General features: G+C 30.4%; 6 protein-coding genes and 1 non-coding gene across 8 annotated transcripts; 4 read left to right on the top strand and 3 right to left on the bottom strand.

Annotated features, from left to right (window-relative positions):
• Positions 1 to 41,108: 41,108 nt before the first annotated feature.
• LOC121115020 (uncharacterized) lies at positions 41,109 to 99,059 on the bottom strand. The gene is made up of 12 exons (XM_071887378.1): positions 98,807 to 99,059; positions 63,974 to 64,111; positions 59,225 to 59,510; positions 56,622 to 56,901; positions 48,963 to 49,180; positions 47,908 to 48,140; positions 45,941 to 46,139; positions 44,638 to 44,785; positions 43,166 to 43,694; positions 43,023 to 43,119; positions 42,435 to 42,655; positions 41,109 to 41,471 (listed from the first exon to the last, which is right to left on the bottom strand). The coding sequence occupies exons 2-12, from the start codon at positions 64,099 to 64,101 to the stop codon at positions 41,261 to 41,263; spliced, it is 2,550 nt and encodes an 849-aa protein (XP_071743479.1). The 5' UTR covers positions 64,102 to 64,111; positions 98,807 to 99,059; the 3' UTR covers positions 41,109 to 41,260.
• Positions 99,060 to 99,133: 74 nt separating this feature from the next.
• LOC121115023 (DDB1- and CUL4-associated factor 13) lies at positions 99,134 to 114,976 on the bottom strand. The gene is made up of 4 exons (XM_040709168.2): positions 114,820 to 114,976; positions 99,909 to 100,615; positions 99,541 to 99,849; positions 99,134 to 99,479 (listed from the first exon to the last, which is right to left on the bottom strand). Exons 1-4 carry the CDS (start codon positions 114,887 to 114,889, stop codon positions 99,228 to 99,230), a joined length of 1,338 nt encoding a protein of 445 aa, XP_040565102.1. The 5' UTR covers positions 114,890 to 114,976; the 3' UTR covers positions 99,134 to 99,227.
• LOC121115024 (uncharacterized) lies at positions 111,327 to 112,039 on the top strand. The gene is made up of 2 exons (XR_011779411.1): positions 111,327 to 111,484; positions 111,572 to 112,039. It is a non-coding gene; the product is annotated as an uncharacterized protein (transcript).
• Positions 114,977 to 115,063: 87 nt separating the features above from the next.
• On the top strand, positions 115,064 to 123,795 carry LOC121115022 (mutS protein homolog 4). Its single transcript, XM_071887377.1, has 9 exons — positions 115,064 to 115,143; positions 119,752 to 120,443; positions 120,513 to 120,710; positions 120,890 to 121,426; positions 121,584 to 121,846; positions 121,904 to 122,246; positions 122,322 to 122,787; positions 122,838 to 123,000; positions 123,057 to 123,795. The coding sequence occupies exons 2-9, from the start codon at positions 120,077 to 120,079 to the stop codon at positions 123,228 to 123,230; spliced, it is 2,511 nt and encodes an 836-aa protein (XP_071743478.1). The 5' UTR covers positions 115,064 to 115,143; positions 119,752 to 120,076; the 3' UTR covers positions 123,231 to 123,795.
• On the top strand, positions 117,892 to 118,870 carry LOC121115026 (uncharacterized). The gene has a single exon (XM_040709172.2). It carries the CDS (start codon positions 118,012 to 118,014, stop codon positions 118,444 to 118,446), a length of 435 nt encoding a protein of 144 aa, XP_040565106.1. The 5' UTR covers positions 117,892 to 118,011; the 3' UTR covers positions 118,447 to 118,870.
• LOC121115021 (high-affinity choline transporter 1) lies at positions 123,507 to 125,726 on the bottom strand. Of its 2 annotated transcripts, none has more exons than XM_040709165.2 (3): positions 125,180 to 125,726; positions 124,519 to 125,053; positions 123,507 to 124,290 (listed from the first exon to the last, which is right to left on the bottom strand). In XM_040709165.2, exons 1-3 carry the CDS (start codon positions 125,601 to 125,603, stop codon positions 123,810 to 123,812), a joined length of 1,440 nt encoding a protein of 479 aa, XP_040565099.1. In that variant the 5' UTR covers positions 125,604 to 125,726; the 3' UTR covers positions 123,507 to 123,809. The 2 variants fall into 2 exon arrangements, with proteins under 2 accessions (XP_040565099.1, XP_040565100.1); XM_040709166.2 differs by having other exon boundaries at positions 124,519 to 125,040; positions 125,180 to 125,663.
• A 6,894-nt stretch (positions 125,727 to 132,620) lies between these two features.
• Positions 132,621 to 141,494, top strand: LOC121115028 (trimethylamine monooxygenase). The gene is made up of 6 exons (XM_040709173.2): positions 132,621 to 132,884; positions 132,947 to 133,111; positions 134,603 to 134,948; positions 136,464 to 136,666; positions 139,921 to 140,134; positions 141,103 to 141,494. The coding sequence occupies exons 1-6, from the start codon at positions 132,722 to 132,724 to the stop codon at positions 141,365 to 141,367; spliced, it is 1,356 nt and encodes a 451-aa protein (XP_040565107.1). The 5' UTR covers positions 132,621 to 132,721; the 3' UTR covers positions 141,368 to 141,494.
• Positions 141,495 to 144,179: the final 2,685 nt, after the last annotated feature.

Raw genomic sequence — 144,179 nt, 5'->3', positions numbered from 1 at the left:
TTACTATTAGGTTTTTTTATTCAAATAATAAGGAAGAGCCTGTGTTTATGACATTAACTATTTATATAAACAAAATTACTATCTTATCATTTTAAGCTTTGATTTATAAACATAGTAATTAGCAGGAACATATTTAGATCGTCAACACAAAAGACAGTCAAAATTAATTGGTCAAAATTAAGTTTGGATAACATTTGTAATCCTAGATGAATTATTGCCATTTTTTATGTACAAATTAATCTGATTTATCCCTTTTACTGCAAATGGCACTTGAAGTAACAAAAATGCATCGTTACAATACAAAAATTAGAAATTGATAGATGAAAACTGAAAGGTCATATCAAAGTCAAATTATGTCTCATAAATCTAATGAAAATTATAAAATATAATTAAAATTCTTGGATATCTCAACTTATTTCATAAGTTTGGCGGTTATAGCTATATGATGTATAGAAAAAAATTAAAAATTTCTCGTTTTCTGGATTTTTGCTGTAGATTGTTTTTGAGTTAGTTCTCTGCTTATTAAATATGTTTTCTATATTAACAGCAAATCACATATTATTCAAAATTTTACACAGAGAACTGTTTTCGTTTGTTACCACTCTCGAGACTTAAGTACTCATCAGTCTTCATATTATTCTTTTTTTTTCTTAGACTCTTATTTTTATGTATTTCGTCTTTTAGGAGAGAATATATGAATAGGTATAAGTATTGAGTAGTTACGTGTAATTGTGCTTATGAAAAACTAAGAGTAATACGGATGATTTATCAAAGAATTATCTTCTATATTATAAATGCAAATTTTGTGAGTTTGACAACGCCTAACAACTCCGAGAATGACGGATACTGCCAATAGTCTACTAAAAATGAAAAAAAAATTTGGCTGACTAACATTTTACATAACTATTATTTTTGATCGAAAGGTTGCGATACAAAATAAAAATAGTATCGTGGGGGACCATGTAACTAAATCGATCGGAAAAATAACTTTTAAAGAAGTCCATTTAGTGTAACTTGCCACACAAAATTATACATGGGTATGTTAATTGTATTAGATTCCTTAAGACCCTATGTCTTTTTTGAAGGGGATATTTGGTCCTTGTTTAAAAAAATATATATTTGTTTTTTTTAAAAAAGGGTATATATTTTTTAGAATAATGTTCAAATATTATTTCGATCGCTAGTAATTCGAAATTTAAATATGTAGTAATTCAAATGAATCTTATATATAAAAAATTTAATTTTTTGTGCGATTTAAGAATCAATAGATAAATACTCTAAATCAATAGATGAATACATAGTATCCTAATTTTGTAAGCAATTTTTTTTTTTTTTTTTTGGACAAACGTATCTCGTTTACTAGAAGGGAGGAAGTTTATCCAAGGAAATGTTTTAAAACGTCCATGTCAATGTTAGATGGTTTTTCTTTATTTCTTTTTTTTAAATTTAACTATTAAATGTGTTTGTTGTAAATATAAAACATACAAACATAATGCATATTTAATTCAATATTCAAAGAAAATTCGTGAAACTACAACTTGTTTTACATCTAAAATGACCCTGTTAGTAAATGTAAATAGTTATTTTTGGATGTCCATTTAATAGAACGCGATGAGAAGCGGGAGTGAGACTACTGAATTAAGACTTTTGGTAACATCCGCTTCCTGTTGGGTCATTCCAAGTCAAATCTACATCTACTATATAGGTAATTACAAATTATAATATTCGATGTAACGTACAAGTGAAGGTGGAGCAGTTGCCTGTTTTAAGAGACTAGAGCTTTATAGTCTATCCCTTATAATGATATACTTTTAACATCATTTGATGATATTCTAGTATATTTTCATTATTTAGACGAATATATACCCCTGTCTTTTTATGTGTGTAAAGTTTTATGGTCCTTCTTTCTTATGTTGCACATGTGCAACAAAATCAATTAAAATTTCATATTTTTTACTTTTATAACTTTTTTTCCAAAATTGATTACTTCTAAGACCTTTTATTACTCCCAATGAAACGTGTTTAACTTGGGGGGGAGGTAAATCTTTTTCATTTTTAGCCCAAGTTTTTAGATGTAACAGGATCTTTCAAGCACGCTGAAAAAAAAATATGCCCCCCCATAAAATTACTTTTTCACCCATAAATGCGTATTCTTATAATCTATTTTGAAAGTAATAAAAAGAAACTACCAAATGTCGTGATGCTAAAAGCAATAGTTATATAACATTTTAAATTTATAAAGTACAGTTTTAAAGTCATATCAAAGGTCACAAATAAGGTCAACTTCTTCTAAATTTGTATTTAACGTGTGTATTAGGGTGTCCGATTTTTAGGCTGACCTGTTAATTCGATCTTCTGTTGTATTGAAATAAAAAAAATTAGGGGTGTATTTGTTGTCAGCGGGCCAAAATTTATTTGCACATTTTATAGTCATGCAACCTTACAATTGCACTATATAACTATTTCACTTAGTCTAAAAAAAGTGGCAGTAATGTTTCCTGTACAACTGGTTACTATGTAAATTTTTCGGTGTCTTATTTATGTTGAGCACACTGGAAGTTCATATTTTCTCCAACTATATTCATAGGTATAATATCAAGTTATTATGAATGGAAAATAATATCCGATTTTGAAGTGAAAGAAAATAGTATCAATGGGAAAATGTGTTTTACTTTCATTATTTATAAATACATATCCTTCCTTGCTATGTAAGTAATAATGACATGTAGTATTGAATTACAATAAACCTCAACCTTGTTTTCCTTTTTTGAAATAGTAGTAGGTATATTGAATATATTAATAAACATTTTATTGAAAATGACAAGAATTATTAGAGGATAAAAGAAATTGTGAGGTTATTTCTGTAACCAGTTCACGTCCTAAATATTATATATATATATAATGCTACAAGAGACGAAAATATCATGTACAATAAATACTTTTGGATTTTTACTTTGTTCTCCATTTCTTCGTACATATTTATTTTTGAGATCAAAGGAATGAAATCTCAAGGCGTATAAGTATACCTATTATTTGTAGATTATACGACAGGGTATAGGGACTAGATATTTATGATACAGACGCATTTGAAAGGGTACTTCCGTATGTCTGAGTATCACTGAGCCAGGGAGTACTTTACTTTATGTAGCGCTGGCTCAGATTTAGTTACACTCCCTCTATGCTAAAACTCATTTCATGTCACATACATATATTATGTTTTCATTGTATGGGTAGGTGTTCATAAAAGTTCCCGACCTCAATAGAAAGATAACAGCAATTGTAAATAAAAGCTAGTAACATTTCTGTAGCATCTTTTTACAGTTAGTGCAGTTTAAGTGCAATAAATCTGAGTTTTGGCGACGATTAATTACTGTCGATAAAACTTTGATACTCTATTATACGCCAGAAACAAAAATACCGTCCAACCAGTGGATTACCTTCGTGAAAAATTATTTTGCAGAAAAAAACCCCGACAGCTATTTGGATTGGTTACAGAAATGGCAAGGTTAATAGAAATACAAGGTTCGACCATTATGTTATCTGGCTGCTGGACCAGACAGACAGATTTTGACAAAACATGCAATATTCAATGATGTCACTATTAAAAAGATTGGTGGAGATCAAACATGCGTCGTACATCCGTTATGGTATAACCTTGTATTTATTTTAGCCTTGCAGAGATGAAGCCTTGCTGGGAGAAGTGTGTAGAGTTACAATATGTGAAAATAAAAATAAACTGAAAATGTTTGGAGAGGAGAAGCTTAGATATCATGACGTTTCATTCAATTACCAGCGAGATGCTATGTGAAGATGGAGATAAACACAAATCCTAATAGAATTTCTAGCAACGACAGAAACAGGAATGACTCCAATGTATATCATCTGAAGTACTTGGAAGTACGCCAGGACTTTCACTTGAACTCCCCAATAAACCACATGTTAGGTCATATTTTATACAATTATATCAATCACATTCATTTAGCCTTACTCGAAAATTGAAAGGTAATTATGCAACCAACTTGTATGTACATGCAATTATATAATTTTCTTTTTTGGAATGTTATAATATCTATTATTTCATACCTAATTGCTTTATATTACAATAAAAGTTTTAAAGAAATTCAAAATAATATGTATGTCAGGACTTATAACAAATATTTTTGTTTGTAAAGAACAAGGACCTCAAGAATTTCATGTAGAAATAGTTAAAATTGCATCAAAGACATTTATACATAAAAGGATGACATTTTGTGCAAATACAATGATATGTTTTATTATTCATGGCCATTGTTTAGATAGAAATTCTTAAGTTAAAACAGTATTTGCATGCATTAACATGATGATATATTTTATGGTGTAATACATATTTACATATTAGGTTCGGGGGGGGGGGTAATTTTGTATTTACCACTTTTTTTTTTTTAACTAAGTGTATGGCGTTCATTATTGATCACAACGGATCATACGGTAAGGTGTTGTAAAGATGTGTGTACTACAAACGGGTTTTTTTACAATATTGTGTTTTACCGATTCAGTCGTGAATTCTCGTGCGTCGAGTATGGAGGCCACATAGGAAGAAATTCGCATACTTAAATTTTTATTCACTGAAAAGGAAAAGATGTCGTGGTTGTGATTTTTTGACTGTTTGAAGCTGGCGATCAAACAAAAGCGGCCAGCATTTGTTAGTAAGAAAGGAATTGTGTTTCAACAAGACAACACCAGGCCGCTCACAGGCCGTGGCAGAGAGTGGTAGCATCTTACAGCAAAATAATACAGTTCCTTGAATGAAAATATTATTAAATAAAAAATAGAGGGAAATGTTACTCACATAGAGGGCGCTGTAGCAATTCTTCTAAAGCATGCCCCATTTTTTTTAACAACAATAAGCTACAGACTAGTGATGTAAATCTTGTGTATTTTTTTTGGAACCCCGTTTTTCTGGAATCGGTAACATGAAAATGAATGTTCCTTTCCTCAGGTGATGTCATTATTATTTAACTTTTGAGTAGTGAACTTCCTTTCCTACTACTACATTCAATTATATTCAAAACTGGATTGAACATTTTCATGTGCTCATAAAGAGGGAAAGAAACCTTGAGGATTTGTTACAAAGTTCTAATTGTAAGTCCTTGTTGGACTCAGAGTAGAGGACTAATACCAGTCTTTTTCCTTGCTTATTTCCTTCTCCCTGCCCTCCTCTGTCACAGCTGATTGTAGCTGATCTAATGAAACGTCATGAGAGCTAAGCTGCTCTCCTCCAAACCATTCAACAAATTATTTGCCTCTTGATTTTCGGTTTCTTTTTTTTAACATGGCTAAAATACACACGATTTTCATCACCAGTATGGACAGTTATCCTACCTATCGTATAATATATTATTTTCAGTATGTTTATGCACTTTAATGAAGAACAGTACAAAAAAAATATCAAAATCGGTTCTGTGAGTTCATAATACGAAGAGTAATCTTCTCTGAATCATACAAGATTGAGCTGACATATAAATACATAGTATATTTGTTTGCTTCAAAAACTTGTCGTGCTGATGTGCCATACATTCATTATTAGTCCATTTTTAAAGGGAGTTCAAAGGGGTATATTATTGGTTTTATTTTTGTGGGAAACTTCAAATACTAATATTCAATCCTACTTTTGAGTTCAATTTTACCTCATACTTTTATTAAAAAGTTCATTATTTTTCGTGTTTGTTTTCCTTTGATTCAAAATACAGCTTTTGATTATTTTGTGTTTACTTTTATATGGTTGATTGATTATTACCCTTAAAATACTCATATACACATTTATCCCGGATCCTAATCATTATAGATATTCTTCTAGTATGAAATCAGTGTCTATTTTCTTCTTCTTTTTTGACAGAAAATTTAAACTTCCATATGATATCAATAAGCTTATCTTGATAGTGATAACTCTTCTTAGAAAACCTCAGTGTGCTTGATATTTTAGATATCGTAGATATATGTTGTAGTGACTAGTATATTCTTTGGCCAATACTTCGTATTATTTAAATTTTATCAAACTCGTGTCCTATTAATCCTGAAAGCCTCCAATCCAAGTAATGAGGAATCAGTTTGGTGTTTATCATGTTCCTCTCATAAAAGAGAAAAACATTTGCTGTATCGGAATTAAATTTGATATATTGAATCTTATATGGCAACAATGAAGTAGATACTTATCCGTTTTTTGAATTGGGAAAAAACAGGACTCTCGAAAACTTACTGCTGTTTAAAAACATATTTTTTTACTTACTACGAGTCACAAACATGTAATTAGTAGTATTATTAGAAGTCCAAAGCATCACGATATTAATAATTAATAAACAATAACATTTGAGTAACTAAATAAAAAAGGTAAGCTGCAGAGGTTTTTTAGGTAGTGATTACCCATTTAGTTTAGTAATTCATGGTACATCTCTATTGTGTATCACGTAAACAAATTTGTTTCTCATTTGGGGTAACAATTTACCCCAGTTCACGAACTACGTAAAAAATTAAGCTCACTAACGGAGAATTAAAGAGAAATTTTATATTTATTCAAATTGCACTCAAAAGGAAGTTGAATGATATTTCCCTAGAGTAGCAATTTAAAAAAATATATATACTTTTTGCTTTATTCAAATTCACCACAAAAGGAAATGCAATGTTGGATCCATTAAAAAAATTAATTAGTCAATGTTTACCAAATATTATCCAAGGAATACTCTTTAAATAATACAGCCGCACTTTTTTCCTACTTTCTTTTTTTTAACAGGTTGATCTATAGAATAATTATGAAATGAAAGAGAAAATAGTATTAAAAAATTGTGTATTGAATGTCTGAAGGAGTTAAAAGATTTATATATTATAAAATTACTTTTGTTCCTTTTTTTATTATTACAATTCTACAAAAAAAAAAAAAAAAAAAAAAAAAAAACTTGCTCTCAGTTTGTCAAAGAAAAGAACAGAAAAAAAAAGATTATTCCTTCTATTACACTGTCCAACAGCAAAAATGGTACAAATAGAGTATATGCTCAATTTAATAGAATTTCATCCCTGTATTAAAAATATGGCCATATTTTTTTCTCATAGCCTAGTGGCCTTCAGAAAAAGACTAAACATTGTTTTCTATTTTTGGTTATTTTAAGGTTCAAAGCTATTTTAAGCCCTGGGTGTTGAATATAGAGATAAATTAAATTAATTTATTCGAAAGCCAAATGTTAAGAGATTTTAAAACCATTTTTAAAATGTTTGCATCATACTTTTAACTCGAGTTATCTTTGTTGAAAGTTGAAAATAGGGGCTTTTTATTCAGAGGCACATTGCTTCAAGACAAATAGATTCCAAAAAAATTGAAATGCAGTCCATCCTAAGAGTTTATAACTCCGAATTCGGTATCGGTGTTCATTAATGGAGAAGAGTGCATGTGAAGGATGGACCCCCTGATGAAATGCCTCTGACCAGTAGGATTTTCTCCAAAGGCTCCCTTGTATGTTCGTCTTTTGGAATCCCTTACTCACTATGTATATACAACAAGTCATATTGTGTCCATGGAGCTTGAAATAAGATGCATGAAATCACGTCAATATGAGGAATGTTCATAGTCCCAATAAAAAGTTATGCATTGTAATTTTCATTCTATTATTTGCTTAAACGACTTTATTTATTTTGATGTATCACCTGAGTCTCAGATATTGATTAATATATTTTTTACCATTGACAAATGTGTAATGGTGGAATGTTTCATACAATTGAGTTAACAATGTGTTTAGTATGTTGTAGATATATAGTAATTGTAATTTATATGAAATATTTTCAATGAATATAAAGATATATTACACAATTTCTTATAACATTAAGACTCATACGTCAACTGGTATAAATAAATCAAGAAGAAAGCAACTCTTTGGTTCCAGCGAAAATGTTGGTCTGATACGGAATTCGCTTTTTTCCAAAGTCTATAGAAAATGGTATTTGTTAGAAAGTTCATTTCTTATTGATTTTTAAGCACATTTATTTCATATAGATGTTCCTCTTTAGATTGTTTTAATATATTTTTTTGATTAATTCCATCAATAGTAAGATTGTTGAAACGAAATATTGAATTAATATGGTCTATTGTAATAAGTAATTGGATCTTTGTTTTTCTGGAATGTTCGCATCCACACGGTTCTATAAGTCAGTTTTCTCAGAGATAAATGTGGAGAAGAATAAACATAGTACTAAACAAACTCATGAGCACTTACATCAGATAATGAGGATTACCACAATCAATCTGGACTCGAACTTTAAAACGAGCAAACCACAGTCATTGGACAGATTCAAACGTCAATAATGATTTATCACGTTGAAATAATTTACATTACTATTAAATTAAAGCCAATTAGTATGGCCTGCGAGATGATTTCTTAATCTAGTGCTTAGTTTTATTAGTATATACTATTAAATGTATTAAAAATATCTTATTACATTGTTATATATTCTGTATTGAAGATTAAGATAAACTATTTCAACAAAAGGAATAATATCTTCAAAATAGCGTCTCCTTCAATTATGATGCAATTCATGACGTCAATAAAAGGCTCTAAAGAACTTGATGTCAAAGTAGATATAACATTTTTTAACCTCATTAAATAAGAGGTTTTATCCAGAAATTTTGTTATCACATATCAAGGGTTCCTTCTACCATGATGCTTCGATGCCTCCACATTGATGAGATAAATAACAGTTGTTATTTAGTTACAACTTCAACAGCACACATCTATCCATCAACACCGATCCAAGATTGAACTCAGAAAAGAGATTTATCCTTATACATTGACTCAAAAATTCACTAGTAAAAGTTAAACCATATATGCATCCTCATTTCAAGCTCTATGGACAAAAGATAAATTGTAGCATAAGCTTAGGAAGCTAGTGATTCCAAAAGACGGACATTCAAGGAAGTCATCGGAGAAAATTCTACTAGCTAGAGGCAGTTCAGCAAGGATTCCTTCCTGCACATGCCCTCTTTTTTTAATTTATCCCCCTACTTTTTATTCTTCTCTCTTTTTTTTTTTCTTTTTTTTTTTTGCTATCTCTTCTAGCTGGGGCGTGCCAATACATTTGGACTTTTATTATGAGATTAATTCAAAAATGAAATATATCCTTGAAATATTGGCATGGCCTTATCTCAAATTGACAACTATAATGAGCGTTTTTGAGGAGGTTATTTTACAACTTCATACTTTAAGCTATCCAATGAGATACTTTTAAACTTTTTGAATTTAATCATCTTGAAGCTATGAACCTCTGAACAAAAAGTGCCTATTATCCACTTTCAACAAAGATAAATCGAGTTAAAAGTATTATGCAGACATTTTAAAAATCGTTTTAAAATTTTTAAACATTCGGTTTTAAATATATTAACATAATTTATCCCCATCTTCAACACCGAGGGCTTAAAACATCTTTGAACCTTAAAAATAACCAAAAATAATTAAAAATGTATTACGTTTTTCTGAAGGCTACGAGGATATGAGAGAAAAAATAAGGGAATATTTGGAATCAGGGTATCAAATTGCACTCAGTTGAGCATATGCTGATCTTGTGCATAAGAAAAAGTGTGATTTTGTTGATAGTGTTATCCAATAGAAAATGTAAATAAACTACAGACAATTTTTTGTGCACGTGTCGAAGTTTTGAAGAATAGAGTAGCAGTGACTGAAAAATCATTAATTAATATCATTATAAAATAAAAAAACAGGTACAAGTACCTTTCTAATCTAGTATATAAAATAATTGCCGCCTTTAGACTGTTCATGTTGACATTGCTGCGTCTGTGGATCATACAATATATTATTTGGCAGGTTACCCTAATATTTGGTGTTTGAATCTGAGCACATTCTCCCCTCCCCTTCTGAGTCGAAATAGGGATACCTTTGATCACGTACAAGTCAACCAAAACGGGGACTGTCAGAAGAAATCAAGGACGCTTATTCACCTTGATTTAACTTTTTTCAGGTACAGTGGTGGGGATTTGTACAAGACAGGGCCTTTAGGAAGTTTAACCAACAGTTGAAGGTTGATAATTTCATTTCTTAATGGACAATATGGCTCTTTCATTAGCCAATCAGGGTTATGCAAGGGATGTAGAAGGTTTGAGAAGGTGTATTTTTCAAAATTTATTTGTACTGAGTTCGTATGAGTATAATTTGGGCTGTCTTAAAAAAAGTTTCATACCATAAGCAGAGATGAAAATTGTGTGAATTTGGGACATGTTGAAAAAAAGAAACGGAAAACTTACGGGTTCACCCTGACAATTAGAAATTTTTTTTTGGAGGAGAGCAGCTTAAATTTCATGGCGTCTTGTTAGATCAGCTACAATCAGCTGTGACTAAGGAGGAGCTACAACATTCAATTATATTCAAAACCTGATCAAACATTCGTATGTGCTCCTAAAAGACGAAGAGTGACCAGTGTGATTTTTGGTGGGGTAATAATTGTAAGTCCTTGTTGGACTCAGAGTAAAATTGAAGAATAACATTGGAGTAATTCTTGCCAAATTCTTTGCTTATTTCCTTCTCCCACTCCTACCTTGTCACAGCTGATTGTACCTTAACTAATGAAACGTCATGACAGCTAAACTCCTGTCCTCCAAAACATTTTTGAAATCGTTAGAATTACCATGTTGTTTTTTGGTTTTCTAATCGTCATAATAATATCATAGAATACTTAAATATCGTATCATGATTCATTATAAAATACAGCTATTTTTACAGCCCTAGAGTATAGATTCTATAATACCGTATTGAAAAGTTGTAATGGAAACAGTTGAGGCCTTTAACCTTGATCAAGTTTAAGAAGCTCATTTGTAAACCTTATTAAAAAATTGTCACAATAGAGATATTTAAGTATCCATAGGTGAAAATGATATGATCATCTAATATGCTAAACAAAAAGAACCAAGAATTAACGTGGTCACACTGACCATTTTAAAAAATGTTTGAGAGAATAGCAGGATAGCTGTCATGACGTTTAATTAGATTAGCTGCGAGCAGATATGAGATAAAAGAAATATGCACAAACCACATGTCAAAAATCAGCTTAATCTATTTACTATCTTTTTAGTGTATTGTTAGGTCACAGACAAACAATAATATAAATAGATTGGAAAATACAAATAGCACAAAGTAAAAAATCAAATATTATGACATTATAACATAAATAAAGGATTTATTTTTCATATTATAAATAAACATAGTAGTATTTACTACTATGACATAATATCATGATAGTATGCGTTTTGTATTTACAGCTAGAATTAATATTTTATTCATTCATATGACTTGTGAAATAATATAATTTTGGGAAAAGGAATGAGAAAATGAGAAAGTTAGTATATATATGAGAGTAAGAGGCCATGAAAACATGTAATAAGTAAATTGTACATATATGATGGATTAATAATTTCCTAAAATAAAAGTGCGGAAAAGGATAGTGAAAAAAATGGAGCAATTTGGACAGCTCGTAACTGCACTACCCCTGAAATCATTGTTAAAAGGGAATCCTTGCCATTTGTTAGTGCTAAAGCTATAAACCAAGTGACGAAACAAAGACCATGCGATCCATATTTGTAGAAGGTAGTTTTCTTAGCGACTATTTTTGTATCTGTATTAAACAACGGATGTAATTTTTGCAGAGGAACAACGTAGTTAAGTAATTATAAAAGGAAAAGCGTTACATGAGTGTGCTCTTTTCTCATTCTTTAATAGATCGTCGTGGTGCTAACATCTTCCCCTCTGAAAGAAGAATTATCGTCTATCTTAAGTATAAATTGTTTTAGAAAATTCAAAATAGAATAATTAAATATAAAAATATAGAAGTGATTCCTGCGTACTCGAAATACGGAAGCGATTTGTACATATTTAAATATTTGTAGCAAAGCTAATAAAACTTCATCACAGCGATGCTGCTCTGCTCTCAAACTTTCTTTCAATTGTTTGGGTCGCCATATCATTTTTTGGATATATTTATTTTTACATACCCGCAGGTTATATTTTATTCAATTCTGATAATCAATAAAAAAGCTAGAACAAAAAAAGATATTTCGTAAAAATAAAAGTTCATACAATTTTGATTGGTCTCAGATCTTGGGATGTACTTTTTTAGCAACAATGCTATTAGTATCTTCAAATGCTACAGTAAATTTTATTTTTCTTCAATTATTAACACATTCTTGGTACCTCTAAACAATTCAAATTGAAGTAAAAAAATATATATATTTATGCATTTCCTATAAATTAGGAGCAAAACAAAACAGAAAACTTCAGCTTGCAAAAAACTTGCAAAATCAGTAATTAAAAATAAAAATTACTTTAAACAGTTGATTGTTTTTGCTCATTAGTTCAATGATTTTTAGTCACATTGGTGAAAGTTTTATAAACTTAAGTCCGGAGTAGGATTTTTTTCAATTTAATTATTTCCGCCACGCCATTTGCATGTAGCTTTCAAAATAAAACTTCATGACAACTAAGCTACCCTCCTTCTAAACATTCTTCAAATTGTAAGGGTTGAAATTAAAATTTACAATACTAAGCACTGCTGGAATAAAAATAAAAACCGAAAAAATTTGGAGACAGTCATGGACTTTTAATATAATAGCCACAAGTAGCTATCAAAGGCACGAAAAATAAAAATAAATAACAAATATTCTTTCCTGCGAGGGCATAGGCAGGAATTAATTCTATGTCCATCCTCTATTCTACTTGAAAAACTAACACTTAAAACATGGTTTGAAAAGACCGTGTTTAACAAAGAAAACAAATCTTTAACGTTCGAAATTTGCTTTTTTTTTAAATAATTATTTTTTATTGTTCCCTTTATATATCAGAGTCCAACACTTTTCCAGCCATTGCTTAGCTTCAACAGTACTTTTTTTGCATCAAGGCAGTAAAAATGAAAATACAAAATTGCTTTGGACCCATTGTTTTGAAATATCGAAAGTAGCGTCACACTTAGATCAATAACTCACTAACTTAAGAACAGATTGCTTGAAATTTTGACTGCTGTCTTTTAAAAGTTGGAATTAACTGAAAATGAGGTGAATTGAATCTATTTGCGAAGCCTTCTGACCTTTCTGCCTATATGTATTAAACCCCAACCAATCGTACGTGTTACTGACCGTCAATCAAGAGCATGTACACTTTATACTCAGATGTTATCTCCTAGATAATTAAATAATCATGGTTATATCCATAGTTAAAGAAATACAAAGAGTCGGCAAGATGCTCGAATGATTGAGAAAATGTATCAGTAAACAAAAAGGTTATAATATGACATCACATTTATTTGGTTTATTTTACGTTAATAATCTGCAACTCCAACTAGAACAATGATATTCAACTCTGATTCAATCCAAGTTGGTAATAAATAGTTCAACAATCAACTTCTTTCTTTTACTTGACGTTCAATTTATCATACATCTTTATAGCACAAGATAATATACTATACAGTTACGCATTAGTGTACAAGGTTTATTTTTTCCTGGAGGGAGCTCGTAAGCCAAAGCAATTTATATCGCAAGAAAGAAAAAATACATTTGTTTAGTGTGGCACTCCTAATGCACGATATTACTTTGTCATTGTTTCAACCCATTGCCATCGCTAAAGTTCATTTGTACAGACTAAAAAATTTAATCTACTACACCCTTATTATGCCGAACTTCCAATCGAAATACCTTCGTCGTCTCTATGTATATATTGTTCTATGTTACGGCTATAGCTATTTAAAAAAAAAAAAAAAATATTATACAAATTTCTTCTACAAAAAATATCAAACACGAGTAAATGTTTTAGGTTTATATCTCTAGTTAACATATCATTTTTTCGTTGTTTTTTTAAATACCGGTTGATCATATTTTTTACAAATCTAACAAATTTAAAAAAGGTAGGAGAAAAAGTAATTGCCGTCCCTTTTTTTAACTAAGTATATCAAATTAAGGCTTAGGATAAGGTGTTGTAAAAATGTGAGGGCATACTACAAACGCTTTTGTACCGAATTGGGCTTGGCAGGAATTATCCTGCGTTGATTATAGAAGTATCAAAGGAAGAAATTCACCATATTTTACATTTTTACTATCTGAAAGCGAAAAAAAAGTGAAAAGCAACTAAGAAATTTGCAATGTATACGGGGCAATACTCTTTCGGTTTGTGTTGCACAACAGTGGTTGTGAATTTTTATTTTCTACTGTGAACAACTCGACCGTTTGAACCTGGAAATTGAACCGAAGTGGCCAGCATTTGTGCATAGGAGAGAAATCGTGTTTCATCTAGATATCGCCAGGCTGCATACATAAAAAATGACCTGCCAGAACATCTGGGAGCTCGTATGGAACAACTTGTTTCCGTATATGGCCAACGCGCTTAAGTGTAAAAATTTGGCCTCAATAGAGGCCTTTGAAAATTGGTTGTCCAAGTTTTTTGCCAATAAGAAAAAGGGTTTCAGCGGGAAAGGCATTATGAAGTTGGATTCTCGTTGTCATCAAGTTATCGAATAGAACAGGGCATAATTGGCTTAAATCGGATAATTGTAACACTTATAAAATAAAGCATTGAAATAAATCAAAACATATGAAATTACTTTTTCCCCCAAATTATTACATTGTAGGCTAGTTCATAAGCTAAATGTTCATTTCGCATGACGAACCTTTCAAAGTATACATAATGAAAGAAAATACTGTAAATTATGGCATTTACAATTTTTTTGGCTAATAATAAAATATGTGTTTTTTAAAACCTTGAGGATAGTGTCGTCACCTTGTGTTTTTTATCGTTAATTAATATTCGTATTTGTTAATTCTACACATGCAATATTATTTATTGCATGTCCATTGCATATATCCACATACCTGTAATCTTAAAAACATTTAGAGTTTGCTAAACTTTCTCTACTTGTAGGTTTTCACCTCTCCTTTTAACTTTCGTAGATGCCCGTATACTTTCACTTTTCTTTAATAATATTTCTGTGCCTCTATTCTTTTAAATATTCATAGTATAGTATATTATGAAAAAGTTTGTTTTTGATCCTATTAATTCCCTGTTACTTTCTTGGAATGTTTATCTAACCCAGAGAAGGAAATATTCTTCTAATATCTTGTGAGTCTTATATTTTTACTTTCCACTTTTACGTAAATTTTTAATCTATCATATCTTTTCTTTATCCAATTTTATTGAGGTGTTACTTCACTTGTCTCTGAGTTATTAACAAATTTAGAATTAATTATCTAGGTTTCAATGAGCATTTCTTATTATTTATTTCATATAGAAACGCTACCAGTATCATGAATTACTCTATAACTAACTAGACAGCCTCAATGAAGAAAAAATTGCATATGTCATGAGGTACTCAAAATTAATATCTTCCGAGATTATTATTTTTTTTTTTCGTAGGCAGCTAAATTTGGATAAAAGATGATCACGTGGTCGTCGTTTCGGTTTTTCAATGAATGAACGGAAAATAATTAACTAATCAAAGCCTGAAAATATTTTTTCTGAAAATAACGGATGAATAAATAAACGGAAAGAGTGTGAGCGGGGCGAAGCCTGATTTATATTCAATGGAGATATTAACTACTCCTTTGCTACTAACCCAGTTCTTGAAAGAAAATAGACGTTGAAGGGTTTTAGAACTACTTGAAAGTTATTCCAGACAGTTTCATCAACAAAGTTGATCGTTCAATGCATTTACGCTTACAGTTGACAAAACATATCAGTTGAAAGCTTTCGAGACATGTCATTTCATCAGTCTATTTTTCTTTTAACTGCATACATTCATATGTTTCAAAATTTGTACTTCGACCTTAATATGATTATTTCAGAGCATCCAGTCCTTGAAGTTACAGAGGAAAGTCACATAGTATAATTAAACAGCCATTCTTAGTCAGGTGTTTTACCAGGGTTAAGAGATGTCTTCTATATGCAAGAAAATGCCGATGTACTCCCATCCAAGTAGTCATTCTTTTCAAATCTTTGATTATTTTTAATTTGTGCACAATTTAACAATAATTATTAATGAGTAAATATCAATATCAAAAAATGCAATTTGTTGTGTGTAGGGAACGTGGTACTACTGCATGTAAGCTGGCCTTAGAAGACCCCCATATGTTAATAATATAGTTTTATTAATTAGGAAGTAAAAGTTGTCAATTTATAAGAACAAAATATATGAAAGTTTATGGTATAATATATGTATATTAACTAACAAAATATGCCCGTATAAATAAATCTATTTTGTTTGTTGGTTTGGTTATACCATTTTTGAGCTCGAACCATGAGTTGAATCATAGTACACAGTTAAAGAATAATTTGGTGAATATAATAATTCATAATAAATCAATGTTTTTTTACCTTTTCATCATTATTACTTAATTTCGGTGTATCAATAAAACATCCCCCCCCCCTCTAATATTTTTTACTTATTTCAAATATTTAAGTTAAAAGAAATATTTTGATCACTGATCTTTAAAAATATATTAGAATTTCCTATAGATATAGTTTTATTTTTAGACTTCAATTCCTTTCCCAACAGAACAATACAAATTATCCACTAAGTTGATCCCCTTCCCTCTCGTTTTGGACGTTAAATCAAAAACTAAAACGATCATAATCATGTTTTATTTAAATCCCTGATAAATCAAACATGTTTGTAGAAAAGTCATTAATTTTCAGAATTTTTTTTGAAGGAAAATTAAGAAAAACAATAAAGAGGACGTCATCATTGATACCCATTCAATTTGAGACTTAAATGCTCATTTGGGTTGGAAATAAAATACAATAAAACTTTTGGTAAGTACGTTTATTACTTTTTCAAGTCAATGTCAATAATCTTTAAATATTTAAAATCATGAAATAGTTATTGATTTCACTCTAGACAACTTATTATTTAAAAATATATTAGCACTAAAAAACAACGTTATAGCATTTTCTTGCTAATTCTTTTGTATTCATAGGTTCGATTAGATAATTTACTTTCAGTGGGCTACACAGATAATAAATTTGAAAATATGAATTTCTGGGGTGCAAATACAAAATGAATAAGTACTTTTACCACCTCTAGTAAGAATATTCAAAGTTTAGCAAGAGATAATTCATGTTCAGCAAAATAAAATTCAGAACACAACACATACAGGACAAGAGAAGAAAATTCAACAGCTTACTTTAAAAAATATATGGTAGTTATATTTAATAAGGAAATACCATTGTCACCTTATTGTCAGTAATTATAAAATGTTTTTAAAATATGTAAATAAATTCAATCTTTTTAATTGAATTAAAATTTAAATTAAATAATAATTAGTATTTATTAATTGAGTTCAAATTATGTTAATAAATAGAGTTTTTATAGTTTTTTTTTTTTAATTGGAATGAAAATCTATCTCTTTCATGGGAGTGAAAATAACACTCTTGATTTTGGTATACCTACTAACTACGGATATATGTTTTTATTGTATGTAATTCACTTTTTTACCTATTGCTTACCTTGTAAAAGTGATATTGAGACGTTACATTTTATGTCTTTATTTCTAAACAATAAGCAACTGTTGGAACATATTTCATACTATACAGAGCGCATAATAATCCTTTCATAGTTTTTAAAGCTATATTAACTGTTCTAAAAAATTAACTATTGGATTTGTTTAGATTACAGGATTCAAGAGAGCTTTAATTATGTGCAAAAATAAATAAACAAAGACGAAGAATAAGTAACTAGGAGAGCAAAATGGAAGAACTAAGTAAACGCATTTACGTGCAAATTAAGTCTGGGCATTTTCCATCAGAGGCTTCCAAACTATTTATGAGTCAGGTGTGATTCAAGGCTGGTTACAACGTAAGAAAACTTTTTGAAGAAGTTGAAGGATTTTGATATCGACTGCAATCTGATCAACCTAGGACAGCATGTACTGAAGCTAACATTTCTATAGTTGAGGACAATATAAAAGACAACCCCTGGTCCAAAGTGTGACCCTGTTGTCAAATATCTTAATATGGATCAATCTACCATGAATGGAAATTTTGTCCAAAATGAAGCAACAGGCCACTTTTTAATCATGACCAATCGTGTTCAAATGAGTTGTTTATTCCCAAAGTAACTTAACCTCCCTCCCTTAGATAACTATTTGTAAAGCACCCTTGAGGGTGTGGTCTGTGCTACTAGTTACTCTAACATTAAGCCAATAAAAGGAACAGTTGATGAGAAATAGAATGATATGTCCGTCAATATCCTAAGGTTGATCTACTTAAAGTTTTAGTTTCGTATGACGAATTGAATTACGTCAGAGATGGAATTTTTTGACAAATTGTTGTGTACATTATATTCTTGTAGAAAATATTTAATAAATAAATGTTTAAATTGCATTTAAATTAAAATAATTTTAAGTATTCATTGTCCTAAAAAGTGTATAAAATATTATGAGATACTCTGTAGTTCATGTTACTTCAGATCTAATAATAGTTTTAATGCTAAAAAAAATTGCCTACAACTTGTCCCATTGATAGGGTATGTTTAGACAGTAGCGATTATTATCACTTATCATCAGGGATAAAGAGATTTATTTATGATGAAAGAAAAATGGGAATTTAAAAAAAAATCTACTTCTGCCAAGTTGAAGTTTAAAAAAAATAAAACTTTTGATTTGTTTTGAAAAAAGACTTGACATGCTTATTATAAACATGTAATTAGTTTTTCCGTATTGATACAGTTTTACAATCATTTTCGAATTGATTTTTAAAGTATTATTTTACTTTTTGTAAGTTTGAGCTAACTTTTGAAAAAGAAAAAGATCAGTAATCCACATGAACTTTAGATTTCAATTTTAAATATTTGCTTACATTTCATGAGAGACTGCACATTTCAGAGAAAATACACTTTAAAGGTTAAAAAACTACATTATTTTAAAGATTTTGTTTGAAAAGGAATCACGCCTTCGTTTCTCAATTGTATCAACGCCAAATATGTTTTGCAGAGGAAATAATGAAGTTTTTATTAACAAAGGAAAGCTTCCTTCTAAAAGGTAAAGTATATCAACAATATTGATTTGATTTAATTTCACATATTACTTAATAACTGACCACTTTTGGCCAATATCAAAATAACTTAATTTGTTAAATATATATATATTGATCTACAGGTTATTCTATAATTAAAATAATGTCATTAAATTAAAACCATTTTTTGTACAGACCAAGGTCCTGAATATAATCAACAAAAGGATAATCCTTGTCCACAGTGTAAATTTTGTTCATTCTAGAATTATGCAAAGACAATTTTGAGCACTTTAAAGGTATAAGGAAAGCAAACGTATTTTTCAGGCTCAGCAAGGACTTCCTGATAGCAAATTATTTCGTAAGAGGTGGTACATACTAGCTCCAAGTCAGTGAAAGGCGTTTCTGTCAAGTTATTCAGAACAAGGACAAGCACATTCAGGTTCCTGAATACGGAAGAGAGGGTGAATCTCCTCACTTTGTGGATTATAACACTATAAAAATATAAATGATTTATTTCATGATCGGGAAAAAAATATAAATGTCAGTCTTAATAAATAGAATTACCTTATTTAAAATAGTAACATCTTTAAACGAAATATGAACACAATTTATTGAAAAAGTTTTTCAAAAAAATAAAATAAAACATGACGTTTCTAAAATAAAAAAGTTATTCGATAAATCCTACCTTTCATAGGTTTCTTTAGTCATGGGAATAAGAAAAAGTCATATGGGGCAAAATCCACTTAATATAGTGCCTGAGGCATGATTTTGGTGCTGTTTTTGGCCAAAAAATGCGACGATTTATTCAGTCAAATAAAGCAGTTTCGGAACAAATTTCTTTGAAACTCGTCTCATGCTCAAAACATGCAAAAAAAAATATGGGACGAGCCAACCAATATGTCAATACCCACAGCAATTTAACTGATAGTGATTCAACGGTTTTCAAAAACAATGTCCTTCACTTCTCCAAAGTTTTCCTGTGTTGTTGACGTCCTTGGGCGTCCAATGCAAGGTTTGTAATTGGCATCTTCACAGCCATCTTGAAAGAGTGTGTACCACATTTAAACATTTTTTTTACTCTGAACAGTTTCACCGTATGCCATTTCAAGTGTTTTGGAGCACTTAATTTCATTTGTACACAAAGTTTGATGCAAATTATTTTATCACTGTTTTTCAATAGCTAAAAATCGCCGAACATGCAAAATACTTTATGCCTCTCACAAAGAAACTCTATATATTATATAGGTGAAACAGTAAGTATATTTTTGTAGCGAGTGTACTAACATAAATAAAAAATTAAAAAGTCGACCATACCAAATGTACCTTACTCTACAAATTTGAAAAATTATATTATTTTTGAACTGTTTTGAAAAAAATTATTAAAAATAATGAATTTATTTTTACTTCACCTTATAACTAAACATTTTATTAAAAAAGACCAAAATACAGAATACTGGCGATTTTCGATGTGGATGGAACGCTGTTATCCGACTATTATATGAATCTTTAAAATTACCTAAGCCCTGGAACAAGAAAAATTAAGACTGTTTTTGCACCACTTAAACGATGACAAGGAGTTCACAGCACAACTTTAAATATCGGTAAGTCTTATTTTTTACGACGCTCAATGCAAAGACTGTTGGAGAACTTTTCTACCATGTATGACTTTGATGATTGTCCTCTTGTTTGGATTTTAAAAGGAGCCATATCATTAAATTTCAAAAGAAAAGAAAACATCAAATCAAATTTAACAAAAGTGATGATATAATATTATATAGTAGGACTTTATCTGATAATATTAAGGCATTAGATTTTGCCTTGTTTAATGCCAAAGCCTTTATTGTGAATAAGTTATGTACAATCTACCACTGGAAGCTGAAGAAATACGAACAATTTTTATACCTACTGCTGTGCGACACTCGGCAGTTCAGAAAATTTGAAGAAGATAAATTATGTTCACTGTAAAATGATTGTGTTAAAAGGTTGCGGACAAAAATGTTGGGGTAACATCGTTCCGTGGTAATATCGTAATATGATTGTAAGTAATATTAAGACAATACTGTCATGCTTAATTTTGTAGCAGTTTATATTATATTCGGACGATAAAACTATTGAATGATGAAGAAGCGTCCTAAGATGGAATCCTTTTAATCTTTAATAGGCAAGTCGAATTTATCCGCTGCCACTTCCCTGAGTATCGAGTTACCCTTCTAATATCCCAAAATATACTGTACAACCACAGGTTGTACAAGTGAAGTGCTGGATCCCAATGCAGTTTAAACTCCCCCGCTGCCAAGTTTCTAAGCACCAAGGAACCCTTCTAACATGCTACAATATACCCCAGGGGTACCCATGTATCGAAGTGTTTGAATGCCATACCACTCAACATGCTTTTTAAATTCATCCCTCCAAATAAGCTTACAGAGTTGAGACGAAATCCGATAAAAACCTCAGTTGTTCCTTCCAGACTTCTCTAATTTGATTTTGAGTTACCTATGTGGAATGTCTTTAATAAATTAGTAACTTTTTTAAAAGTTATTCAAGGATGATTGTTAAATTATTGTGCCAAATCATGATTTTTTTAAATTGATTATTATGTTGATTGGTTTAATAAAAGTTAGGAATATATAATAAAATAAATAGTCAAACTTATTCCGAATTAAATACAAAATAATGGTTTAGTTCTAAAATGTTTTTTATTGACAAATTAACTATTTAGCGTATTTGGTGATCCAACATCAATATCATACGAATATTTACATACACTTACCAACATGGCTGTTTGGTTTGACACATTCTTGTTCAATATAATATCAACTTGGGGTTTGGCTGTTATGTTTCATGTCTGAACCAAAAAAACCTTTTAATGGTTAAAAGTCTAATATTAATCAGTAATAGCTCATAGGTCAGGTGTGATGTATTTTTACTTGGATATTTGTATATGGTAGTTTATTAGTATTAGTTACAACTTGTATTTATAATACTGTGACTATTCTATCATCTTGTACGCACCCATCTTGACCTTTTTAGTATGTAGAAGAATACGCGAATAACGATACACATTCAATTCGTTTAATCCTCTTTCCTTCAATTTACTTACTTCTAAGTAACCCCCCCCCCCCTTTGTAGGTGACGATCCTGGATATTTACCTTCTATTTTTGTGGTATTATATATTAGAATAAAATTCAATTTTCAAATTATACCTTTATTTATATAAAACATCCACCTAAAAATAAACAAGAATAGGTATATGATTTATATTTTTAGTTAAATTATTTAGTGCATCATTTATCCTTTATATATTTTTGGGGGAGGAGAGGGGGGCAGAGGAAATGAAGCTAATATAATTTGTTGAAGACAACTTCTTGTAAGCCATTTTCCAAAATGATGGTCTGGAGAAGCTTCCAAAGTAAAGGATTCTGGCTCTGCATGGAAGACTGTAAAGCTATATGCTAAGACTTTCATGAGTGATTTGTTCAAGGTAAACCTTCTTACGTTCTTTTATTCATATTCCATAAACCTGGTCGATATTTTGGCTCTCTTCTTGTTCTTCCCATATATCTACCGATTTAATTATCTTCAACATAATTGGCAATGACTCTGAGATCCTCAGGAAATGTTTCTGTGAGGATCTCAAATGTATTTATAATTCTATCAGGAGGTGGGAAAGGTATTGCAATATAACTCTTTATTTTAGTTAGAGTATCCCTGTTTTTGATATAAATGTGTCGTAGCCCATACTTTTTTAACCTGCCTCCACAACGACTGGCCCAAATGAAAAAACATCCAACAACTTTATTCAAAGGGGAAATATCCTTAGTTACAGATGTAGTGTTTAGTTCAAAATGTGTTCCTCATTAATCCATCCATATGCCTCACAACTTTTGTTTGAAAGAAGTGAATATACACATAAAAATTACTGTATCCATGACAAGTACGCCTTCCGTAAATAATTGATAAAATATAATAGGACTAACTTTAACTGTTACATTTACAAAGAAATGAGGGTATCTACTCATTATTTCCATACTCTTTTTAGTTGAATGAATAAATATTCGATTTTCATCTATTGATCCATAATCAAACAATAAAATTAATTCTCCTAAATACCTCCCAATATATAATCCTGCGGACAACCCCGATAAGGTAAATCATTCAATTATTCTATATTTGATGAATAATTAAAATAGTATTTTGACAAAATTTGATAGACATTGGGAGTATAGTATTTTAAATGTATGTATCTTTCGAATTTATTAGATTTCTTAATGAATAATTCCTGTTTGAAAAAGATTAATACTACCTTAAGAAATTTTTTGATAATGCTAAATCGTATAATTCATTAGTTCTTAAAATTTGGAAAACCTAAATAAATAATTTTTTATCTTCTTAGCTATTCTCCGGGATTTTAAATATAAGTTATCTTTTACAGGCGCATGATGCATTCTTTTATTTGGATATCAAATCATTATAAAATTGAGAATGAGCTCTATCGGGAGCAGAGTGCAAGAATATATCCATGAATTGAAGATTGGGGCGGTGGAGTTTATACTACCTTACAACTTGTGGGCCGGGGTGTATTTTGGATATTAAAAGGGTACCTTGATGTTCAGGGAAGCGACGGCGGATAAATTTAACTTGCCTCAGGGCTCAATAGTTCACCTACATAATCTGTGGGCCAGGGTCTATTATAAATTAAAAGTGTTCTAGTCTGAGACGCTTCTTCCTCATCCAGTAGTTTTATTGTCCGAATATAATATAAATTGCAACGAAATTGTACACGATAATAATATCTTGCAATGAAATTACTCACAAACCTTTTACCAAACACCGACAAACTCAAACCCTCTTTATTCCCAAAGAAAAGTAGAAGTAACTCCCCTAAGCACCTTGAATGAGAAATTGGACAATGGTAGGGCAGGATTAAGCCTGTAACAAAGTATTAATTCCCATTCTAAAAATGTGAGAAATTTGGAGTCTTTTTTGATGGGACCCTAAATATGGGCCACCATGTCTTCATTATGTGAATAATCAATGATTGATGTGATTCTAATAAGTATACTGTTTAAACGCACATAGGTAAATATAGAATATTATATTACAGATGTAAGCTATAACGATATAAAATCGACATTTTCTTCTGGAATTACCCTCATTATAGAATTAAATGATATAGAAATATTGATATGAGATGTCTGAAGATAAATGAGTATCATATTATTGCTTTATATACATTCAGTAAATCTTACATATATATTTAATGTGTACAAGATCGAGTTAATGATGCTTAAAAGTAGGTTGGAACATTATATCATGGTTTATTCTCTTACTCAATCCTAAATATACTACATGTAACTAAATGTATCTAGATATTAAAGTTTGAGTTTCATTTTTACTAAACTATTGCATATTTTTAACAATATACAAAAAAAACTAAAAAAAAAACTGCGTAATTTATAACATTAATGAACATGATAGTCTAAAATCGATTACATAAGTCCAAAAAAAATATTTGTATACTTTTTCTTTCTATATTTTCTAGGCAAGGTGGTGTGTGAGTCTTGAGCTTGTTGTATAATCTCAAAGAAAATGTATACAGAATTACAAGGGTAGCACGTCAGCTGAATGAAAGGAACGAGCAACAGAAAAGAAGAAGAAACTCTAACATAAAAGTAGATACTTTGAGTAGACTGTATAAGTTTCCCGCACGTCATACTTGCTCTTTATATCTCGAAATTGGAGACAGCGACAGTGGACAGTTGAAATTCAATTGTCACACAATCTTTAAATACTAAGGGAATAGCTTCACTATTTTAAGTGAAAAATATTATTGTAGGAAGAGCAGGACTTCTACTTTTTCGCAATATTCGTACAATTACCACTTTAGAGGATCACGAAAGTAGATAAAAGATTACATTTTCTGAAGGAGATTATTATTTAGGGGAGAAAGGGGTCTTATTTTTATAAGGAATACTTTTCAGCTAAACTATTTCAGACTCTGATATTTAAGGGGTTATTAATCATAAAATATCCAATTAATTAGATAGAATTTTTTTTATATAAATATATTTTTTTGTTAAAAATATAAGGAAAATAAAAAATACATCATATATAACAATTAATGAGTAAATTATTTACATTTTATCAAAAAATAATGAAGAATAACTACATTAATATTAACAATATTCACAACAGTAACAAATTATCTACATTAAAAAAATAATTATAATAATAATAATAGATTAAAAAAACGAATTCAGAGACCGGTTGTATTTGAGTTAATTGAAACTTGTTGAGAGCTATTTTAGCAATTCTTGGTGAAATGTATACATTGCTGATGCACGCCGCAGAGATAAGTAGTGATGTAAATCGTGTTGTTGTTGGGTTTTTTTTGCACGATTTACATTTTTTTTAGAATGGGAATATGGCAAATAAAATTTATATTACTTAGCTGTTGCCATAATTATTTAACTTCTGATTAGTGAACAACACCCTTCCTACTACATTCAATTATATTCCAAACCTGATTGAACATTCTAGTATGTTCATAAAAGACGGATAATAACTTTGAGGATTTGTTGTTGAGTTATAATTATAAGTCCTTGAAAGACTCAGAGTAGAATTGAGGATTGACATCGGAGTAATTATGTTCTATATTCTTATGTATTTCCTTCTCCCCCTCATCAGAGTTTCTTATAGATGATCTAATTAAACATCATGACAGCTAAGCTGCTCTCGTCCAAAAAATTATTCAAATTATCAGGGTTACCATATAGATTTCCGTGCTTTTTTTTTTCTTTAACATGCTCAAACAACTACCGATTAGTATTTGAAGCTTATTTATAAATAGAGATTAAATTTTTTGTAAGAGCACGAGGAGAAGGCGGGAGCGAGGTGACTGATATTAGTGAAATTAAGACCAATTTTGTTAAAGATTTTGGGGATGGGAGAAAATAATTTTGTTGTGCCTTGACGAGATTGAAAGACAAAAACTATTCAATACCGGGAATCCAGGACTATCGAGAGAAACAAGAAGAATGCGTGGAGGAATGAGACTAAAAGGAGTTATATATAAACAAGTATATCCTAGACATCATTGTTACACGACACTAGTCTGATAAATACATGAGAGTTACAGCTATTTATACTATTAATATAGAAGCTAACAGTACTTTACATATACACATATTAAATAATAATAGAAATGAGAGGAGGGAATTTTTTATTTAGATTTGGGAAATTTGTAATGAAAAATCTACGTTTTAAAAAGTAGAAAAAGATAATTGCATGTGTTTTTTCTTCTTTTTGTTTATTATTTATTTGGACGTCGTGGTTTTAACTTCTCCCTTTGAAGTATGCATTATTTCCATTTTTGGAGTATATTGTTTAAAAAATAAATCATCATAAAATTAATTTAAATATACTTAATTATAATATTTTCTCTACACTAACGCTATTTTAAATGTAGAAGGTTCTTCTTATTATAGCAGTAATTCATTTCACCTCCAAAAACTTATAACAGGCAGTTGACATTATTCAGGTGTATGATATGTCTCGCTCTTGCCTTCTCCTTGCACCTTTTTTTAATTACAAACTACTCATCTCTATACATTACAAATGTTTTTGTAGAAATTGAGGGAAAGCGGGAGTTAGGCCTCCCCAAATATTCGAACGGAGTAGTATTGTTATATGAAACTACCAGGTTATAAAATAAATTTATTTTTCGTACCCTGAAAAAAATACGCGCTAGCTTCGATATTACAATATAAGCCAATTCAATTTTTATAATCGCCTGTAAGTGTAAGGTCTCATGATGGTTTTTTAGGGACGGGTAAAGGAATACAAAAAAAACAAAAAAACAGGGCCCACAGGTTCTAAAGACAACCTGGGCACCTTTAGTGATATTGACAAAAAGGAAAAATACAAGAATTGAGAACATATAGGTAAAGTTTAGATAAAATTGATTATCTCTTCTTAAAAATATAAAAATGAATATTTAAATTTCATATTATACAGGGGAACAATTGAGAGGGGGGGGGGGATTTTGTTCAAACTAACTAAAGACAAAAATCGAATTAATCTATGAGCGCAGAATACAAAAGTGATCACAGTTTTTCTAAAAAGTAGGATTAATAAATCTTATGTTAAATTATTTTTTTTATGTTTAAAAGTGTTTTATTGATTCTCCATCTTGTTAAGAACTCGATATATTTCCATTTTTAGGATGGAAAACGATGAAAAACGACACTCTTCTTTAGATCCTTAAAACTTATTCATAATAAATAATAATGAATGATATTATAGCTTATATTAAAGAAAAATATTCAATGTATAATTTTAAAAAAGATATATTTAAAAAATATGCATCTCCAAGGATTTTTGTTCCATCTTGTAGTGATCTCATTTTTTTTAGGGTGTATTAGCAAATAGTCAACATTATCATCATATTTATTCCATTTTCAACGCCAATTTCATGACGTCATGCCTCGTAAAAGGAAGATTGAGACAATCTAAGGAAGATAAACTAACTTGATCATCCTTCTTCCAAAGATGTTGGAATTCGGATTCCGAATTCCACTAGGAACGACAGGAGGAAAATTCATCCAACGAAACTACCAGACCTCATAAGGGGGTAGAATAGACTATTTGCTTGGGAATGAGATACCAGAGTCGAAACAATAAAGTGATACATTCACGATGAGTAGAAAATTTTATTATTTCAATGTGGGATCACTTAAAAAATACAAAATAAGTACAAAATACCCAATGTTCCGGTATTATTTCTTTTGAAAAAAAAATTTAATGCATACTATGTTATTTTTTTCATTGAGTGTAAATTTATTTTTGACTAATTTGTCAACAACAATATAGTTATATTTATCAGTCACATTCTCTTCACAAGATAGGAAGTTCATTTAGTAAACTATTTAAATGATAGAATATATGTACATTAGAGTGGGTCGAAAATCAGAATTTTAGAAATCCAAGGGCTTCTGCAGGGGTTGGATGGAGCACTGTATCTCCCCCAACTAATATCCAAATTTCAAGAACATTAAAATTTCTGTGAATACCTTTGGATTCTTTTTTTTTTTTTTTAATATTTTTTTTCAAAAAATTTTACATTTATAATTTAATTTTTCAAAGTTTTTGTGAAAAAAAAAAAATATTTTGAAAAAAAAAAATCCAATATATTTAATTTTTGAAATTTTTTTTCCAAAAAGATTGATTTTTTTGTGAACTGTGGATTTTTGAGAATTTTTTTTTAATATATTTTGATTATTTTCAAAAAACTTCCAAAAACGAAGCTCCCCTCAAAATATATGAAATTGATGATAAAGGAGTTTAGGAATGTGTATGTATATCTTTAAAAAACTATTCCATGTCAAATTTTTATTAAACGTATTTTGGATGTTCTTCAATCCACTTGAAACTTTATTTATATATTGTTTTGTTTTTTTATTGTGGATTTTTAAAATATTGTTTTTTACATTATTACCAATAAAAAATAATCAAATAATTCAAATTTATATGTTATTTCCATCTTTATACATCAAGAGTAAAACAATAATGGTAAATCGTTTTTTCTAACATGATAATTATGAATTATTACAGGGGCGTCCACAAGGGGTGGACTGGAGGGACTATATCCCTCGAAATTAAATAATTTTCGCTTTTTACAAGAAAATTTGAAATTATTATTTTTTGTTTTTTAAATTCCAAAAACCATCACCCCCCCCCAAAAAAAAAATCTATATATATATTTAATACTGCAGACACCCTTGCATCATCAAAACCTTATAAATTGTTAATTTTCATTATAACAAGTAGAGTAGTTTTGTCTTTATGATTAAATGAATGAAGTTAGTAATCCTTCCTATATGAAAAAATGGACATATTAATTCTTTATTTCTAGTGGAAAACCTTTGAGACCCACCCCTTGAGGTCATATTTAGCACAAATTATTTGTATATCAATACACGACCTTTCTTGATGAATACACGGTTTTCAAAATTTCCGGAAATTTGATCAAACCGACACACCCCAATGTACATTGTACATACATTCTTTGTATGTCTGAAGCATTATATATTTATGAACATTTGTATTTACTAGCTGGGAGGAAACATTTAATATTGATGACATATTTGAAGTCTAGAAAAAAAAATTGTGTTCTACGTGATATATCGAGGGTGTTTTAATATAATCTTTTATGGCAAATATCCACTATAATATAATATTAAAGTTGCATGTCCCAATATAAAATTGTATTGGGTATTTATAATGAAGGAAGAAGAGATTAGAGATTTAGTCTTAGTATGTATCTTAATTGTGCTTGAAGGAGGAAGACATTTATTATTATAATAGCCAAAGGGATCGAAGAACTTCGAATATTGCCTGTCGACAAGTTTTACAAAATTCTGGAGATATTTAAAGTATTAATAAAATGATTCAAAATAAAATTATAATTCGGGTATGTCCTATTCTACTATAATATAATATTATACCTGATATAAGGTCATTGTTCATAAATAAAACCGTAGAGCCGGTGTATTTATTTCAAAAACGGAAATAAATTCAGACTTTAGACATATAATACAAGTTGTTCATAATTCTGAGTTATGTACCTATAGCTATGTTTCATGCTGATTAAACGAGATTCCTGGGCTCTGGAGTTCACGTTTATTTTTCGCTAATAAGTTGATAAAACAAGATATATTCCCCTTGTCTCAACTTTTTTTAATGTATGAGTTGTTGATTCAAAAATCCACCAAAAAAATGAAAAATCCAAAATAAACGAATTATTGTACAAACGGAAAAAGGGAGAACGTATATCGAATACGAATTAAAAAATGGAATTAGGAAGAGAATTAGGGAGTTAGTCTTAGTAATGTCTTCATTATAGTTCAAGAAGGAAAATTTTCAAATTATTATGTATCGATATGTTTTTCTAAATTCTGGAGTTATTAAAATAAAGTAATTTGAAATAAAATATAAAGTACGGGAACGTCCTTATTTATGTATACCCATAGTTAAAATGAGCAATGCTTACCTGTATGTAGGATTAGTCAAAATTGTAGGAAGAAATCGACAGCTGTAAGCAACCATTTTTTATTTGGGCCCTTTATTCTGGTTCTGTGTAATTTTGATGTGAATATTTCTACTTTTAATAATTTTACCTTAAAAAGATTTTCCCGCATGTCTTACTGGCTGCCTTTTTATGTTTTTATATTATCGGTTCGAACTTTATTGTTGTATCTCCATCAGATTAATTATATAGCTAGGAGAAGACGATATCAATATGATTGACTTATCATTTCTGGACTATTGATTAGTGAATTTTATAGTCAGCCATGATTTAGAAATTTGAAATTCAGTCAATCCATCATTTTTGGGGATTTCAAATATTATCCAAAAATGGAAAACTTGCTTAAACTACCACGTAATGTCGATATAAAATTACAGCTACGACAAATGGTATAGCTTTATAATTATTCAAAGTTCACCAATAGGAATTTCTCATCAGTTATTCACTTCAACAGGTTGCGTGATTTGAGTTAAGTCTATTTAATCAATTTTGTTAGCAAATCTTGAGGGTTGTTGCATTGGAAAGGAAGAAGTGGATCCCAGCATTTATTTTCCCGAAAAATAATCCGTAATATTTTTGACAGATCTAAGCTTAGTTAGTTGGGCAAAAATTTTGATTGATTACGAAGTACAAATTTTATTTCATACGGAAATCTTACAGCAAAACACAAAGGAATATGGACAGAGTCATGGACAAATTTGTTTGAACTAAAAAGCTCTATTTTTCTAAAAGGGAACATTCAATATGCCTAGAACAATGTTATCTCGAAATTTGTGTACATTGTACCCCTTATAACGAACATATACATACTAAGTATATAACATTCAAAAGCTGCAGAAATATTAAATTAAAAATGTGGGTAACTATTAGAATATATCTATATTCGCCTTATAACATGTTAACATTGAAAATTTTAGTTAAAAAAAGTGTTGTCTGATTAAATTTATATATGTATGTAGCGAGTTGTCCACTAAAATCTGACCATTTTGAATTTTAAACTTCAGCAAGATATCATTGATTAATTAAGGTCAGAATTTCAACAAAATTAATACTGTATGTAGATGTGTGTATGAGCTCTCTTAATCATTAATCTAGCTGCCCTTAACGGCAATTATGGCTTCCATGCAGAAGGCCTGGCACCTGCTGCGGATTTAGTCCTCTGTTATGGTGTCCTACTACTGGCTGACCGTAGCTTTGATGGCTTTGGTATTTCGATGAAGAACACTGCAGGCCTTCCCCCTCAAAATGAATTTAAAAGTTGTACTCAAGGGATTGGCATCAGGGATTTGGGCTCCAAAAATGTCAAAAAAATGCTCAAAAAACTCAGTCCAAACTCATTCAAAAAGTTTTGCTACGGATACGATGTGTTTCCTTTATTACTGGTGTCAAAAGTGGCCTCTCTCCCCACAATTTGTTGATAGTTCTCAGGACAGTCCTGTGTGAAACACTGAGATATCTTACAAGGGCCCTCATGGACTTGAGGGCATTGGTCTGGGCTGTTTTCTTTAACTCCACCGGATCCAGTGTGTCCTTTTTTAAAAAGCCATACTTTCTTCTCCAACGTTTTGGACTTGCTGATGGCGTAAACGGTATTCCTGGAGACACCCAACTTTTTGGAGTGCGCAAATGGTAATTCGTCGTTCATGTTTCTCGACTTGTACTTTTAAACTAGAGAGCTCGCGATTTTTTTATTAATTTAATTGTTTATAGTTTAATATATCGAAATATAAATTAATTTCAGCCACTTAACCTTCATTAATTATTGAATTAGTAAGTGTCAGATTTTAATTTACCACCGGGTACATTGTACATATATATGAATGAAATTGTTATTTATAATAATGTATAAAAAGGCTCTAAGGAGATTTCTACAAGCCCCATATTCCACTTAAGAGTGGTGGGTAAGATCTAAAACCAAGTGTTTCCTTTTGAGGGGGGTCAACTTAAAACCATATAGATCTGAATAATTTGGTGAAGATGGGATAAATGACGTCATAAAAAGCAAGGGACAAAAATTTGAAGAACAAAAATTATAGGGACCCACTTTGTTTTCTTCTTTTAAAACAGTACAAGGAGAAAGCGATAGCAAGATATATGGTGCAACTGACATTAAGACCTTTGTTAACATCAGCTACCTGTTGATTTTTGCGGGGCAGGAGGGGAGAAAATGTATTACTGCAATATGGAACAGAATCTTCAAATTTGGTCTTACATCCACTTGTTTTAAGCATCATAGCATTAAGGGGCCATTTTCGGTTTTCAAATTTAGAATTGTTGCAAAATATCGTGTAAGAGGTTCAAAAATCTTTTGTAAGAGGTATTTTGCAAAAAAGTGGGCGCTTTTTAGTTTCCTTTCCCTGACCTCTTAATACAAATTTGACATTTATAATTTTATTACGCATTTTAAATAAAAGTTCAACCAAAAGTAGACATGAAATGCTCTATTTGAGGAAGATGCTACCCTCACGACATTCTATTAAAGAATGATCATATTTTCAATAAATAACAACACCAAAAACAGTTTTCACTTTTCTAATCATAAAGTTATATTTATTTTCACAAAAACCTATCACTAATTATAAGTAGGTACATGTTTTTCAGGCCAAAAATTCATTTTTAAAATAAGTCATGTCTAGACGTCGATTTTAGAATGCAAACTAAAGTGGAAAGGTATTCGATTTTTCTTTTCTTTTTCAATAAGTAAATACTTTTTAAAGTGTGACTCGTTCTTTCTCTTCGTTTTAAGTATTAAGTTATTCACAAAATAGGCAGTTGATAACTGATAATCATTAATTAACATATATATTTTACGAATTGACACAATAAATAGTTGGAAAAGTCTAGTACTGCGTGTCTAAGACATCTATTATGGCATCATTCTACTTACTATGAGGCTATTAATATCATAAAGATCAACAGATGTTATGTATTTTTGTCAGCTACAGATTTTCTACCCCTCTTAATCCTCATTAATTGTTATGATTGGTTAACTTTGCATTAATTGTTGCTAAATTGTAAGTTGTTCCCTACTACCAGGTGGTCAATTAAATTTGAAGGCTTAATAATTAAATAATTAATGAAGGTTGAGTGTTTGAAATTAATTGATAGTTCGATATATTAAATCATATGCAATTAGTTACAAAACAAAACAAATCTGTGCTCTATAGTTTATGTACAACTCGAGAAAATGCGCTTGAAAATGATCGACAAATCTCCATTTACGCACTCCATGTAGTTGGGCGTCTCATTTTTTAATGGACCACTCGTTACATATTAAAAAAAGAATAATCACACAGTTGTAAGAAAGTGGTTAAATACCATATCAAGTTGAAATATTTTTATTTTTAGTATAAATCTTTGTCTATAATCATGGCATATATAGACAAAAATAATTTAGCATATATATGAAAAATAACTATGTTATTCCATGTGAAATTGTAGTTATTGTTCTTTATTTTCAAAAAGAAATGTATTTCTAAGAATATCCTTATTTGAAAAAAATAAATTGCTCATTTTATTGAATTAAAAATGAGCTATATTCTTGAGAAGCAGAACTATTTGTTCCAACAAATAAAACAATATTTTTTTTGTAGATTTATAATTTACTAGTTGAAGTAAGCTTAGGTACTTTTGTAGAGTACCACATCAGTATGCAATTAATTTACAATACATCTTGCTCAAACAAACTATCATTCATAAAATATAACATAACAAATTGTAACAAATTTTTTCATACTATAGTTTTATTGTCTGAATACAATATGAATTACAATAAAATTTACTATATCTAGCCTTATAATATAATGGGCTGCATTGCCAAATGAAATATTTTTAATGGGTCGCAGAACCTATTAAGTTAAATTTCTTGAAAAAATGCCTATATAAAACAAAACTATTAAATACAAATTTATTTCAATTTTAGACCAAATATAAATAAAGTCCAATTTTTTTTTTCAAGGCCAAACTGCTTTAAAAACACTAAACTGGAAAGCCTGCTAGAACCTCAAAAAATACGAGGTACTGTCAAATATTTCTCAATATTTGTTCCTATTATAGACGTTCTACTCGTTTTGATGATAATGCAACAATTTTACTAAAAAAGACTACTTTAAGTGAGAATTATAAAACTGGTCCATTCTAATTCAGTCTTAGGACCAGTTTTATAAGTCCTTGGGACGATTTCTTAAGACTTTCCGTACTTCGGACTGTCAATACTAGAACTGATAAAAAAAAAGAAGACATAAAGTTGATTGACGTCATCAAGTACAAAACTGCAAAAGCTTTTAGGACTGATATGCATGACTGAACTGTACCGGATCGTGACTGAACTTCACAGGGCTGCCGCTTTCAGTCCTAAATAAGAACCAACACAACACTGATATTCAGTAGCTTACAAAATATTTAAAATCTCTTCTTTGATTAAATATTATAAAATGTGAAACATATGAGACATCTTGGCTATCAAAAAAAAATCGGCTTAAAACAAGCACAGTAACCAATACTGGATTTATGGTACTCTGGAGTCTTCCAGGAGGAAAAGGGCTAAACAACTAAGTGAAATAAGCAACTACATAATTATTACTATGCATAGTTATATCAAGAGCAGAATTTGCTAAAACAATTCATTTTAAATCCCCTACAGTAAATAGAAATACAAATTCTAAGACTCATTATATAAAATGTTTGTAAACAATTGTTGTACTATATGTATACTGTATCTAATCACCTTAATACTTTAATTCCCCTAGGAATAGTAATTACTATAGTAAGAGCAGTAAAATAAGATCAGGTGTCTTCATTTAAACCTACAATAAATATATACTAAGCTTATACGGTAAAACCTAAAGCTCCAATAGCTACGATTGTATATACTATTCCTAATTAATCAAAAGCTTTATTTTTGCAGGTTTCTTGAGTAATTATTTCTTAAGTTAAACCAATACCAGGAATAATTAAAATATACAGCTCCGGATGACCAAAAAAACAAAATGAATGTTGGTATAAAAAGGGACTCCCCCCTCTTGTTTGATAAAAAAAAGTTTTGTTTAAATTTTGATCCGTTAAAAGTATTGTAAATGTTCCAACTATTACAGCTAATGATTCGAATCTAATTAAATTATTTGAGGGATATTAATGAAATACTGTAGGTGTGTGCATGTATAACAAAAGCACTGTTTCTGTTTGTTTTTGTTATTGGTCACTTAGGTCATAATTCAAATCCATTTTTAGTATATGCTATGATTTAAATGAAATATCTATAACACTTCTACGCTTTGGTATGTTACAAAGTCTGAAATAAGTCAAACTATGAATTGGAAAAGGAACTCTTACGTTGTGTATGGAGTGTCTCTTTCCGTAAATACCTCAATTATTAAAATTTATTGGGTATTCACTGAAACATCCGAAGATTCGTGGTGAAAAATTAAATCATTTTCCTCCTTGAATCGCACATACTAAGAACTAGTTTCTTAAGACTGGCGTATTAAATAAACGCACGGAGTTTGTTAAATATTGTTTCACTCATATTATGTCCCTGTACATTTAGGACTGTCTTAGTTTGAATCAGTGGAACCTACACTTTCCAAGATGTGAATTATGCGAGGTTCAGTGACAAGAAGGGAATGAGTATAATACAAACATGTCCCTCCTCTCGTAATTTATTAGCACCTACAAATTTCTTCATTTCATAAAAACTGATTCTGTCTATCAATTCTTATATTTTTTCTACTAATGAATAGAAAATGTTCCAGCTTCCTTAGGTTTAAAAAAAAAATATTTATTCATTAGAAGAGTCATTTTGTACCCAAAACGTCAAAGCAAATTTGAAGATAAAGAAATACTCCTTTTATTTATTAGCGACAACAAATTTTTTCATCTTATAAAAACTAATTCCGTGTGTCAATTTTTATATTTTTTCCCCTAATGAATAGAAAAATGTTCCATCTTCCTTAAGTGCTTTTGAAAATTTTCTATGACTAGTGGAAATAGTATTTTTTGGCCCAATCTACCATGCAAATCTACAGATCATTGCATACCTATTCTATTCATTAGGGGCTTCAAATTACTTGATCTCATAAAAAATGATTCTGCCTATCAATTTTATATTCTTTTAATTAATGCTAAATGTTCAAGCTTCCTTAGGTTTAGAAAAAATTATCTATTAATTAGAAGGGTCAATATTAGCCCAAAACGTCCAAGCCAATTTTGACATCATTTTAAGTTATTAAATGAAGCTGTATATTGCAACTTTTTCATGAATTTTTGCAATGCCAATATAGTTTAAACCCTCCAGAGCATTATTCAGGTAAATTTTTGTTGTATTTAAGAAAAAGTCATCAAAATAAATATTTAAAAGATGTACAAAAAAAAATTAATGATGTTTTATGGGTCATGAAACTTCTTATCGATCAGTTGTTCGAGCAACTTAATACGTTGGGGAGAAAAAAGATTAGAACACTCCCTCTTTTGTATCATAATTACAATGTTAAAGCTAATTTTGTTTGTTTTTATTAGTGAACACTCTAAAGACTAAACTACTGATTAGTCATCCTAACATTTTTTTTTTCTCAATCTTTTATTATTATCCTTTTTTTCTAGAGGTAGAACACATATGAGTTGATACAAGTATTTAGTAGTTACGTGTTTGTATTCTCATGAAAAACGGAGATAATCATCTGAAGATTTCTAGGAGAGTTATCTTCTATATTATTAAGGAAAAATTTATATTTTAGCCGACGTCTAATTGATCCTGACATGCCAGGTACTACCTTTAGTAATTAAAAACATAATCTTGTAGGGAAAAAAAAAGTAGGCAGACCGAACTACCGGACAGTTGACTGTACTTACTTTTGTCTGGAGTGCGTTAGACTCATTCTTTATGGGTAGACTTCCTATCTGTGAAATGTGCAAAATAAACATTTTGCACACGAAGTATAAATAAAGTTGTACATATTAAGCTTTTTATGAAAGTATTAAAATTAAATTTGTTGTTAAATAAGGTTAGGAAAGGTGAATATTTGAGGAGTGAGTTTAATTTTCTCGTTTCTGTCACTTTCAGTAAAATATTTAGTTAAACTCGGTAGACAAGATATTCTTAGAATAAATGAAACCATATTTATTCCTAAGGGAAAGCATTTATATAGGTCATGATTACACTTTAAATATAATGATTCATAGGTATTTATATCCTTTACATATTTATTCCTTTACTTTAATCATAGGCTATCAATTTTACTACCTATTTGTTCAGAATATCAAACAACATTAGTATTATAAGATCAAAGTTAAACATCAACCGAATGAATAATGCAATTGGTGAAGCTATTTGATCCAATGACCCGTTTAATAATAATTTAAGGAATATTTTTTACCAGAAAAAAACACTCTTTTTTTCTCTTTGATTTTTTGACTAGCTTAGGGCTGTTTTTGTATTAGTAGAATAGTTATGAAATGAAAGAGAATATTGAATTACAAAAATTGTGTAATTAATGTCTTAAAGAATTAAATGAGTTTTATTATTTTTCGAATTACATAAAATAAATGTATAAAGCAAAAAGTTTCATTATAATTCCTTAAGACATTTAATACACGTTTTTCAATGCAATTCACATTATTCAATTAAATTACTACTTTAAATTTTAAAAACTGTCTCTAGTTGCTCTTTCTAAATAAGGAAATGAAAAAAGTTCCATGAATAACTTTATTCGCCATTTTCTTACGTGAAAAAATTTAAACATTACATATTCTGTCTGAAATATAACATTTTTCCCGACAAGTATATATTTGGAATAAAAGGAATTTATAACGGATAATGAACGCATATGATAGAATATGAACTCTACATAAATTTGCAATAAAGACATTTGCTCACTTTTCTATACAAATTTAAACCAACCAAGCAATATTTAGTCAATTAATATTATATATTTGCGCAATTATTATTTTGGAGATATTTTAAATTGGCAGAAATTTTATTTGAAAATACAACATTAATAACTGTTTTCAAAAAGTGACTTTAAAATACGTCATGTGTGAGATATCAGCATATTATTAAAGTCATCCAAAAAGTAAAAAAAGATCATTAATAAATATGATAAATATATTTATTTTTTTTAAACCTGGTCCCAAAGTTAACTCTCTAAAAAATTATCATCGAATACGTCATTGTCCAGAGGAACTTCCCTTCCGTCGGGGTTCGAAAATTACAAATTAATCAAAACATCCAACTTCTTAATTAAGTTTATAATAGAAGGTAATTTTGAATCCAAGGAATGGGAGGGGGGGGGATAAATAGCCTAGGCCTCTTAAAATATGGTTGAATACCTCCAGCCTTCGGATTGGCCCAGGGGTAGTATGGGATTGCTACAAAATACTGCAAATTCATCCAATACATCCAAGGAATCCCTCTAATACCAAAAAAAATAGTTCCAACCCCTCAGGTAGTGCAGGGAAATTGGGGGTTCCCCTTTATCCCTAAAAACTACCGCTAATTCATTTTATACATTAAAAAAATCTATAATATAAAAAAATAGTTTTAAGCTCTCGACTTGCAAATTTAAACCCGCATTTTTCTGTGTTCTTAAGCCATTTAACTCTTTTTTTTACGGATGCTTCTTTACATGCAAATAATTTTATATTTATTTCAATAATCATATCAATAATTGTTTTTTTCATTAATTTTGAAATGGGTAAACAAATATCTATATTTAATAAATTCCTAAATAAAATAATATAGTACATTTTTTAGAATAATTTTTGATATATCTCTCCTGTTTGACAAGTGCAAATAACTAGTTAATGTACATAATAACTGAACTAGACCGTTAATGTGCATAAAAACTAGGTAATATGCAAAATAACTGAAAAAGACCGTTAATGTGCGTAATAACTGAAAAAGATAGTTAATGTGGAAAATCATTTACATAATAAATTTCACATTACCTTTCGAGACCCTTTCCATACACACAAATTCATACTTGGCTCATAGGATTTACAGCATGTGCACAAGGCATGATTAAAATTCAAATATAATTTTTTAGAAAAAAGTTAAAAAATTCACAGTTGCTCAAAAATTTTAAATTTTGGGGGAAAAAATTTCAAAAATCTATATCTATTTACAAAAAAATAATCTTTTTTCCTTATTTAGAATAAAAAAATTCATCCTTGGCTAATAAAATTCTAGTAAAATATATAAAAATATATTTATAAAGTCCCTCCAGCCCTCCCCTCTGCAGATGCCCCTGGTATATAAAAATATGTAATCATAAATCTATAAAATATAGAGTTGTATAAAATGTGAATTGATGTATTAATGAGCTTGTGTAACTTATAGTCATGCTCATATTAAGAATATAAGAAAATAAATTGGAATACAGTATACAAAATAATGAATCAGTTGTGTGTTTATTTACCCCAGAGATTGAAATATTCTTGTAATATCTTAAGTTTGCAGGGGCGTCCACAGAGGATATGATTGGAGGGGCTGTAGCCCCCCCTCCCCCAAAAAAAAAAAAAAAAATTAAGGAATTTTAGCTTGTTACTTGAAAATATAATATTTAATTATTTTCTTTAAAAAACTTTAATTTTTAGATTTCTTTTTTCAAAAAATCATATTTTTATTACATCTTTATGGTAAATTCTTAATTGTATTTTCTACATCAAATTACTTTGAGATGATTCTTCATTAGTTTCTGAGTTATTAACAAATACTGGAATTAATTATAAAGATGTCAAGGAATGTTTTTATTTGTTATTATTATTTATTTATCCCAACTATGAATGTGAAAAAGTAAAATGGAAGGAGATTAGGAGATGTCTTATTCTGTGTCTGGTATTCTTTTTATAATAATATATTAGTTTAGAAATAATATATCCTCTAAAACAGTATTTTCCAGCCAGAGCTCCGTTAAATTATCAAGTTATGTAATCAATAATTTTTTTAACTTTCTTTATAAAGAAAACGTGACCCAAAAGTCCCAAAATTCGAAAAAGTTTTTTTTTTTTTTTAAATAGGTACTATTATGTTGACTTAATAGTTCTAAAGCATGAATTCGTAGAGGACACAAATCGAATTAACTCATGATTTTTAGTTTTCAACTACGTTTAAACTATATGTGTACAAATTCGTCAGTTGTTATCGTTAAAAGCGGTGTTGTTTTTTGGTGGAAAAAATACTGTTGAAACCGAGACTAATAAGCATTATCTGCACTCAGCACATGTGGAATCAACTGTAGAAAAATGGTTTGCAAAATTTAAACGAGGCGAAATGAGTGTCGAAAGTAATGAACGTAGCGAACGTCCGGAAGAGACAGTTACCGACGAAACACATCAAAAAAGTCTACAAATTAATTTTAAAAGATCGTAAAGTGAAGTTGTTTTACATAAATGAGACTCTATATATATCAAATACATATTGTACTTGAATATTTAGACATGCTGTGTGCAAAGTGAGTGCTGCAACTGATACAAATAGTAAATTTTTATACGATATGTGACTATGGTAAAACGTGGTCATTCACTACACTCACGAGTTCAGTTGACAGTCTGACAAGTAAGGCAAATACAAAGCATGGAAAGACCCAACAGTCCGCTGGTAAGGTTGTGGTATCAGTATTCTAGGATGAGTATGTTATAAGGTACATTTATTTCCTCGAAAATGATCAGACCATCAATAGCAATTATCACATAGTATTGTTAGAGCATTTGAAGGAAGAAATTACAACATCAAAAACGGACATATTTTTTATAAAAAGAATGATGTTTCACCCGTGTCACGAATTCCTTCTAACTGTTTGCAAACATCAAAAGAATACTGACTAGAAAAAAATAAGAGGTGCTGAAGATGTAATCGCCAGAACTGAGACATATTTTGATACTTTAGAGAAATCGTACAATTTAAATGGTGTGAGAAAATTGTATGACAGCTATAATCGCTGTATCACCGTTAAAAGTAACTATGTTAGGCTAAATTTATCGAATTTAGCCAAATAAATATGTTTTACTATGTTAGTTTCTAGTATCATACATTTATTTCATGTCAATAGCAAAAGCTTATAAGTAGAAAATTAAACATATGAATCGATTACGATAAGAGTTATCTATTGATTATTCCACAAGAGTATTTACAAAATAATAGATTGATCGGATTATCCGCTGATACCCTTAAGGATGAGGAGGTTTTTCCTGATTTATTCGAGTATGATGTGTTTTTGCAAGAGTGGCCTTGCATAGACTTGGGTTCATTGCTCCTGTTGAGGCTGTGCGACGTCGCATAGAGCTATTGAAACTGTTGCTTCGAGAACGGTTATGCTTTGGAGAAATGTACCCCAATTCCTTTCCCTCAGTGATTGTCAAATCATTAATGTCCAGCTCTCTGAAAACGTTCTTGGAATAAACAGGGCCGATTTTAGAGTGAGTGGGGCCTGGGGTCAAATATATATATGCATGGGTGTTTTTATTTTTAATTCTATGTTTTAATTTTTTTGCCAAAAATTTTAACTTTCTGTGAATAGCTATAGATTTTAGAATTTTTCTTAACAAATTTGTAATTAGAAATTCAATTTTTTTTTCCTCTAAATATTTCATATTTGAAAATTATTCAGAAAACAGATTATATTTGAAATATATTTTCTAAAAAAAATTTTTTTTGTGAATAGCTGTAAATTTAAAAAATTATTTTTTATGAACAACTTTGGATTTTTCTGATTTTTTATTTTTTATATGAGTGGATGTGGATTTAAGAAAATTTTTGAAAAAAATAATAAATGAAATTAAACTTTTAAAAAAATTTTCAAAATAATTTTATTTTTTCCCTGAAAAAATTATGTATTGAAATTTTTTTACCAACAAAATTATAATTTTTACCCTTTTTCAAAAAAAATATATATGTGTATACAATCCTGCGGACGCCCCTGATTAGCATGTCCCTTTTCTTTCTTTGCTTTTTTTGAAGTTTAATTTTTTGAAAATATTTTTACTTGTTAAAATAATATAATGCGGGGCTTTTTTTTTTCAAATGATATTTTTTGTATAAAAAAAAGAAGAAATGTTATATATTATTTTAAAACGGCCTTATGTTTTTTAAGGTCAAACATTCTTTTTTAAACGGCCTTATGTTTTTTAAGGTCAAATATTCTTTTTTAAACGTCCTTTTCTTCTAAAAAAATATCTATCTTTTTTCTATTTTTATTATATTTTTTTAAATTTCTTATTCCTGTTTATATATTTACGAAATATTTCTAGCGTGGGGCTCGTAATCAAGAGGGGGGTCTAATTCAAGTGCCCTCCCCCTAAAACCGGCCCTATGACTGATCATAAATTTTATTTCAATAAATACCTTTCCACAGATTGAGCAGATGTTCTTCTTGATCGCCCAAGCAGTCTTCTTTCTAAGAACTTGAGTAGTTTAAGAACTCCATCCGTTCCATTAATCCGGAAATCGGCAGATGTTTTAGTAATTACATTTGAATCCTCGTTATTTACTCTGAACGTATAGGCAACACCTTTAAGACGTTCAATTGCTATTTCGTCAGCAGTTGAATCACCAGCATAAATCACCTAAAATAATAATTTAAAAAATTATAAGTGTTTATATTCTGAATATAATGTTTGCAAAATAAATGTAACATATGTAACCCGTGAACACATGAGTAGCTATAATGATTTTTGTGAATGATTAGTGAAAGGAGCCTCATAAATTAAATGAGGATTCGAAATTATAGTTTCTATTTTGAGTATCTCAGATTGTCCCTAACATTGAATACAAACATAATATTGAGCGAAATATTTCCATAAAATATTGTGTTGTATGTATAAATAATGTAAAAAATGATTTTGAACTTTAATTTTTCTAGCTTTGTGTTCAAGATAGTTTTTGTGTTAACGCACCACATATGAATTATGTCTTAATGTTCTTTTTATTTACCTTAACTCTCTCTTCCCAATCTACACCAAATATAGTTCTGAGAATTTGAATGCAAGTACTTCCACGATCCCAACCACATGGAGGATTATTTTCAAGTCTTTTAGAAACTTCAGAGATTGTAAAATTATGTCTTGCATAAATACTTTTTTGCTTGATTAATTAAAGCAGCTCTTTTATCATAGTCAACTTCACGATAATGCCATGCCATCAAAAGATCCTTATCCTCAACCCAAGCACCATACTTTGTGACTTCCTCTGTTAATTCATCTTTAAGTTTTGAAAGCCTATCCTTGTAGTCCTGAGGTACAGATTGACTGAAAGTATGTCCATCAGGGTGCATAATCTCCAATCCATGATTACCAGCATATGTAATCTTTTCTACACCGACTTTATGGCGAAGATCCTCTAGACTCCTGCCAGAAATAATAGCAATGTGAACATCGCTCATGTTAGAAAATCGCTCTAAAACTTTTTTTGTTTCAGGTGCCATCATGGCAAGACCAGGAGTACGGGCCAGACATGAAAGAGTTCCATCGAAATCCAGTATAATACCAAGTTTAGTCGACATCTCTACATATGGACCAAGACGGTCTTCAAACTCAAACATATCCTCCATCAAATCGTCCATTGTTTTGGGGTATGTCAACACTTTATTTTCAACATTATCCATTTCTATATCATATATTTAATGATTAAACTGCATAAACTGCCCCTAAAGTGTTCTATGGTGGGTTACCAAGGCTATCATGTGTGTAAAGTTTACAATGTACACTAGACCAGTTTGATTTTTAACTTTTTTTCGAATTTCGATAACGGGTGGTGCAGAAAAGTTGTCGTATAGAATTATAATTTTATTTTTCCACGATTTCATCTTTAGTTCAAAGTTTGAAAGGAGATAAAAGTTCTTTATTTACCCAATACTGATTCTAATACAGAATTTTTGAATTATTTGTTATGATAGATATTATTTGAACCTGACTTCTAAAGCTACCCTATGGAGCAAAAATGAGAAAATAATTTATTAAAATTTTTATCTTGCCTTTTTGAAAATGTAAAAAAAAAAGAATGCGCACTATGCGTAGATCCTCAAATTTTCCTAAATCTTTATCTTTTTTGCTGTATATGACAATTTTAGAAAAAAAAATTAAACAGTTTTTATAGGTTAAAAATGTTTATCAACATTATTTTATGCAAAGTAATTAAAAAATTTCTCTTTGTACTTATAATGGCAAAGTAAGACTTATGTTTTCATCTTCATAATTTAATCAAGATTTGCCACATATTGATGACCACGAAGGACAATGTAATTTTGCATTGATCATTTCATACCATATAACAACTTATTCTCCACTTCTCGTAATCGAAATTTGAAAAAAGTTGTAAATCAAACCGATCTAGTTTACAGGTATTTACGTGTATAATTTTAGATCAGACCCATAGGTAATTTAATTCTAAGAATGTTACATGTTATAATCTTCAAACCTCAACCCGAATTCACAAATCTATTTTCCTTTTTAATACGGGAGAATTGTTAAAGGTTGATGATTCTTATCAATAAATTGCATGGTCACGCATGATAGAGTCAGTAACACACCTTAAGGCTAAAAACAAATACCTAAGAGAAACATTTTTACCCAAGCATCGACATCCATCTTTTTCTCCCTTTTCTTTAATTGATTCATACGGAGTTGTCTTTCATCTAAAGGCATTTCTAGAGCTCTATTAATAGTATCAGCAACATTGTCACTCTCGTAGGGATTAGCCTATAGTATATGAAGAAAATATATAAGAATGCTTGTCTTAAAATAATATAATAATAATGTTATAATTTTATGTATCTAACTCTAAAACGCTTGAACAATATTTTTGATACACAAATATTTACCTATTTGATGAAAATGTATTTTTTTAGGTAGACTGATATTATAGTTTGCAGATGAATAAATAATGTATGCCGAGCATTTAAAAGGTAGTTTACTCATATTTACTTGTTAATGTTAAATTACTGAGCAGTAACAGGGGTACCACCACGATTATATATATATATTTATTTTTAGGGGGGGGGTTGAATGAGAGATCAGTTTTTTGATTTTTATGGATAAAAAATCTAAAAATTCAAATTTTGGAAAAAAAAAATCATTAAGTTGCAAATATTAAAGTTTTTGGAAAAAAATTTCAAAAATCTACAACTGTTTGGTCACAAAAAGTAAAATTTTTGGTTAAAAGTTCGACAATGAAATCTTTTGGAAAAAAAATTGTATAAATTGAATTTCGAATATGAAATTTTTTGAAAAAAATAGTCTTCGCGATTAAATTTTTTCAAATATAATTTCAAAAATCCAAAATTACATTTGAAAAATAATAGTTTCATGAAAATTTGGATATTTGGGCCCACCCCTGCAGAGGCCACTGAATAAACGATTAACTATTTTCTAGTGCAAGCTTTTAAACTAAATGGTGGAACAAACACCACGTGATCAATATTTGTCTATAAGGGAGCGTTTAAGGCATTAACAAGATCATATCGAAGGAAAAATGATAAAATGGCGTGATCGTGATCTGTTTTACCTCAAAAGGGATATCTTGGAGGGGAGGGGAGAAGTGTTTTGAAAAATAAAAAATTATAAAAGCTATTTTATAACGTGACCTGTTCAGATTTTAGTTGGACCGAATAAATAAATTAACGGTTTAGCACTACTACTCATGCATATTTTTTTAAAAGCAAGTTTCATATACAATTTGGATACAATATCCAGATAACTGCAATACTTTCGTTGTAACCGAGGTGTTAATTGTATCCAAACGTGGCTTACTAACTGCAAGATATAAGTTTCACCTCTACAAAATCTGAGTCACTTACTTCTATGGTCAAATATATAATTGTGTATGGATTTGCGGATAAACAAATAATTACATACCATGAGAGCTTCGTGCATAATATTCCCTGCTCCAGCAAATGGACTCAGAATAAGTACACCAGGATCAGCATCTTTTTGAGATGCTACAAATTCTTTTCCGACAAGGTTCATTCCATCACGGAGTGGGGTAACAAGAGCAACTCTAGCATCACGATAGAATCCAACAAGTTCATGTTGTGGCATTGAAGAGTAGATGTACCTGTAGATAAATGAAATTACTAGACTTGACTAGACACTCTACATAAAAACACAAAAAACTTAGTAAAACGATTTTTTCCAAATAAATTGTGGATGAAATTTGATTTCTTCCACAAATCATTGTCAATTTCTATTCGGAAATTATCTTTATTAGCCCTTTGGAGGGGCCGAAATTTGTAAGAATGAGAGGTTGGTAGATTTTATTTGAAAATCCATATTAGGATCAATATTAGACATTGGCTGAAAAGTCCTAGACTTTCAGATATTTCACTATTTTTTTAAACCCCCCATTTTCAGTTAGTACGAACCTTCAAAGTTTCATGACAATCTGTTCTTTAGTTTGTGTTTTAATGTTCTAAGCGTAACGCTACTGAAACAATAGATCAAAAACAAATTAGTGTTTTAATTTACACTCCTTCTTGATGGCAAAAAAAATACAGTTTAAGCTAAGCAATGTCTTAAAAAGTGTTATAAGGACCCTGCTCCATTGTGCGAATGAACAAAAAATATTAATGTCTTATAAAAAACCAATTTTGAACGAGAAAAAATAACATATTCGTTTTATTAAGCCCAGGACTTTTTATTCCATGGATTAAGTACCTTAAATTAAATAAATGTTCTAGACTATAGCTATAGCACAAATTACAATACAAAGCTTATAATTGACTCAAGGTTGAAATATTGGGGTGTATGTAACCATAAAGTATAATAAAATAATGGGATTTTGTCCTTTTCTTGATTCTTATTCAAGATTTTTTTATGTTGACGCACCCTATCGTTTGATTGATTGTAAATAAAGCATAGCATTTTATATCTTGTACAAATCTTTCAAAATTTCCATTGAGGAAATCGATTAATTTAATATTCTTCAAAAGGATTCAATATTGTATTTGCTTTTGTTGTGAGTTAGGAAATGCAAAAATTGATAAAAACTATTTTGTTTCTTTTTAAAAAATATGTCCAAAGAAGATATACCTCAAACTGCAATTTGAATATAACCTCATTAACAATTTAATTTTTTATGAAAAGCTGTGGATTTTTGAAATTTTTTCCGAAAAATTCAACTTTCATGAATAACTATGTACTTTTCAAAAATTATTCCAAAAAATTTAATGTTTGAAATTAAATTTTAGATTTTTTTTTTCAAAAAATTTACTTTTAGAAAATTTTTGTGAATAGCTATGGATTTTTTTTTTTTTTACAAAAAGTTCCAAAAACCAAGTTTCCCCAAAATATAATAATGCCAACACCCCTAATAATGTTGAAATTGAATTAATTCAAATATATATGTTTCTAATTACTAAAATATATGTATATATTTTTTTAACATTGTCTTATTTAAGAATATTAGCAGTGCAATAAAGCTGTAACTTTTCCCCGAGCGCGTTGTCCATTGAGCTACGTCGTTCCATTGTAGCTTTTTGATGTTCGAGAAAAAGGGACATTTGTAATTTTAACCGGTCTTCCCTACATTAAAGGGTATTTCAAATTCATAATTAAAGCAAATTCAATTCAAATTCCTTTTATAATATTATTTTTTTAAATTCAATTTATAACTATTTTGAAATATGCCCAGAAATTAATTCAATCATTAAATTGTCCTCAACTTGTACAAGTTTTGAAACATTCCCTAGTTTGTATGTTCCTTTTGATATCAGTTAATAAATGAAAATTGATGTATACCGATCAAACTTTATAAGTATACAAACTCAATAAATGTATTGGTATTTCTTGATGTCTATTATATGTATTCATCAATCAATAATCACCGTATAGGAGCCCAAGAAGCAGTACTATAATCCCCATTAATTTGTCCAACAAGGATATCAATTTGTTTTTTTAGTTCTTGATATTCAAGGACTTCGGTTCTTGAAGGAACAGCAATCTGAACTAAAATAACTTTGGTAATCCATTTAGGATATTTCTCAAAAAGACGAACTAGGGCTTTCAGACGTGCAACGAGGCCTTTTGTATAATCCAATCGATCGACACCAAGGATAATCTGTAAATAAGTATGGATAAACGAAAGACTATTATTTATACGATTCATTCCATGAAAAATATTTACGAGGAAAGAGATTTAAGTATAGTTTGGTAAGTGACAGCAGAAAAACACAGATATGAAAGTTTGGATCTGTAGCTCAGTCCAACCCTGAGTTTTGAGGCCTTCAAGATGAAGAAATTAGCATTTTAATTAATGATAACTCGTAAACCAAAGCAAGTGTAATATATCTTTAAAAAGCTATCTGTTTGCTATGTGCAGTATCTAAAAATCATAACTTTAATTATTTAGTAAACAAAAAGCTTCATCGAACATTTACTTTTACATAAAAATATACAATGTACAAGAAATACTATAAAAATAAAGGCATGATTTTTATAAATCAAACCATTACTCCTAATTCCATGAATAATCTACTCTACAGTTGTTGTTCTTTTAAATTATAAGGATTCTATCTTTATATAGTTGAAATTTAATAAAAATAGAAGACCATATGTACGTTAAAAATTTAATGTCGAAGAATATTGTCATGATTAAATTATTTTATTCATAAAAAAACATAAGTATTTTTAAACTGATAGCTTTTCAATTATGTATTATACTTACTTATTGCTTAGATTTATGAAATATCACTAATCACATATTTATCAAAATTCTAATTTCTTTATCTTTAAGACCTAAGGAATGGGATTGAGTTATAGATCCACAATTTCATTTCTGAGCTAGTCTACTCTCAAAAAAATCACATACCAAATTTTAATGGTTTCCTGATGAAAATTCGTCATGGAATGACCCTAATATTAATAATTCAACTCAATTTACTTTGGTTTCACCAGGTTGATAGATGGGAGGAGCAATTTTTGAAAGGTTTTCAAAATTTGTATACGGGATGCCAATAGGTAAAGGCTTTACATGGATAACTCGTCCAATATGTTCGACCCACATTTTGTTACTACTCGTTCGAAGTCCAAGGCATCTTTGACAACAGTCTAAGAAATTGATGCAGTAGTCATCAATATGAAAGCCGACTAAATCACAGCCTAAGTAATGGAGAGAAAAGTAATTGGATTAAAGTTTATTATAGATACTGAGTTATATATAATATATGTTTGTCAACACAAAGGGAAGTAGGAATGTTTTTTCTTAAAAAAGGAATCTGGATTGGTAATAGTAATTTATTTTAATCAATCCTTCAGAAGCGTCACAAATTGCACGTAAAGATCAGACAAAATCCCCAGTCAAACAGAAAGACTTTATCCTGAAAATACCATTTCGAGACAAATAAAGTCTCATATGAAATAAAAGACTCTAGAGGTTCTCAAAAGTGTCACTACGTAGAGGAATTATTAGGAAGGGGGAGGGAATGGTAGTGATAAAATTGCATCAAATTTTTTTATACAAAATAGTCTTCCAAAAAGTTTTACACAACATTTGTCAAAAATTGTCAAATTATGAATAATGGTACTACTTGGAAATCTTGGTATTTTTCCCGGTGGTACGAAATGGAAAAAGTATGAGAATCCCCACTCTAAGCCAAAGGTACCCAAACTCAGGGTTGCGTTCAGTATGGGGTCGCAAGCCATTAGGGTCCGGGTTGAAAGGAATGTTTGAATTTTCATTTTGTTTGATTTATTATCAGTCGAAATATATTTATTTTTAAAAGTGACTTCTCTGGATTTTTATCTTTTACTTTTATCCTAATTACATATGATATAAACATTAAAAAAACACCTTTTCTTGAAAAACTTGGGAACATTCTCCCACCATCTGTGCCCACAGCTCTACATTCGAAATATAACCAATAGGTCATTTTTAATTAAGACAGATAAAATGAATGCTGGACCGCTATTGATGGTGTAAATAATGTTGAAAATCCCGCCTTACTCTTGACTAAAGCTGGTATTCTTTAATATTTTGGCCCATTTCAATTATTTATATTATAAAAAATTACCCATGTATGTCTATGAAATATTGGGTCGTTTTTTGAGTTAAAAAAATTGAGTTATTTCACATTTTCTTGATGTTTCGTCAAGGATTTTTTATGTGGATACGCCCCATATATACTTTTAAAACGAATATAATTAAAACAAGTTAACTAGGTGCTTTAACACATATATTTTTTTCTGTACACATAGCAATCTAAATTAAATTATAGCATTAAACTAACAATGATTTTTTATTTTATAAAGACAAATATTTTTAAATCATTACAAATCCAATCATGTTTAAAACTTTACAGAAGTGATAATAAATAATGTATTGATCATTACTTTTCAAAAAATTAATTACCATCAATATATTGTTGTAAAAAGTCTGTGGAAAACAATGTATAAATTATATTTTTGATTCATATAAAGATGTTAATGTTCATAGAATGTTTTTGGTAAGTATGTTCCATTTTTTAAAAACAAAAATATAGAGTTTATATTTTTAAAAATCTATATTTCCAATCAGTAAATCTTAATCCAAGCATCACAAATTATTTTCTGTAAAAAAACAAATTTGAATTTAAATTCAAATTTTAAAAAGGAAAAGGCCTTAGTCATAAGCTCCGCTCATGGTAAAAACAAACCCAGTCTTCAATAGAGGCTACGAGAAAATCTCATTATTGGGCTACGCAACAAAGCAGTTTACCCGCAATTAAACTCAGATTTTATATTAATGGATTATTCCATATGCAAGTAGATAGTTTATTTTTTAAGAAAGTAAATTTTAGCAAGAATTTGAAAGGCCTAATAGAAATGCTGATTTATTGTACAGGCAAGTAATTCCCATACCAAATTAACTACTTTTCTAAATTTCAAAATTTTCTGAATTTAATTTGTAAATATTTTATGTATTACTAAAACTATTTTTAATAGTTGAACCAGTGTCCAAAATGACGGCTACTCAAACTATTGAATTACAGCCTGATTCAATACATATTACAGATATAAATGAGACCATTCATCCTATATTTAAGGATGAAAAGCTGTTATCTGTGCAATAATACAAAAATATCGCTGCTTGGTCTCTTTGCACTATAAAAAAACATTGCAGCTACAAATTGCTTGTGGTAGCTCTGGATACGAGATGCTGCTTCGACAAGGATTTCCTTTACCTAGTCTAAGGGGATAGAGAAGACAGTTGTTATTTTGGACTTCAATCCTTGTAATTTAGAGGAAGTAATTATTTCTTGTTAGCCTGAAGAATTGGTTGAAATTTAAAAAAAAATGTAATTGTATGCTTCACTTTGATTGTAAAGAGAAAAATTTTAAGCTTAAAGGGGCCTCAAATGTCTTAGTGCCTAGTAATGCAAGCAAAAGCTTAAAAATGAGGCAAATTGTTTCTTAATATATAAATTTTCTGTTAATTTGTATATTATTTTCTATGAATATGTTTAATTTTGCTACTAATTAAGTATTTGATTCAGTTTTATATTATTGATTTATATAAGCTAGGGTTTTACGTTATTAGTTCATATTTTTCTCTTTAGATGGCGTGCATAATGACCAGACTCTCCTTTTCTAAGGGATTGCCATGTTTGAAGGAAAATATTTTTTTATAGTGCGTAACTTGATCATTCAAAAATTAGGCGTAACATAATTAGTATAAAACACGCAACCTTGAACTTTAAAAGAATATATAGTTATGATGTTTTTATTTATTAAAAATGACATTATTTAGTTTAAAAAATGTTCTATATTTTCAATAAAATTATAAGGTATTTCCAATTGCAAACAATAATTCGTCAAATAAGTGAATTCAAGCCACATATAAATACAAAAAAAATTGACTATAGTGTTTTTTTAAGCCATAGTTTATATTTTTGTTAATTTTTTACATTAAAAAAGAATTCATTAGATCTTCAATTATTATTATGTACTATTATAATTATTACGTATTTTTGAACGGATATAAAATATTATAGAATGACTCGTCATAAACTGGCCCACTAATATTTACTTATGACGTAAATCAAAACATATTAGTTTCATGAACAATTATTTCATAGTACTTTAAAAAATGCGCTCATTTTCCCTTAACTAGTCATTATAGATATCCCTCAGTCATATTATCATAAATCATATCATGCTGGATGAAAGATACTGAAAGTTTTACTGAACGAATTCAATTGGTAAAGTGGGCATGGGTGTCCGCAGGGGGTGAACTGGGGAGTTGTATCCCCCCTCCTCCAAAAAGAAAAAGGATTTTTACTATAATTTTTGTCGTTATTCGGACAAATTATACAGCAGAACAAAAACTTTGATAGTTGATATTTTGTTTTCAAAAATTTTTAGTCTTCAAACAGGTATGGATTTTTTTAATTTTTTTCCAAAAAATGTAATTTTCTTTGAATAGCTAGTGTGGAACATTACCATAATGGTAATAGTGACAATTATGCCCAATAATAGACACTCTGCGAGATAATTATCATTGACTATCTTGAAGAAGGAAAAACTATCATCGGCAAGTATTATGCAAATTTAGTGCAAGATTTGAGCGAGGAAATCATTCAAAAACGGCAGCATTAGGCTTAGAAGAAAGTGTCATTTGATCAAAAAAAAAAAAGGGAATTAGCCCCCTTCCCCTTCTTGAAAAGAGATTATGCTACAAAAATAACTATTTTTTTCCTCCATATTTTTATTTAATGTCGACCAATAGTGTATTATTACATCATTACCCAATCTTAAACTTCAAAAAAATCCTAAGTAAAATATTAAAAAATAAATAAGAAAAAAATACATCAGGTGGACTTTGATTTAACAAAGCATGCGTGTTTCTATAAAACATACTGTCAGAGAAGGGTCATCACGATCATGTTTATGTAATTTTCCAATGTTTTCACTATGGAAAGCGTGGGACCACTACTGACGTATTTTCTTTGTTGAGACGAGTAATTCTGGAACCGCCCTCTTAAAATTTAGGACATTTTCAACGACCAATCCCTTCAACGGGATCGGTTTTAGGTAACATATTAAGGGGCAATACTATCGTCTATTTAGTCTTGTACAACTTTTTTTGTCGAACTAAAATATCTAGAAACTAATTAAAATTACTAAATTTATAGCACGAAATAAACAATAATGTATTAATATCAAACGCGAAAAGAAATAAATTAATGGATACATTCATGCTATCCTTTGATTTTAGTATACTTACAAGTGTATGCTGATTTCTAATTAATTGTAAATAGTACGTATAAAAGTCTAGCAGTACATGTTATAATTTACTCATATTATTTTTACTTTCCAATATAGCTACACAAAAAACTATTTATGTATAATTGATTTTGATTACCCACAAATTAAACAGATTCTACTTTAAAGGATTAATTCTTTTAACAGCCATATAAGAACATCAATCTAATGTCCTCATGATAGATAGATAAAATATATTTTTAATATGGCATTAATTCAAGCAATTTTTTTCAATTTTTCTTTGTTAAAAGTTTTATTTTGTCACTAATAATTTAGAATTCTGCATATCTTCAAATTATATTTCATTTACAATTTCTTTCTTTATACAGATGGGATATGCAATGTGATATGTACTAATAAAATGAATATTTGTCTTATTTGTTAAAGAGTCCCCCGCCAGAGTAAGAGATGGCGGTAGTTGTTTAGAAAAATCACTGTATTATATTTACAGGATCTATTTCAAGTAGGAAGGCGCCACGTTGTTTAATATTTGTTTGGCAGCCATCAATATTGATAGTCGTCAGTGAATTTGTGGAAATGGACGTTTTTTAGTCAATGTTATGTGATACAATATTTTTATTTCAAAGGGTATAAGATACAATAAAAGTTCAAAATTAATACTCTGATCTCCGAAGAATTGTCCTAGACAGGCTGTGGATTCTCCACTGCCGCCAGTTTTAAATCAAAATAGATCGACAAGAACATTATAATCGACTGTTTCCCAATATTCTAAAGTTCCAGGTTGCATATCATCTATATATTCTGAAAATAACTCTGACTAAAATGGAACCAATTTGCGAAAGCCTACCTGAATTTCAATTATTCAAGATCCACCGTAGTCATGACTTTGATTCACAACGTCATGGGTGAATTTATGTCAAGACCAGACATTCCTTTTACAGAGCCATTGCTCTCTTCCCCGAGGATGTCCCTTGGGTTATGAAGGACCAAGCCCCCTGCTACCCCCATGGTATTTGTTGGGATGAATAGCAAGGGACATGTTCTGTCACCTCAAATCTTTGAAACTGGCCTCAATGTCAATAATGACATTTATCTAGAGCTTCTGCAGACTATGGTGTTCACCTTAATCAAGATGTCAAAACGTCATATATCCCGGAAGTCATGAACCTGGCTGGAGGAGAAGGTGTCAAATGATTTCTGCTCCATATCTCGTGAGATCTTATTCCTATGGATTATTTTGTTTGGAGCTATTTAGAGGTTCATACTAACAGACAACCGCTGTGTAATGTTCAATCACAAAAACACAAATTCAAGATGAAAAAGTGGTTTCCCCTTTTAATATCATAATTTATTTCTTTATTGTTCATATCATTGTTCATACCCCTTATATTGAAGGATATCTACATACCAATAAAATACATATATTGATTTAAGCACAAGAACATTAAAAAAGAAACAATATATAGAATTATTGGAGCTGGAAGGCAAATGATTCGTGAGTGATTATTCTTTTTAGTATTTCATAATATCTATGTGGAATACATACCAAGATATCAATTCTCTATAGCCTACTTTTAAAATATAACATCCTAATGGATATTTGATGAGTCATTGTCGAAAGTCTGGTTACACTAAACCATTGTTGGAAAAGGGGAAAAAATACAGAGAAACATAAAAAAGTAAGAATATTTTTTAATCAACCTCCTACTGATATTGTTCTTAATAAAAATCTTACAAATTTCCGGTATAGCGCTCAATAGCATATCTTTTCCGCTTAGTTATTTGATTTGAATGGCTTTAGAGCAATCATTGGTATTTAGCAGGAGCTATATTTAGAAATAATGAATGGCTTATTGAACATGTTGAATGATTTTTTCGCAGATCAGGCATTAAAAAATAAACAAGAAGAATGAACAGTGATCATTTTTTGCTCTAAAATAATGTTTCTTGCTACAATAAATATTTAGATTAAGGATTTCCAACCTTTGGTTGGTTGCACCTTACAAGAATGATATAACTAGTTTTTATTTTATAAGACCTTAAATAGCTTTTGTTTAAAAAAACATTTTCCCATCTTTCTTGCCAGGCCTGCAACCAATCCTATATATGAGGAAGGATACCTCAAATTTTAGGACTTTCTTTGAGGGTTGACTCGCTTTGGACGAAATAAGTTTTCCCTCAGAGGTCGGGCACATTGAAAAATAAACGATTGCTAAGCACAAGCATTCAGAATGTGGTCCCAATTATGATTGTGTCAGTCTTTATATATTCTATACAGTCTAGTCTTAAGACCGGTCATGTCGGTACTTGTGACCGCTACTGAAGACATTTGATATTTAACTATCGGTGATTGGATTTTTTCCAAAACATGTGTAAATATAATCAAACCTTCACGCCTTTTTGATACCCTTGGAAATGCAACATATAATTGAGCATGTGAAAATACTGATTTTGGTAGATATAAACCAATTTTTTCAAATATTTGATCTTGGTAATTTATTTATCGTCATTGCCATTGCTAGCTTGCCATGTTCACTCTTCAACCATAATGAAGATGGAAGATGCATACTAAGATTAACTTGCTAATCCGCTCTTTTCTGCAGTACTCATTGACATAATTCCCTTTTTTTTATTCGTATTCAATATTCGTTCTCCCTTTTTCCGTTAAAAGAATAATTCATTTTTTGGATTTTTAATCTTTTTTAAGTACATTTTCGAATTTACAACCTATACCTTAAAAAAACCTTGAGACAGGGGGAATCGATCTTGTTTTATAAAAAAAATCAACTTTTAAGCAAAAAAAAAAACTTGCCCTCCTGAGCCCAGGAATCTGGTCTAATCAGAATGAAACATAACTTTACTTACGTAACTTAAAATTTTGAACAACTTTTATTGTCTTTTATTGTTATAGAATGCCTAAGGTCTATATTAATCTTTGTTTTTGAAATAAATGCATTTTTATTATTGTTTTTCTAAGCGGGATAATGAAATAATTTAAAAAATGAAAAAAAAAAAATCTATGGCGTCACGAGGGATCGATTTTATCTTACTTAAGGACCAAGTGAGTGGGGCCAAGCTGGAGCCCGGTCCTTCGTCTCATAGAAGGTCAGATATAAAACTACGTAATTCCGCAGTTTCAATATAGTAAAATTTGAATTGTGCTTATTGTTGCATCGTTTTGTGTGGATAAGCCTTCCATCCCCTCCCCTCCCCCACCTTAGTTAGAGCATTAAATGAGTTAAGTAAATTAATAGGATTGTTTGTGGTAAAAAAAAAGTGTAAATTTATAGCCCTGGTAGGAATATCAAAAATTTATATTTACATAGAATGGCAGCCTTACCTAAAACTCCCATGAGTATTTCATCAACCCAAGGACAAATACGAAGAATATCGAATGTTGGAAAGGGAATATGAAGGAAAAAAGCCATTCGAATCTCAATGCCCTCATCTTTGCAAGTATCACGAATTATGTTTGCTGCTTTCATCAAATGATAGTCGTGTAGCCATACAATAGGACTAGGACAGCGTTTATTCTCCGGTACTTTCATTCTTTCTTGATTCACTTTCCGGATGGCATTCATAGTGGTCATTGCAAAAGCTTTGTTGACCTTAGTGTAGGCCTAAAGGGAATTGGAATACAAATATTAATCAGAAGATGAAAATAATGACACATTAGTTGATCTGCTAAGCATGATTCATAATTAATTATCCATATTTGTATTATTTTTTTTCTCGGCCTTTATTTGTGGCATTTATTTAATTAGATTAAACTAAACAATAAATATATTAAAACACAATTATATAAGAAATGACATTGTTAGACAGGTATATAAACAACAACAAAAAAAAACCTCCAAAGTTGGGCATGAAAAATTTGTACCAAAAATACTCTATAAAATAATTCCAAATAAAATATTTAATAAAACACGAATACAATGTTCTGCATTAGACATTATTCCAATAGTGTTCATTTTCCCTTGCATTCTCATATTATATAAAACATACTTGGATTTTGTTAAAATAACATTGATTTCCCCAAGGCATGTGCAATTAAAAAAGGTTCAAAAATCATATAATAAAAAAAATCAAATGTTAAATTATTTTCTCCAACTACTTTTGATGATGAATTCACAGATATAAAATATAATGCTTAATAATTATTCAATTTGCTCACTGATCCTTAAAGTATCATTCATTTGCGGCAACTAAATTGGGGAAACAAATTTTTATATTGCTAAAATATCCATTTTAATATTGTAGTAGATAAACACTCCCAAAGAAGAACTCGCATTAGGATTTAAAGGGAAGTAATTATAGGTTATTTTGACTACAAGCCCCAAAGACTAATAGGACCGGTCTTAAGACTGAATAGGACCGAATAAATAAGTACACTAATTAGAATAGTTGTTTTTTTCCTGTTAGTATCTCATTCTTTATTGAAGAAGCAACACTAAATTAAGCTTTTGGAACTTATTTGTATAAAACTTTGAATTTATTAACCTTTATTCTTTGTAAATATAGGAACTTCTATTAGTGTACATATTTTATAGTAGGTTTTAAGTTGGGGCAAATAAGTGTATAAGCTATTAATTAACTCATTGGACCCATATGTATTTTATGCTATGTTTTTGTATTTATATACAAGCTGTGTTTAAAATGTAAGGTGACAGTACACTCACCACAAAAATATTTAATGTTTCAGCATTATAATATATTTAGTTTATTTGTAAGAGATATAACGGTTAGAAGTATTTTCCGTATTTGGCAGTTTTAGCTAGTAAAAAACATGGATCAAAGAATTTGTATCAAATTTTGTGTAAAAAATGAAACTAATTGCACCAAAACCCTTGAAATGTTGACAATGGCATACAATGAAACTGTTCTGAGTAAAAAAATGTTTACAAGAGTTACAAAACTCTTCCAATATGACCAGGAAGATACCAATGACGAGCCTTTTTAAATTTTCAAAAATTCTTATTTTTTCATAGCAAAATATTTTTTTATATAAATAAATTTTAAAAATTAAATTAAATTTCAAATATTTAATGTTTTGAAAACAAATTTCAAAAATTTAATATTTTGAAAACAAATTTCAGATATTTAATTTTTTGAAAACGAATTTCAAAAATTAAATTTTCTAGTAAAAAGTAAAAGTTTCATAATTTGGGGGATCTACAGCCATTATGGACACCCATGAACTATAAAATATTATGAGTTTATATATATCTTTTTTTTATCAAATGAATGCTTTAAACTATAGGTAACATTTTGGAAATCTCAAATTATTCAAAAATTTGCTTAAAAGTAAACTTCATTTCAAAAAAAAAAATCAAATATTACATTTTCGAGTAAAATACAAAAATTCCATATTTGAAATTTTTATCAACAATAATTTATATTTGAAATTTTTATCAAAAATAATTGATATTAGAAATATTTTTTTGTGGAATTTTGGTATTTTACTCAAAAATGTAATATTTTGATTTTTTTTTTTTTGAAATGAAGTTTACTTTTTCAAATTTTTTTCCAAACAATGCAATTTTCCAAGAATAGCAATTGATTTTTCAAACTTTTCCCCAAAAAAATTAAATTTTTAAAGGCGTAGTTCTTTGATTTTTTTTTTCCTCCCAAAAAATTAATTTTCGTTGAATAGCTTTAGATTTTTGAAATTTTTATCAAAAATAATTGATATTAGAAATTTTTATCAAAAATAATTGATATTAGAAATTTTTTCAAAAATTTTATTAATATTTTTTTAAAAATTTTTTTCATTTTTTTTTTTTTTTTTTTTTGAAAATAGTCCCAAAAACGAAGTTCCCCTAAAAAAGAGAAGATAATATATAAACCTGCGTATGCCCTTGTAGGTATATGGTAAATATTTATGCATTAAATGTTAATTTTTACCTCTGAAATCTTATTAACATTATTGTAATATCTACATACCTTCCAAAAAGCTATTTCAAAAACTGCACGATCAGGCATCGAATGAAATAAAGGCCAAAATATTCCATTACAGCATCCATTGTAATAATCATCAAAGAGCTTGGGCTCCACAGTCACTGGAAAGGCTTGACTAGATTGCAGACCAGCAGTAGGATTTTTGTCATCAGGAGAAGACTCAGGGATCACATCTATTCCTTCCTTAAAGTCATACAGACCTGTCCATCCAACCCATATTCCTTTGCAGGCAATGACAACTGGAGCTACAGCTGTAACAAGACCTCCGGCACTAGCAAGATAATGATAAAGATTAATCCAGGCTTGATTAATAATGGGAGTTGTTTGTAAAGTAATTACAAATATATTAATCACAACAGAGGCCATATAAGTGCTTCATCATATGAAACCAATGAAATAATTATGATGAAAAACAATTTGAATTATGAAAACCATATGGTTGATTAAATGAGACTCAATATTTTCGATGAAAAAAAGGAATTTCTAAGGGCGTACACAGGATTATATATATATATATTTGAGAGGGGCCCCTGGTTTTTGGAATTTTTTTGCAAATGAAATCTAACAATTAACTTTTTTTGGAAAAAAAAAATGGCAATTCCTTTACTGTTGACAATAAATTTCGAAAATCCACAGCTGTTGAAAAAAAAATAATTTTTTTGAAAACAATGTCAAATATTACATTTTTTTGAAAAATAATTTCAAGTACTACATTTTAGGAAAAAATTTTCAACAATCTTTAGCTATTCACAGAATTTTTTTTTTTTTTTGGGAAAAAAATTTCAAATATTAAATTTTTGGGAAACAATTTCAAATATTACAGTTTTTGGAAAAAAAAGTTTCAAGAATCAATAGCTATTCAAAGAAAGTTATTTCTTTTTAAAAAATCAAATTCTTTGGAAAAAAATTTCAAATATGAATTTTTTTGGAAAAAACTTCAAAACTCCATAATCTTCTTCTTTTTTTTTTAAATTACCCTATTTTTACAAAAAAAATTTTAGTAAAACGAAAAAAAAATAGTAATTAGGGGGGATGCAGTCCCTCCAGCCCAACCCTTGCAGACACCCCTGGTGACATATATCATATAAGGAAGCCACTTGGCTTATAGATTGTGGGGGAGGGGACAAAACAGATTGTACTTTTTTGAAAAAAAAAAAGGAAGAGTGAAATTTCATTTATTGGAGAGTAATAGCCCCCCCCTCCACCCCTGTCTCCCCCACTTCTGATGGCTATAATATATATATATCAATAGGTAAAGTTTAATTGGTAATTTTATGTATGTGCGGAACAAAGATAAACAAAATTATAAACCAAAGCGGAGGGAAAGAGAAAAGGAATTTTTATATTCGGAAAGACCGAGGAAAGTTGCAAAACTTTTTGATTTTGACACAATTAATCGGAGCTGATTTGACACCGGCCCTGGCTAACAAACATACTTGCCTTGAAGCGTACATCTATCAAATAATAAAAAAGATAAAACTATAGGATGAAAGTTCATCATTTGTTGCAACTGACCCCTTCGTTTTGAATCCCTTATATCCTCATTTGATTAACTTTCTAGTTCACAATTTGGCTTTACAGGTGTGTGCAGAAGTATCCGGAACATATTTTCAATTAAGTTTAAGTAGTGGTAGATGGTATTTTAAGACAAAATTTATAACATATGAAATTTAAATTGGACAATTAGGTGTAGTATCATTCAATATTATCCCCCCTCGGCATTGATAACCAGCTGTAAACAGGACATAAAGGCTGAGTTGGCCTTTATTGTACCTTTTTTATTGAACCAGGATATGTTCTTTTTCATAGAGAGTTTCAAGGATCTCCAGGAGAAATGGGGATCTTTTTCTACCTTCATTTTAAGGTCTGACCACAACTAAAAAATTATATGTCTTAAAATGAGGGATATTGGAAAGCCAGTCATCAGCTTTGATAACGGCGTGAAACTGGCTGTCGAGGTAATGCATGACAATTTTAGGAACATGACAAGGTGCTGAGTATTGAATCAACATGAACCTTGGACCAAGAAGGAATGTGGAAGATAAACTTTGACTCACACTGAATAGTTTTATTACGCCTGGATTTGATCTACAAATTAGGAGAAGTTTCTTGCATATTTTTCAATTTGATGTCCTTCATCTTCATGGTAAGAATGTCATACCTTCCCTAATCTAGGACTTCAGGCCAAGGTCGTCCTTAGGGGTCCTGGCCATGTTCCTCCTGCTGATTAACCTCCTCTGAGTTCACTTTTTACCTTAGTGTAAGCCACATGAGGAACGGGAAATCCAATTGCCAGCCTTCAGTCGCTTGCAGACGTCTTAAAAGGTGATCCTAGCGTAATTATTGCCTTACCACTGTTGCGGCCTCAAACAATTCTGCAATGACTTTACGTTAGTCTTCTTACAGCTTCCAGGTGAAACTAAACAGATTAAGTATAAAAACAAAAATTGTTGTCTATAGACAGTACTTTCTGGTAAAGTTAGAGCTTAGTAAGATAAACGCACTAGATTTAAAAAAAAAAGATAGAAATATGTCAAGATACTTCTGGCCAACCCTGTAAAACCGCCAATGAATCTTTGCCCATGGTTCCATTTATTGGTATAACATTTTCACAACTAAACCATTAACGCCAATAAATATTTTTTCAGTTAATTTGGTTAAGATTTGTTAATAATTCAACCTAAAATATAAAATAAGGCATCATCTTTTTTTTTAAATAAAAAATGAAGACACAAATCATGTTATCTACGGAAGATATTATCATAAAATGTTCAAATTTATCAGAGATTTGACTTATCACCACAAAAGCAAAATAAAATTAACTTTTTCAAAATTGTGTCTGGATTACAATAGTATTTACGACAAATTATCATTAATTTTTATCAAAAATCATTCTTAGTAACTCTTTCGCCGCGTCGCTATTTGTCGAAACATTGAAAGAATGAAACAATGAAAGAGTGGTAAATTGATCGAAACAATGAAAAAATGGTAAATTGATCGAAACAATGAAAGAATGGTAAATTGATCTAGCCATATCGGGCAAGTATAAGTCTCTTAAATTAAATAAAGTTACTAAACTATAGCTAAAATTATTGGGTATCTTAACCTATCCCACTAATTTGAATACAAAGCCAATAATTGGATTAAATATGTCTATGAAATATGGGGCTGTATGTATATATGTTAGGTTTAAGTTGTGATTTTGTACAAGTTGTAACTTTACACCTTCAGCAAGTCTGAAACGTTGAAGAGGAAGAAAGACTCTATCAAAAAGGACAAACTAAACCCGGATGAGTATAAGAAAAACCCCAGGCAAATCCCCTGAAGTCCATGAGGGCTCATGCAAGAGATTTTGGGATTTCACACCAGACTATCCAAAAGCTATCAAATAAGTAGGTGGAAGGATACTTTTAAATGTGAAGAGGCCTCTTTTGACACCAGCAATGACAGAAACCCATCTCCTCCGTTTTGTAATGAGTTCAAAAGAACTCAAAATATTAGTCTTTTGAACTCATTTTTGACACATTTGGCCCCCCAACAGCCCAGATGCTAACCACCTCTACTACACCTTTTGGTTGATTGTCGAGAGAAGGTCTGTAGTGTCCGTCATATAAACACCAAGACCCTCAAAGTCGCTGTTAGCAAGCACTAGAAAGCCATGAAGGAGGACTACAACTGCAGTAGGTGCCAGACTTCCGCCTCTTGGAAGCCCTCATTGATGCTAAGGATGGCTACATTAATGATTTTGAAAGCTCAGACACACATCTATTTAAAGTATTAATTTTGTTGAAATTCTAATGTTAGTTAATAAAATATATCTTGTTAAAGTTTAAAATTCAAAGTGTTCAGATTTTAATGGACCAATCGGTAGTTATATAACGGTGTTGATAGTTTTTGGGACTATAATGAAAACTAACAATGCCCCTGGTGTAAGTGTTTCATATTTTCACATTAAGAAGAATAATTTAATCTGAAAGTGATGTAAATCTTTAGAGAATTGTTGCATTCATTGGATCAGCATAAGTGTAAATGGGGGGAAATCCCTAATCATTGTAAGACACAAAAAAAGGTTTCAAAGAGCAGTAATTAAAAGTTATAACTGAGTTTCTGTTAGTTCTTCATATCGATATGTATGTATATGCATTATTAATATAAAAAAATACAGACAGATTTAATCATTATCAAATCTTTCAACATTAGTTATAAACTAAATATTATATGCACACAAAAACATAGCAAGTAATTAAATGAAAATTGAATCGAAAGTTCAAAGTGCATCATCATATTTATTAATGTACAATGTAGCTCAAATGGATATAAATTAATAAACTGTTCTGATCAGTTGAAAAAGTATTGTTCATTTTATAAAATATTATTCATCGTTTGATCTTTTTTCTTTTTTTCATAACTGTAGGTCGATATATACAGGCGGAAATATTCCGATTTAAAAGCATTTAAATTATTATTAACAGACAACTTTATTAATCTAAAAATCTATATATAAAAATCGCAAAAAATTTTATTTCTAGGCTATTTTTATTATTATCCCTATTAAATTTATATGTATGTTAATTTCATATCAAAAGTTATAATATTTGTGTGTTTTTTCACCTTAGCCTAATTGAGCCTAAACATTATTAATTACAGTCCCTAACTTTCGATACAAAACCTATCTTTAGACAGATATTTTCTTACTCAAAAGTCTAATTTACAGAAATGAATATATTTTCTTACCTTGAACTACGAATGAGAGATCCATCTTCCTCGTTCCTTTTTAGTACAAAGGGTAATCTATTGGACACCACTATGAGTGGTGCTTTTTTATCTTCGTTATCCATGAGAGTCTGTACGATTTCACTCATCAATTAAAGACTAAAATTATAGATAGAGTCAAAGAAAAATAAAATGAATTCTTGTACATTGAGAATGACATCAATATTACGCCATATCTATACTATATTTCCTTTAAAAACTGGTCTTCACAAAAAATCACGCGCTCAAAGAAAATTACACTCATGGATATGATTTCATATGTTTCTTTGTGCTAAATTATAATTAAGGCTTTTTAAGGGATAAAAACATTATTTACATTACTCTTGGCTTCTGTTTATAAATTATATATCAAGCAATACAAACATTTCAATAATATGAAACAATAAAGTTGTTGCTTTCCCATTTATGAGTTGGAAATGATAAAAAATACAAGCAAATAATTTACATATCTCTCTACCTTTAATATTTTTGTGCAAGTCAGTCAAAGGGATACAAAAAGTTATAGTTACAAATACAGATTGGAGCATAAATACCTCAAAAAAAATCCTACATTGTCAAACCTGTATTAAGCGGGCAATCAAGGAAACTGAAAAGGTGAGCGCTTATTGCAGGTGATCTTTTTGTACAAAGTTTGTTACTTTAGAACAATTCAAAAGTTGCAAATGCTGAATAAAAGAAAAGAATATTGAATAAAATTTACGTCTGGGTAGTAATTAATTGATATGGTCATTTCGCAGAGTGCGAAGAGAAGGCGGGAGCGGCACTTATAGTGCTACTGAATTAAGACGCTAGTTAATATCTTTTTAAAATGAGAAAATGCATTACTGCTATGTAGGATAATTTCATAATTTAAAATAGCAAAAGAAACCAAAGAAAAAAGACAAATCAAAAGCACCAATCGTTTTTGCTTTTCACATATCAAAACCTTTAGTTTTTCCAAGTTTTGCCCCTAAAATAACATTGATTATCAGATAGAGATGAAGGGACAGAAATGTGAGAAAAAGATTTTGTTATGTGAATGCTAGATGTATTCTTAATTTATTTCACCCTTCGAGGACGGTTCTATAAGTTTAAAGTTTTATTTCTTTGCTTTGTACTCAACAGTCTATGTAGTTTGAAAAAGTAAGCGTTAAACGTTGGTTCATTTAAGAACATGGATCATTGGACACCAATTTCACAAATAGTTAATTGTACTTAAGTTGCAATATCAATTATAACGATGGTAATTGTTTGTCAACTTCTTTACCCCTCCCTTGACGGGCACATTGAAACAATAACGGTCATCGATAACTTATAATGGACAACAAGACTGGTTATTAGTGATATTTAATTTAACCAAAAGTAGGGATGAATTATTGATCCTCAAATAATTTCCATCCATTCCAACATTCAAGGTCCAGGTGCTGTTCTTTACTATCAACAAATTAGAATAAGAAAATATTTCAATTCTACAATACTTTTTTATATAATAGGTTAGAGAAAAAGTAATTTCGTTTTTTTCGCTTGATTTCAATACTTTATAAGAAGTTTTACAATCTTCTGAATTTAAGCCAAGCATGCCCTGTTCTATTCAATAACTTGTTGCCAAAGAGAGTCCAACTTAAAAAATACCTTTTCTTAGAAGCCCGTGTCCCTATTGACAAAAACATGGACAACCAATTTTCACAGGCCTGTATTGAGGCTAAATTTGTACTCTAAACACATTGGCCATAGGCAGGAACAAGGGTTTGTACTAGGTGCCATATCTGGTCTGTAGGATGATGCATAAGAACTTATCATCCGATCTTCCAGAGCTTCTGGAGCGTCATCAAAGATGTGTGCACGTGGCGTAGTCTTGATAAAACACGATTCCTTTCCTATTCACAAATTCTGGCTGCTTCTTTTCGATCTTCAGCTTTGAACGGTCGAATAATTTACAAGGAGCCATAGGCGAGCAGTTCATAGTATATTATTCCTTCCCAATCCCATCAAACACACAGCAACACCTTCCAGGCAGTCAATCATGGCTTGGTCCATGGTTTGGGTCGCTTCATTAGCTTTCCTCCCGATCTCTGTCACTTGACATTAACGTAAGTGATTCATTTTTCATCGCCAGTCACAATCCGCTTCAGAAAGAACGCATTTTTCCCTTTCAGAAAGTAAAATGTAGAATATGCGAATTTCTTTCTTTGAGACCTCCAAACTCGACGCACGATAATTCACAACTGAAACGGCCAAGTGCAATACTGTGCGAGAAGCGTTTGTAGTATGCAATCACACCATTGCAACACTTAAAAAAGGCGTAAAAAAAGAAATACAAAATTATTTATTTCTCAACCTAATGTATTTCATGTTACTCCAACAAGACTGTGTCAATTTTCACTGGAGCTCCTACTACAACTAAAAAAAAACAATATCTCACTGAACACTTTTCAGATTAGCTCCATGTAACTCTTAAATTCATTAAATATAGTTATATTTTCATAAAATAAAATAAATTTAAGAATGTGAGCTTATACTTGAATTTCAGGTTAAAATTAATAAATATTAACAAAATTACACCGACCATGTCATTCCAAGAAAGTGCTTAAGCAAAACTCGTAGTAGTTTGCAAGAAAATTGAAGTTTGTCAAGTTACCAGCGTATTAACTAGCCCCACTCACCTAAATATATAACTTTTCTCCGAACAACAACTAGCAAAGACATTTTTTTGCTAAAGCTCTGTGAAAGTATATCCTAAATCTTTTTTTCGGAGAATTTTTAAACTGTGAATTTATTTTCAAATGCGTTTTATTTTATTTGATGGCTAGAGTAGGAAATTTTTGGACGTTATTGAATTTTTTTAGTTCATTGACGATAAATAATCAAAAAATGTTTAAATAATCATACACATTATAATAGTCATTAATCCTTGATCATCAGAGACTAAGAGATTACAGGGGGGGCCCGAAGGGGTGTGGGCTGGAGAAGATTTTGCAAGACTTTTATTTAACGTTCCTTTAACTGGTTAGATGGAGTGGCACTGATAACTATTAAGTATAAGTACACATTATAGCATTTTATTTTCTCCATCTAACCTAGGAAAGTCCATATATATACATAATGTAATGTATATTTCTTTTTCTAGGAACGACCGGGGTGCAAACCTAAGCACGTTGAGTTCAAGCGCGTTGTCCATGAGCTACGTCGATTCCATCGAGAGAAAAAAATATCAGTATTTGGGCAAATTATTTTTCCCAAAAAAAAAAATTGTTATGAAAAGCCTATAAATGTTTGAAATTTTTTTCTTAAATATTTAATATTTTAAATTTCTTTCTAAAAATAAACTTTTGTGAATAGCTATGGATTTTTAAAATTTTTTTTTTTTATATTTAATATTTATTTTTTTGGTAAAAAGCTGTTGATTTTGAAAAAAAAATTAAAACAATTTAATATTTAAATTTGAACTTCTTTTTCCAAAAAATTAAAACAATTTAATATTTAAATTTGAACTTCTTTTTCCAAAAAATTAAAACAATTTAATATTTAAATTTGAACTTCTTTTTCCAAAGAATTTAATTTTTTTAAATTCTATTAAACACCACCACCAAAAATAAAAATAATAATAATAATTAAGGATTACTGACACAAAAAACATTCAAACAATGTCTACTCGGGCCAAGTTTTCGACTTCAACTCGATATTTAAGTAGGAATTTAAAAAATAGACTATTGAATAGCTCAAATGTAGATGATTACATACTTAAGTCTAGAGAAATTTGTATAACGTATCCTTGAAGAAATAGTAACTTTCATGCCTAATAGGAATGTTATTTTGATATTTTTGTGTTTCCTGTTTATAAAGACTGCACTTATTTAGGCTGTATACGTTTATTCACTCTGTAACGAGGACATTAAAAAAACACGGGATAGTATCATGATTTGCAATTAGTACAACAAAACAGAGTGATAATTCACACGTTTGTTGTTGCAAGATATGACAACGTGAAGTACATACTCTACATACCTCAAAATTAAAGTAATGTGTGTACATATTTGTATTTTTTAAACTTCAAATATAGGGTCTTTCATTACGAACGCTTCAAATTTTTTCCGTTAGGGAAAAAACTACGCCATATTTATTTTCTTCCTTTGACATTAAGAAAAATCATTTGTATATATTTCATCATGGAGTGATATATACTTGATCAGCGATTGCAAATTATCCAAATTTATTATCAAAATAACCCTTTAATGGTAATACTTATTTCATTGCAAAATAATCTTCATCGAAAAGGGTCATTTTTGAATCAATGGCTGTGTTAATAAGCAAAGAATGCGTTTTTTGGCATGCAGCAATCTACAAGTGCTTGACGAGACAACTTTGCATACCGAACAAATTACTGTTTGGTGTCGACTTCATACAGGAAGGATCATTGGCCATATTTTTTTCATTGCTGATAATAATCGCCACGTTACTGTAAATGGAAATCTCAATCGTACCATAATAATTGTTGGTTTTTTGGGGTTTTTTTTTGTGCCAATTGCACGGCATGGACTTAGCAAACATGTGGTGTCAAAAAGACACTACCACTTGTCACACAACAAACGTTACAATCAATGTATTACAAAGCAAATTTGGTGAGCGTGTCAATTCGATAAATGGACCAGTTGATCGAGTATTTCGATCGCACGATTAAACACATTTAGATTATTTTCTTTCTTCTTTGGGATCACGTGAAGATATTGCGCTTCACTAATAAGCTGGGGATGTTAAAAGACCTCAAAGAAAATATCGAACACAAAATTGCAGCAATATCGGTCAATTTATGGGAAAAATTATTGGAAATCGGGTTCAGCGATTGGACTTCTGTAAACATGTTCGTGGTGTTCGTACCAGAGAAATTGATTTTAATACATAAATGTATGAAATGAAATAATTAATTTGGCAAAATCTTCAACCTTTTTTGTTTTATTTATATAAAAAAGTTGAAGCGCTCTTAATGAAAAACCCTGTATTATTATACATTAATTTCTTCATTCACCTTTGTAAAACTTTAAGGTATTTCCATTATATTTCAACAAATGCAATATACCCATGCTTGAACTATATGTAAAAAATATTTAAAAATTCCATGTATGCAGTTAAACTTACACTTCCAAAAAATAATTTTAAAATTGGCCAACCAGTTAGCGAGATATGACCCTTTTTAAAATCTTAACCACTAGGTAGCGCTCAAATATTGAAAAACTTAAGTTACTGAATTTAGAGTTCATACTTATGATATAAATATATTTTTGGTATCAAATTATGTATTTTTTGGGTTGAGGAGCCTGAATTTGATGGTACAATCATTGTAAAACTAAGGGAAAACAATGATTTTCAATATTTTCATGTTTCGAAAGGCATATCTTTGGGGCCTCATTTGAGGATGAAGGATTGCATTAAATTTAAAAAAATAAATATTTTTGATTTCTTCGAGTGTTCAATATTCCAATTTAAAAAAATTTATTCATGTTAGTTACTTCCTTCAATATTCATTTAACCATGTTCGCCTTTATCGAAGGAAAAATGTACAAAAGGACGTATTTTCTCTTTATTGATCTCCATCTTTGACGCACGTTGTAGCAATACTGAGCCACCCAATCACAAATTTATTTAAAAAAATTTTTAGTAGGAAGTTTTATCTTTTTAACGCCATCTAGTGTAAACGGATCCCACATGAGATACACATAACTAAAGCCATTTATACGAAAAATGATAGATTTCTTTTTACTACACCTATCATTTTCAATAACTGTTTTCATATGACGTCATTATTGTTGATGTGGGGCATCTTTGAGGCCTAAGCAACCAGGTTTCATAATAATAAAAACTACTATTTTCTTTAGTTTTAAGAAAAGGGTAAACTATTGCCATGTATTTGGATGTCAAAATAGAGCTGACATAATATTAAGTTATATTGTAATATAAAGAGTTAACCCTTTACTGTCTCAGAGCCGTCCACAAGATTTTATTACGGGTTGGGCTTTATTTAGAAGGGAAAATTTATCTTGATTACAATTAATACAAATGTATATAACTACTAAAAAGTTGAGTAAAATGAAGTACCTTGCTTAGAAGCGAATATCTTTTTTAATTTTTCATCAAATACTTTATATCCTAGCTGAAGTTAAAGAATAAATATTACATTTTTATTTTTTTTAAATTGCATTTACAATAGATAAATTTTGATAGATTTTTGCTCTATATTGTTTAAATATTTATTAAGAAATTTTTATAAAATAAGGTTGCATGACACTATATTACAATATTATTCTGGGTGGGAAAATTGAATCGGTAATACATCTATCAATTAATCAATTATTTTGAATATAAAGCATCTATAAACTTGTTTAAAATCCCCTTACATCTAAATTTTAATCATATTATTATATAATATTGTAGAAAACCACTTGAAGAGTTTTTTTTTTTTTTTTTTTTTTCATGGAATATTATCGTAATGGATATTCAATGCGACCTAGCCAGCTTATTTTATAAAAATTGCTTTAATAAATATTATAAAAAATAGTGCAAAAATCAATCAAAATCCATCTTTTCTAAATATAAATTTTTTTTTAAATTAAAATGTAAGGTCTATTCTAAAACTTCATCTAGGATATAAAGCACTTGAAGAAAAAATAAAGAGATATTTGCTTCTAAGTGAGGTCCTTCATTTTACATTTTTTATTAATTTCTAATCAAGATAAATTAAAAAATGGTTCATTTTTTTAATCCTGAATGTTTGTATCAATTTGTTATTTAATTTTGATTTTCATCTATATAGTTTTTATTTCAAATATGGCACTGAATCGTAGCTATACCTTAAAAGCTTGATTTCTTTAAAAAGGCTTCAAATGCCAAACATACATTCTTTTAAAGTTTTAATGGTCATATTTGTGTTCTAAGGCTTAAATAATAATAATAAATGTAGGTTTCAGCCTCCGCGTGAACCAAGACCTTCATTTTGTTACATAGTATCATAGTATTGGCATCAAGTAGTGTACAGGTGTTAAGTCTTGTTTTAAGTATTTGATGGAGTTTAATCAATATTTATTGGACATGTGTTCATTATATGTTGCAAAAATATAGACTATGAGCCCAAAAGATGACGTCGTCTTTTAATTATGATGTAATATTGGATCTTTGATAAGAATATTACTTATCAAGTTGTATTTTTTAAAAATTGAAATGTATATAAGTCATGCATTGATTGTCATCGAGTCAAGTTTGTCAGCTTTGAAGTATTTTTCTAGGGAGATTTTTCTGCTTGGCAATGAGTGAATAGGTATTTTTTATAACTCACTATTCCTTATATTTTTGCGCTGTTTATGAGCAAAATGTAAAAAATGAACCAGAATGTTTATAGAAATGACTATTGCCATACTTACAAATTGTAACTGCGAAGAAGAAATTAGATAATTTTTTTTAAATTCTTTGTTATACATTATCATAAGGAGTACATACATCACGACGATACTTTTATTCTACATATCACGCAACCTGTCTTCCAAAAAGAACCTGAAAATAGGCCGAAAATCAGTTGGTAGTTAGCCCTTAATATTCAATCATAGTTAATAATTTTTCACAGGTTAAGAGAAGATAATTATAATTCAAACAATCATCGTTCAGAACACCGATTGGGAACAAAGAAGCAGAAATAACAAGAGCTGATAACAAAATTCATAGTATACTTTTGATTTATCGAAGTAACGCGTTGAAATGTGAGGTATATTCAAAAGTTAAAGTGACCTTTTAGGAAGAAATATTTATATTTATTTTGTCCCCTTCAAAATAAACCCCCTCAGATACAATTTAGTTGTGCTAACGCTTTTTCAAATCCTCGAAGTATTTCTCATAGTACATTTTTCGGTATAGCCTTGAGCTCTTCCAGCGATACAGTTTTTATCTCCTCAATTGCTGCAAATCTCCGTCCTTTCATAGGTCTCTTCAGTTTTGGGAAGAAGAAAAAAGTCAAATGGGGGCAAATCCTATTAATATGGTGGCTAAGGCATTATTGTAGTTATGTTTTTTGGCCAAAAAATTTCTCACAAGCAAATATCAGTGAACAGGGACATTATCGTGATGCAAAAGTCATGAATTGTATTTCCACAATTCCGGATGTTTTCTTCGTATTGTTTTTCGCAAATTCTTTATTGACCGTACGACCTCCTGATGCACTATCCCATGGTAGGCGAATAAAAAACAGTTATTATAACGTACAAAACAGAGGCTTGTCAATGGCATCTTTCCAGCCATCTTGGAAGAGTTTGTATCATTTCTAAACATTTTTTTCCCCCAGAACAGTTTCAGTGTATGTCATTGTCAACATTTCAAGTGTTTTTGAATAATAAATTTCATTTTTGTCAGAAATTTTGATGCTAATTCTTTGATACGTGTTTTTTAATAAGAAAATATCCCAGGGCACGCAAAATACATCAAACCGGGATACATCTCACAAACAAGCCAAGCATATGGTATAGCTGAAACAGTAAATATATGTTCGTTGCAAGTGTGCCGGGTGTAGAAAAAGTACTTAGACCTACCTCTATGTAGTCATTAAAGTACTCATAATTGATCAGGATGATGTTGTACATCGAAAACTTTAATTTTAACGTAGTCCTTTTTCATGGTCCTCTACTGCTGGTTAACGGAGGTCTTCAAATCAGGGGGATTAAATTGTCTATGATGGCTTTTTTTGCTTCCATCGCGATATATACAGAATTCTTGTTTACAACATGTACATCAAACAAAGGTTTAGTATATAAGCTTTACATAAACAATCGGATAAGGTTTAATCAACAACACCTATTCAATACTGTATTTTTAGAAGGTCTCATTAACACACCTGGTACTAACATAAAAAAATCAAAAAAATGGAACATATCAAATGTACCTTGCTCACGAAATTTGAAAAGTCACCTTATTTTTTGAACACATCTTGTATAGTAACAATGTTTTATTTAAGGGTACTGCTATTACATGATTTTATGTCAGTGGTTGCTCGAAAAATTTCTATGCTATATTATTTTTTTGCTTTTTGTAATACTGTAAGGTTTTCAAGTATCAAGTATATATATATCGTAAATTTCCCTCAGCAACATATGACATTAAATCATGCGGTAACATCAAGCCAATTTATAATTATATACGAGTATAATGAACTTCATATGTAAGTAACAAGTACAAACAAATATATTGTGCACGGCCCTACCTTTATTTTATCACGCAACCTTCCATACGAAAGAAACATAAAAGAAAGCCTTGACAGCGGACAACATAATATACTGTATATTTTTCAGAGTTTGTAATATCTCCATTAAAACTTTTGATATTTAAAAAAACATTTAAATTTTAAAAAAATTCTTATGTCAAAATAGTTACAGAGAATATATAAAGCTAAAAACAATTTGCAAAATTCATCTATGAGTTGAGTACATTTCTTGGCTAAGTACATAAGAGTTTAAACAGTATTTTGTTAGGGCATTGATGAGAAATATTATCATCACCCTTGATTGGATACTTCCAACTAAAGTTGTTTTTATTAATAAACTATCTCACTGAAACTTTAAATAAAACGTAAATTTCAAAAAATATAATTTACCCTCATATACATTATACAGGGTCGTTCAGATATATACGGAATACCTTTAACTGCATCCTGATGAATAAGGGAAGCAAGTAGAGGTTTGAAATTTTATTTAGAAGTTCTAATAATACAATAATCTAATAATTCGCCAATCATTTGCTCGATACGAGGCCTAAAGTATATGCAGTCCCTGACCACGTCCGCAGGAGAGACTTTGTTCCAGTACTTGATGATGGAGGCCTTCAAGGTGTCGATGCTGTTTTGTGAATTGGTGGAGACCTTCCTCTCTAATTTTCCTTTAGATAAGTCATCTATGGAATTCATGAAGAAGGAGTTCCTCCGGGTCTCCTACGTCGTAAATACTAGTTTTGACTTAAGAATTGCACAACTAACTTAAAGTTAAGGCTCAACCTCTCACTTTAAAATTAAAATAACGGAGTTAAATGTATTCCTTATTCTTTATGAGGTAGTTAAATATGGTTCAGATTTACCTGAACGACCCTGTGCTATATCTTACATGTTATATCTGAACTAATTTATCAAATATTTATTAGAATTCAGAGGAATAAATAAATTGAAATGTTTGAATTTACTTTTTTATTTAAAAAAAAATTTTTAGTCTATATTAAAAGATTCCTAACTACGGAAGAATTACCTTGAAGTAAATGCTCTCTAATTTATTTAATACACTTTAAACATATATATTTGTCATCCAGTTGAGAAATAAATTGTTTTGAACCATATAATTAAGCAGTGTATGCCTTACAATCTAGCATAGTAATACTTAATTAGAGTTGTTTTCATAAGGATTTCTCTTTTTCAGGTGATTATTTTCAACGTCAGACAAATGAATCTCAAAGAAAATCTTAATGAACCTGCAATGACTCTTTCCTTTTTGTTGAAGATGTTGGATCATACCCTCGCCTTAGTTATGGCAGAGAATCCACTGAAAAGCATTGCCATTTTGATAAACTAGGTATGCATTTATGAGTTGAGACTTTTGGCTATTGGTGCCTAGGGGTCAACATCTAGATATAATAAACCGGTGCAAAATCTAAATACTTATTTTGACATGTGTCAACAATATTTAATTCATTGTGTGTATAGTTTCATTCAACAACGCACTTTTTTCGCTCGTAAAAATGTCTAATTTTGTGCGTACATACTACGATGTGCGGACATCATTCATTTTCTTTTACCAATTGAAGAAAAACGCTTCTCAATCCCATCAAATGCTTGTGGAAGCTTACGGTGGGCATGTTCTAAGCAGAGCACATTGCTTCAGGTGGTTTGAAAAATTCAAAAGTGGTGATTTTGACTTGGGAAATGAAGAGCGCGGCAAGCCAACGAAAAAGTTTGAAGATACCAAATTGCAAGCATTGCTCGATGAAGATGATGGCCAAATGTTCAAACCGTTAATGGTGATCGCAACCAACAATAATTTCCTGGTTTGAAGCATGCTATACGCCAAAAACGCTCAAAATATGAAGCCAAACAACACAAGGTAATTTTCCTTGATGACAACGTACCACCACATCGCTCTATAGCCACCCGCCAGCTTGTTGAATAGTACAACTGGGAACCTCATGATCATGCAGCTTACTCCCCAGATCTGGAGCCTTCCAATTATCACTTGTTTGTATTGATGGGCCACGCACTAAATGATTTCGGCTTCGATTCTCACGCTGAAGCCAAGAAAAGGATCGATGCCTGGTTTGCAGCCAAAGACGAACCATATTTTTTTTTTTTTTTTTTGGAAAGGCATTCATAATTTGCCTGAAAGATGGGGAAATGTGTGACTATCGAAGGCGCAAACTTTGTAAATTAAATTTGTAACCATTTCTTTAACAATTAACGTTCATTTTTTTTTTTTTTTAAAGTCTCATAGGGGCATACCTGGTATATTTAACACTGTTTAGTCATTGTTAGCAATTTATAAATAAAATAGAAATGAAATTAATAATTAACTGTATTTGATGTAACTTTTCTCAAGATATCAAAATACAAATATTTCCTTTATTTATTGGACAGTGATGGAGAAATTATAATTTTTTGACAGAAATTCCGACATCTTCTTAGTATTTACAATTTGAGATCTTGTCAAGTTTTGATTGGATAGAATGCACCCTAGTGTCTAATCTTGTGCATCAAACATAAGCAAAAAAGGGAGTATAATATAGGTACAAGGAGCACTGAATAATATTGTTCATATACATTTACAGTATAAGTTAAGAGTTGTAGAAAATATGAAACGCTGGTATGTAAAAATCAATAAAATCTTGCTGGGGTTTAGTTCAACTCATACTTTTTTTAAAAGAAGGAAGTACTTTATATAAAATATAACAAAACAAATGTGACGTTAGATGAGATTAGCATCAAGCGAAAGTACTTCCTGGCTCATCAAATCATATTGAAGAATAATTCTCAAACTGTTATTTTTATTAGTCTTCTTCTTCTTGAGGACAGGGCGTCTACGTGTGAGTGTTCTCATGAAAAACAGAGAGTAAAACTGAGGATTTCTGGGGGAGAAGTTATCTTCTAAATTATTAAAACAACATTTGTATGTTTGTCGATCCCTAAGAACTACGGACATGACACACACCATCGCTAATTAATACAGGGTGACCCGTAAATCTTAGGACAGTCTAAGGAATTAAACTTATTATTATCTCCAACACAGGTGTATATTTTTTAATTCTATTTAATGCATATGATTCCTGCAACCTCCATCATTGTTTGTTGTAAACAAACTTTTTTCTAAAACATGTTCTTGGCCCTCTAACGAAGATATCATAACCCCAAAAGGCGCCGTTATTTCACTTCATTTAGAAGGGAAGAGCTGTAGGGGCGTTACCAAAGCTTTAAAAGACCTCAATGTATCCAAGTCATTGGTTCACTACACGATCAAGCGGTACAAAGAGACCTAGAGTGACGATGACAGGGCCAGGGATGGTCGCCCAAGGTCCATGAGGACACCCAGGCTGATCGAACCTAATAAAACTAGACGTTAGAGAGATAAATTTTTTATAGAAGATAAAGGCTTAAGTCTGCAATTATAATTATTTTTCAACATGGTCTCTATTTAACACACTTCTTCCATTTTTTTAACCTGTCCCGTCTGTAACTTTGAAAAATAAAAATGCAGATTTTTGTCACACACGACTCAACTCACTCAAACGGCGGTTACATAACAACTGCGTGTCCAAAATGGCTAAAACTTGGGTGAGTAACTGGCAACAGATGCTAAGTAAGAACCCAGTGGAACAATATATAATAAAAAAGCTGGGAAAACAAAAATGTATCACATGTTTAATTTTGATATTTATCTTATGATCAAGTTTTTATTTCCCATTCTTTCTCTTTTCGTTATCACATGTTTGGTCATATGAATATTAAACGCGATCTCAGGGTAGAAGCTACATGTATATAACAATAGAGAAAAAATGCACATAAAATTAAATATATTTTAACTATTACAAATTTATTTCTTTATCCTTTATCAGATTTCTGAACTAGTTCATGTGTGTTCTATAAAAAAAATATTTCACACATTGATGACACTAGGTATCGTCATGCAACTGTTAATTGCTATAGTTTTGTAAAGCAATGGCCCTGTTTTCAGGTGCACCTGCACCAGAAAATATTGTCTGTTTATAGTACTTTATTTTGATAAGTTTATGATGCAAAGACGTAATTTTCATCAGGAAAACAAGTTTATTCAATAATAATATTTTTTTTTAATACAAGTAGAACAGTAATGATGTTATTCTACTTACATAAAAATATAGACTGTATATTTTAGGCATCTGTCGATTTCCTACTTTTTGTCTTCTTCCACGTCATTACCTATCAGGACTGGGTTTTTTTATTTGGGCACCCTTAACCTAGACTATCAAAAGGGAAGGGGGCCATTTGAAAAAAAAACATACGGTAGCTAGTCTTCTGTATTTTTCTTATTGTCAACTGTTAATTATTATAAGAGAATGTTATTCTTCTTATATACATTGAGTGGATATTTTATTAACATAAGTTTCAACGTCAGAGTATAAAATTAAAGGAATTATAAACAAAAGCCCTTGATGGATATAGGTAAAAATCCAAATCCTAACACATGGGCTAAAAAGTCTTGAGTTTAAAACATAGATGGTGCTATTTTTATTAGTTCAACTCACTTTCAGGTTATTAAAAACCTTCAAAAGTCATAGTGTGTGCCGCGTTTGCTCACTATTGACCAAAAACAAAAACGTGCTGATTATTCTAAGGAGTTTTAGACATTTTTAAACGTAAAAAATCGAATTTTTGCATTGCTATGCGACAATAGATTAAAAATGGATCCATCATTTCACTCATGAATAAAAATGATCATCATCTGAGTGGACAGCAACTGTATAACTTCGTCCAAAGCGCCTGAAAGTACAACCATCAGCTTGAAAGGTTATGGCCTCGGTATTTTGGGATTTGTATGGCATATATTCATAGAGTACCTTGAGAAGAGAAATACTATCAACTGTTACTATTATATAGTGTTATTAGAGCGTTTGAAGGGCAAAATCTTGGGAAAACGGCCCCATTTGAAGAAGAAGACAATGCTATTTCACCAAAGTAATGCACAGTGTGACAAATCAATCAAAACAATAGCAAATAAGTATGGAACTTCGAATTGCTTCTGCATCCACTTTACTCTCGAGATTTGGCTCCCAGCGACTACTGGTGATGTTGGCCATTGTTGGGTAATAAACAATTAAATTTTAAAACATTTAATACCCCTTTTACATTAAAATAAAATAGTGAATTATTAACGTACCCTAATATATAGGTATATAAAGATTTTTAAAAAAAATTGAAATTAATAACAAACGTTATTTGATGTAGCATTTTCTTCCAATTTCAATTATATGAATATTTCTTAAATTTATTCGGCAACACCGACCCACATTTTTCCACAGAAATTACTACTTTATTTTTCTCCGCTTCTTTAGTTCTATAGTATGTTTTTCCGACATAAAATAAGAAATAGATTGTTTGTGTCATGGTTCCGTGAATTTTCGTTAAGTGATAGTTGAAAAGTAAAAACTTTTATTCCCTTAAAGAGGACAAAATATTTTAAGCGCCCTCTATGTGGTCTATGTCATTAAATTATTATGAAAATCATTATACAATCAATTGGACAATAAATTAGCTATAACATTTGCAAGTATAGGATATTGTTCTATATTTCTGGCCTCTAATCGATCCCAAACTAACTTAATCTAACCACTTGATAAGGAGTTTCAGTTCCTATTCAGGAGCGTATGCAGGATTTAATTTTGAGGGAGACTTAGTTTTTGGAATTTTTTGCCAAAAAAAAAATAATACAATAACATAAAAAAAAATTTTAAAAATTGAAAGATTAAATTTTTCTGAAAAAAAAAATTAAATTATTAGGATAAAATTTCGAATAATTAATTTGTTGGACAAAAATTTTAGCTACAAATTTATAATTTTTAGGAAAAAAATTTCAAAAATATTGAGCTGTTAACAAAAATGAAACTTTTTGGAAAAAATTTCTAAAATTGAATTTAATATATATAATTAATTGAAAAAAATTTGAAAATCCAGATAAAAAATTCAAAAATTAAATTTCAAATATAAAAAAAAGTTTATAAATTGATAAAATACCTCGAATTGCTTATTATTGCTTTGAAAATTTATTGATTCCACTCGAATTAGCTATTGTTAAGTAGTGGGCAATTGATAATCTACGTATGAATAGTTAGTTCTACAATAGGTAATAATATTTCAACAGTTAAAAGAAGAATTGACAAAATTTTGGTACTTTTTTTCACTTTCTTTTTGTAGAAGGAAACGTTGTACGATACAATACTCAACACTCTGTTCCTACACAATATATATATATATGTTTGATTACAAATTGATTTATATAAGTGTTTTTATGTATTTTTTAATAAATACAGATTTTTGCAATAATTTTATTGATTAAATAATAATTAAATAGGTCAATGTCCACTCGACAAAATAATCATACGATGTAATAATTTGCTAGCTTTCATCATTTATGAACATCGTTACATAACTAATTATATAAATAGGTTTATCTTATATGTATACTAGGAGAGGGTGCTTGCTTTTGCGGGGGTGAATAGAGGGCAATAAAAAAAAAGAATGAAAGTAGAAGAAAAGCGACGAATAAAGGTATGTATACCGGCTGTAGAAAAAGTAATGGTGACCTTCTAAAAATATAGTCTTGCATAGGTGTGGTTTATTCAATCTTAAACTTTCTATTATTTTTGAATAGTTTAGATTTTTATCCTGTGATAGATGTAACAAAATTTCTGTATATGTCGCGATGGAGGCAAGAAGAGCCAACATAGGCAATTTAATTCGCGCCAAGAGGACCACAGCAAGACCACAATCTATCGGGTCAGAAATTGTTCTGTTGATGGAGGAAAACCTTAAAAACAAACCCAAGAGTGGAAGATCCGCCAAAGTGAAATCTGAAGACATCATGGAGGCCTTTAAGGACAACCCAATGATGAAGATATAAGAGTACGCCAAGAAGAATATGCATTGGTCTACTGTGGACAAGGACATCTGAAAAGCTTAAGAAGGGGCGCTTAGAAGAATTGAGAGTCCACTCCAGTCCCAACGTCAAAAAAAACTCCGTCTTCAGCAATATCAACAACTTTTGAATAATCTGAAGTACAACAGGAACTGGGTATTTTTTTTTTTTTTTTTTTTTCTGATAAAAATACCTTTACCGTTGAGCAAAATGATTGGGTAGTATACTTTGGGAAAGCTTACAAAACCATCACGACAGTCACCAAGACCAAACATCCGGTCCCTGTGATGATGTTTGAGGTTGTGGCATCAACTGGAGAAAAAACGCCTCCAATTTGGTTTCCTGTAGGATACCAGTTACCCGCAGTCGACTACTTGATAGTGTTGAGGGAAAATGTGGTCCCATAGATCCCCAAAACCATGAAGAAGTCCAACAAGGCCACATATGTATTTCAGTAGGAAGGGGCTCCGGGCTAAACTGATTATATCTGGTGCAAGAAGCTTTGGCCCCCTCAGAGCCCAAATCTGAATCCATTGGATTACTCTATTTAGTGGCAAATTGAGAAGAAGGCCTGCAATGTATATCGCCCAAATATTGTAGCCATCACGACCTCCGTTAACCAGCAGTTGAAGATCATGAAAAAAGACTAGATTGCCAATGTGTGCAAGGGGTTCCAAAGGCGGTCGGAGGCTGTCATTGAGGCTGATGGTGGCCAGATTTATAATCAATGTGCATTAAAAAAGGGACTAGTAACTCCACTGAGTATATGTATTTATAAATTATGAACTCTTCAGAGTCTCAATAGAATACTTCCATTTCCCAATAATTTTCCATTTTTTTATATGGAAGACAATTTTTCATTTTTTTATGTATGTATCCTGAACAAGTTGCAATTTTGTACAAGTTGTAACTAGTATAATCTGTTTGTACAAATTGCAGCAAAAAAAAATAAGATGAATAATTTGTAATACATGTAACGAGGATAATCCAATAGTATTTTTGACTTTTTTGATGACCATTACTATTCGATCAGAGTTATTATCTAATATATCGTAAAGTTTCTAATGCCCACAGTGACTATATTACTCGCAAATACAGAATACATGCGTAATTTGAAAATATCAATATTTAATTGATGATGTAGTTAAAAAAAAGGAACTGAGATATAGAACTTGTATTTTTGTATAGTGTAATTTCGATATACCAAGTCGTATGAAATAAGAGACTCAGTAGCTCCTGTACCAAGCAGAGCTTTCTTGGTAAAAGGTTGGCCTGACCTTGAATAAACTTCAGCCTCGAGATATGGAATGACATGATTGATGGATAAATTTAGCACTCAGATCTTCGACGTTTTGATTGGCTTGTCCTTACTCCGCACAGGAGATTTTGCATCATGTAAGCATATTTTCTCTAAATTACCCTTCTTTTTGCATTTCTTAGACGTCTCATTTTTAGCAAGACTTTCAAAAGGTCGATGTGATGTATTTGATTCGCCACATTTAAAGAATTTAGGTTTAAGTTTCGGTAGATCATGATGCTTCTTGTTTGTGGTCTGATTTTGTTTTTGTCGTTGTCGATCTTTGTAAGTCGACAAAGCAGCAACATCTGCTTGTTTTTCATCTTTTATTTATTCCTCTATAGATGAACCGAGTCCCAGGCCCTGGCTTTCTGGATAAGTTTTTCATGTTTTGGTTCACTATGATGGAGAAACTCTTTGCGTAGACGTCGATTATTTGTAGCTGTAATCAAGCAGAGGGTGTACAAATGGTCTTCATCGATACTGCTTCTTGCCCCTGTAGTCTAAGACGGAGATGCCAGTCTGATAACTTTTCCTCCTGCTTTTGATTAAATTGAATGAAGTCATACCTTCGCGTTAGGAGGGAAATTCCATGAAGAAATTTTTGTATAATTACCCTCTAAATATCTCCAATACCCATTATTGGAGTGTCTGGAGTTGTAGTGAATGGTAATATACTTTGTAATTTTAAATCTAGACAACTTTTAAAATATCCCAGTTACTCCACTTTGCTCATTTGTCCCATCTTATTCGTAGAATAGTAGAACTCGTAAATTGTCGGCCATGATCTGAATTCCGCAAGTGTCGAGTCTTTCATGAGTTTCTATGGCTTCCAATCATCATTTATTTTTGCAATTTTACTTCTTGTACGGGAGGGATGTTATTTTGTTATGGTTTTAGGGAATTTTTGGAGAGTTTTTAGGATCAATAGCCTTAATTTATCGACTGTTTCGGTGACGTCATCAAGAATAATCTCCTCGGTCTTGGCTTCCTCTTTTTCCCATTTCAACTCTCAGAGTTGTATCTCGTCTCCGTTTCTTGTAAGGCATCCTCAACGAGTTACATTCGCCTTAATTCCTGGATAAGGCACTTGTTTTGTCTGCTATGTCATGTTAAGTTATCAACTTACGACGTTTCTACTGATAGACGATTCTATTAATACTGATAAAAATACATTCTATACAAAGGTACATTATAATATTATATAGGTACATACAGGTTTAATCTTTCTATGCTATGACTTCACAATACACTTGGAGTGATTCTTTGTATTATGATACTTTTTTGTTGGTAATTCTGTATAAAGATATTCAACTATATTCGAAAAAATAACTATGACTAAAATATCAAAAATTAATTTTTTTGTCAAAAGTAATTGTTTCCATTAAAATTTCCAATAAAACAATGTGAAGAAAATCAATCCTTGATTAAATTTTTTTAGTATGATGTGATGTCTAGAGACTAATGTACTCTCTGGCTGATCTTTAGCTACAGGCACACGTTGCTAAATCTCATCTTCATTATGATTTATTTTATTTAATGTACTTTCCCTTTATTTTATTTATTAATATGACGTTTAGCCAACAACATTCGTTGTTAAAAATGAGTCCTCAACTCATATTTTATGCTATGGAGTTGTAAAACATATGAGTTGACCTAAACGCCTGCAACATTTCATTTATTTTTACATACCGGCAGTTCGTACAGATAAACCTTGACCGTAGGATTTTAAGTTAACTTATAATAAAAAATTAATTCCCTTTAACTAAAAAAATAGACACTCTACAGGGGCGTCCCCAGAATTATATATATATACTTTTTTTTTTGTTTTAATTTCCAAAATCCACAGTTCACAAAAAAATGAGAAATAATTATAAATAATAAATTTTTTGGAAAAAAAATTCAAATATTAACATTTTTCGGCCATAAATTTATATATTTACAGAAGATTAAATTTTTTGTAGAAAAAAATTGAATGATTGATATTTTTTGGAAATTTTGATAGGGGGGGAGGCTACAGCCCACCCAGCCCACCCATGTATTACATATAATCCATCGAAATGCATTTCTTTATATTAAAACTTAAAAGTGATAAATTATCATTGAATTAATATTTTTTTAAATATATTGAATGGTTTATTGGGAATTTAATTAATGTCAGTAAGAATAGGAAGTTCATGATTATGTTGTAGAAATAATTATTATCTTCTCTCTGACAATAAATTGTTTCCCTAAATGAAAATTTAAGTTGAAAAATTTTTCAAAAATAGTAATTTATTTACTGAATTTCAGGTTGGAATCTTACACAATATGGTTTATTTTTATTTTTATCGATTTAAAAGTTGATAAATATTCTATATCAAAATATCCACTATGTTTGCAAGACCTATGTAACATACTTCAACACTACTTTGAAAAATGATCCCAAAGTGTTATATATGTATTAATATTTAAGATTTGAAATTGAAATTAATAGAATTTCCAAGAAAAAATGGTTCAGCTCTTCTTTAAAAGAAAACAACAACAAAAAATTTAGATTGATGATAATGTCTACATCAGTGGCTACAAAAATGAGGTAAAATATAAAAATAGAGCTCCCTATTTTTAAATATAAATAGTTCATGTTTCCCCTATTATATGTTGAATTTGATCATAATTATGATATGTACTTGGATATTTTGATACTTAAAAAGTTTAAAACATTAAGTTTATTACATGATATATAATATTTGAAGTAAAAGTTTTTTTTTTTCTTTTTCTTTTTTTTTTTTTTACTATAAAATTAACATAGTAAGAATTATCCAATTTAGATTGTTCCAAAATAAGTGCTCACAGGCCAGTCCAATTCGACGATTTCCATTATTTTATCGACATTTTTGAGGTATATTTTACCAGAACAGAATCGTTGGAACTACCGCATATTGTTGCATTCGATACATACACAGCACAATTTGTTTTGCCCGCCAGTTCTGCCTATCACCTTGATCGTAGGGATAGGGAAGAATGTATAGAATTGTCTCTTTTTACTTCCATTTTGGAACGCTATAACACGTAACTGGCTTTCCCAAACACAAAACTGTCAATGAACTTTTTAAAGGGTATGCTTAACCTTTCAGCATACTTAAAGTTTTTTAGGCAATCTATTAATCGTGACATATAGCTCACTAAGCACTTTTCTTAACCTAATATACATAAATAAAGTTTTTCAATGGAATAGTTCACCAAAAAGCGTTCAATCCTCCTGAACTTTGGCATGGATTCTTTTTAGTATTACAAATTTATCAATACACCTTATCATCGATTTCTAGAATTTTGACCCACTATAATATGCAATATATTTATGTATATGAAAAAGTTAACATTGGAGTCCATATTAATCACACTAATTTTGTTAAATTTAAAAAATACTCTTTTTCAGGCGAAAAAAAAAAAGATTTCGGAGATCAGAGTGAGATGAAAATGTCACCAACAACAAGCTTCAACTTTAAGAGCCCACAACTATCAAAATAAACATAAGGAATGCTTGAAAATGAGAACTGTTCCTTAAGCAGTGCCGTAATCACGGTTTTGTTATTGGGAAGGGGGGATGGGATTAACTATGAATGGCACAATATTAATAAGGTCGATAAATATCACTACTGAAAAAATTATTATAGCACTCTAGATTATGTGAAAATTTTATTTATATATAGTTGTTAAAATAGCCATGGCTATGTATGATAAGACTTGGGGATTTCAATGAAATTAAGGTCATTTGAAGAAGGCTCTTTTAATAATACTATCTGCATCAATTGAGCCAGATCACAGTTCTTTAAGTCTCATAATTTTTACCCTTGTTGAGGTGACGAAACTCTGTATGCCTTGATATTGTTCCGAAAAAAGTTAAAGTTTGAAAAAACTGAAATACAGTCAAACCTGGTCTAATGGTTAACTATTTAGTTTTCTAGAGATAATTTGAAACTAAAGAAACCCAAATGGTTTAACTACCATTTATGAATAATTTTCAAAAAATAATGATTCACTCTGTACATATCTCTATAAGCTACAGCGCCCTAGCTCGATGATATGTTATAATTTTCCAATTAGGGATGAATAATTAATAGGAGTATTCACATCTTGCTCTTACTTACAGTAAAAAATAAACATTTACGCTCACCACAACGCTCACTCATAGTGATTGCTGTAAGCCAGCACAACGGTGAAGATATTTTTGTCAGTCCAAATAATTGAAACATGAGTAGCAAAATTTAGGAATTTCAGATGCACTTTTACCCAGGTCAGGCTCTTTGCCATTTTACCCTCGCTGAGAAGCTGCCGCTTTTGTAGACGATACAGCTTCATCATCAGGTTCTCCCTGACCACCCTATACATGGTTTTTCAAGACATACTATCATCATGAGCCATCTTTCATCCTCCTTGTACCGCTTGATTGTGTAGGGGACCGATGACTTGGACACATTGAGGTCTTTCAAGGCCTTAGTAATGCCCCTACAGCTCTTCCCTTCCAAATGAAGCGAATTGATGGCGCGCTTTGGGTTCATGATGTCGTAGTAAGGGGCTCAAGAACACGTTTTAGAAAAAAAGTTTGTTTACAACAAAAAAAGATAGAGGGTGCATGAACCAAATGCAATAAACATAATTAAAAAATATAAATCCGTCTAGGAGAAATATTAAGTTGGAGCAATTGTCCTAAGACTTATTGGTCACCGTGTAGGTATACGTATATCAATAAACTAATTTAGGTTTATATGCATATTAACCTTAAGGTGGATTCATACCTTGGCGGAGCTTTTTACAATTATCTTCTTTGTTTTAGTTATTATTGTTTTTAAGGGATTCTTTATACATAATTCCTTAAGTGTTGAATACTACGCACGTTGTTTTCTTTATTGTATCACGTAATTGTTCCTCCAAAAATAAACAGAAAAAAGGCCCAAAATCAGTTCGTAGTTAGCTATATAATTCAATCGTAACAACTGCTATATATGTCATATCATTTCTCCACAATTTTTTAATTGAATTAAATAATTAATATACGTCATAATATTAAAATCCTACATCACATTTTATTCGAGACTATATTATGATATTGCTTAGTAATATTTTGTTAAAAACGTAGCTTGGTAAATCATAGCCAAAATTTCTTCATATAAATAATATGATCTGAACAATATATAGAGAGCATAACAATGAAATCCGGCGCTTTTGATTCTTCTACTTTAAATTAACAAAAAATGGTCATTTAATAAAGATTTATTCAAAAAAAAAAAAAAAAAGGGCTGAGCAGGGAATAGAATTAGTGAGAATATATATCACTCAATGTAGCCTTCGTTAGTCACAATAACGGCCTCGATTTGGGCCCTGAACAGTGCACAGGTCTTAGAAATCCTAGTCCGGTCTAAATTCTTGCATTCCGGTACGATTGGTGGCATAATGACCTTTACTAACCTTTGGTTCAAGGTAGCTCGAGATAAAAAAGCTAGGTGGTGAAATAACCTTGGACACTCAGTCATAGCCGTACTTCTGAAGCCAATCCTGAGTCCTTTTGGATGTTTGACAGGGAGTAGAGCCCCGCAACCCTTTTCCTGTCCATCCTTGTCAAATTTGATACTTCAGCATTGCTAATATCCAGATTGTTGTTCATCAAAATCATCACAATAGCGCACCTGCGTTCTGCTTCTAAAAATATAATAGGCTTGAAATCTTCTGTTGATGACTCTATGGCCGTGTTTGGCTACTAAATGAAACATGTATATGTATATTTAAAAAAAGCATTTTGCAATTTCGCATTCATATGTGGGTGGAAAATCTTGAAATCTGAAGCGCAGAATTGTGTTCAAGTGCTCAACAAAAAAATTTATTCCGGTTCTTTTGCAATCGGGTTACTTATGCATTAAAATATTCAACATTTCCATTTTTTTTAATTGATATTTTGTACTTATAATTATATGGAAATAAAGATGAATTGGTTTCCAAATTTTTACCTTGCATAGAATAATCCTAGTAAAATGACGTCATATAGATAGCAACAAGTGATTTTATCATTAATCCATTTATATAATAATCCTGGATATATCTAATATTTATTAGGATAATAAAGGCTTTAGCTAATCTTTAATTAAAAATAATGCCAAACTATTATCGTGCATGAAAGACTCTTAAGTTTTTAGTAAGGAATTCAATCGATATACTGAATTACTTTGCTATAACAGAGGCGTACGCAGAAGAAGGGCTGGAGGAAGTGTAGAAGAGTAAAAAAATGTATTTTTACTCGAATACCTATAGAATTTTGATTTTTTTTTTTTTGTGAACAGCTGTGAATTTTTGAACTATTTTTCAAAAGATTTTAATTTTTTGTGAATAGTTATGAATTTTTGAAAAAAAAAATTCAGAACATTTAATATTTGTGATTTAATTTTTCAAAAAATTTTTTTTTTTTTTAAATTCCAACAAACTAAGCCCCCCAAAAAAAAAAAAAAAAAAAAACTCCTGAGGACGCCTCTGTATAATATGAGTGAAAATAATGCTTTGTACTGGTAGAAGGCACTTCAAAATGAGCCATACATACATAACAGGTTGCTTGAGGGGGAAGTTATTACACATTTTAATGTCAGCTGATTTATGTGTGAATAATATATTAAATAATATAAATTTGTTGTTTGCACTTCTTAATCTTTCGTTAGTAACAACCTTTTTATCAGGAATTTGGAGTTTCAGCAAGATACAAATTGTTATTCTTATTTTACTAACATTTAATTTCTCTTACTGAAAAAAAACTTCTTGGAATATTCATTACTGTAGGCGACTTCCGGGGATCAAATTAAACCCAACCCAAGGTTAATAGAAATACAAAATTAGACTAAAGCATTAAAATAAGTAGAGCATTGAGCATTGTTAGTCTGAGGAAATAGTATAGTCAGTATTTTTCATATTTTTTCGCAAGAATTCGCTTTTCCTATGAAGTCATTAATTTATTTATACTTAAGACGATAACACTTGTTTTATGTTTATCTATATTCATATTTTAGGTTTTATAAAGTGAATTTTAACCTCCACGTTTCTTTGAAGTGATTTACTCGTTCCCATTGTCTGCCAATATATCTTCTGGACCTAGCTTTCCCATGTAATATGATAAGTGGTTATACACAAAGAATTACAAATAAAGAATTTTTTCCAGGGAAAATTGACCTTAAATGTGCTCTTATACCACCAGGAGCTTGCAAAATATGTGACCGTATAATGTTTTAATATGAATTGAAATTGCAAATAGATAGGTACATTAAATAGTCATGAATGAGATATCTAACTTAATAAAAACTAAAGGAACACACGATTAATAGCAAACCATTTAAGAAATAAATTAAAATTGTCAATGGTAGATACATTGTTTTAACTATTTTATATTATCATTGGAGACTAATTATTTTTACATCTAGTGGGTGGATTCTTCATCAAAAGATCCTCTGCGATGGTGATACATGTGTGAAGTGAGTATCTTAAACAAATAAAAGCTTTACAGCAAACAATTTGGAAAGAAGGAACACAAATTCAAGCATAATTAATAAATTTTATTTCTTTTGATTTCATATGGAATATATATCCTTCATCTGAGGTAAACTCTAAAAACTTAATAAACTCTGAATTTAATGACGGTCTCTTCTGTACCCTCCTCTTGAAGGTTCCATCAATATCTGTCAACTGTAGTCCGGGGTCCATTTGCCCTCTTTTCCGTCTAAAAAAAAAAGAGCAATGCCCTTTACAGACCAGTATTGAGCTGTCCCTACATCTGATATAACCTCATGAATTTGCATCAGTTTCTCCACCTCCAGAGAAACCCCAACAAATTATTACATGAAGGATTTAAAAATGGAGCTTCGAATTTTGAAACCTTCTCGGAAAAGAAAAAAAAAAGAATTCATCCTTATCAAGGACCTCCTGGTGAATTTTAGAATGAAACTTTTCCAAAAAAATGGGGACCATGGAGATTAATATTCCAGTAGATATCATCCCACATTGGGAAGCAAAGCCATACAGTACTTGTAGGGTCCGTTATATAGCAGAGCTCTTCTCTAAAATTACTATTGATATGGTCCAAAATCTCATCTCCTTCTCTGAAGGAGAAGTTGCAGAGATGTCAAACAAGACCCCCATACATTTATCTCATCATCTCACATAATATATAACTAAAATAACTAAACTATAGTTAACAGTTATTTTATTTATTTATACTTTCTACACTTGTGACTCAAATCTAGCTGGGTTTTTTATTATTAATACACGAATATATTCCAGCTTATAGCTAGAGTTGTTATTTTCTTGAAGGTATAAATGAGAGCAAAATACTGCCCTGCCCTGGTGGGCCAAAAAAGTAAATTCTGACTCAGACACTTTTCACCACGTTTATTGTTTTTGTGCTCGTTGGGCTAGTTGGTTTAAAGGTTTAGGTTAGACCATAATGTATTCGGGCTTGCTCGAATTTTCAATCTGATGTATCGTACCGACTGCTGACGTCACTATTAAAAAGTGTGGCGGAAGTCAAACATCAGTCTTACACGCGTTAGGGTATACCCTCGTATTTCTATTAACCTTGACAACAACCAGTTTTTAATGAAGTTCCGTCCATTATATAAAATAATAGCTACAATATTCCGTTTTTTTGCTATATACATAATATATATTCCATCTGTATGTAAAAATAAAAGAAATAGAAAATTAACGTAGTCACCCTCCCAATTTGAGGAATGTTTAGTAGAAGAGCAGCTTAGCTTTCATGACATTTTATTAAGTCAGCTGCAAAAACCCGTGAGAACAAGGAAATAAACACAAATCCTACTCCAAATAAGGCAAACACATGAGCAGGAGTTACCCAGTTCTCAATCCTCAATTCTACTTCGAATCCAACAAAAACTTACACTTAGAACTCCCGAGCCAGCAATCATTGGGACTCTTCGTCTTTCATGAGCACACGCTCTAGCTATTACTTTATACTTAGAGGTTCTGTCTTCAAATAATAATGACAACAACCTTTGAAAATATAAAATCAGGTTCAGGTACCAACTTATAAGGTCTCTCCCGCTTTCTAGGATAAGTTTTATACATCTCCATCATTAAAGCATTGACACATCTCTCAAACTCTCCTCCAATTAGAAAAAGGAATAAGGCTCAAAATTAACTTACCAACCTAGCTAATCACGTCATTTTCCCTAATGGTTGGTAATATTCTTGATTTAATGCTATGAGATATTCAGCGTTTAACCAAATGCATCTTCATTTTTTAATATCAAATTTCAAGATGGCTGACTTCTAGAATAACGACGTCATGTGGAAATATTATATTTAGCATTGACACTGAGCCATCTCTATTAGATCCTACAATAAGGCCCAAACTATAGCCAAACTAACTGGCTAATCACTTCATTTTTTCATAATTCTTAAGAATATTCTTGTTTTAATAGAAAAGATATTCACAGCTTTTTTTTTTTTTTTTTTCAGCTCAACCAATTAGAGTTCAAAAAACTAATAAGGAGTATGAATAGACCAATGAACAACTGGCAAAAAAATACAAAATATTTATTTTTAATGTCTTGGGGATAGCATTGGTAATTATAGACAATCGTAGAGAGGCTATTACAGTCCCTTAGTCATACAATATCATAAATAATCCTACTCGATTACAAAACTTACTTACAAAGGATCACATTAGGTATCACCTTTTTGAAGTTGAATCATCATCAAAAGACGTCATACCTAGTTTTAGATATTCAAAAAATATACTAAGCTTTCTTTTAAAAATAATTTGGCACATATTCATTCTAAATTTATTTTAATTTTGTTGTCAAGACACATACTAGTAATAAAGGGGGTTTTAAGTTATATATAATGTTTACTACAGTAGGTTTGGCAGGCGTTAAATTAATAATGCCATATTATTAAATTGAAAAGTAATTTCGTTTTATAACGAGTACTTATTATTAGAAGCAAAAGTGATTATTTATATTATTATTTTACCTTATATCAATGAAGTATAAATGATATCTACTGAATAATTTCAAACTGAAAAATTGTAGGAACAAAAAATATTCAGTCTCATCTTTTAAATTTGTGCATTTTTGATAATTTTCCATTTAAAAATCTCAAATTAAATATGTGGTCCTTCTATTCAACAATTAAGTAAGTTAGAATTATTTGACCCAAAATTGAGACTGCATTGCATTTGTATTCCTTAACTATTAATACTAAAAACTATTCTGGTTAATCTTTTAAAGACGGCTGAAAAGTTGCAAACATTTAAAAATATATCATACAATAGATCATATTTAAAGGGCGTTATCATGCTAAAATAGTTCAGCTCACTAGAGCTCAATCCCATGGACTTCATTGTGTGGGTGTCAGTTGAGAGACACATCAACAGATCCTCCTGAACACAAGATACGATCTAATGTACAGGATCCGGGAGGAATTCTGGAATCTGCGAAAAGAGACTGTCATTAAGACCTACTCTCGTTTCGTAGGTCAAATCGAGGCCTTTATTGACGCCAAAGGCGATTTCATTCAATAATGAGTACTTGTTTTTTATTCAGCTTTTATTTGGCATTGGTTTTTATTATAAACAGATGATTAGTGTAGGAGAAAATCCATTCCTTAAACAAATGTATGTTAATTGTTATATATAAGTCGCACTCTGCATACATTAACCATGGATGGGATATACATTATTGGTATTTCAAATCATTCCAGACATTTGTATATAAAGAGCATAATTGACCAAATATGTCGATGAAATATTAGGCGGTATGCATTTAAGGGGGGTCAGGGATTTCTCTTTCTCTTGATATTTATTCAAGATTATTTTCAGTTCATTTAACATATCTAGAAATATAGGTTTTAAAACAAAACCAGCCTTTTTTTTTGTATCACATGTGTAACCCTCCAACACAAAAGCAAGTTAGAATGGGATGGGTATCCGCAGTGGTTGGGGTAGAGGGGCTGTTTTTTTGTTACCCTAATCAGTATTCTATAAGTTGATTGGTTGAATTTGCTATTGTTAAGCTGTGATCACTTCTCAATAATTATTAAATAATAATTCCATAGGGACTGTTTGATGTACAATAATGGCCACTAGGGTGCCCTATATTTCTTCAAAACTTGACAGGATCTAAAATTGAAACACTAAGAGGAAGTCAGAATTTCTATCAAAAAATTCAAATTACACCGTGGCATCATTTTCTTGGGATATAAACTTTGTATTGAGCTCAGATTTTTCACATTTCATAATGTTCTCAGACATAATTATCGATTAAAAGTCTATGAGGTTTTGCTGGGATACGAGCGCCTTGCATCAGCTGGCAATACGTGCTGGACATTAAACACATTGTTATCTTACTAACAGAAATTTGACACTTTATTTTGTTGTCAACTGCCGATGTGTATTTTTCGCTAATCAGTGTTCTGAACCTATGATTGGTTGAAATTTTAAGGCATTTGACTTATAATAATAAAATTAGTTATATTAAATATTAGGTCGGTAAACGGCAAGCTATAGTCTTTCTTAGAGGGAGACGTTCTACTAGAAATATTAATAAATAATAACTAAGGAAAAAATAAGAAAGGAAAACCAACCAACTGTTTTCCTTTTCTAATCTCAAAACAGTAATTTATTTGACCAAACAGCCCATCTTTAATAATAACTGGATGCACAACCGATTGAATAAAAATAGAGAAAAAGAGCGATTCGTCTTTCAGTTGTTGACTACTACATAAACACCGCTACTACTTGGAGTTTTTTATTACAAATGTAACGGCGTTACCTCGGTAAGACAAAAATACCTTCTCTCTTAATACGTTGGCTATTTCATAATTTATTATTTTTGACGAATAAACGAAGAAATAAGTTATTCTATACTTATCCTCTGTTTCCAAAAGGACAGGACTACAATTTCTTATTCATCCCTTGTCGTTTATATCATTTATAATTGGCCATTTTATTATTCCTATGAAGAAAGTTTGGCTATCATACACAATTAATAATATACCTATAGCTTCACTTATAAAAAAATATCCCTGAGCAATATTATAATACAGTATCGAATCAAATACTATGTAGATTTTAATAATATGTAATTCATTTTTAAAAGTGATGAATAAATAATATGAGAGTGATAGTCAGGGAGTATATGATCGATAAATAGCAGTTGGTGTGGTTGATTATTTGGCTAACCACCAGATGATTTTCCTTTTTTCTGTTTCTTTTTTGGATGAAAGGTTACGTGATACAATAAAAGTATAGATATAACATAAATATCAGCCGACAGTTTACTTTCCTTTTCTTGGCCTATTGAGTATCCAGTTATTATATAGGTTGGTGATTTAGCCCTGCAACGCAGCACCCTCTGCTTCCTCTATAAAATAAAACTATTTATAAAAGTAATTATGTAACTGTGTGATAGTTTTGGGCACTAACCCCCTCCCCCCTCCCCTGCAACAAAAAATGATGAGAGATAGCAACGACTCAGGTCATGTTTATACCTTTTTTATACAATAAATATGAATTTGATATAGCATTCAAATTTTTTTGGCAAGGTGACATAATCAATTTCAAGTAGTAATCCACAATAGTATAGTTTTGAATAATGCATTGCTACCCAACACTGTAGAGAACGCACCTTTTAACTAATATATATTATACAAACATAGTCTGTGACATTTCAAAAAACTAAAAATATCCACACTACTTAATATGTACACTGCAACAGAGACTTTGTTAATAGGAATGACCTCAAACTGACTTCGTTTTCATTGTATTCACATAAAATGGGTTAGAAACAAATGCTTTTAATTTAGCAAGGAATAATTTATACGTAGAACACGGACTCTTTTCATCCTTCCGTTTTCTTGACTAAAGGCTATTTTTTATTAGTAGAAAAGTTATAAAAAGAAAGGAAAAATTGTGTTAAAATAATGATGTAATGAACGTTTTAAGGGATTAAATAACTTTTTATTATTGATTACAAGCTCGTTATTTTATAGATCAAGTAGCCACATAGTTCTACGATCTTCAATGATGCTTGACAGACAAATTAACAAACTTTACTTTATTAGTATACTAGCGATAGTAATGGTTGACGTTATTAGGCATCGACGGACAGATAAACCTCCTTTATTACTATAGTTTTTCTTTATTAATATCGAAATTAACTCCTCAAGAAATCCTCAATGTTACTGTACGTTTTTCATAAACAATTTCAAACCTAATTATTTGATACTTAAAATTATTTTCTAAATAATAAAATAATAGTTATTATAACAGCTTGATAGAATAAAAAAGTCCAGGTTGCCAACATCAACAACAAAGCTTACACTCTAAAATGCATCCCTAAATTTAGATACCCTGTTATTTTATTTCTTATTATAAAGCGCTGAGCTTTATCTACACACGCTCGTTGTTAGACCTAACTTTTTATATGTAGTCATTTTCTTTTTTCTTTTTTTATGTAATGAACTATAGATACAAACGCTTGTTTTTCAAAATGATTTCTCCTTTGACAATCAAGCCAATAAACTTTGCTTTATTAACATAGCATGTTCGGATAGCATAAAATGAATAGATCAACCCAAAAAAGATTTTAATTTCTTAAGACGTTCATTACACCAGGGGTTCTCAATCTTTCACAACTGAAGGCCTGAGTTTGATTGCTCAAAGATTTCCGTGGAACACCTTCCCAAATAAATGAGTAAAAGTCATTACATGTTTATACTAAAAATAATAAACTGTGTTGTGCCACAGTTAGTTATAATACCCAAAATACATATTCTGTTTACCCTGAGTGAGACATTTGGACTTGCTTCTAGGAAATAATAGGATCATGTCGTGGTGGGATGGGTGAGATGCTGACATGCAGAGTAGCATTCGCAGTTCCTATCATTTTGTTCCTTGCCTTTGATTTTATGACAGTCACAATAAAAATCCCGGATTCTCATAAAAAGGTAGTGGTGAAAGGCAAGAGAATTAAGCAAATTGTAAATTGGTTACAACTACAAAAACTCGCTTGATCTTTTATTTTGTGTTTTTTTCAATTATAATTAATTATATCCTGTCTCAGTGTCTAACCATCATAGGCTTTGGTTTTGCAGCCGTTGGCATCTTAACTCCTTTTGGTTTTACCTGTTCACTTTACTAAATAACAATATAATCTTGTACTACTACCTCCGCGGTACACTAGACGGCACTCTGTGGTACACTGGTTAAGAAACCATGAATTACACAATTATTTTTATCCTATTACCTCATTTATTTCATAACTATGCTACTCTTCAAAATAGCCCTTAGTAAGTCAAATAAACAGAAGAAGAAAGGATTACATGTTCCACATATAAAGTATCCTTGAGTAAAGTAGCCAAACTATGACAGTTTATTAGTCTCAGACTTCTTTTAAAAGACTCATCCTCTCAGGGTTACGATATAAATATAACCCATAAGGAAAATCCGGTGAATTTTTTTGCTGGCCCGTTTTTTGGAATTGGTAATCTGAAGAATGAATTTTCTTTTGCTTAGCAGTTGTCATTATTATTTAATTCCTGAGTAGTGAGCAGCCTTTCCTAAATAGATTTAATTATATTCAAAAACCTGATTGAACATTTGTATGTGCTCATAAAAGACGGAGAGTAACCTCGAGGGTTAGTTGTGGAGTTATAACTGTCAGTCCTTGTTAGACTCAGAATAAAATTGAGGGTCGACATTTGAGTAATTTAAGCAAATGTCCTTTTTTATTTCCTTTTCTCCTTCCTGATTGTAGCTGATCTAATGAAACGTCATGAGTAATATTCGATATCTCCTCTAAACATTCTTCAAATTGTCAGGGTTACCATGTTGATTTTGTGTTTCTTTTTTTTAACAGACACATTCTACACTAGATTTTCATCACTGACTTATATCATAGGTGGACTTGATTTTTTTTAAATCGAGAATGGCTCGTTTTGAGTAATCTATATAATCACGTTTATCTATTTGGGAGGGGTTGATTGCTAGTACGCTGACAAGGGAGGGGAAAGGTGACCCCCATGATCTATTTGAATCGGTAAAAATAGGATGTGAGTTAAAAAAATAAAAAAAATATTTTTCAGGACTAGTGTCAGGGGGAGGAGCATAGGAGATACAATAAAAATTGTAAAAATGAAACTTGGTAATTTTTTGCAAAAATATATATATATTTGTGTGAAAAAAGGAAATATTCTTTAAAAAAAATTCAAAAATGAAATTTTAAATATTAAATTTTTTGGAAAAGAAAAATCAAAAATCCATAGCTATTCACAAAATCACAAAAAAAATTCAAAAATCCATAGCTATTCACAAAAAATTTAATTTTTTGGGAAAAAATTTCAAAATTAAATTTTTTGCTCTTCTGCATAATTTGCCCGAATGACAAAAATAAATTCTAGTAAAAAGGTGAAAATCATTAATTGGAGGGGGGACTACATCCCCTCCAGCCAACCCCTTCTATGAATGACTCTCCATTAATAGGCTGATAAATACTACAAAATTTATTACACCAATGTTACAAAAACAAGGTTGTTTAAAGCTACGGGAACACTTGCGACATACAAATGCAATTTGTAGAAACATTACTGACTAGTATATAATCTCTATATATAATTAAACCATGTCCATGCCAAAAGGGTTGCAACTGTCCCTGGTCTCCCCAACTCGTTAATATTTTTCTATTTCTGGCTAAGAATCAGTTGTTCAAATAAGAATTGATGTAATAATGATTAAACATTTATTGCTACACTTCCAATAAAACATACAATCAGTATGGGCACATTTAAAATAACTTTAACCATTGGTGCCCTTGCAATAGTTTGACGGATTAGGTATCCTACTGCAGTCCGTCCTGAACGTGTAAGAATTGATGTAATGGCAAATTACCAAGATTTCTTGCAAATAGTGATCATTTAACTAAATAATCCATTATATAATACAGTGAATATTATCCAACATAAAAACTTAATTCATCAATATAATAAAATATAGATCAATACCCCCATGCAATTGTAATTTTAGTAGAAAATTAAATACTTCCGAATGGTTCATTATTCAACCATTAACACAGAGAAATTTTTTAAAGATTTTTGAATGAAACTTTTTAATTTAGTTAATATGGGTCTAAAAAAAAAGGAAGAATATTTTCCCCGGAAAATAGACATCCTTCGTATTATAAAAACTATATTCATAAGATCACACTATGCAGATCTGAACACATATTACAGTTAATTTGGTCAAGATTTGTTAATAATTCAACGTTACGTCTAGAATAATTTTTTGAGAAAAAAAATTGAGAAGGGAAAAATCAATATAAAACTCTTTGAAGAATTTCAAATACGATATTATGTACCAGGTGCGGCGAAAAAATCTTTACACTTTGTTTTTGCTACATAAATTTTGTGAATGCGGTAAAATTGTTAGAGTCAAATAATAAAAAATGAAATGAACAAAAAAATAGATCTTCCCATGTGTCTTAGAAGGCGAATACATGCTATCTGAACGTGGGCAACAAATTTCGGTCCGCACACTTTTTGGTCTGAACCAACGGAAGAGAAATTGTTACCATGGGTCCAGACTAACTACCCGTCCATGAACGGGTTGTTCCAGCAGGACGGTGCGCCTGCACACATGTCCAAAAAAGCCCAGAAGTGGTTGGAGGACAACTTGCCTTTCTGGCCCCCTACTCACCAGATGCCAACCTATTGGACTTCACTTTTTGGGTACATATTATGCCCAAGGCCTGCACCATCCGTCACCCAAATATCAGCACCCTCAAGGACACCTTCAACTAGCACTGGGATGTCATGTCTGATGACTATATCGGCAATGGGTGAAATGCCTTCCGTGGCCCCCTGGAAGCCAGCATTGCTGCCAAAGGTGGCTACATTAATGATTAGTGTAGCCAATACATTATATTAGTTATTTTTAATTTGACATACCCTATTACAACTGGTTGATAAAATACACCTAGATAAAGTTCTAGATTTAAATTGTAAACATTTTTTCACCGTACCCCGTACATTATATTTCCACGTATAAGCCTATAATTAACTCACATATGTCTATGAAACATTGGGCTATATGTACTATATATTATGTCAAAAATAAATTGGGATTTTCTCCTTTTCTGGATTTTTATTCAATATTTTTTTTTATAATGAGGCATCACATATACAAAAATTTCAATATTTATAATATACTTGATGTTGAATTAAAATAACAGAATGAATTTCTACATCTACTCGGACGAAGTATTGAACAAATAATATGTTGCATAACACAAAATTATAGTAATAATATATGACCTAACCTACCTTTGGTATGTGTGTACATATACTATTCACTCAAATATTACTCAACAAGCACAATTAGTAGAGATCGACTGAATAAGATATATAGCTTTGAAGTAGACAAATTTTTAGAGCAACACTCTGAAGATAAACGTTCAACAAAATAAGATAAGACAAAGTTCAATTAAAGGACAGATGTGTACATAATAATACACATAAACGATTAGGAACTTTAAGAGGCAATGAATTAGTTACAAATCCTACGACTACTAACAACGTTTGCGTAAATAGCTGAACATTTTATATGGCAAAATGCCCAATATTAACATATTGAATGATAAAATATAATGATTGAGCGAATGAATTATCAGATTGTATTTCAATAGTGTATTATACCAATAAGTAAAAAAAAATATATATCAATATTAAAGTGACACGAAAGATTTCATTCAACTTCTTTAATAACATGTTTGTCTCTTTCAGATGTGTAGGGCACCTTTCCAGGAGCACTGTGCTTCCTTCTATTTGCATCCTTCCTCTTTTTAGAACTTTTAATGGTTTGATGTTCAGCGCGAGCATTTAATATATGTCTAGGAACCTTCTTATGTTTGGCTATTCGTTTGATTTGAGGGTAGTTACCATACTTTTCCTTCAACTTCTCATTGTATTGAAGAGCCGACCGTTGTCGATCTTTCAACTAAAAAAAAAAGAAGATGTTTAGACTAATTATTACCCTTTTGATTCAAATTAATACATACCACTCCAAGTTTTTCAGATGCCTTAGCTTTCCATAATCTAATATTCATTTCGTCGGATCCAGATATTATATACTTATTATCCAATGACCATCGTACACTTGTCAGCCTTTGCATTCTTTTAGTGTGATAGATTTCTCGAGAATGACCTTCCCTTACGTTGAATATCCTTATAGTTTTGTCATAACTCCCAGTAACCAGTTCCCTTCCTGTTGGAGCATAATCAATATCAATTACAGCAGAAACGTGATCCATGTGAACATTTATGGGTCGTTCTAGTTTCCGGAGATCAAATGCATAACAGTTATAATCCTGGAACGGAACAAAAGATTAGATGAAAATAGATTTAACACAAAATCAAATAAACGTACCTCATTGGCTACAGTAAAAATCATTGCTTCCATGGGATTCCAAGCTAATGAATTGGATTTTAATTCTAAGAAAACCTTTCTCATTGGATTAGCCTCTCTTATATCGTATAAAATAATAGACCTATCAGAGGCACAAGCTGCAAGTATGTTTTCTTGAACCATGTTAAAACGTACGTGATGAATTGAATCAACTCCCCAATGAAATTCTCTTAAAGGTACGTTTCTTCCAGCTTGCCATAAACAAGTAGAATCTCCACAAGTCGCAAACTTGTCTTCACTTCGATGATGCGAAATTCCATTTAAAATGCTTTTCGAGGACAACGAATGAACTGGCTTGATCATATCACTTTCATTATCAATAGGCACTTTCCATGTGTGTATTTGCTTATCATCTGCGATGGAAATTAGATGATTTCCGTCCCCAGAAAAAGTTAGACCTCGAGCAAAGCTTTTATGTCCTTCATAATTAACAACGCATTTACGAGTAGCTAAATTCCAAATACGAACTTCTCCGTCGTAGGAACAGCTACCAAGAATAGATAGACGAGAAGGATGTTTTTCTAGATAACTTATTCCATCACTGTGTCCATCTAAAGAGCCTAAGAAGGGTTTAGCAAATACTTTTTCCAATTTAACTGCATTTAGTGCACGAGTATATTCTCGAGCAGCTTCAAAAGGATGTTGTGCTGGATCAAAATTTCTATGAACTGAAAATAAATAGACCATAATTATAAACGCTTCCTAAATATGCAGACTTTTTCATATCATTATAATACATTGTTAAATTATTATTTTTTGCACAAACCCAAAATCTAAATCTAGAAATTACTTCATGTGAAAATCGGCAGTAAAGAAATCAATAATAATAATAAATTATTGTAGTGATTAAAATCATCTGTATTTTGGGCATGATATAAAACATCGAAAATCAACATGGTAACCCGGACATTTTAAAGAATGTTTTGGAGGATAGCAGCTTATATGTTATGACATTTCATTAGGTCAGCTACAATCAGCTGTGACAAAGAAGGAAATAAACAAGGAAATTGGCTAGAATTACTCCCAATTTCAATCCTCAATTTTACTCGGAGTCCATCAAGGACTTACACTTATAAATCATCAGCGGCACTCTCCGTCTTTGAATAGCACGCACGAATGTTCAATCAGGTTTTGAATATAATTGAATGTAGTAGGAAAGGAAGTTCTCTACTCAGGAGTTAAATAATAATGACAACAGCCCAGGAAAAGATAATTCATTTTCAGATTACCAATTCCAAAAATGCAGGGCATCTATAATTACACCCTTACTTTATTAAGCATCATAATTATACATCCATCTCCTCAGACCCGATATATTTAATATATTTGAAGTGTGAATATTTTATTTTTGTTTTTTTTTCATTTCTATTATGCATTTAAGTAAAGACTCGTCACATATGCATGTATTGTACATGAACTATAACTCGAATAAAATTATTTAATGCATGTTTAAATATTTTTACTATTAATCTTCAACTCTTTCATTAACCAAATTCTTTATTATATGCCAAAAAAAGTAATTACATGCAAATTTAAATCAATAAAAAGGGTAATGTAGAAAGTATGTATTTAAGTTTTTAGATTTTTTTTATACACCCCTATGTTCGTATTTGGAACATATAATGTAAAGGGCTGTGCACTACAATTGGAACAAACTCTGACCTCATCCCGATCCTGAACAAATGCATTGCGATATTTTTTTTTTTTTTTTTTTTTGGGGGGCAATTATTTAATTGCATATTTATTTTCAATATGACTTATGACTTCCATGGTCATCAATCATTGCCTCAATTCTCCCACGGAGTAACCATTTTACTTCATAAAGACAAATATAAATCTCACATAAACGGTCCAAGGGTTATTAATATTCATCTTGCATTTAAATTATGGTTTTACCATTGGTAGATGTTTTGAATATACACAGTTTTGAATAAAAAAAGGTTTGCATTATCTGGCCTAGCTTTCCATTTTTCTCTGTGGAACACCTTTTCAAGGAATAGACGCTTAATGAAAAAACAACAACAGAATTTCAAAACTATTAGACTGCGTGGAACAACTAGAATTCGTTGCTATTACTGACTTTATATCCTATTTCAACTCTTGCACGTCAATATTTGAATTTATAAAGTAAAGATAATCGTAACCATTTTACTACATAAAGAAAACATTTTATCTTCCATAAACGGTTACAGAGTTGTTTCCAATTACCCCAGCTGGACCAATTGCATCAATTTAGAATTTATGAATAACAAAAAATGAGATAAAATCAATAATAGCACTCTAGTATAATTAACTCTGGAGTTATTCCCGTTCAAATAATTTTGAAAATATAAATTAACAAAACACTACTTGATGAGTGATCGTGTTTGTACATCTGGAGAGCTGACAAAAAATAAAAATAAACGGAAATTTATCTAATTAGTCACCTAACCTCTTGTATGAGCAGGGGGAGGAAACTCGGCCGTGATACAATGATACATGATCTAGATGAGGTCAAATTTTGTTGCAATTGTATTGCTAGACCCTCTACATACTTTATTATAAATTATGTCACAATTTCAATGCCCTCCTACCTGGATATGTATATATTATTTAAAAAGCAATCTTTAACAAATATAAAGAAATGAGTAATGCAAATATAAATAAATTGTTTATTTATTTCTTGAGAAGTATAAACGCCCAAATACTTCATCTTATATGTAGAAAAATAAACTTTTGAATCTTATGCGGAGTAAAAACTGCACAGCAGCAGGCGGGTTGCTGCTATACTGGTGTTTTTTTTCTATATTTTTGTACAATACTCTAATATTAAAAATTAGAAGTGAAGGGATGATTGGATTAACCAGTTGCTTCGTCTGGGATTGCTGCAAATCTTATGAAAGGTGGTAGAACGCAAGGAGGTAAAGTAATTTTATTTTGTGGTGACAAATCCCTCGAGTTCTACAAAGAAGGACAAGAGAAAATGTAGTTTGTGCATGTATTAAGCGATCTTCACTTTAGTCTAAATTTGTGACAAGGCAAGTTAGGAGTAGGTTAGTTTTGTGACATTGGATTGAACAGGGCGTAATTTACATAACATTAGTAAACAAAGGTTATTATAATACATTGTAATAGAATAAGCTTTTTACTTATAATAATAAAAAAAGAAACATCAACAAAAAATCAAAGAATTTATTAATAATAAATTTGGTTTAGCAACATACTGAGAGGATTGTTACGTAGCAATCTGTCGAATTGTTTTTGTTACTGATTATTTGATCTACCGAACTTTAGCAATTTGTATCTCCGCATTTTCCTTTTAAAGTGGTTCACGTGTGAGGGCAAATTTGTTCGGTCATCTACATATCAGGCGTAACTCTGAGAGTATCCCTGTACACAATAACCGTTCATGAGTAATTTTTACGAGCTTAAACTTTATTTTTTCAACAAATCCAGAAGGCCACCACGCAAAAATTTTAACTTGGGTTTGATTGATAAATATATTCGGATTCTTTGGTTTTTTAATTATTGTTCTGGAATAAATTAGGTACTTTTACACTCAATTCAAATAGACAAATATAAATAGCATTAATTGTTTGAATGTTTAAATTATTTGATAGACAAAAACATGTACTATACACCACCAGCATTTTGTGTCCAAATGCATCCCCTATGCGTCCGTGGAACGAACAGGGTCATACTAGTAAACATACATATTTCGGTTAATTTTGGGGTGTGTATTCATACTTTTGGGATGAGATGAAAGATAGAAAATGATGTTAGCTATAGTCTGAGCCAAAGCTATACAAGAAACGAATACACAGTGATTAACCTTTGTCCAAATATACTTGATTTCAATAAAGGATCATAACAATCATAGGATAAAATTTCATTATTTTGAAGATTTTTGATTAAAATCATTACATAAAAATAAACAATTATTGCACTTTTTTGTCTGGTGAAGATTTTTCTGCTTCTTTTACCTTTATTAGTGTTTTGAACAATGATTTGTTAGATTCGAATGAGCTCTCGTTAACAAACAAACAAACTTTGCTTTAATAATATAAGCATAGTCTCATAGATAGTGATGAAAATCATGTTAATAATGGGCATAATTCAAATTCAACCTAACAACACTACGGAGCTTATAACAGGAGAATAAGTAGGAAAATCGACAACTGACAACAAAATACAGTTTATATTTTTATATTAGTGAGGAACACCGAAATTAACAATTAATTACCGGGTGGTCCATTAAAATCTGAACACTTTGAATTTTAAATTCAACAAGATATAATTGATCAACTAACAATAGAATTTCCACAAAATTAATACTACAAATAAATGTGAGTAAGACCTCTCTTAATCATTAAGTTAGCCACCCTTAGCGACATTGATGGCTTCACGGTGGCAGCAAAAGGCCTGGCACCCGCTGAGTATGTAGTTCGTCATAGCGTCCCAGTGCTGCTAAAAGTGGCTTTGAGGGCCTTGATGTTTGGATGACTAGACACTGCAGGCCTTCCCTCGACATGTACCCAAAGGGTGTAGTTGAAAGTGTTGGCATCAGGGCTGTAGGGGCCAGAAGGGAATGTTGTTGGCCAACCATTCCTGTGCCTTTTTTGAGGCGTGTGCAGGCGTATCCTCCGACTGGAAAACTATATTTCCTTCGGATAGTTTCCCTGCACCCACGGCAAAAGATTTTCTTGCAAGGCAGTCACATAGTCGGACCCTGTGAGCTTGTATCCGACCGGGAACTACACCAGAGGCGCTGCCTTGCTACCAGAGGCCATAAATCCCAAGGATATGTCGGAGGCAGGGTGCTTTCTCCTACTAAGTGTCCTCATTGATTCATTAATGTCTTCAAAGCTTAAGTACCTATGATTCTGCGTGTTCTTCACGGGGTCGACGGTACATGCCTTCTCGTCTCTAAAGATGATGACGCGTTTGGCTTTGCCCTACTTCAGCACATTCAAAAGAGTTTTGCAACAAAGGGGATGGGTTTCTTTCATTGCTGGTGGCCTCTCCGCCCACGAAAGGTTATTTCCACACACTTTTTTGATAGCTCTCTGGACAGTCTGATGTGAAACTCCCAGATCTCTTGCATCGGCCCTCATAGACTTAAAGGGATTCCCCTCGGCTGTTTTCTTTAACTCATCTTGGTCCAGTTTGACCTTTTTGACAGTCATTCTTCCTATCGGTCCAGTAGACGCCCAACTGGTTGGAGACTTCCATCGGGGGTTTTTCCATCGTCAAGGAATGTGCGAAAGGAAATTCGTCGATCATGTTCAAGTGGTATTTTCTCGACTTTTGCGTAAGCTACAGAGCTCAGGTTTGTTATGTTTTGTAACTAATTGTTTATACCGGAATATTAATTGATTTCAATCACTCGACCTTCATTAATTATTGAATTAGTAAGTTGTTTCGATTTCAATGGACAACCCAGTATAAGGCATTTTTATTGTTTATTTTTCAGGGAAATTTAGCAAGATTCGACTAAGGTGTGGATATGTTAAAGAAGAATGAAAAGTTGTAAATTACTAACTAAGAATAGTAAAAATGCAGAAAAACATTTAATTTATGGTTTAAAAAAGGTACACACAATCAAAATTAGAACTGCTATATTTTTTCCTTACCTGGAACTACCATAGCTATCATTTTGATGGCTTATAATTAGGTACTTGCTTTGTTGCCATGGTAGTTTTAATATGACTTCATTTTTATGTTTGAACGGTTATTAAGTTCCCAATTAATATTGTGTTTGTGATACTTTTACGGTGTTTTGATATCCTTTTCAATAGAAAAAAAGGATATATTCTGTGAAAACGGTTGTTTTTAAAAGATAACTGTTTTAAGGAGTTGTTTTCTTCAGATTAGCCAGAAAGTACCTACTAATTGTTTTGTAAAAAGTAAGAAAATATTTTTGTTTTGCAATAGCATCAATCTTACGTATACATATCTAATAATTAATTGTCTTAATTATGACATATTAATAAGATCCGTCAAAATGATGGTGTCAAGTGTTCGAGTTGGATTTAGTCACAACCATCTTATGGTCTGTTATTTTTATCAATTTTTTTTTCCCCACTAGGACAGGCATTCAGTTTTATTCAACAATTTTATAATACAGATTACATCAATATAATAATGTAGCAAGTAAAATGTACAACAAAATCTACATCCTCATTCTAATCAACATTGTCAATCTTGTATTACAATGCAGATTTACCTTTCAATCACCAAAAGCCATCGCTAGCTGCATGACAATACAATAATAATTAACCATTGCTCCCATTTAAAGTCCTAAAATAGAATCTTAATATAGATAAAATGCCGCCAAAGGTATTGTCTCATGCAGTGCTCAATTTGTATATTATATACTGCACCTTTGTAGTTATTGCGTCAATTTTTCCGACGTTACCCGAAGGTACTCTGTAATTAAACCATTTCTCAGGAGCGGATAGATACTTATTTTTAATGGCTTTGATGCTTTGCTGTGGAGTTCTTGAGATTTTGCGACGGCTTAAATAAGCAATGAAAGGAGTAAGTGTAGGTTGTGTTAGAATCTTCTCAAATACCAGGTGGAAAAACAACTGATCTTGATTTTAAAAGGAGTATTGGTCGCTGTACCGGATTTTTATTAATTTATAATTTAGAAGTGAAATTCAAATTTTTTAGGAATATTTAAAAATCTACAACATTTATTGAATTTATTACAACAAAGTATATAGGTGATTCAGTTTAATTTTGTCCAAGTAACCACTGTAATTGTGATAGACTATAACCAATAAAAATATATAAAGAATTAAGAGAGCAACGTGGGCAGTCACAACGAATTGGCATCCTTCCTTTACTATGCGTAATAGCTAAAATCCAGTTCAACCACTAAATATTAAAAAAATTCTACCTAAATTCCGTGTCTATTATGTATTAGAAACAATCATTTATATTTTAATGAATAATAATGTTTGTAGAAGCACTATTTAAAAAAATTATAACAAAATAAAAAAATTTCATAGATAAATTTCAACACTTAAATATTGCATTTAGGTGGATATTTTTTCTTTTTTTCTGTTGCTTGCTCCTTTTTTATATATATATACATATATATTTTTTTTTGGTTATAACTAGAGTTGACACGTTTGTAGTGAAAAAACTACGATTAAAAATCAGAAAAAGAAAAACCATTGTTGCGTGTTAACTTATCTCTGTGAAGCAAGAATTATCGCATATCTTTGGAGTAAATTGTCTCAAAAATGCATAATAAAATTAATATGTCATGACATTTCATTAGATCAGATACAATCAGCTGTGATGAAGGAGGAGGGGAAGAAAGAAATAAACCAGGACATTGGCAAGAATTTCTCCGATGTCGATCTTCAATTCTACTTCGAGTCCAACAAATAATTACAATTATATCTTCAAGGTTAATCTCCGTCTTTTAAGAGTACACACGAATTTTCAATCAGGTTTTGAACATAATTGAATGTAGTAGGAAAATAAATTCACTAATCAAGAGCTAAATATTAATGACAACAGCTGAGGAAAGAAAATTCATTCTTCACCATTTCCAAAAAAGTGGGGCAGTTAAAAAATACACATGATTTACATCACCAAGTATAAGTATTCGTATTTCATGAATACTTAAGTATAAGTACTAAATTATAAGACTTAATGACACTTCAGTACAAGTACCAATGTACTTGGTTCCATCCCTGGTTCCAATACCAATATAGTATAGTACCGTTTTAAATGTGTCAGTACCCCAGTATCCCTAAAGTACCTGTCTATCAGACAAAATTAGATTTAAGTAATATAAATTTAGTGGTAATTGGCTATTGCACATAAATTATATTAAAAACTGACTCATTTGAATATGTGTTTTTTATCAAAAACAAAAATCCTATTAAGTGCGATGGAAGTGGGGAAAAATAAATATGGAGTCATGGAATTAAATTCTGAGAACACTAAAAAAATTTATAGCCTTTAACGAATAATAATTTGAGAGGATGGAAAAAGATAACAGAGATAAAATGTTAAAAACATATGAAAATTTCGCAAATTCATTTAATATTTGACTTACTCATGTACATTGTACATACATAGATATCGTTCTTCATTATTTGCACCAAGCATAACACTTTGTAGATATCATTTAATTAGTCCATGTTATAGCAAGCAAATTGGATAACCCTTCTTATCAGATTATATAATTTAAATAATATTAAGAAAAATTTTAGCCGAATTAATATTGGGTTAATAGCATCCATTCCCGTGACCAGACTTTTATACTAAGAGGACCGTGGTTGGTTTTTTTTTCTATGTCACCTGATTAGCTTGAGTAGGAAATTTTATTTCTTGAATGTTTTAATGGTCTATTTTATAAAAGCCCAAAATTAAAAATCCTTATTTTAGGCAAAAATCTGCAATTTTAGTAGATTAAAGTTTAGCCCTATAACGTCATACATATCATAATCTGTAATTTGAGCAGTGACAATTGTTTGGCTCAAAAACTACTATAATGGATGTCATTGCAATTCTTAATTAATAGAACAAAGTTTCACTCCAGGGTATTTATAATCCAGAGCAAGGCTCGTCATTGTCATATTCTTGCCTATCTTGGAAGAGTTTGTACCACTTTTAAATATTTTTTTTACTCAGAAAAGTTTCCCATGTCATTGTCAACATTTGAAGTGTTTTGGAGCACTTATTTTCATTTTTTATAGAAAATTTCATGTAAACCCATGTTTTTCAATAGCAAAAAATCGTCAAGCACGCAAAATACTTCTAACCATTACGCTTCTCACAAACATACTAAACATATTTTATAGCTGAAACTGTAAATAATGTCCGTGACGAGTGTACTAAAAAATCAAGCAAATCATATGTACGTTACCCGCGAAATTGGAAAATTCATCTTTACTTTTTTATCACACCTCGTATAGCGGAATCATTTAAAAAAACACAACTTCAATGTTGTCACGAAGGATCGATTTTACATTCCGAAACAGTGGGACTGGACCACGGTCCTTTAGTTTGGAGTACAGCCATTATTTTTCTCTGACAAATAACAATGTATTCGTATAATATGACAAACAGATTTAATTAATATTACTCATATTAATGAGATCTTATAAGCGTTTTGGATATAACATCGAGCGTACACTTCATATTAAAAAATAATGAATATCACTTTAAATGCGGGTTAGCAACGAGTGTGCGTAGCTTAAGCTCAGCCATGTAGCGCTCTAGAGATTAAAGTACTCCCTGGTTCATCACGTCATAATTTAAACAGATTCCCAAGTTGTTATTATTATTCATTCATTCTTGAGGAGAGAACATCCAAGTATCGAGTAACTAAGCGTGAGTATGCTCATGAAAAATGGAGAGTAACACTGAAGATTTCTTGGGGAGTTATCTTCTATATTATTGTAATAAATTGGGTCTCTTCGTTGACCTCTAATAACTCCGGTCAATGCAATCATACAGAAAAAAATCAAATTTCTTACATATGTTACAGGTGTTACGAAGGTCAAAAAAGAGCTAAATCCACACGTTTTTTGAAAAATTATAAATCTATTTTTAGACGTGTTACATGGAGAAAATATTTTATATATATATATATATAAACAGCAAGAACAGTTAGTTAGTTACTATGATTTTTTTTAAATTTCAATTTATTACAAAAGGACCGATTAAATAAGAAAACTATACATTTTTGCTCTTAGAAAAGGACAAGGTTTCCAATTCCAAAAATTATGATCACGCATTAACCTAGTGACCGTTATATATTTATATTTCAGTTGAGGGGGTGAGGCACAAAAACCGTTATGGGTGGACACAGGCCCCGAATACTCCCTCCGTAGTTACGGCACTGTAGCTATCACATATCATATGACATATTTGTAAGTGCATTATAATATAATAACATGAAAAAATTATGTTGCGTATAAATATTTTGGAATAAACACTCTCCAGTATATATACGATGTAGTATCTTATGTTTTTAGGTGGTAAAACAAACTTATCACAGAGGCATCAAATACCCCACGCTAAGTAAAATATGTTTATACTCGTTAAAAAATAGTTACAAGTAAACAGAATGTATCTGATGACACACTAATCACTCGAATGCTAGCAAATGAAACTTAAAAAAACGGCACCTCGTAATACAAAGAGGAGTGTTTCTTAAATTAAATATCATACAATATATATTAGTATTGGATTCGAGTTATTGAGCATTGAGTCAAGTCGAGTTCGAGCAAAGATAAATATTTTATTTATTTTATTGATAAAATCTAAGTTCAACAATTATGTAAGTCAGCTTGAATACCTCAATTAGGGGTCATTCAAGTATTAAGCAAGTAATGTGGGTAATTTTGTAAAATATTTATTTTGCATAATAGGAAATTATGAATTTCCAAAGTTTATATAATCACAACAATGTATACATTAAGTTATTAATCGGGAAAATACTGAGTACTCCTGTAAGTCCCAAGTTCCCTGTTATATATTCCCTTCTATTAAGCTTAACTAGCTGTGTAAGTAAGGTTCATTTTATAACGCTTAACTGCCGTGGCCGGACATGGGTTAGCATATTTGGCCCCCTTGCCATAGTTTGGTGACCCCTTATCTACAACAGAATATTATGAGGGCGATATTTCATTTTAATTCATATGGAATGGACTCATTAAAAATGTAAAAACAACTGGATATGAGATTAATCTCAACTCGAATATTGTGTTTTTCGGTTTGATAGTGGTTCCCAGGTACTAAGGCAGTGCTGCAAATAACTATTTCATACCCATCGATCTTAGTGATCACCTAAATGTGTATTAAGAAAAGAATATATATTTGACCAATCACGAGTGTATTTCCACCGATCATTGATTGGTGACCGGTCGTTATTTACAGGAATGCTGATAAATTTAAAATGGTACTATACTAAATTTAAAACGTATTTCGGGAAGCGACTTATAGTAGATCTTCAGAAAGTCGAGTTTTTGTCAAGTTAAAGTAATAGTCGAATCCAACAATAATATATACAATATAGTTACACTAATTATGTTAGTAAATGGGCAATGAGTTTAAATAATTATAATGATTGGAAACACATATATTTTTTGCCTGTATATATACGTAAAGGAGCCTAATCACTGGAAGTGTTCTGATAATCGAATTTGAAATAATAATAATATATAAACACATCATATTATATATACAAATACAATTGTGACACTTTGATAAAAAATTAATGAAATAATATATACAAATACATTATATATTGCTTTAATAATAACTCCCATGAGAGTGCGTCGAATGAATAACGCGTGGGCACAACCCTCTAGTTGCTAGATAAGATATACATTTTGAATATGTATTTGTCTCATAAACAGTAGTAGTGTCCTTACCACAAAATTATAAAAATCCTCTACTCAAATCTGTCGAACAGATGTGATAGAAGAGAAGAACCCTTTAGCAGTTTAGTGTACCTAGTGGGAGTAAAAGGAGCAGTACAGTATAATAATGACGATTCAAGCTAGGGATAGAGACATTGATCGGTAAGTTCGTATATTCATTTTAACACACAAAATTAAACGTAATTAGTGCATTTCTCCACTAATAACACTGATTTTACACATTAAAAGGCACAATGAGAAAGTGAATATGTACAAAATACGTGTGGAAGAGCTTAAACGTCAAGCAGGGATCGAAAGGATTCTTGTATCAGAAGCCTGTGATGATATAAAGGACTACATTACAACAAATATGCAGTTCGACCCCTTACTGATAAAGAAAAAAGAGCCAAACCTTCTCACTTGCTGCGTTTCTAACAGTGAGAGAGTCAAAGAATACGAAAGGATGGCCTATGAAAGAAAATCCGAGCAATCTCGATGAGTAATCAATAATAGTTCACGGCATAATAGGACAATGATACAAAATCTGAGAAGTTGCTTCAATGGCTCAAGCAAAAAATTGTTTGTTCCGGCTAAATTGATTTTATGACACAGTTATATATATTTATCTACGGATATAATTAAGATATCATTTGTATTTATAATTAATATTATATTATTCAATTAAAAAACACTAAAATATATTTTATTACTATTTAATATATAGAAACGTTATTTTTCCAGAAAAAAACAACAACACATATTTCATGTTGTTATGATTTGAAAGAAATGATTATTTGATTTATATTCTATTAAAATGAAATGTATATTATTCGTTGCATGGTGTATAATTTGCTTAGGACTTTGTAATAAGATAAAAATATTTAAGAAATACTGGACGGACTGTAATTGCGGAGATGGAAGTCCTGGGGGAAACAAATACAACGAAAAAACAAAGTTTATGCACAAACGCATATTTAATGGCTATGAGCCCTACAAGTAAGTTATGTTTCTTATTTCAAACAATTAATCAACTATATATAATAACAATAATTAATTAAACTATAAGACGACCTTGGATGGCGTTTATAAAAATAATTAAAGAGTCAACTCCATCCTTTTGTGGCGGTGCAATAATTAATCAGAAGTTCATCCTAACGGCTGCACACTGTTTTTGCGATCTAGGATATTGTTCAAGAACTAAAATCGGTTACAAGGCTTCCAAAAATATTGAAAAAAATGTATACTATTTCACAGTACCAACAATAAAACATGTTCACAATAAAATGAAGACAGGGAAAACTCAAGCTAAAAATGTCATAATTTATCCACTGTACAACAATATTACGAATGACTTGGCAATAATAGAAATGAAAAAGACAATTAAAATCTCGAAAGAAATCATGCCACTTTGTTTGCCCTTTGGATATAAATTCCCTGATAATGAAGGGATAGGCGTTGTAGCTGGATGGGGATTTCTTCAGGAAAAAAGCTTTTCAAAGTAAAAAATTTAAATAAATAAACAGTCATTTAATAAAAATATATAAATTTTATGTCATGAGATTTAAGACTGCAGCATAATTTTATAAATAAAAAGTAAGTTACTCATTTAAAACAAACTTTTATAGAAGATAATTTAAGGAAAACAAACTGAAAATTGTATATTAGAATTATAACTTGATTCCTTTACTTTTACACAATATTGATTTAGTTTATAGACCAATGCAAGGATGAATAAATATCTCAAAACCATAAATATTATAACTTTGTTAAAATATAAGCAAGAATAATCTATTTTTGTTAGAGTAAAATTGAAGACATAGATTTGGTTTATTAAAGTCAAATGGAAAAACTTTGAAAAGCTTCTGCAAATAAATAATTTGATCAAATAAAAATGTAGGAAAACAAATGTACAACAAGTGAACTAGGACCTTCTCCGTTTCAATACTGTTCTTTCCCTTTTAAACACAAAGGCCAAGGAAATAATGAATGCATCTTTGAAGGGCCCCCAGGGAGCCAGGATATACATTGTCGAATGATCAAAAAAATCAATGATCGTCTTATACCGAAACCCGTGTTTCCTTTAAAAATAGAAAATGTAACATGCTATAAAGATGATCCGAAACATTTAGGATGGTGTAGAACGAAGAAGATGGAGGATCAAAGAAAAGACAATTGGGGATGGTGTTCTAAAAATTGCTACAACAATAATCAAACGAAGCATGTTTTTTTAAAAGAATTGCAAGAGACAAATTTACAGATATTGAATGACAATGAGTGTATCAAATACGGAGAATACTTTGACGAAAATGGTGTTTTATTCGAGATTAATCCTAGAACAGAATTGTGCGCTGCAAGAATTCAGGTACATCATTTTTATAGTCAAACTCTATTATATCCTCAAATACGTAATAGTTCACTCAGACATTTCATTTTTGGGTATGGTTTACAAGTTTGCCCAGTCGTCATATACTCTATTTCTATCTTGAAATTGGAGACAGCAAAAGTGAAAAATCATTGCAACCTTGTCATAGTAAGAAAAGACCTTTGCAAAGCGATTTATATATGATTGGGTTACCTCTTTTTGTAGGATCTATAGAGTAGATAAAGGATCTCATTATGTAAAATAGTTGTGGGTTCACTTTTTATGGAGTATCGGTGAAGAGGAAGTGGCTCAGAGTCGAACCGTGGACTGAAAGATGAAGCCAGAAGTCGATCACATCTCAGTATATAAGGCACTACGACTTTTTATTGTATTTATAATAAATAATGATGGCATCATTATTTTGAACCTCCTAATAATTTCCTCGGGCCCATCACCTAGTCCACAGTTTGAATCCGAGCAGTGGCGGCGGAACCAAAGGGTCCCCACATTAAATGAATTTATACAGTTATAGCAATAAACAAAATCCGTCTTCCTAAATAATTTTCAAGGACAAAATTGTCCAACCCCTTTACTCGGAAATACATTCCGGCCCCGATAACTGCGAGCCCCACTAACTCCCTCCCCTCTTATACTTCATAACAGACAAACTCACAACTCATCCATATAATAAGACCTTTCATCAACTCTCAAGATCCTCCAACGTGGCAATCCAATAATACATAATTCGCTTCGCTTAGCCAAGGTCTTTTCTTATTGATGAATGGTTGTGATGATTGAATACTTCAACTTTTCCCTATCTCCAATGTAGAGGCAAAATTGTAAACCATAATTTACTTTTCTTAGAAACGACTCACACCTGAACGATGGTCCAAGGATTTTAAACTGATATCCAAGGGTCATGTCATTACTTTAATGGGAGGGTCCGATGCCTGCCAAGGAGACTCTGGAAGTCCTTTATGGAAGTGGATGGGAAAGAAAGTGAAGAGGGCTTTTCTCGTAGGGATCGTGAGTAGGGGCAAAGGTTGTGGGCTCCAGAATAGAGCGGGAGTTTATACAAGAATTAAAATGTTTCTGGACTGGATCCATGCACATACAAATACAGCAAATTGCTTACCTTTGTGAATATCATGCTTCGTTTCGCGGACGTAGTCATCCGGATTCCGTTTCAGAATCTTCACCTTCATCACACCTCGTGTTGTTATTATTGTGACTGCTATTGATAATTTTAGAATAAAAATAAACAAACTTTTTTAAACACAAAAAGCTCCCTCTAGTAACGATTAATAAAATAAGTAACTTGGACTCTGGAAATAAATAGTGAACGCGCTCTTTTTTTGTGCTTGACAGAAGTGCAAAATAGTAAATGTAGTACGTTATAAAGTTAACAGGTCATATCTGATCCATTTTAAAAAAATATTATTTTTTCCTTATATAAAGTGTAAGCATTAAACAATTATCATTTCAATAACATAGAATATGTATTTTTAATTTAACATAATTTAATATTAACACATTTTATTTAGAATACATAATATTATTATTACACAATATGAATACAAACCAATAGAGCGTTTTCAGTTCACTTACGTAATAAATTACATCATAATTGAAGGAAACGCCATTTTGAGGGCTTAAAGTTGATATTTGCACAACATAAAATGGAAAAATTTCCAATAAAACTCCATCAAATGGCTTTAAGAATTTAAAAAAAATAACGGCTACATTGAATATTACTTTATACAAATGACACTGATTTTGAATTAAATCAAAAAAACATGTACTGAATATCTATAAATTGTACGATTTTTTTTTTGATCGATATAAGAAAATATATAAAAATATAAGATATGAGAAAAGTAGGTTAATTAGAATAAAAATATCTATTTCGTTCCATTATAATAGTTAATTTTCATCTACAAATCAGAAATAAGAATGTATAACGATATCATAACATATTTTTAATACATTTTAGAATCATATTTAATAAAACAGGCAATTTTATAGCCTCTAAGGTTTAGATTTTTCTATTTGTTGGTCGTATTTTGACATCTAATATTAGACTATTATCCTTAATATTAAGAAAAATGGTTTTATTATTATAACACTTGGTTGTTTAGGCCCCCAAAATGGACGACATCAAAATTGTGACGTCACATGAACATGCTCTATTTCTGAAAATATACGAGAGCATATTGATTTCCTATCTATGTTGATTCAATGTAACATGATCAAATCAAAAAAATTGTCATTCAATAATAACCACTTACTCAACACTTTTCTCAATCAAATTACATTAAAATTCTTCAATATTTGTTTCGGAAACAAACAAACAATTTGATGCAAATATAAAAAGAAAACTGTTTCAAAAAATTATTTAATTGCTATTTTTTTTCTCAAAAGTTTGTTGGAATTGTAGATTAGCTCCCTTTTATCAGCAGTGTTAAATTGCAAATTTTGTCTAGTCAAAGATGACGAAATTAATATTGGTTGAAGTCTTTCTTTTGTTGTTTTTGAAAATATAATATTTAAAACAAGACATTTCATGAAATTAAAAAAGATTTATGCGTTCGGGCAAAAGTGAAGTACAAGAAAAGAATATCGATACGAAATTATTAATTAAGAAATATTCAATTGCCAAATTTAAAGTACGTATATAATCTAATATTGAATCAAAGATATTGAGTAGACATTATATTACTTTTTGAGCTGCGAAGAGGAAAATTTAATATTTCCAATTAATAAATAATACTTTATTATAATTAGTTTTTACATTTTTATCTAGTATATGTTAATAAAAAGCTTTATTATTGATTTTTTTAAATAATTTTATGCATATTTCAATAAAATAAACTTTTCTTGTTTTTATTAAATTACAATTAACATACTTATAATTATTACACGCGTATTAATATACAAAAAAAAAAAAAAAAAAACTTGGCAAAAAAAGGACGGGTACGTGCAAGTAATTAAAATTATTAATTATAATCCAACATTTTCTGATGTTCAATTAGAATCCTTATCTATTCTAAAGAAAAAAATTGTTTTATAAATTCCTTTTTAAATCGAGATTTTAAGTTTTTGGTGAGAAATGTAATTTTTTTTTAAAAACTAACTGACTGACTCTGTTTTGCGAATATTTATTTAATAAATGAATGGTATTTTTTGGAGAAATACGTCGTTTTATCACTTTTTTGAATAGGCAATACATTTGCAACACTGGAAGGTCATAAGTATGAAATTTGCATTTTTTCTCTTTTGTGATCCATTGATTATATATTTACAATTGTATCCAAGAAGTTTTTGTGATAAAAAAAATGGTAAAACTACTCAAATTAAGGATTCCAAAACTTATGTATCAAATATGATATTTATGGAATTATTGGGTCAATTATAGTATTCAAATATTTTTAATAAATTCATAAATAAAACAATAGTTTGATTTCACATAATTGTCCTTATGTTGTCAGGAATCATGGAATTGTAAACATCAACTTTTGAAGCACTAAATCTGCCCCTAATTGATGGATAGTCATCTGATAGTTGGTTGGAAAGCTATTGTAATTTTCCTTTGATGACCATTAACTGTCAGTATAAATTGCATTTTGTTCATCCAATTATTCTATTTTGAAGTTATATACTTATTTTTACCATTTTCATTCGAAATATAAAGGTAGGTATCATTATGTCTTCCAATACATGATCTGCCATTTAATCAGATATTCTTTTTCTGAATCACTAAGGTGGTTTAAGTCAGACATAAATATATATAAATTTGCTCCATTACGTTATTTATAAATTTACTTATTTCATAATTAGTTATGTAAATAACGTTAACGCTGAATAGTCCAAACTTGTTCTTCAAACCAAGGACATCCCTACTCCTTCTATGTTTATAACAGTTAAATTTTTCTACCCAAGATGTATATTTAACCTGTGCCTCATAATGCCAAACTGCTATAAAAAATTACTTCTCCCCTCTCTAGCTGAAATAACATTGGCCATTGCTAACTAGTAGGAAACTATATATTTATTTCTCAATAACTGGCGTCTGGCAATCTACTTGTAAGAGTGACGTTTTCAAAAGGGCTCATAGTCATGGCTGATAAGGCAGATTAAGGCTGTATTATATTTGAACCATGAGGTTTTGTGATTGTCACAACCAATTTTTCTGAGATTATGCTTTTCTGTATCGAAATAGTCAATAATAGTTGGTAGTAAAAAAACAAAAAAAAAGACTCGTCTCAACTTTGAACGTCAATTTCCACTAAATTACAAGTGATTTGTATTTATAACTTAGTAAGAAGTGATGGCGAGAAGTCGTAGTAGGAGTCGTTCTAGAGAACGAACTCGTCGAAGATCTCGTGACCGCCATCGTCGCCGTCGTTCCCGATCTAGGGAAAAAAGACATCGCCACCGTGCTGAATCCCCTCCTCGAACCCCCGTGGATGAGTCTGCTGCGTGGGATCGTGAGCGGGAGAAAAAAAAGAAGGAAAAACAGCATCAATCCTTGGTTCTTGCTTCACAACATCCCATTCCTTTTTCGGAAAAAGAAATGGCTGGGAAGACCCAAGAGGAATTAGAAATGATTAAGACAATGGGATTTGCCTCTTTTGACACCTCTAAAAACAAAAAAGTCAAAGGGAATCAAGTAGGAGGAGTTCATGTTGTCATGAAAAGAAAATATAGACAGTACATGAATCGTAAAGGCGGATTCAATCGCCCACTCGACTATGTCCATTAATTTTATATTCTACAATATTCCTTTTTTTATATATGTGTATTTGTCCCTTTTAGTGTCTATAAGAATTTGCCCCATAGCTTGTTACTGTATTAAAACTATTCGCAGTTTATTCTCATGAACCACCATACATAAATTTAAATGTATTTTGTTACCTCAAAACAAGATAAATGTTTAATTTATAAACACATTATTGACTGCCAGTCACTATTAGTTAATGAGCTAACTATTTAGTTGTATACTTTGGTTTATAATTTCTAACAGATTGTAGGTATTATTCAAATTATATTGTTGAAAATAAATTAAAGGCGATAACTAAATAAATCCATATATAGAAATTTCAGCAATGGATTCTTACTTCTTCATACTAGATTGATGTTTTTTGTCGTAAATTTATGTTTAGAATAAATGGTTAATTTGATAATAACGTTATAGTGTTTTAAAATTAATATGTTTTGGGTGTCTTTTACCATATTTCCTTTTGTAAGCATGTCGAGACTCCTAATAGGTGTACGTAAGTATAGTCACATCTGGATAAAAGTAACAATTCAATTTATACAAAAAAGTAATCTTATCATAAGTGCATTTGAAACTCAATTTTCAAAAAAGAAAAAGAAAATGCTTATTTAGACTTAAAGACCCCGTTGGTGTAGTAAAAACAAATAACCCAAATATGGGTTATTTTAATGACTAGCTCTTAATCTTCCTATATATTAATAAAAACCGTGGAGTTGCAACAGTTTTGCTGTTGGGCATAACCAACCAATCAGTCTTAAATTTGACAAATGAAAGCATGGCTGCGCTTTTGGTAATCTAATCTTACAAAATATGCCAATTTTTTTGCAATATACTCTTAAAATAGTAATAAAATTTTGCTTTTTGCCTTTTTTATTATTTAAAAAGGAACTTAAAAACTTAAATTTAAAAAGTCCCTCAATTTATCTATATGAAAAAAAAAGGTGGGAAGATTTCAAAAAACTTGTTTTTGTCATCATTTGATTTAGGGTCTTTTGTATCCTCGAAATAGGACCTTAATTATTATTAATTAATTAAACTTATAAAAATGGACCATGTTCGGGTACCTCTCCTAGTACATTTATAAATTCAAAATTAGTAAATAGATTTCTTTAGATTGACTACAGAGAGAGATTATCAAATATACAAGCAACTCTACTTCAATGAAAATCTTATATTTATAGGGATTTTGCTTCAAATATGAAGTACATATAAAATTTATTTATTTTCTTCGTCATAGAGTTGTAGGCATGTTCATTCTCTAAAATCAGTAATTTTTCTTTTTTTTTTCAGTAAAAAATTTAAGAATAAAAATTTTCTTCCTGTCTCACCCTACGGTGAAATTATGGAATCCAAGTTCATGGACGTGCATTATGGTTAATATGTTTAGTTTATGAGATAAATTTATGGGCGTGGCATAATAAAATCTAAGAATTACAATTTTTGAATACATGATCCTATATGAATTTTTCAAGTTAATTTTAGAAAATTTCTATTTCTATGTGGTAATATAAAATATTGTTCTTAGCCAGAAAATTTATATAAAAGGTGTATAAAAGTAATTTATTAAAAATATGAAGTAAAAAAATTGTTTCGTGGAAAAAGTTGGCAATGTCTAATGAACATGACTGTATTATTATATTTTCAAATATTCCCGCCCTTCTTGCACAAAATGGCTTCTTCGCAGGAAGATATAAATAATTTAACTCGATTTCGGAATGAAATATCCTTGATACGTGTCGATGAACACGAAGAATCTGCTCTTAACTCTCGATCTACCTCTGTCAATATTTCAAGATTTGTTGGATTGAGAATTGGATGTATTATTGAAGGGCGTGGAGGAGCAAAAGGAGAAATAGGAATAGCATCTATTTCCACTTCAATACCGATACTTGTTCTAAGTCAAATAACTGACTCTGCATCTTATGTTAAAACATTGAGTAAACTTATTCCTCTTGATCTTGATGAACTTGTTGTACCCATAGGTTTAATTAATATCCTTTATTTGGTAATTATATTCCACATTTTTAATTTTTTATCATCACTGCCCATAGGTTTAGATGATGGAAACTTACTTGATGATATTAATAGTGTGTTACCAGACACGACAATTGTACGAGTTCATAGAAAATATTACAAACAATCAAATGGATTGAATTACATCAAACGGATAGCTTCTTTAGAATGCTCAAGTATTGAATTAAGAATTCAAAACCAACATTACTGTCTCGCAGCCGCTTCTGCTTTACTCGGTATACTCCCATATAAATTATGTCAAATATATTTCATATATATATTTGGGAATATTTAAGTGCATTTAGTTCAAGCCCATAATATGTATTTATTTTATATTCTTAATAGTCCAATCCTTTATTCTTTTAATGTCATTGTTAAAATTTCTAAATTGATACTTTTTTTACAACATATCTAGATTATCTCACCATCAATATGAATATATTCTATGCTCCGAATTCTGTTTTTGTTGAATATCAAGGACCTGAAGATTCAATTTTGATCGATTATGACACAGCAAAAAATATAGAGCTATTGAAACCCAATTTAACTTGTGATTCCAAAAGAAGTAACTCACTATTTGGAATTCTGAATAATTGTTCAACTCCTGGAGGAACTCGCCTTCTCCGTTCAAATCTTTTTCAACCTCCAATTCCTCGACACAAGATAGAAGAAAGACATCTAGCTATACAAGAGCTTTTGACTGACAATAATATTTGCAGCTCATTAATGTCAATTTTTCGAAGTATAGGTGATTTAGAAAAAACACTTTCTCCTTTTATGTTCCATTACCCGAAAAAAGAAACTCTTTGGGTGTTAGAAAAAAGGTTAATGAATGTTATTTCTTTGAAACACATACTGAATGTTGTTCCCAGAATAAATGAAACGATTGTTTCACTCAAATCTCCAATATTTAGGGATTTACAGAATATGCTTGATGATAGTGCATTAAAAGATAAGTAAATATTATTTTGTAAATTATTGAAATGAATTAATTATTTAATTATGTGGGATTTTTTTACATTTGAACGATAATTCCTTTTCAGTATAATTAATAGTTACTTTTTTGAACAAAATAAATATAAATTAATCATTTTATTTGATGCTTTTACTCATGGCAGAAAAAATGAATCTTATAGTAGAGAATTCGATTCGTCATCAAAACGGATTGTTGAAATCTCAACATTCTTTTGCCATTAAATCTGGATTGAATGCTTATTTTGACTTATCTCGTGACGTGTACAGTGAGATAGTGAATGAATTGGTTGAAGTGGCTGAAAGAATGACGAAAGCTTATGATATGCCAATTCGGTTAAAATTAAATTCTGTTCGTGGATTTCATTTGTTTGTTGTATTCAATAAAAAAAGCCCATCGGTAAAAATATCTTATTTTACATGTATATTTTGCTATAATCAACGATTTTTCTAGTAGAATCCAAAAGTTGAGACACTTCCCTCAGAATTTATATTGAAAAAGTCTTGCCAAAATGGAATCATTTTCACAACAGAAGATACTCTCAGACTAAATTCAAAATCTCAAGAAGCTCTTCGAGTAACTAATCTAATAGCAAATAAAATTATTAATAAGCTCTTAGAGGAATTAAAAACGAATGTTTCTGTTCTCCATAAATTAAGTGAACAGTTAAACTATATTGATATGATTCTATCGTTATCCATAACCTCAGGAAGTCAGGGATTTATAAAACCAGACATAGCCAATTATACGGCCGTTAGGAACGCTCGGCATCCAATTTTATATCTATCAGGAAACATCGGTATTTAATTTTGATTATTGTGTGATAATCCGCCTTGTTTCTGGACTTTTATGCATATGTTTATCTTATTTTTAGCTTCCAAAAACATAGTTCCCAATAGTATTTACCATAATATCGAAAGTAATTTCATTGTAATAACTGGACCAAATATGTCAGGGAAGAGCACATATCTCCGGGAAATCATATTGCTCCAAATTCTTTTCCAAATAGGCTGCTTCGTACCCGCCGATAATGCTACTTTCAAGATTATGAGTGCGATCTACACTCGTTTCGGGACATATGATAACATGGAGTCAAATACATCAACATTCACTAGAGAAATGAAAGATATGAGCTACATCTTCTCATCAACTGAGAATAATACTGCAAGCACTTTAGTATTAATGGATGAACTCGGTCGAAGCACAAACAATTTTGAGGGGGCATCTCTGTGTTGGGCAATGTCGGAAGAACTCATTTTACGAAGCCATGTTACCTGTTTCCTTGTTACACACTTTAAACAATTACCGCGATTGGAGAATTACTATCCTACTGTTACAAAGTAACCAGTTTCATTATGCTAAATTATAACTTATTACTTTTCCACTACAGCTATCATTTCTTGAAAGAAATGGGTAAAACATTTATGTTGGTAAAAGGGATAAACATTGACGAAATAAATTACGGTATCAAGTTTTCAAAAGAATGTGGTTTGTGCCCTAACATTGTTGAGAGGGCTGAAGAGATTTTACAATCTATGCAAGAGGAAGATAAAGTAATGATATTCTACTAATTAAAAATAATTAAAATATTTTTTTATTTCATAAAAAGTTGATTCCACTCATGTCTGAAGATGATATGGAAAGATTGAACTATATTAATCTTGGATTTTTAGCGTATAAAATGATACTTGACCACTATCAATCGGCTGAAATTCCCCAACAAGACATTAGAGAACATTTTGAAAAACTAAGAAGTCAATTTGTTGATATTGATGAAGAATAAATAACTGAATATTAGCTTTAGTCAAAAATAAGATATTTTCTACTTTTTTTTTAAGTGGACAATAAATATTGCTATTGTTTAGAAGAAAAGAAACATTCATTAAATAAATTTATCAATACTATGTAGTACTACTACATAGATTTTGGGTATTGACCACAGTCATACAGAACTAACAACTATTGATGAGACTATAGAAATACTCGCACTCTTTCAAGGAGTAAATTTTTAGACCTTAAAGTTGTTTGTTAATATTTAACAGTATCATGATGGACTCAATTAATTTAAAATTATTATTTATTGATTATTATGTGTGTATATAAAAGCTGTTTAGAACAATTCATAAATTACTATGTTTCCATGACATTAAAAATTCGATTTCCAAATACTATTGGAGTATATTAAACATATATTGTTATAAAACATATCATATTATTGTTCATCATGAGAAATGTACTGCGTTTAATAATATTTCATCATATACATAACAGTAAGAAACTTTCGTAAAACTTTAAAAAAAATTTAAATGACAAAACGATATAAAATATATAATATTCAGTAACATTAAGCTTGTCCAATCAATCATTTGATAATATAATTGTAAACATTCGAAGCAATTAAGTGACTTCCAAGAGAACAAAGCATAATCATACTTTTTATTGGAACAATGGAATCAGTCGTTCCTTCAAAAGTCCAGAAGGGAATAATTGAGGGAATTCCAACGTCTTGTTCTCCAACAAGAACTCTCAAACTACCACCAATAACAATTGACACAATCGATCCGAACCAATTTACTTGAAGAGGCCAGAGTATTGAGCTTAAAAATTGAGGGAATACAATAGCAAAACTTAAATCACCAGCAAGGGACCACAGTCCATATATACTCGTAGAATTTATCGCTATAATAGCTGCTACAACCCCCAAGAATATGAGGCAAACTCTAAATACCAGCATGGTTTCAAGTCTTCCGGCAGTGGGACGAAATAGACTTATATATACATTATGAGAGAAATATGATGCGCCAGATAACACAGCGGAGTCCATACTTGACATTGAGGCAGCACTAAATACATACAAATATTAAAATATATAGGTGCTACAACATCTGAATAACAAGAAATTATACTAATCAATTCAACATTGATATTTAATGAAATTAGTGTATATCACAGACACAGACTACAGGGTAAGTTGAGCATACGTATGATGATTTCAAAATAGATATGATAATACCCTTGATATTTTAAACATGAAGACTCAATTAAAAAAAAAATATATATATATCAATCACCTAACAGCTCCAAGGGCAGAATATGTTACAAATTTGGGAGATAATTCCCCTATGGTTACAGGAAGCACTTTGACAAAATCGTCCCCAATTATTTTTCTAAGAGTAAGGGATGACTTGGCCGCTCCTCCAATGAAAATGGGTGGAATCATGAAGGTAATACATATAAATGCAGAAATATATGAGAGTAGTTGAGCCTGTCTTGTAGTCCTAAGTGCAAGTGCTCTTTGATAGTATCCCTGCCAAGGTATTCCGCCACACAATAGCATGATAAAAGTATCAATATATGTTATACAATTCGTTTTGCTTATGTTCCCACTCCAGTCCTTAAATGACAATGCACTCAAATCAATAGAATCTGAACTTAAAACAAACGGTAATGATATCCACAATCCAAATATTACAAACATTAATTGTAAAACATCAGTATATGCAACAGAATACATTCCACCCACTAAAGTATATAATACTGCCAGGGCTGCACTAATGCAAATCATTAGTGTTTGATCCGTGCCAATCAATACACTAAGCGTGGAACCTTTAATATAATTTGCATTGCATTTTTTTAAGTATATGTATATAACATTCAAACAAGGTTTAAAATAATATAAAATTAATTTATAGTAATATAATTAAAAAAATGCAATGAAAGCGAATTAGCAACCTAATGCAGTTAGGAGGGCTGCAGTCCAACATATATCTCCGATAAAGGAAGGAATATAAATGAGTGCTCCGATAATGGAGCCATATGACTCTTGGAGTGCATCTACAACAGTTACATACTGACGTTTTCTCATTTCTGGAAGAAGAAATAATCCATTGAGTGCCATACTGAGACTGTATGCGAGTGGAGCAACACACCATACAATTCCCTTTGAGTAGACTTCTTCCGCAGTTCCATTAATAAACGCACCTCCAACTTCAGTTGCTACAAGGGTGAATATGCCTACCACAAGACCCAAGTCTCTTCCTGCAAGAAGAATGTTGTCGAATGAAGAGTCGGCTGTTTTTTTGTAACCAATCCATAAGCCAAGGATAGCAATGGATATATAGAATAAAAGAACGAAAGTGATTCCGAGGACCTCCATGTTTCATTCATGACAGAAACAATGTGCTCGTTTATTATAAGTAATCAAATGTGTAGGTATGTTTTTGATGGAATCAAATTTCGTACGAGTTGAGAGTGTGTGATAAATGTGTTAGCCGGTATTAACATAATATTGAGAAATTAAATGACTAGTGACGATATAGGTAGATTAAATCAATGTTTACCTTTTACGTAATATTTATTATTGTTCAAGAAATGTGTGACGTCATAACTGTTTGGTTTTATTTATTCTACCAGAACAGGAATTGATGGATCAGGACGGTTGGTTCATGGTTGCAACATTCTATAATTTTAATGACTATTAATTATGATCAAGGTTACAATCATAACCATACAGAAAGAAAACAACTTTGCATAAAGGATTGAGCCATAGACTTCAGCCTGTAAAAGGGGTATATTTAAGAGATAACGTCATAATTGTTTTAAAATAATATATTTATGAATAATACAATTAACATTACATTAACTCTTTTTCAAAATATGTGTTTTTTTTTCAAGCGATTTTTATCACTAAATCATCTCAATCTATTGACAGTAGCCGGTAATAGGCTACAGACTGTTGCCACGATATAAGAAGAATAAAAATGTGACAAACTTCAATATAATGTATTTGCACTTCTCATAATAATTTGTAAAAAAATATGCAACTAGTTAAATACTTTGTAAGATATAAACTCATGAATGTCAGAATTAATCTCTAATCCACATCCTTTTTTCAAAGAAACAACATTTTCTTAATCGTAATCATTTAATTTTATTAAATTCCGATATCGAAATAATGTTTATTAAACATTCCTAAAGCATTCTTTTATCACGAGAAAAAACAGTTGAAGTGACGTAATATATGTTAATATTATATTGTTATCATTTAACTACTTTTAATGCATACAAGTTTGATGATTTAGTAACTGTACCACGAAGTTGAAACTTGAGTTAATATAAATTTTCCCCCTTATGACTATCCAAAAGTATTAAAATCAATGAAAAGTTGTAATATTAATTATAAAGAACAGATGAAAAAGTCAGTCTCTCCTTTGGGGCAATGCCCCGGTACTGCCTTAGCCACTACAAACACTTGTCGCAGTCACTGACACATGTATGTATTTGCAAGTGGAGGGGGGGTCACCAAATTACATAATGGTGACGTACTTATGGGAGCATGTATGTTTGTATTTTTGGGAAGGGGACAGGGCTTTTGAGGTTTTTTGACAATTTAAAAATGATGTTTCTGACTTTCATTACTGCCATTTTTTTAGGAGATAAGTACTATTTATTTGTAATATTTATGGGAGAAGAGACTAAATTTGAATTAATTATCTTTCGATTTTTTTTTTCCAAAATTATGACATTTTAAATTTTTTATAGAAAAATAATTTTTTTCCTTGTGATAACCATGGAAATTTTGAAAAAGTGGGGAGGAGCACATGCTCTTTGGCCTTTATGGCTCCGGTGCCACTCGTCAAAGTGGACCCTGAATTTTGATAAGGCTCTGTGCTTGATTGAAAAAAGATCATGTGAGAAAAATGAGAAAAATTCAAATTTTGAAAAAGCAGAGAGGAAAAGATCCCCACACATTTTATCTTTGCTCCAGGCTCCGCTCATGCTAAAATCGGACCTAACCTTAGTTAGTAATTATTATACTCATTCCTACACAAATTGGAATTTAAGCCTCAAGTGAAAGGTCAAAGCGAACACAGCAAAATCTATGATTTCGATAACTGATAAGTTAAGGAAGTTTGTTGATATATAGTACAAATATTTCATATTCACAAATACATATAGACTTTCATGTACGAGGTCCCCATCTTGACCTATAATTCAAGTACAATCCTTAATGTAAGTAGAGATCTCAATATCTCTTTATGGCATTTCGATGAAAAAATGGACTGCATATGAATGGTAATGATTTTTAGCAACGGAACATAGCAGTAGCATTCTGTGATTCCTTCTTAATGCTTCGAAACCTACATATTATTTATATATAATTGATTAAGGTTTGAAGAATTGTTATTGTCTAGCTTTTTTACATTTTTGTTTCTAATTTCTCAAAGCTGGAATACAACTGTAAAAATTCAAAACAAATATATAACTAAGAATAAGTAGTATTCCCTCTATTATTATCCAAGGCAAAAAAAAGTTTCAAGGCGAAAACGTCGCAAGGCAAAACTTTATTAGGGGGGAAAATGCCTCAAGACGAAAACACTTCAAGGCAAAAGCGTCAAAAGGCGAATACGTACAAGCCAAAAACGTAAAATGGAAAAATGTTTAAGGTGAATCCTCCTGACACGGACGCTCGATTTCATTGTTAGTTCTTAGATCAAGTGTCTATGCAGTTCCAAAATACACTCAAAAATGACTGTACATATTACATACATACACTCAAGCTGACAAATCCTCATTTACTAATATAGATATATCATGACTATGGTCATACCAAAATAATATAGGCAGGGCTCCCTTTTGGATAAAAATTGCTTCTTACGACTCTGCACAAGTCATAAAAAACTGTTCGAGTGTAAGTCGCCGTGACTCTACGCTTCATCTCTGCAATTTATCCCCTACCCACACTGATTAGAGTAAAGGTTCTCAACCATGATCTCTTGCCCATTTTTATTGCTCTTCAAGCCATGCAATTCATTTAGAGATTGACCGACATATGAAATTTTTAAGTCAATCTGTAACACTTGTTCACAATATTTATTTTGTGTTATTTTAGGACTAAGATTCTGACCTTCATTTTGTGAAAATCAGAAACAATGTTATAATATATTTATGTTCGATTTACTGACCTAATGGAATTTTGGAAGCGTGACTGATCTTTTTAAATGTTCAAGAACGCATGATTAATATTTTTTTGCGTGTATTATGTAAATTAGCATACACGATCAAGTTTTAGAATTTTATTAATAGTCATGTCTTCTTTAACAATGAAAACAATAACTTTTAGTGTACATGAAAAATGTAGTTAAGCTTAATGATGAATATGTTGTTGAATCTAAAGCTTCAAAACAATGTCTCGAAACGGGACTGTTAGCTTGAGTCCTTGTCGTACTGATATATTTTTCCCACGCAAGATGTCACTGTTTATAAGGCCAAAGATGACGTCACTTCATCATTTTCTGTCATTTTTCCTGATGAGATATGCAACTTTTTCTTTCTTTTTTTTACATTAATTTAAAAGGGTAAATTTATAAAGGTTGTATAATTAGTTATGTAGTTATATTAAAGTATACTTAGAGCTGAGTAGTTTGTAATGAAAAAAAAAAAAAGAGTGTGAGGAGAAGGTGAGAACGAGACATATGATACACCTGAATTAAGATCCTTATTAATATCGGTTGCCTAATATATCGTTTTGGAGGAGAAAATAAATTACTTTTATAAAGAGGAGAATCTTTTACATTTAAAATAACAATAACGCAGGTAAAATATTGTAATCAAATAAATATATATATATATCTATTTATCTTATTATCAATTCACACTAAAAATAGGCAATAATGCATACTTCAGAGGGAGAAGTTAATATCAGTGATGGGCAAGTTTACTTATTTTTTTAACTAGTTAAGTTAACTTATCTTTTTAACTAGTTAAGTTGAATTTAATTATTGTTATTTGTTTTTATAACTAGTTGAATTAAAGGTAATTTCGATTTCTATGGAAATTAATTAGTTAAGTTAAAGTTAATTTCGAGGTTTTTTTAACTAGTTAAGTTTAAGTTAATTAACTTTAGAGTAATTTAAGTTAAATTAACTCAACCAACCCTGGTTAAGTTAGAATTAATTTCGATATTAAAAAATAACTATTAAGGTTATTGAGATATTTAGTAAGGCCTTATAATAAAAATTATTCTGTCGGTCTTTCTGGCTGAAATTTTCTCCACTTTTAATTGAACCATCAAGCAAAAAAAAAAAATACAAACTCATGTTAATACTAAAATGGAAGTTAAAGACAACTAAGATTTTGGATTTTTAAGTTTCTATCTAATTTTAAACTATATGTAAAGTTATAAAAATATCGGAGATAATATAAAAGCTACATTTTCCACGACACTGAGAAAATATACTTTTTATCGATTTGATGTGGAATGACCCAGCTGAAAAGTTTAATAAAACAAATTGTGTCGACACAGTGTTTAACTAAAACATTGGAGAACTAAAGGATACTTATAGACAGTTTTTAGTATTTCAACTTAGAACAACAAAATTAATTTAATTTCAACTAATTAACTTAATCAAGTTAAGTAAAAATTAAGGTAGTGCAGTTTAAAAAATCATAAAATCATTTAAAAGATCATATTATCAGCAAATATGCCCGATGTCGAATTTTATTCAATTTTATCTCAAATTTGAAATAAAAGTAATTTTTGAAAGTTTTTCAGATTCTTTTGGAAAATCTAGAAACTGTGGAAACTAGTTAAAAGAGTCTTTGAGATAGTGTTACTAGCTTAGAATAACGTTACAGTGCCCGTAACTATGGAAGAGAACTGGAGGCAGGGTCGGTTATACGGAGGGGGTCAACTATCCCAGACATCAAACCTTACTGTACTGTGCTGTTTTTTTTTTAAATTCTAAGAATTTTAATAGTTTCTTAAAAAGGTCTAATATATGTATAATTCTTTTCTAAACAAAAAGTACATTTCATAAAATAAATAAAAAATACGTCATTCGATAAAATATGCACATAATCTATTAAAAAAGGTTAAGTAAAGTAAAAAATAATTAACTAAATCTATAAATATAGTCATTCAAAAAATTATTTTTTTTGTTCATCTAAAAACAAAAACTTATTTATTTTATTTAAAAGTAAAATTATTTTTAAATCAAATTTTTAAAAAAGTAAAGAGAAGAAGCCATCTCATTTTTCTTGGACTCCAGGCCCGACTCAGGTTAAAACAAGTTTTTATCTGAGAGTCGTTCCCTTCCAACACAACTTAAGTTTTATTTTGCTGTTTAGTTTCTGAATGATGACTACATACATAATTTTTTGTGCTTTATAATCATTTACAATGATGTAAATCCAGTTTGTTTTTTAGCTGTCCCGTTAATTTGTAATTGGTAATATAAAGAAGGAATTTTCTTTTCGTTAGCAGTTGTCATTATTATTTAATTCCTTTTTCTAAATAAATTCAATAATATTCAGAACCTGATTGAGCATTCGTGTGTGCTCATAAAAGACGAACGTAACACTGAGGATTGGTTGCGGAGTTATAATTGTAAGTCCTTGTTGTACTCAAAGTAGAGTTGGGGATCAAAATTGGATTAAGTATAGAAAATGTTCTTTTTTATATCCTTTCTCCTTCCTCTCTTGTCACAACTGATTGTAGCTGATCTAATGAAACGTCATGAGCATGATTCTTTCTCTCCTCTTAAATATTCTTCAAATTGTCAGGGTTACCATGTTGATTGCACTGGATTTCCATGCATGATTTATTTATTTATATGTGCTCCTCAGACCTGTAACTAGAGATGGGTTTATAAATGTCAAGTAATTTATCTTTTTTAACAAAAAAATGATTCTCAAATTTTAGACTTTTGTCAAGAATATACATATATAAAATGTAATCTCAAGATAGTCAACCCAAAAAATGGGCCTGGTTCATCCTTAAATATAAGTTTGGCTACAGGACTATGACATTATAAATAAAATTTATTTAATTATAGACATGAATAAATTCAAAATCATAATCAAGCTAGTTGTAAAAATTTTTTTAGTGTTTTAAATAAATTTATTTTATAAGTGATCCCCTATTTTGACCATAATATAAACTCAATAAAATTATATTATATATATAGGAACGTATATTGGGGGGGGGACTGTGATTTAAAATATCGCTTATACAGCAACAACAATAGTTAAATTAAATTGATGACTTGTCATGGAATTAATATAAAAATATTTGTAATAAAGGAAAAAGCGATATAACAGTAAAATGATAGGCGCCAGACAATTTTTTTTTTTTTTTTTTTTGGGGGGTCATTGTCCCACCTCACATTTTTAAAGGCATTAAAAATACATATTTGTATGATTATCTTGTCATCAACGTGATTTTTATTATCTGACTTTAAAAAATGGTGTAAAATAAATATACAGGTGCGTCCGCGGGATCATATTTGGGGGTTTGGTTTTTGGATTTTTTTTTGAAAAAAAAAAATTAAAATTAATTTCCAAAAAATTAAATTTTTCTGAAAATAAATTTCAAATATTAAATTTTTGGGAAATTTTATTCCAAAAACCCATAGCAGTTGACAAAAAATTAAATTTCAATTATTAAACCTTTTGGATGTTCCTCAAAAAAAATTTCAAACATCAAATCAAAAAATCACATATGAAATTTTAAGATACAAATTTCAAAAATCAATAACTATTCACAGAAAATATAATTTTTTTAGAAAAAAATTTCATAAATTAAATAAAATTTCAAATATTAAACTTTTTGAAATTAAATTTTCCAATAAAAAGAAAAAAATCCTTATTTTTACAGGCAACCCATACACTGCGGACGCCCCTGATGTAATAATTTATTTGTTAATGATTTTTGCCCTCTCAATAACTTCACAGTTCGTGGTGGATATCCTCTTTTCTAACTTAAAGATATTAATGCCCATTTAGAGGGCTACTCAATTCTTTCCAGAGTTGATTTATTCAAAGGCTATCATCAAATTCCATTGAATCCTAATTATATGCAAAAAAAAAATCCTTGCACTTTTGGAATTCATTGATCATGTCTTAAAAGGACTTGATTTCGTTATTGTTAATGTGGATGATATTTTCGTTCCCAGTTCATCAAAGAAATAATATTTTATAATTGTTTATCAATGACTTCATGATAAAGATTTAACCATATATGTTTGCTTAATGTCAACTTGCCTTCTTATATTAATATATTTTACACATGACCAGTCCTATCCAGTTTTTTTCGCTAAAATTTTGTAAAATATTTGTAAAAAAATGTTAAAAAAAATACCCATATAATACCTTATTGCAACCTGTCATATTTTTACCTGAAAACAAGTTAATTGTTAACAAGTCACCTTTGCTTGAGTATATTGTTCTGAAAGTAATACAATTCGAAAAAATAACTTTCTTACTAAGTTGAGAATGAGGAAAAAGATTTGTATAATAGGTGCTGGACCATCTGGTATGAATATAGCCTGTCATTTCGACAAATTACAAAAACAAGGTGTTGGATCTGAAATAGATTTAGAAATCTACGAAAAGCAAGATAAATGTGGAGGCCAATGGAATTTGACTTGGCAAACAGGTATTTTCCATCCCATTAAACAGCATAGTATAATAATGAAATTAATTAATTAACTATATAAGGAATTGGTTCCAATGGAGAGCCTGTTCATGGATCCATGTATAAAAATTTATGGTCAAATGGACCAAAAGAAGGAATCGAAATACCTGACTATACATTTGAAGAACATTTTGGAGAACCTATTCCCTCGTTTCCTCCAAGAGAGGTTCTTCTAAATTACTTGGAAGGTAAATAATCTTGTGATTTTTAAACTTTTAAAATGCCATATAGGTAGAGCATTTTCTCTGACGTCATAAATTGTATCATAATTGAAGGCGACGATAAAGTTTTACTACCAGGAGTCTCCACACGATTATATATATATATTTTTTTTTTTTTGTAGGGGTTTAGAATTAAATTTTTTGCAAAAAAAAATTCAGAAATTAAATTTCTTGGATAAATATTTCAAAAATTCACGTCTATTCACAAAAAAATTTGTAAAAAAGTTTAAAAAATTAAATTTAAAACATAATTTTCTGGAAAAAAAATTAAAAATATCTAATTCTTTGGAAAAAAATTAAAAAATCCACAGATTTTCACAAAAAATAAATTTTTTGAAAAAACACTTTAAGTTTAAACAAAAAAAATCTAGTAAAAAGCAAAAATTCTTTAATAAGAGGGGATATAGCCCCTCCAACCTACCCCTACATACATATAATGGTCAACTTTCCTAGAAATCTTGATGAAACTTCATCAAATGGCTGTATGAATAAAATACTTAATACTTGGATTGAACACTACTTAATGACAAACAGTGATTTTTAAATGAAATCAAAATAATATGTACAAAAAAAAAAATCCCCCATAATTGACAAAATTTGTACAATTAGTTTTTTTCTGATCGATTATGACGAAAAAAGTAGTATGATTATAGTAAAATATAATATTTCTATTTAATAGTTATATAATTTTTAGAGTCTGAAATTTATGACAGTAAGACTTTAAAGATAAATATTTCGATAGACAAAAGGTTTAAATCTTTTTATCTGTCGGTCCCTTTTTGATATGTAAATACTTGCAGTAGTTCAATATTTTCCCTAATCTATGAATGAAGGATATATTCAACTAAAATTGGATTGTTTAGGGCCCCTAGAGCAGAGATTCTCAACCTTTTTTTTAGTGATGTACCACTTGCAAAATATTTATTTAAACCGAGTACAAGCACAAAGCGTTTTTAGCTTAAGTGCCAGGGGCGTCTGCAGTATTAGATATTGTAAGGAAGTTTGCTTTTTGTAATTTTTTGAAAAAAAATTACAAATGTTAAATTTTTTCGAAAAAAGTTTCAAAAATCCATATCGATTTTCAAAAAATTAAGCTTTTTTAAAATTAAAATCCATAACTGTCCACAAAAAGTTAAATTTTTGGGAAAAAATTTCAATTATTACATTTTTTCGAGAAAAAATAGATAATCCATAGCTATTCACAGAAAATTAAATTAAATTTCAAATATAAATTTTTTAGAAAAAAAAAATTATCCAGCCCACACCCTGAAGACATCTCTGACCACTTGTAAAATATTCTTTATATTCTTTCACAATCTCGACTACCCCCTGGAGTGCCTCCAAGTACCCCAAGGAGTACGCGTACACCCATTTGAGAACCACTGACCTAGATGGCCAACCCCACAATGATGACGTCATATGAAAATGCTCTAAAGAAAACGTTTAACATTGACGCAGGTAGATGGAAAAAACATGATGCTAAACGCTTTGTAAAGTATGAGCATGCCATTCGAAATGTATCCTTCAATTCGAAGAGCAACACATTCTCGGTTATCATATACGATATTAAAAATGATGCAATTAATCCTCCTAAGGAATTTGACTATGTTGTCAATGCAACAGGACACTTCTCATTTCCAAACATACCAGAATTCAAGGGCATTGAAACGTTCCCGGGTCGTGTTTTCCATGCGCATGACTTTAGAAATGGAGAAGAATTTGCTGGACTGAGGTTACTTGTGATCGGTGCATCTTACTCTGCAGAGGATATTGCTCTTCAATGTCAAAAGTTTGGAGCAAAAAGGTTTGTTTTCTTTTTTATAGGTTTGTATAGGAAGGGGACTATTTCTGTTTGTTCCTACTTTGTATTTTCTATTGTGCCTATTTAGTGTTGTAAAAATAGTGGAAGTAAGTGAAAGAGCTCTAATTAATTAATTTTACAATTAAAGCCAGCAAATTTGGCTAACCTTACTTTTAGGGTGTAATCACATTATAATTTCATTATAAAGATAGCTTAAAATTATATCTAAAGGTGTATGTATAACACGTAGGATTTTGATTTCTAAAGAGTTAAGAGATTAGCTAAAATAATTATTTGAGCTTAGGGCATCGAGTATTGACAAAATACTTATTTTAATTAAACTACCAAATACTAAACTTTAACTTTTTTTTTGAAGAAGTTAAGAGTAACTTCCCGACTATTATTACGGGTTTTGGTTTTATTCAAAGTAGTGTCTTAGGTTAAGTCGAGCCCCTAACGAGTATGTTACAAATCCTTTAGGCAAAGTAGGGGCCATGTACACAAGTTTTTGCCATTTTTATTCAATACTGCATAATAATATTACCTATTAATAATATTTTATTAAAGGGGTAACTACTAGCTATACATTTTTACTTCTATATGATAGTCAAAATTTCTTCATATAAATAATAAAATGGCCAAAACATATATATTTAGCAGTAGGGATCAGCAAGAAATCCTGTCCTTTTGGAAACGGAACATAATTAAAGAATAACTTATTTTTAGTTTATTTGTCAAAAATAATAAATTATGAAATAGACATGACGTATTAAGGGAAAAGAGGGAATCGACAGCTCACAACAAAATACATAGGGCATTTTTGTGGTAGCGAGGTAACACTGTGGTTTTGGAGGAGAACAGCTAAGCTGTTATACCATTTTATTAGATCCGCTGTTTGTAGCCGTGAAAGGGAGGAAATAAACGGAAATCCCACTCCATATCTAGTAAGGATATATACATAAATTACTCGTATGCCAACTCTCAATTCTATTACGAGTCCGTTTACACTTATAACTCCCGCAGAAATCCTTAGTTGTACTCTCCGTATTTTATGAGTACACACACTCAGGGTTGGGTTACTTTTTAATTAAATGTTTTTGTTTTTTTCATTAATTACAGCTTTGAAAAAATAAACATTGTTCAGATTACCAACTAGAGAAAACTCACACGCGTTCTAAGTCATATTTTATGGAAATTCATTCATTAATGCTTCTTCTCGCAATTTCAAAACCCCTCTTCCAGTCCTACCTCCATACTTAATTTTTAATTAGTCCCCATTCATAAATATAGATTGTTCAAGGGCGCTATTATCGCATGATTTAATGTCAGCTGTTGCATGGGGGACTTTTTGATATATATATATAAACTTGAAAATCTTATAGTATTACAAAAGACAAAAAAAGCATAAGTAACTCCAGCAACAGTAACATCAAATCATGTGATAAGCTCCATCAAGTAAATCTTTGTCATTCTATATGTTTTCTATAATTGATAACTCCTTATGACGATTTTTTTCAGGATTGTTTGCTCATACAAATCAAGTCCATTAGGATATAAATGGCCAGAAAATATTAGAGAGCGACCTCTCTTGGTGGAAATAGAGGGAAATCAATGTACATTCTTAGATGGAGAGTCTGAAGACTTCGATGTAATCATAATGGCCACAGGCTACATACATAATTACCCCTGGATGCATGATGATCTTCGTATTAGTAATAAAGGTGACACATGAATATTGGGGTAACGACTTTTTTACAATATCCTCTCCCACAATCATTTTTGAATTAATTTAAAATATAACTTGAATCAAAGGGTATTTTTTAGACATTTGTGTAAAAAACTTCACGCATAAAAGATTTTAAATTTATATTTGTTGTGTACAAGTTGCGATGTCTGTACAAGTTGGCTCTTGAAAAAGTAAATTGTACAATTTGAATTTTTTTTAAGTATAAAAATTCACGATTTAATTACAACATCGGTCATACTAATCACTAACTATAGATTGCCTCTTTGATCTATTAAAATTATATGGTGATTATGTATTTATAAGTTTTATAACTGTTTGCATTTTACCTTTATCATATACTAGAAAATACTTATATTTAAGTAATTTTTATTAAAATAGCCAAAATGGTCACCCTTAATATGTCCCCCATCCATGTTGAAATATTCAATAATTGCATTTTATTTGTACAATGTTCTGTAAATCTTTCATTTAAAATTCTTCTGAAACCACATAGTTGAAAAATAAAATCCAAATACTTAGACCCTTTAAGAATCCAAAGGAGTTGTAGCATTGTTATCGAATAGAAATAATCTCAGTAATGAACAGGGGCGACGTCAAGGGGTTGGCTGAAGGGGCTGTACCCCTCCCCCAAATTAAGGAATTTTGCCTTTTTCCTAGATTTTTTTTGGGTCAGGATTAAAAAAATTTTACGCGAAAATAGGGGTAATTTTTTTTTCATTATAGCAAATTATCCAGAAAAGTAAAAAATTTAATATTTGAATTTTTTTTTTTTTTTGAATAGCCGTGGACTAGGGTGATGCAGTTGCCCCAAAATTATCAGAATCAGTAGAACCTAATTTTGGAACTACAAATATGTAAGTAGAATACAAATACCAAATTTTAGCAAATTTGGTTAACATTTACCCCTAGCACATTGCAATATCTAAATGTGTATGAAGACAAACTTTTTTATTATGGGTTTTATAAAAAATATGTTGAAAAGTAACATATTTGTATAATCAAATAAAGATTATCTTGTTCTATATTTTTTTTGTCACTTCACTTTCCTTGGTTGTGTCAAGCAATAAGTGATCGTGCACAGACCCTTTATTAAATAAAGAAGACATTATTAAACTTCAGTTCAGAAAATAAGAAGAGAAATAAAAGAAGTATTTTCTTTTTAGTTATTTTCTTTTTACTAATTATCATCTCTATATAATAATATAAATTTATAATTAAATTAGTAACTACTTTACACATATAAATACATAGATCATAATAAATTTTTAAATACCAACTACTTTTTTTTGCTTTCTATTTCTTTGATTTGGAAGGAATATCTTGAGACATGCCTCTTGCTACAGAGTCTTTTCAAAAAGTCAGTAATTTCGATACCATGTATTTTTTGATGTCATTTCTAACTTGATCAAAAAATAATGCTAATGGTACAAGTTCTTCAGTTAGGTACCAAAAATGTGCCGAGAATGCCTTGATTGCTGCATCTACACAAGTCTTATATATCTTCATATAACTGATCAAGTTATTGACTGGTATCAAATCATTCAATGGTTCTGCTGAAGGAAGTGGAGCTGTAAACCACCAAGACAGGTAACCAAAAATAAAAAGCGTACAAAGCGATTTAGTTTATCCTGCTGTCCAGTCACAAAAACAGTCTCCTTAGGTAATTCTTGGACTATATTTTTGCTGAGCAGATCGATTTTTATAGAATAAAGAAGCTTAGACAGCAACCCTTACTTTGTGTAAGGCCCCTGGTCAATTGAACTGTCGAAACCTTTATCCTTTCCCTCACTTATGTAGATAATTACCAGTATTACCAGTTCCTTACTATCTCCTCTAACAAAAGTCTTAGAGGACAACATTTTGCAAAGCTGAAGAATATCTTTTTCTTTTCTTCTAGTCTATCGTCCAGAGGAGGATAATTGAGGTCCTTCATATCACAGCAAAATAATGACTTAGGCTACAGAATAATTTATTCCAACACTCAAATATTGACCAATGCTACTAATAAATAAAGCGTGCCCTGTGAATGCAAATTTGTCAACTAGTAATACCTACTTGAAACTACGCACTACGTAGTAAAATTTGAAATTTGTACTAATTACTCTTATCTGTGTATATGTTCAACTGACGTTATTGCAGTACTATAGAAAGGGCCATCTGATTTTGCAACATTTTAAATGTAGTTATTTTTCTTCTTAGAATATAAATACAATATTTATATTCTAAATTTATATTATATTAAAAGGATAATTAATAAGAAAAAAAAGGAAGAAAGGTTTTCCTTTGTTTATTTTCTGTACTGAGGTTTAATGATGTCTATTCTATTTAATAAACGGTCTAGAAAAAAATTAATATTATTAATTTTTTTCCAAAAAATATTTTTTTGTGAATAACTGTGAACTTTTGAAATATTTTTCGAAAAAATTTAATATTTTAAATTTTTTTCCAAAAATTTAGTTTTTTGTTAACAACTGTGCTTTTTTGAATTTTATTTTTAAAAAGTTTATTATTTTTTTTTAATTTCCTGCAAAAAATTAAATTTTTCTATTTTTTTTCCAAAAAATTAAATTTTCTGTGAATTACTTTAGATTATTGAAATTATTTAAAAAAAATAACAATATTTTAGATTTTTCTCCAATTTTTTTTATTTTTTTGTGAATAATTATGAATTTTTTAATTTTTTTTTTTCCAAAAATCAATTCCAAAAACCAAGCTTCTCCCAAAACATAATCCTGCGGATACCCTTGATGAGCTATCTGGATCCGCACAAATCTTGTACTAATCTAACACCTTTAATTATTCAGTACAGTGTAGGTAATATTAAATATATTCATTGATGATCAGCTCTCTACAACCTACATATAAGAGACACATGACCCGCTTTAGTATCGCAATCCACAAGTAGAGAACCATTTCTTAATCACGCTCCTGAGTAAAAAAATACTATATAGTAGGGCACTATTTTTTTTTTCGAAAATTTCTATATTAAAAAAATAAGATTCTTTATCGGGGCCCCAAAATATAAAAAGCTATTCATATAAATTAGCTTTAAATAGTTTATGTGTTTTTTTTAATTTTTCATATCAAATTAAGGTAATTTTTGTCATTTGTTGATAACGATTCACTGATTAACATAATCGGAAATTAACTTGAAAAAAACTCATTACCCTAATGAAATTTCATCTGACCTATATATAGTTAATTATTCAATTCGAATTATTATCATAGAACCGAATTCCTATTTCGTGAACAATTTGTACAAAGGAGTATTATGGTTGGACGGAGCTGCTAACAAATTACTCTATATTGGGAGTCAGGCTCAGATTTATACGTTTACCCTATTTGATAGTCAATCATATTGGATTGTTAAATATCTAGCAGGATTAATAACTCTTCCGTCGAAGGAGGCAATGATGGAAGATAGTAAAACCTGGAGAAAGAGGTAGGTACAATGAAATTTCCCATTTTTCCAGTCATTACATAAATAATTAAAAATTTCACGACTCACATTCCATTTTTACATACTCAAATAATCCATGAGGGTCATCTTCTCCGCCATCCTATTCCCCCTGTGCCCGAGAAGCTCTGCGTACATTCATTGCAAAAGTATAATTCTCAAGAGGGACGTCCCCGCGAGTGTGTGAAGGGCCTGTTTTACCATGAGCGAGGCATAGGGCAAATATATGTACATATGCGGGATCCTGTTCTTTTTCAATTTGAATTTAATTTTCATTTTTTTTTAGAGAAGAAATTTCTAATTTGATTTCACATCACCTTTTTTATTCAAAAAAAAAAAAAAATCCCTACCCCCTCCCCCTTCTCCCTACTAAAACCGATCCTGGATGTGTGACATCCCTCCCCATTAGTGTTGGATCGATTGAAAAAAGCTAAAAAGACTGTAGTTCTATCAGTCCACCCTGATAAAATTTGTCAGTCCTAGGACCGGTACTTATCGGTCCTTTAATGAAGATAGCTATAATGACGTAGTTACTAAAATTTAAAGTAGGAAGTGTGTGACAAGAACTTAGTATTATACGTTCTAGCTATAATTTATTATTTTCTTCATTTTTATATTATTCAAACCTAGCTGTGAGTGAATAATAGTTATAAAGAATGCCAGGAACGTAGGAATGAAGGTCCGTAAGACAGTGATATGGTAATATCAGATGAGACTCTGATTAGGTAATGAATCCTAAGACCGATCCAGCACTACTCCCCCATCGATATATCAGTAGGAAAAAAATGGGATTCCTTTCGGAAAATTTGATGTTTGAAATGTTTTGGCCTTTTTATAATATTTATATTATAAAAAAGGTCTTTCAAAAAACAAAATTGTAAAAGTTTTTCACCTTTAACAGTGATGGTTATCATGTTATGTTAGGATTCAATAATGTCATTTCTTTTTTACAGATTAGAAACGAATATCCATTCTTTTGAAGATGAACTTGATTTTCAACTATCATATATGCAAGATATTAATAAAGATGCCGACTATCCGTACAATTTGGATTGCAAGGAAATATACCTTGGCTGCAGACAAGACAAATTAAACAATGTGTTTACTTATAGAGATAAACAATTCAAAAGTATAAATACGTCGACATTAAGTCCCTTACATCATACTGAGTGGATGAAAGCTTTTGATGATTCCTTAGAAACCTATTTGAAGACATGAAATGTATATCAATACTGAATTATCTGTTTTAGTCTATTTTATTAAAAAGAAAATAGTAATTACACATCGTACTATGTAGAATTTTGTTTATTTCTAATTATGCTTGAATAAATCCAGCATTTCTAAATTATTTTTAGTTGTAACTGCGACTAAAACACAGCGTTGCCTCACTAACATATGGAATTACACTGTACTCTGTTGTGAGCTGTCAATTTTTCTGCCCCTCCCGATATCAGTGTTCTAAATAATGATTGGTTGAATTTGAATAGCTTTTAACAATTCACTACAATTATTGAGTCATACATTTATAGCTGGGAATAATTTTTGCAAGTAACAACTGATTTTGGGCAGTTCTTCAATTTCTTTTCGGAGGAAAGGTTGTGAGATTCAATAAAAGTAATGAAGTCATAGATTGTCGAGGTCCTCTATCATATTATCTACTACCTTGTAAATTGCGTTATTTTTCAACAATACATGGGAATTAGTGTTGTGTCAAGTCTTTTTTATTCGGCCCAGTCCCGTCTTAGGAGCAGTCCTTCGGACTGTCAGTACTACGAATGTTTAAAAAAAAAAGAAGAAGTTGAGTGACGTCATGAAGGACCGAAGTTAATAAGTTTTTAGGACTGATATGCAGGAATTAACTGGACGGACCGAGACAAAGACAACACTAGTGACAGTTACCCCCATAGAGAGCTCTAAAAGTGCTCAAATTCTGTGAATGCAGATGTAAAAGCAGGCTCACAAGTCAGCTGTTGCTGATGGCATTTTATAGCACAACAACAATAAATTATATATTAGTAGGTAGAAAACATTTGAATTTATATATAAATTTAATTGTAAAATTTTTCAAATGAAAATAAACTCATAATTGTCAAAATTAATGACATTTAAAATTTGTTCTTTTCTTCATACTCCCAGTAGCTGTTTTTGGCTTGTATGTAAAATAAGTGTGACAACAGAAACTTCCCTCTGTCTTAGTAGAAGTTGTCTCTCCACAACCTTTTGAAGCTATGTGTGTTGTATTACAAAAATCCCAACTCCTAATCAGATATTAATGACATCTTTCCTTGATTTTCATTCATGAAATCGATCTGGACTGGAAGAAAATAAATGCTTATATAACTGGATGGGTGAAAAAAGACTAGAGACTCTAGACTTGGATCGATCCCAGAACTAAATTTCTTATTGCCTATATTTTCCTCCCTCCTATTATTATTATTGTCCAAAATGAAATGATGGGTTCCAAAAGGAGAAAAAGGATCCATAAGCAATACAATCTAATTCTACGCAGTTTTTTTTATACTAAACTTGGGTTTGTAATACAAAAACCATCTTTTAACTCTTCAAACTATAAAAGACTCAATAGGTATTACTTTAGACTATATTTACACTTGTAATATAGGAACTTTCTCTCCCATCTGCTATTTCCTAAATTAAATGCTTAAATTGTCCTCTGACTTCAAAAATATATATTGGGAAAATAGTTTTTATCAAATAAAAAAATAAAAAATTGGCAAAATATTTCGAAATATTTTTCGCTAAAGTAAAAAAATTGAAAGATTGACAATCAGATCTTTTAGTTTATTTTAATTTCGAATTTAAATCTAGGAAATTCAAATTTTGTATATTCAAGTGCTGCCCATATCCCTACTTGTAAAATAATAGAGTCTATTAACATGACGTCATCATTACGAAAGTATTTAATTTTTGTATATGTTTAATATCTATTTTCTATTTTTCTTACTCCTTAATAGTTCGTTGATTGGTTGAACATGACTTAGCTATTGTTAGATTAGGATTAATTTTCTGCTATTAAATAAAGAAGAATCCCCTAGTTGGGAAGAAAAATACTAAATAACTGTTATTTCCGAGGCTTTTTTCTTTTTCCTTTCGAAGGAAAGGCTTGGATATACAAATCAGATTTTCATAGCTTTTGTTGCTCATCAAGGCGTTGCCTCACTAACTTAAATACTAATATTGGATTTTGTTGTCAGCTTGTGATTTTCTGCTTCTTTTTCCCTTCGTTGATTTAGAAGGTACTAGGAAAACTGCCCTGGGGAAAATTGCCAGTTAGGAAAATTGCCCGAGAGAAAATTCCCCGTATTTTTTTACCCTTGGATTGGCCCAGGGGTAGAGTAGGATTGCTAAAAACCAACGCCAATTCAACCAATAGATCCAAGGAGCCCCTCTAATACCAAAAAATAGTTCCAAGTCCTCGAGTTGTGCGGGTATTTGGGGGATCCCTGGATCTATTGTTTGAATTGGCGTTGGTTTTTAGCAATCCTACTCTACCCCCGGGCAAATCCGAGGGTGGAGGGTATTCAAAAATATTTTAAGAGGCCTTAAGCTATTTAAATATGTTTAGATATTTGTCAAAAATTATATTAAGTGAATTTATAAAGGGTTATCATTCATCATGAAGTTTGAACAAAATGCGGGCAATTTTCCTATCTGGCAATTTTCTCCAGTGCAGTTTTCCCGCACACAGATTTAGAATTAGCTCTTGTTATGGTGTATGGAATTCCCAAATTATATAAATATACTTTCAAAGTTAAGAAGAATTTACCAACTCCTAAATGAATTTGAGGCTTTTTTTTCATATTTCTTTTTGGAAAAAAGGTTACGATATTCAATAAGAGTATGGACGATTAATATAAAAATTATACATATATAGAAAAAATAATAGGAACGGAAGTTTAAATAGCCATACAACCTACTAAAAGCTTGATTAATTGTTAATATTTAAAATACGTATTTTATATGTGATGCGTCAACATAAAAAGAAACTTATACAAAAATCAAGAAATTAGCA

This window comes from Lepeophtheirus salmonis, chromosome 3, assembly GCF_016086655.4.
Source record: "Lepeophtheirus salmonis chromosome 3, UVic_Lsal_1.4, whole genome shotgun sequence".
Classification (NCBI taxonomy): domain Eukaryota; kingdom Metazoa; phylum Arthropoda; class Copepoda; order Siphonostomatoida; family Caligidae; genus Lepeophtheirus; species Lepeophtheirus salmonis.
The sequence above is the reverse complement of the archived record's forward strand: the minus strand, read 5'-3'. Positions and strand labels throughout refer to the sequence as shown.

Excerpts from the sequence above, each read along its gene's own strand:
- LOC121115020 (XM_071887378.1), bottom strand. The coding sequence starts at position 64,101 with ATGAGTGAAATCGTACAGACTCTCATGGATAACGAAGATAAAAAAGCA. Across the intron at positions 49,181-56,621 it reads AATACTCATGGGAGTTTTAG|GCTGTGATTTAGTCGGCTTT; the intron begins GTAAGGCTGCCA and ends TCCATTACTTAG. Across the intron at positions 42,656-43,022 it reads ATTGGGAAGAGAGAGTTAAG|GTGATTTATGCTGGTGATTC; the intron begins GTAAATAAAAAG and ends TTATTATTTTAG.
- LOC121115023 (XM_040709168.2), bottom strand. The coding sequence starts at position 114,889 with ATGAAGGTGAAGATTCTGAAACGGAATCCGGATGACTACGTCCGCGAA. Across the intron at positions 100,616-114,819 it reads GAAGCATGATATTCACAAAG|TTCATAGAAATTTTGATCCA; the intron begins GTAAGCAATTTG and ends ATTTATTTTCAG. Across the intron at positions 99,480-99,540 it reads CATCTGAAAAACTTGGAGTG|TTGAAAGATCGACAACGGTC; the intron begins GTATGTATTAAT and ends TTTTTTTTTTAG.
- LOC121115026 (XM_040709172.2), top strand. The coding sequence starts at position 118,012 with ATGGCGAGAAGTCGTAGTAGGAGTCGTTCTAGAGAACGAACTCGTCGA.
- LOC121115022 (XM_071887377.1), top strand. The coding sequence starts at position 120,077 with ATGAACATGACTGTATTATTATATTTTCAAATATTCCCGCCCTTCTTG. Across the intron at positions 120,444-120,512 it reads TGAACTTGTTGTACCCATAG|GTTTAGATGATGGAAACTTA; the intron begins GTTTAATTAATA and ends CACTGCCCATAG. Across the intron at positions 120,711-120,889 it reads AGCCGCTTCTGCTTTACTCG|ATTATCTCACCATCAATATG; the intron begins GTATACTCCCAT and ends CAACATATCTAG.
- LOC121115021 (XM_040709165.2), bottom strand. The coding sequence starts at position 125,603 with ATGGAGGTCCTCGGAATCACTTTCGTTCTTTTATTCTATATATCCATT. Across the intron at positions 125,054-125,179 it reads AGCCCTCCTAACTGCATTAG|GTTCCACGCTTAGTGTATTG; the intron begins GTTGCTAATTCG and ends ATTATATTAAAG. Across the intron at positions 124,291-124,518 it reads TCTGCCCTTGGAGCTGTTAG|TGCTGCCTCAATGTCAAGTA; the intron begins GTGATTGATATA and ends GTATGTATTTAG.
- LOC121115028 (XM_040709173.2), top strand. The coding sequence starts at position 132,722 with ATGAGGAAAAAGATTTGTATAATAGGTGCTGGACCATCTGGTATGAAT. Across the intron at positions 132,885-132,946 it reads GAATTTGACTTGGCAAACAG|GAATTGGTTCCAATGGAGAG; the intron begins GTATTTTCCATC and ends TAACTATATAAG. Across the intron at positions 134,949-136,463 it reads CAAAAGTTTGGAGCAAAAAG|GATTGTTTGCTCATACAAAT; the intron begins GTTTGTTTTCTT and ends GATTTTTTTCAG.